We start from the raw sequence: 136,278 nt of genomic DNA, 5'->3' as shown, positions 1-136,278 counted from the left end.
ACGAAAATGAATTTATGGGTGGGGGGGCCACCACCACATGCGGAACTGTATGAAAGGGTCGCGGCATCAGGAAGGTTGAGAACCCTGGAATAGTTAACGCACTTAACTGCTACCTGGGCGATGTGCAGTCTGAGTCCATCCAGAGGCACCTTAGCACAAAGTGCTTCAAAAAGGTCAGCCGCTGAAACCTGCCCTGCTGTTGCTCTCCCCAGACACACAGCGGGTCCTCTTGCGTGGGATGAACTCATCAGCACTAGGACATGCCTGCTAATGATCAAAAGAGCAAGAGAGACACCAACAGCGTGATCGTGCATTTCATGAAAAATGTGAGAGGGAGCAGAAACACTCCTCAGCCGCTTCCAAACCAATCTCATTGTCCTCAAGTCGCCCCAGCTCACAGCAACTCTGTAAGACAGGGTGGGACTGCCCCTGCGAGCATCTCAGCCTGTAGCCCTGTAGGGAGCGGAAAGCCTCGTCTTTCTCCTGCAGAGCAGCTGGTGGTTTCAAACTGCTGACCCTGCTGTTAGCAGCCCGATGCACAACCACCATACTTCCTCTGTTTATCAGGTTAAAAAAAACAAAACACAGACAAGTAGTTGGAAACCCCCTAACAAACTCTGAAACTTCACATCCCATCCTTGGGCTTCCTGGAGTCATGGGCCCCCGCCACCCTTCCCTAGCATAGCTCACCCTCTTCTGCGGAGGAGACCTGCCGCTTTGCGTCCAGCCCCTCTTGCCCTTCGTTTGGAAGCATCTCCCCCTGCTTTGTAGCCAGGGCTGATTTTGAGCAAGTTCAAAACTGCCTCGCAGAGTTCAAGATCATTATGGCAGCCAAAAATGCAGTGAAATAGCACCCTACTGTCAGTTAATTACTAAAAATCCTTTAATAGCTGACATTATTATAAATTATATACCCATTATGACAGGGACAATCAGGCGCTCTGTTTCTCTTGCCCTGTATTGGAATCTCAAACAATGCTGTCTTGTTGGGGAGAATAACCCAGATGCCCATAGGGGCCAAGCTGGCAGTGTGTACCTAGGCCAACTGCAGCAGCCCGTGGCCTCCGAGGATGCCCTGCTCCTGGGTGGGGATGAGGTCGCCACCTGACAAGGCCTCTCACCAACCTTCCCCCCATTCCCACCTGCCTCTTCCACCTCCCCACAGGCCTGCTGCCACCCTCTGCCCCGCCCCCCTGCTGCTCCCCCTTCACACTGCAGCTCAAAGGGCCCCTCCTTCCAGGAGGATTTCTTGGCCCTCCCTCCTAGTCTAGACACTGGTAGGTCAGTTTCCTGTCATTCTGTTTTCCTTTTTGAGTGAGTATCCCTGTGGTACAAATGGTTCACCCCCTTGGCTGCTCACTCGAAAAAGTCTATGCCGAGGTGCAGCGGAGGAAAGGCCTGGCAAAGTACTTGGATAAAAATCAGCCCCTGAAGACTGTGGAGCCCAGAGCTGGACTCTGACACCATGCGGCCACTGCCAGGAGTCCGAGTTGACCCCACGGGCAACTGGTGTGTAAAGGGCGCGTGTCTGAAGTGTGAAGCTGATGGCAGCCAGTGAAGACTATCCACGGACTGCATCTACCTTTTAAGAAGTACAGCCAGAATGTTTCTTAGAGGCTAGAACGGCAAGACGTTGTCTGTGTCCTTTGAGCATGTTGTCCGGAGAGACCCGCCCCTGGAGAAGGACATCATGCGGACAAGATGGACTGACACCATGGCTGCAGCCATGGGCGCAGGCGTGAGAGCAATGTGAGGGTGGTGTGGGGCCGGGCGGTGATTTACCCCCTTGTGCATAGGGTGGCTAGGAGTTGACACGGCCTCGGCGGCACCTAAGGTCAGCAGATGCTGTGCAAAGGAGGCCTGGGAACAGTGGGTGGAATGTTGTGCCGCTGGTCAGATGGCAGGCCACTTGACCCTTGGTTTCGATAAGGAGTCACAGTCTCCAAACCCACAGGGCAGGTCCTAGTCTGTCCTCTGGGGTTGCGATCGATGAGTCAGAATCAACTTCACAGCCATGAGTTTAGATCAAGATGTGGAACAGGGGTCTGTCCCCAGGCAGGAGACCCCAGAGGCGCTAGTCAGTGACCCACAGGTTAATGCCCCCAGGACTTTTGAATAGAGGGGCTGCACAGCCCACTCTTGAAGAAATGTATTCAGAATGCTGGCTGTGTAGGTTAGGCTCTGTGGTTACTGGAGGGCCCCTGGCCTGGCCCCTTTATCTCAGGTCCAGCAAGGCCAGCCTGAAGTGATGCAGCTTGGGAGGTCATCTTTAAGAAAAAGAAAACTCTCTTGGGTCCAGAGCCTAGGACCTGTCCTTCACATTTAAGGGGCCACCAAGTCACCTCTCATTTTGCTTCACTTCCAGTTGGTGGCCTCTAAAGGTAACTGAGACTTCCAAGTTAGAAGTGGCTTCCTGGGCTAAGCAGCTCACTGCCAGCCTCCTTCCACCCACATCACATTAGAATAACCCAAACCCTAAATTCACTGCCATCAAATTAATTCCTACTCACAGTGACCCTGTAGGGCAGGCCAGAGCTGCTGCTCGGGACTTCTGAGACTGTCACTCTTTCATTTTATATCATTTTATTAGGGGCTCATACAACTCTAATCACAATCCATATATACATCAATTGTGTAAAGCACATTTGTACATTCATTGCCCTCATCATTCTCAAAACATTTGCTCTCCACTTAAGACCCTGGCATCAGCTTCTCATTTCCCCCCCTCTCTCCCACTCCCATCTCCCTCATGAACCCTTGATAATTTATAAACTAGTATTAGTCTTTTGCCTCAGTGTGGTGGGATCAGATCGGGAGCAATTTCCACACAGTGTCTCTGGTGTTGTCCCCTGTAGGGCTATGGGTCAGTGAGGGATGTCGTGTCTCATAGTGAGGCCGGCCATGTGGTCCTCTCTGTGGATTGGCTGCTCTGAGCAGGAATATTGTCGACAAGGCTTGCTGGGCCAGGATGTGCTCCACTCTCTCTTCCTCCCCTTCATTTGCTCCCGTGTGCTCTGATCAGCCATGTTCCTCTCCCTGAGCTGCAGCTTCAGGGCTGTCCTCTGCAGGGAATTCTTCTGAGGAGAGAGACTGTCATTCTTTATGGGACTAGAAAACCTTGTCTTTCTCCTGAGGACGTTGTGGTAGTTACATAATCTGGTATCAATTTGGTGGAGTCTGGCCTGTCAATCAAGATATAACCAATGAGGTCTCTGTGTGGGCATGGTCTTCTCCTGAGAATTCCTGAGAATTTTCCTCCATTGAGGCAGAAGATGCTTCTTTCTCTCGACCCTTGGACCGTACTGACAAGGCTGACTCCCTGCGAGACGTCCCTGAGGAGAAGCCACATGGACCTACCCTGATGTAGCCCAGGGAGCTGGAGAAGCTACGTGGAGACCCCTGCCAGCGCTGAGAGGCTTACAACACCACTGGATCCAAAGAGTTCCCACCCGCTGGCCGGTGATTGTCCTGCACTTGGAATCATTGCATGTGTTTCAGGAGTCTGAAGAGGGCTTTATAGATTGGTATCGGACATACGGGCTAATACTGGACTTATGGGCTTGGATAGGACCGGGTTGGGATGCTTTCTTAATGTACACTTAGCCTTTATATAAAACTCCCTCTTAGACACATTTGCGTGTTTATGGTTTTGTTTCTCTAGTCTACCCAGACCAGCACAGACGTTTGGGTTAGCAGCCCAGCGTGTAATCACGATGCCACCAAGGTTCCACGAATCACCAAAGGGAACTTAGAAAAAGCTGCAATGCCGTAAAGCCGTGATGCTGATGAAGCTGGTGTGGAGGGGAGCTCAGGCTTGAGCGTTTTCCAGTCTTCCACGTGAGTCTAACACACAGCCCAGGGCTGAGAGCCCCTGAGCCCAGGACGAACTCTGATTCCTAATTATTCTCTGCTCTAGACTTGGACTAAGAGGACTGTACCTCCTAATACTGCCTGCTGCCTCCTTGTGTGGAGGGGCCAGGGCACATGGCTGTGGTCTATGCCACCTGAGTACCTGGCCCTCCTCTAGGGGAATCCTACCCTGGGGAGAAACTAACCAGTAGTAATGACCACTGCAGCTTGTTGTTGGTCCCACCCCAGCTCCTGGCGATGTGGCTCAGTCCCGTGGCCCCACTTATCGGTTGGGGTTCAGAGCGTGGGGTTCATGGGATGAGTTGTGGGAGTGTATTATCAGGTCTTTCTTCCTACCCCAGCTTAGTCTGGGAGCCCTGCTGGAACCTGTCAGGATGCATGGTAGCCTGCAGGCCTCCACTGACAGGCAGGTGGGGGCTGCTGTGGTGGTGGTGGGAGCTGGCCAGGAATCAAGCCCTGGTCTCGTGCATGGAAAGTAAAAACCCTACTATAGACCTGTCACTACCGCTCTATCGCATTTTAGCAGAGAGGTGACTGAATTCCAAACTCCCCAGTGAGTGGCCTGCAGGTTAGCCAGAGCAGGGAGCCCAGTGCGTCTCTAGACTCAACAGTCCAGGCGGGTTTTCCCGAGGCAGGCGGTTTCCCAAAGTCCACTAAGCCCAATGCCTTGGAGCCGATTCTGCCTCACAGAGGAGACCCTATGTCGTTTCAGAGGCTGTGGGAGCAGACAGCCTCACCTTTCTCCCTCAGGGCAGCGGGTGGGTTCGAGCCACTGGCCTTGTGGTTAGCAGTCCAGTACTAACCCACTGAGCCAACAGCATGAGCTTATTGATGACCAGCCCTATGGCAGGGTCCGGGCATGGTGCTGCCATTCAGTCTGCAGGCACAGTGCCTGAGCCCACTGGACTTTGAGGAGCCTACGAAAATGATTGGATGCCGTTTAGAAAAAGAAGGAAGCAATGGACTGAATGATCGCAGGGATCCACTCTGGACTCTGTCTGCCTGGATGGTTGTTGTCCAGTGCTGTTGGGTTGATTTTTGACCCACAGTGACCCCACATGACAAACCAGAACTCACTGTCCCTGGGTTACGATGGTCCGTATACCAACAGAAGTATAAAATACAAGTCTTAGGGTTCTGTTTTTCAATGGGAGAAAGGCTCCACACATGACGAAGCGTCCAGGGCCCTTGGACATTGGAATTGGCTGTGCACACAGCCCTGGCCCTGGAAGGTTCCGGTGGGTGGTGTGTCTTCCCAGCGCCGGCGCTCGTGGGGTTGGGAGAGGAGCTGTTTATTCCGCCTCTTCTGAAGGTCTAGCCCTGGGAACGCAACCGGGGCAGAAAGGCTGTCTGGCCTGGCTAGGAAGAGCAGATGTACACACAGGAAGTCCAGAGCAAGACAAGACAGGATGCCTCCCCCAAGTGGCGTCAGTTCTTGACTTCTATCTCCTTGTGTGTTTGTCACTGCAATCTCCATGGAGTCACGTCCTGCTTCTCAGGCTTATCGAACTGTTTCACTTACTGAATTCTTCAATCACCTGGTTCTTCCGTGTGTGTGTGTGTGTGTGTGTGTGTGTGTGTGTGTGTGTGTGTGGTGCTTGATTTATTTCTTCCGTTGGCCAAGTGTTTGTTTTATTTTTGATAATGTAGTTATGACTGAAACACTTGCTTTAGTTGTTTCAGAATGGGTCATTCAGCACATACGGAAACCGTTCGGAGGGTCCTGAATGAGGCCCCTCCAGAGGGCTGGAGGCCCATGACGGAGGCAGGTTCCTTGGGACTGACCACTCCTTTGGTGAGGCTTAGGTTTTGCACCATGTGTATAAGCATTACGGTTTGAATGGAAGGTGGGTTTTATGTGGGGCTGCTCTGCACAAGGTCAGCAGTTCGGAACCACCAGCAGCTTTTTCCGGGGAGAAGATGGTGCTTTCTACTCCTATAAAGAGCTACCGTCTTGGAAAGTCACAGGGGCAGTTCTACCCTGACCTATCCGCTATGAGTTGGAATCCACCCGATGGCAGTGAGCTGTTTGTCCTTTGATCTAACGGGGTTCATTAAAACAAGCAAGCAAACAAGCAACCCCCCCAAGAAGTCAGAAGTGAATCTCCCTCTCGCTCCTGTTCCTCCTTCTAAGAGTCAACCCTCTTTTCTACACATCGAATGCATATGTGAGCGAGCAGACCTGCTCTGAGGCAAATCTGTACGAATCGTTGCGCCTGACTCGAGCCACATGGCCTCGTGTGCGTGTGGATAAGAGAGACCGCAGAGGAGACACGCATGTGCCTTCGGCGTCGTGAGAACATCGACAGCTCCCCAAAGCCTATCCCCTCGCTGCCAGCGAGTCGATGCTGACTCAGAGCAAACCTCTAGGACAGAGTAGAACGACCTACTCTGGGTGTCTGAGACTTTTTAATCTTGACAGGAAAATAGTCTCATCTTTCTCCTCTGCAATGGCTGGTGGACTTGAACTGCTGACCCTGTGGCTAGCAGCTCAATGTGTAACGCACTCTGCCACCAGGGCACCAGAAGAATAAATAAATCGGTCTTGGAAGAAGTGCTTCCGAAAAGCAAGGATTTCCCCTCACGGACTTTGGTTCTGTTCTCAGAGGGCCCAGTCCTGGAAAAGGACATCACGCTTTGGTAGAGGGTGAGGGACATCACACGCACGGCGAGGAAGGCGTGGGACCTGGCAGGGTGCAGTCCTAGTGTGCATGTGGTAGCGATGCGTTGGAATCGCCTCGAAGGTACCTAACAACAACATCCGACGGAAGCCTGCTACACACTCTGCAGCTCGGCGCTTGCCACTCACGTTGTGACCATATTTCCTTACTGGGCCACCTTGTCCTTTTTCACCAGCTGGTGGAGTGCCTTCATAGGAAGGGTGGGAGATGGCTAGCCCAAAGGTGCCGGGAGGGGGAGATGAGGTAGGATACCACCCCCAGCAGGCTGCACGTGAGTCTGTGGGCCTGGGGACCCCGGGAAGCGTACTGCATCTGTGAATGTCATGGTCAGAGAGGAACGCTAGAAGGTCCTCCCTAGCGATGGGGTGGTGGAGTGAGAGAATGCAGATGTTTCTTCAAATAAACTCCCAGTCCCTAAGGGCAGGGCTCCCTGCCCTAAAATGCCTCTGTCCAGCAGAGAGTGTCCAGGAGAAATATGCTGTTGAATTAGAGCCGAGCACTAAAATGTGCCATATCCCTGGGCAATGGGTCCCCGAGATCCCCTGAAGGTTTGCGAGGGAAGAGGCCTCTCCAGGAGAGGCGGAGGTCACCTGTGTTGTGGTCTGAGGCTGCTCACAAGGACTATGCCATGCGTTAGAAGTCTCCTGTTCAAACCCCCCCCCCCACACACACACCCAGGGATTTGGCTTTCTAGTCTTTGCTGATGAAAGTACCATGCACTGCCAAAAGAACAAACAAATTTGTGTTGAAATAAGTACAGCCAGAATGCTCTTTCGACGTGTTGTCAGGAGAGAGCAGTCCCTGGAGAAGGACATCATGCTTGGTGAAGTGCAGGGGTGGAAGACCTTCAACAAGACGGACGGACACCGTGGCTGCATTGATGGGCTCAGACATAAGAACAATCGGGAAGGTGGCACAGGTGCGGGCGATGTTTTGTTCTGTTGGACACTGGGTCACTATGAGTCTAAAGCAACTGGACAGCCCCTTATAACAGCAATCGCCATCTCTGATGTAACTGCTTTCATATTAATATTAAAATGAACGTCACCACTAATATCATGTGCAAATGAGTTTCCTCAGTATCTTTGCATTCTCCTTTGGTGTCAAATACTGCCCACGTCACCCCAGTTGGAGGATGGGGTGCCCACTCAACGTCACCTCAGAAAATCCGCAGTGCTCACCTTGCCCTCTGGGCACCTCCATCCTTCCTCTACGCCACTGCACTTGGTCTGTCCATGCCTTGCTGTGTTCCTCCATCCATGTGGCATTTCTGAAAGGGAATCCTGAGCAGGGTGTTGCCCTGTGGAAGCAGGGTGAGAGCAGCAGCGCTGTTCCACACTCACAGGGACCCGGGAGGGAGGTCCTGTTCTTAGTGCATCTATCTCACAGGTGGGGAAAATGAGGCGCAGACCAGCTAGGTAAAGTGACGAAGACCACTCTGTAAGGAGCTGTACCAGGTTCCAGTTCCAGGCAATCTGACCCATAGTCTGCTCTCTTGCCTCCTGCACGACCCCTCCCAGTGAATTGTGGTCACAAGCCATAAGTGCTGGGATAAGGGACCAGAAGCTCTGAGAGTCAGAGGCCTGGCTTCAAATCCCAGCTGGGCCTCCAACTGGCCCAGAGATCCTGGGGGAGTCATCTCCTTTCCTCCTGCCAGCATTCCCCTGGGTCCCTCCTTCCCTCCAATCATACCTTCCCCCCTGGAAGGCTCAAACCAAACTAAACAGACTACTATCAGGTTGAGAGTTGATGCTGGCTCATAGGACAGGATAGAATGGTCCCCGTGAGTTTCCAAGCCTGTAACTTGGATGGGAGCCCTGGTGGTGGAGTGCCTAAGCAATGGGCTGTGGTCGATCTGCATGGTCGGCGGTTGGAAACCACCAGACTGGGCTTTCTACTCCTGTAAATAGTTACAGTCTCAGAAACCCACAGGGGGCAAGTGAATCAGCATTAACTGCATGGCAGCCAGTTTTTTTTGTGTGTGTGTGTGCCAGTTTGTTGTTTTGAACTCTTTATGGGAGTAGAAATCCCTGTCATTCTCTCTCACAGCCACTGGTGGTTTCAAACGGCTGACCATGCAGACCATGGTCCAATGCATAACCACTACGCCACTCCGGCTCCTCATGAAAGGCTAGACAGGTTAAAAAAAAGCAACCAAACATCAAACTCAATTCTGACTCATGGTGACCCTACAGGACAAGGCAGAACTGCCACTGTGGGTTTCCAAGATGGCAACTCTTTACAGGAGTAGAAAGTCTCCTCTTTTTCCTGAGTCGCAGCTGGTGGTTTTGAACTGCTGACCTTGCAGTTAGCAGCCCAACTCCTAAACACTATGCCTCCAGGACGTGGAGGGTTCAAGGGAAGCGTCTCTTGGTTCCCTTACACAGTCCACCTTCCTGCTCCAGGTCACCTGCGACCATGAGCTGCTGAATCCTAGAATGTATCAGGATTTTATCTCATTTAACTCCTACCTTGACCTAATAGGCCCCTTTTACAGATGAGCAGAGCGAGTCTCCCAGAGGTGAACTAGCTTGCAAGGCTGCCGTCAGCACAGTGGCGTAACTTGTTAGGGACAGACAGTATGCTCATTTCACTCATGATGGCGTTCCTGTTGGTGATGCAGTGGGTGGGCCTCACACACGGCAGAGAGCCCGCGTGGCCATTTTCACGATTGGCGGTCTGTTCGAGTCCATGCTGGGACTGCTATTTTGAGAGCCTCAGACTCAGGAAGGGTCATTTCCCAGTATTATTCTAGACATTAATGATTGCGTTGTGATTCATAGGGTTTCCGTGGTCTACATTTTAGAAGTAGTCGTCAGATCTATTTTTCTAGTCTACCTGAGGCTGGACGTTCCATTGAAACCTGACCACCGAGTGATCCTGCTGGATGTGACACTCTAGCGGTACAATGTTCAGCATCGCGGCCACAGAATGGCAAGTGGTGAAACGACTCGGAGCCAACACTACCTGGGCCCTTACTAGGTGCCAGGCTCTTTGTTAAGCATTGAAATCTTCCAGACAGCCTCCTGACATTATTATGAGCCCTAGTGGAACCGCAGGGTCCTCATTCATAATCTAGAACCGGGGAATATTAGTAGCGCCCACTGGGGGTGATGTTATGGAAATTAAGGAAGTTACTCCATGCAGTTAAGAAGTGGCCAGGCAGGATTTGAACTCATATCTATTGGACCCTGGGCCCAAGCTCCTAACCAGTACTCTGTACTGCCCAGACATAGGATTTCTGAGTGACAGTGGTCAGTTCGGGGTGACATGGAATGGGGCCCCATAACTTAGAGGCAGGTCCAGGGCAAAGTCATTCTGTCTCAGGGTAAGTAGTGAAAAGCAAGCAAGTGAACAAAAAGCCCCAAGTCCTTAGAAGAGTAAGTGAAAATCCATCAATAATAAAATGGGAGGAGACTCCAAAAAGTGGGTGAAAAGGGAATTAAAATGGAAATCTTCCCTGAACTCTCTGAAGCCTCCTCCCTCTGGATTTCACATACGTTCTTTCACACGCTCCAACATGCGACAGCGAACGATGCCCGCTCCATCTTCAAATAAATCCACAAATCAACTGCTTCTATCTACTTACTCCCTCCACCGCGGCTGCCCTGCTCGGCCCCGCCCCTGCGGGCTATTCTCCACGTGGCCGCTGGAGGGAGCCAGTTCAAATCCAAGGGAGATCATCTCCCACCCTACTCAGAACTGTCCCGGAGCTCTCCCCTGCAGCCTGCTCCCTCGACAAAGACCCCCCGCAAAAAATAGACACCCTCGCAACGGCTGTGTTACCCACACCACCCGCCTCACCCACTCCTATTCACTCACTCGGCTCCAGCCAACTGGCATCTTTGATGACCCTAGAAAATGCCAGGCATTCTTCCACCCTATTTTCTGTGCCTGGACCACTCTTCCCCCTAGCCTTGTAGCTAGTTCCCACCTCACCTTCAAGCCCTTGTGAAACTATGGCCTCCTGGGGAAGAGTTCTTGATCGCCCCTGCCCTCTGCTTCCTGTTTGACCTTGGCACTCCTTCCCATGAGGTGCTACACCTTGATTGTTTATGGTCGTTTTCTTCCCTCCTCCCATTGGACTCCGTGAGCTCATAAAGTGTGTTTGCTTGCTGCAGGACTTCTAGCACCAAGAACCGGGCCTGGCACCCAGCAGGCGCTCAGTTCGCATTCCTGCTAGGCACACATTTTTAAAAGGAGCATTTCAAGGCTGCGCCCATCAGAGCCTCTGAAAGGCTGCCTACCACTGCCCCAAGGTACTCGAACTCCTCATTTGGGGCCACCCTGGCCAAGATTTGCCTTCCAACGCGGCAGACACACCGCGTGCACGCGCACACACACGCGCACGGGTCCTTGGGTGTTTTCCCTCCGTTAATCAGTGAGGACCTTGTTGCTCCCAGTCTCCTGTGAACGGCTAGGTTCAGTTGGCTTCCCTCGCAGTCCACTGGACCCAGGAGAGCCGGCCCCGTCTCCCTCTGGATGCCTCTGCTCATGCGCAGTTGGCCCCTTCTCACCACCCTCAAGTCCGCTCTGCCTGGAAGGATTTCTGCTGTTGGGTGCCCTGTGCTCCTCCGCTAGTGCTCTTCCCAAGAGTCAAGGGCCAGAGATTTTGTTTGTTTTTAATAGGACTAGGTGCTAAGAAGATAAACAACTTCAACAGCTCTGGGTTCAAGTCCCACCTCCGCCACTACTGGCTGTGTTACCAGAGACAAATTACTTCTCGGCTTCCTCTTCTTAAAAAAAAAAAAAAAAAGAACCAAAAAGGAGGGGCGGGCGGAGAGGGTCTGTAAGAATAACAATATAATGATATCCCTCAGAGCTGCCATTTGCCGCTGGTCTCACCAACTTGGCCCTCACAGAGCCAACCTCCCAGGGCCAAAGGCAGATCCCACTGCCAGTGGCTCTACATTGTGATCAGTGCTCTAAAGGGGGAGGTGCAGGAGGAACACTGGATAAACGGACAGTGGGTGGGTTTGAGCCTGAGGGGATAGAGCAAGAGAGTGTGTGTGTGTGTGTGTGTGTGTGTGTGTGTGAGAGAGAGAGAGAGAGAGAGAGAGAGAGAGAGAGAGAGAGAGAGAGAGAGAGAGAGAGAGAGAGAGAGAGAGAGAGAAAGAGGAGTAATGGGGCGGCTGAAACTGAGTGAGCAAGTCAGAACGATTGGTGGGCTGTCACCCAGGGGTCCCTGCCCGCCCTCCTGCCTTCCTCCAACGTAGAAACTGGAGCTGGTCCCTCTGTACCAGAGCCTGTCTTCAGGTTGCAGCGCCTCCGCTCCGCTCTGCCTGCGGGGGCCCGCCGCTCATCGCGCGCTCTAGTGGCTACAGGGCACACTGGCGCTGGGCTGGACAGGCCTTGGGAACCCAGACAGGGGACCGTCACAGGCCTGCCCTTCTCGACGCTATCTTCACTCAGACATGGTCTCCCTGTAACGAGGGCTAAAGCCAGGCCCTTGTGTCACTTAATCTTAGCAGCCACTCACCAGGATCCCTAGTCCCATTTTACAGATGAGAACCCCTAGCCTTCAAGAGCTGAGGGAGGAGAGAAGGGTCAACACTGAACTCAATGAAGCAGCATCACTTCAGTGCTCTTTAGGATGCACCCCACTGACACTTCATAGCACCATCCCCCAACACTTCCCCTCTCTGCCCCCCAATGGCACTCAAACTTTGTCCAACTGTCAGGTAAGAAGTCAGGCGTCCCCAGGAAGGTAACTGCTCAATTCTTTCCTTGGCCTGAGGTCCCTGGAGCTGAAGCCTAACACACCCAACACTCCTCTGGGCATTCCCCCAGGAACTCTGTAGAGGCACCCCGGGAGGCGGGAGCCACTGTGTATACTCCTGTCTTCAGAGATTCATGCTCGAGAGTCCTGGAAACACCTTCACCCCTGCACTATGGGAAGCCAGGCATTAACTCCTCTTCCATTTCCTTTGCTTTCCCTGAAATACCACTAACACCCCCACTCCCACCCCCACCCTCACCCCCACCGGGATAAGGTTCAAATCCTGACTTTGCCACAACTACAGACTTGAGCAAATCACTCAAGGTCTTTGTGCCTCAGTATCCTTATCTGCAAACATGGTGGCAACAACCATACCTATCCCCCAGAATGTTGTTGTGTGAAGTCCTGAGTCCCCCCCCCACAACTCCTGGATGCCGAAGGTTCGGTGTAGGCACCCCTTGGATCACAGTTTGAAAATCCTGGCCTTGAAGGGTGTGCATGGGGTACACAGACCTCCCACCATTTCCTAGCTGTATGGGTTGTGCACTTGGTTAAGTGTGGTGCGGTGGGTTTCAGCTCACAGAGAATCAAGTGAGGGGTAGGGCTACCCCATAGGGAAGGCTGTACTCTTTTGGGGAGCTGATTGTCCAGTCTTCCTCTGGCAGAGGTGCTGGGTGGGTTTGAACTGCCAGCCTTTTGGTTAGAGCCAACTGACACCAGGGGTCCTGTTAAACATCCTCTAAGATGCTTTTATGCATTTTTTTTTAGTGCTTCAGATAGTATCCACACTTTAATAGTTGATTAAACAAGTAAGTCACTGGGTTTGCTTCCTCAGCTGTAAAATCAAGATAATAATAGCAGCCATCAGGGTTGTTAGAGTTAAATGACTAAGTCCCTGTAATGCTTGGAACACTGCCTTGCATATCCTAATGATTTAATAAGCACAGAACAATTCTCACTGCCTCCAGTTGCTGAACAGGTTTTGAGTTTCTATAATAAGGCACACTAGGAAGAAAGGCCAGGTGTTCTACTTTCCAAGAAGAGCCAATGGAAGCCCTAGAAATCACCAAGGTCTGATCAAGTCCTACATAGGGTTACTGTGAGGCAAGCCTTGAGCTGCGGCGGGAACTAAGCCACAGCCCCAAGCAGCATTCGGTCTGAGAAATACACAGGGGTTCTCTTTGTATTTTAGGATGCATTAATATTCCCGGAGAGAGAAATGATTAAAAGTGGCCACAAAAGGGCCTTCGAGGGGGTGGGTCATGCAGTTCTCTCATCTGCGTGTCTGCTGGTGTGTTTACGTTGAACATTTGAGATTTGTGCGCTTAAAATGCAGTATCTCCCAGGCGCTCCCTGGTTCCGTGAAGCACGCAGGGAACGCTTTTATCTCCACTTTTAAAGACAAGAAACTGAGGCCAAGAAAGCTATTTTTATTTGGCCAAGCGGTAGGGGGTGGGGGTGGGGAAGCGGTTCCGAGAGCGCGCGGAGCGAACCACACCTGGCTCCAGGTAAAGCTCGGCAAACGGTTCGGAGCCCCTCCAGCACATACCACCTACCCCCCAGCGCACCCACCGACGCCGGGCCGGGGACTCATAAGGCCGCACTCTCAAAAGTCAATTCCACATTGGGGAACCCCCGAGGGACGCCCGCGCGCCGGCGCCCCGGGCCCCCGCAGGGGAATGGCGCCCAGCCCCTGGCCAATGAGAGTAGCGGAATGTCTTTCATTCAGCGAGGGGTCGGGCTCTTGCCCGGAAAGGGGCGGGGCGCCGCGCCGCGCCGGGGGCGGGGCCACCGAGCGCCGGGGAGAGGGCGGTGCCCGCCCCGCGGGCCGGCCAATCGGCGCCGCGCCCGAGGGGGGAGGGGGGACCAGGCCTTTTTTCCCTCCGCGCGAGGCCAATCCCGACTTTACAAGCTTGAACTTTTGCCACCCTCGAACGAGCTAGCGCGCCCGAGGAGGTATCCCGCCGCGCCGGCTCCAGAGGCCGGAGCGGCCTTAACCCTTCCCGCGCCGGGCGGCCCCTGGCTGCCGCCGCGCCCCCCGCCCTCCCTACAGCCGGGCCGTGCGGGATCCTGCCCTCCAACCCACCGCCCAGTTTTGCAGGGAAGATCGCCAGAGAAAGCACGGCCTTTACACCCCTCCCTTTCTACACAGCAGAGACTGCGGGGACGGGGGAGCACCTGGTCCCTAGGGCCCTGGCCATTGAGCCGAGCCACCCCGCCCTCTCCAACTCTCGCTCCTGGAAGCCTGGAACCCCCAGGCGCAAGGCGTCCCGCGGGCCGCGTTTGGCCCAGTTGAGCGGCCCCCGACTTTGCGCTGGGGGTGTGGAGTCCTCGTGCGGTCACGGAAGATCCCGCTGCCCTGGCAGCTCGGCCGCCCCCTGCTCCCCGAGCCAGGAAAGCACACACGCACACCCACTTTTATTAGCCTTCCGTGGGAGAGGGGTTTGCATCCACTCTGATAAACTGGTTGTGTATTCGTTTAAGTTTGTGCACAAGCCAGAAGGAGGCAAAGCGCTCTTTGTGCACCCGAGGATCAGTGTGTCTGAGGGGTCCCCGCGCGCCCGTCCGTAACTGTGTGTGTGTGTGTGTGTGTGTGTACACGCGCACTCGCATGTGAGCCAGCATCCGTGCCCCGGGCGCAACACGAGCCCGAGAGCGGGCTGCAGGCGCTGTCAGGCCCGGGGCGGTGGTGCTGCGGAGGGGTGGGGGGGCAGGGGGCGGGGGCCAGGGCTCGGCCGCCCCGCCCCAGGAGCCGGCCCCTCCGAGCCTCCGGCCCAGCAATGGGACGTGTTCTCCTTTAAGAGTTAAGAAACTTGAAACCTTGTTTGCGCAACAATCAGCGCCGCGGAGCCGCCAAAGTGTCTAGACTGGCATATGATGGGAGGCAGCCAATGACTCCGCGGCGCTCCTCCGGGGGCCCTCAGTGTGCGTTTGAGGAGAACAAAAAAGCGAGCGAGCGAGCCGAGCGGGGGAGCCGAGCGAGGGAGCCGATCCGAGAGAGAGCGCGAGCCGCCGGGCGCTGCCTCGCCAGACCTCGCCGGGACCGCGGGGCCGCCGGGAGGCACTTTTGGTGGCGGGGGGTGGGGGCGACCTCGGCAGCCGCGGGCTGCAGCCTCGGCCTCCGCGGATTGCATTTTAAATGAAGGATTCCCAGCAGCCCTTCGGGATTTCTGCAGCTCCACTCATGCGTTGACACCGCTTTCAGGAGAAACTCGCTCCAAGTGCATCCAGCGTCCGCGACCCGAGCCGGAGTTGGGCGTCCGCGCGTGCAGATCCAGGCAGTTGGGCTTGCTTTTTCCTCCTCCCTCTCGCAGGGGGCGAGAAGGGAGCTGGGGGGTCTCCGCGAGCCTGCCCCTCGGACCCTGCAGGACCAGCCCATGTAGTTCAGCGCTTGGGTGTTGGAGGCAGGGCTTCCCCCCAACCTTCGGCGCGAGCGCTTTGTGCTCCCGGACCCGCCGCGCAACTTTGGAAGGCTTGCCGGCCCATGCGGGCTCTCCCTGGCGGCGCGGCGCCCGCAGCCCCGCTAACGCTCGAGGGCTGGAGGTGCTGAGCAGCCCGGCCGCCGGGGTCCATGTAGCCGCTGGCCCGGCGCGGACTGTGACTTGGCGAGCGCGCGTGCCCGGCCGCCCCTCCTCGGCGAACTCCCTCATGTTGCAGCCCCGCGGCGCCCCCTCGACGACAAGCTGTGCGCGGTCTGCACGGCGCCCGGCGGCGGAGCTTCATGTGGGGCTGCAGCCGGCGCCCTGCTGAGGGATCGGACCCCCGGTAACCGGAGACCGCCTCCCTCCCACCCCCGGCGCCCAAGGATATCGTATGTTCAGGTCCAAACGCTCGGGGCTGGTGCGGCGACTTTGGCGAAGTCGTGTGGTCCCTGACCGGGAGGAAGGCGGCGGCGGCGGCGGCGGCGGCGACGAGGATGGGGGCTTGGGCAGCCGAGCCGAGCCGGCCGCGCGGGCACGCGAAGGCGGAGGCTGCGGCCGCCCCGAAGTCCGCCCGGTAGCCCCACGGCGGCCCCGGGACGCGGTGGGACAGCGAGGCGCCCAGGGTGCGGGGAGGCGCCGGCGCGCCGGGGGCCTCCCGAGGCCCATGTCGGAGCCCGGGGCCAGCGCCGGGGGCTCCCTGATGGACGTGGCGGAGCCGGGAGGCCCCGGCTGGCTGCCCGAGAGCGACTGCGAGACGGTGACCTGCTGTCTCTTCTCCGAGCGCGACGCCGCCGGCGCGCCCCGGGAGGCCGCCGACCCCCTGGCCGGGAGTGCCCCCGCGCCGACGGGCGGCGGGCGGAGCCGCGAAGCCCGCTCCCGGCTGCTGCTGCTGGAGCAGGAGCTTAAGACGGTCACGTACTCGCTGCTGAAGCGGCTCAAGGAGCGCTCGCTGGACACGTTGCTGGAGGCGGTGGAGTCGCGCGGCGGCGTGCCGGGCGGCTGCGTGCTGGTGCCGCGCGCCGACCTCCGCCTGGGCGGCCAGCCCGCGCCGCCCCAGCTGCTGCTCGGCCGCCTCTTCCGCTGGCCCGATCTGCAGCACGCCGTGGAGCTGAAGCCCCTGTGCGGCTGCCACAGCTTCGCCGCCGCCGCCGACAGCCCCGCCGTGTGCTGCAACCCCTACCACTTTAGCCGGCTCTGCGGGCCAGGTGAGCGCGCCCGGCCGGGCCCCCGGGGGGCCCCCCTTCCCCAGCCCCACTCTATAGCCATTGCTCTGCCCTTAACGTCCTCGCAGGAGGGCCGAGCTGCAGATGTGCGCCCTGTACCCCTGAGGTGTGGGAGGCTCGGGTGGAGGTGTGTCCATGCCCTGTCTTCACCCCTGCCTGGGGAGTTAGGAACAAGAGAGGGGAGTGGGCGTCTGAGCCCCAATATCAAATGGCAGCTTCATCCTAAAGCTGGGTTTGCAAACTTAAAAGAGGGTCAGCCTTGGCGTTTTATCTGTGCAGCTTCAGAGACCGAGGAGGGGAGATAGATTCCTGAGAGTTCCCAGCTAGCTGCCAGTCCAGGACCAAGTGGGAGTTCCCCCAGGAGAAGCTAAAGTCATGGGTACCACTGGTGCCCATGCATTTGCCCCCTCCCCCAGTGTACCCAGACCTCTAGCTTCACCGTATCCAAGTAGATGTAAGTAGTGAAGTGGACACAGCATGGAGTCGAAAGTGCTTGTAAATTGCCCACTAGGTCCTGTGTGTTCCTGGGAACAAAGCTTTTGTAGGACCCTCTTGCCCTGTTTGCATCCAGCATCCGTTGAGTGTCAAATGCCCCCTTCTCCATCATCATCATTCTCAAGTTCTGTTTCCAACTCATTTGCAGAATTGAGAATCCCTCCCCTCCCCAGGGTCCTGAGAACGGGAGCAGGCCAGGGAGCAGTCCAGATCCGTTAGTACCTCTGAAAACTGTTCCTTGCATTCTTTGTTGTCCTCCTGGGATTTCCTATACACACCCCACCCCCAGCCTTCCTTACCTGGGCAGGCCCTGGGTGCTGGAACAGAGCACGGGGGAGGTCCCTGGCAGGCCAAGAAGCTTGCAATAAATTCCAACTCTTCAGACCTCAATAGGCACTGCAAGAACTCACATTTTAGCTTCTAGCATCTTGGGGGATGGTGGTATAAGTGAACTTTGGGGCAGCACTTGTGGGTTCTTTGTGCAGCGGGATCGGGTAGGGAGGATTGTTAGAGTTACAGACTGTTGGGCCTGGGAAGACTCCTAATTTTTGGTCTGGTCACTGGAGAGAGCTAGCATCCATCCTGGAAGCACCTGGAGAGTCCTGCCACAGGTCTCCCCACTTACAGGGGGGAGGTGGGGGATCAGCATGGGATCATGGACTTATCCCGTTGTGCACGCACTGTGTGTGTGTGTAGGTGGTGGCTGGAGGGGGTGGTATACTTGGTGGTTACTGAAGAGAGGGCACCTAATGGGGCAGGGGTGTGGAGGCGGCCATGATATTCCTCCCCCTGCATGGCCACTCCAGAACTGGCTTATGGGCTTTGAACCTTGGGCCTCATGCTGTTTCCCCTGGAAATGGCTTCCTCCCCCTCAGCTCCTCCTTAACTCTGGGCAAGAAACCTCCCTGGTCATCTATCTCTCTTGTTGCTGGTGATTTTTTAAAGTGGGACATGGGGCTGGGGGTATCCCCTCTGCGCTTTTTTTCCCCCCTAATGTAAAATTTTATTTGAAAGTGTATTTTTTAAAAACCATTTTTTGGTCCCCTCTGGGTTTTTTGAAGGCTCTGGCAGGTATTTGATCGCTGGCCACTTCCATCCGCCAGCAAAGGTTTGTTGAGCACTTACTCTGTGCGGAGCACTGTGCCGTATGGGGCAGAAAGTAGAAACATGAGCAGGCGTGTTGCCCTCAGGAAACATAATCTCATAGGGAAGGTGGGGTGGAGATGGGGGCAGAGAAGGAGAAGTGATCAAGGCCAGGTCAGTGGGTCCAAACTACAAGGAGCACTCTAGGGTTCACATCCAGGAGAGGGGGCCTCTGGAGCCTGCCCTTGGAGGATGGGGAGGAAGAGGAGAGAGAAAGGCCCAGCTGAGAGTCAAAGTGCCAGGCAAGCTTAGGGGGGTGGGCTGCTGGTGGAGGGGTGAAGAAGTTGGCAGCCACAGGCACACCATCTCTGGAGGTCTGTCGGGGTGGCTTCAGTTTGGTGGACTTGGAGAAGTAGAGGCTGAGGGAGCCAGGACAGGATGGAGTGTCATGGTTAACCGAAGACATGGTAGTCTTGGCTTCCACCAGCTGTAACCAACAGCCTGACCTTGGGACAAGTCACCCTACTGGTCAATGGGAGTAGCTCCCCTTCAAGCCTGGAGACTTGACTAGCCCCTTCCCCCAGAAGGAGGTGCTGTTGTAGGTCTTGCAGCGCCCTGCCTCTTTACTAGCCCATGGGCCTCCAGGCAGGCTACTGGGGCATCTGGGAGCACTAATGGTCTGGGAGGAGTTTCCAGTAGGCGCCAGCTTGATCCTCTTGCTTCATCCCCTACTTGATGGTTTGGGCCTCGGGGACTGAGAACTGGGGGAGCCCTTCACTGCCCACCCCGCCCCCGCTGCCTGGCCGCCAGCCTGGCTCCCGTGGCTGGGCGGGTGCATAGCTGGAGCTCAGCGGTGCGCGTCCTGATAAGGAGACTGTGCACAGCGCTGGGATCTGGGGGAAGAGGGCTGGGGCGCGGAGATGGGCAGACACACTCATCCACAGAGCAGGCACACAGCTAGTATGTGGGAGACCCCCACTGGGCCCCACTTAACCCCTACCATCTCCCCAGGGGCACCCTAGAGACAGACGTCCCGTCCCTTCCTTGGGCGCTGTGGACTTCTGCTGCTGGGAGAGCCAGGCGGGCTCCATCCATCTTCTCACATTGGGCCAGGTTTCCCCTGGGCCTTGTGTCCTATCTGAAAGGCCAAGTCTCCCATACAGGGATCCAGGGGGATACAGGCCTTCCTCCATGCCCTGCCCTCTCTTGCCAGGTTTGCTGTAGAAACTAGGGTCTGGTGCAGAGCACCCCCTCTTAGGCCAGGCTCTGTCCTGAGCACTGCCCCATATGTAGCCTCTGACCACCTCATCCCTGTGGAAGTCCGGCTCTTGCTCTGCCTTCCTGCTGTGTGCCTTTCAGGTCCCAGGAAAAGGCAGTTCCCTGAGCTCTGTGGGTGCCTATGTGGACGGAAATGTGGAGAAATACTTTAATCACAGTTCTAACCTGTGTTTATAGAGCTCCTTTCTCCAGAAAGTATCCATTAACTTCGGAATAAATCTACTGCTCTTTGCTTTACCACTCTTTTTTTTTTCTGTAATTATATTCAGTAAATTACTATTATCCAAATTGCACCAGGGAAAGAGAGACAGAGGGAGCGAGAGAGAGAACTTCTAACTGATTGGAGGAGGCCGCCTAGGAAAACACAGGGTTCCCAGGCCGGGACTATAGGAATTAGAATGGGCTAGAAAGTTTCCCTTTTATTTGGCCTGGCTTTATCCCTTTGAAATGAGATCAATTTCAAGTTGGGCTTCCAAGCCCCACGCCCCGCCCTGCCCAGCTCTGGGGCGGCCCCTCCGCCTGCCTGTCCTGCTCCTCCGCGCTCCTCCTCAGAGGTGAGGAAGGGGTGATAATGTGCAGTTTGCCTCTTGCTGGCGCCAGCCGGCTGCGCTGTTTATCTGGCTGCCAGGGGAATCTGGGCAATTAAGCTCAGTCCTCTTAAAGCGCCAGGGGCTCCTTTTTCAAGGCTCCCACCCAGGGGCTTGGGGTTGGGCCTGGGCCTGGGCCTGGGCCTGGGCTGGTGGAGGGGCTCCTGGCTGGGGAAGCCCCTCCCCATGTTTGGTCGCAGCTTGGGAGAACCAGAACTGGCAGGAAGGATTGTGGTGTGGATCTGTAACTAAAAGCAAGCTGGGCTACAGAGATGGAGGTGAAGAGAAACGTCTCAAATGGAAACTTCCAGGCAGTGGGAGAGGCTGTGAACTCTTTTCTGGCTCTCGAAGTACAGTCTTGATCCCAAAAGGCTAAGGTACTCCCTGGGGGCTCACCAGAGGCCCGTCTGGACTGAGCTGAGCGCCAGCTAGCCTTCTGGTATACTCGGCCCCTGGCTGACTGCTGCTGCTTCGGAAGGAAGTTAGTTGGAGGTGAATTGGGAAGTTGATGCCTGAGGGGGTCAGAGTTCCAGTCTCCCTGTCTCTGTCTGTCTGCCTGTCGTCTCTCGTGCTCATTTCGTAAGAGTCCTCTGGGCATTTATGTACCTCTTAAAAGTTTATCGCAGATAAGTTATTTGAAATTCAACACAACTTTTGCAAGGATTGGGAAACTGTCGTCCAACTCGGGACCTGTGGGCCACTCGATTTTTCTTCTGTTTTTTTGTTTTCTCTCTGAGGGTCCCAGAGGGCTGGTTGTGTGGGACGGGATGAAGGGGGGCGCTTTAGGGGTCCTGGGTATGCATGGCAGCATTACTCATAATAATAGCTAAAAAGAAGGAACAGACCAAGTTTCATACAATGGAATATTATTCAGCCATAAAAAGGAACAAGTGTGTATGCACAATAGATATAGAACCTTGAGAGCATTACCAAAAAAACAAAACAAGCAAACTTGCTACCATTGAGTTGATGCCAACTCGCAGTGACCGTGAAGGCCCAGGGCAGAGCTGCCCCGTGGGTTTCTGAGACTGTACTCTACAGGAGGGGAAAGCCCCTTCTTTCTCTGGAGGCGGGTTCTCAACCATCCCAGTGCCGTGACCCGTTAACACAGTTCCTCATGTGGGGATCCCCTGACCATAAGATTATTTTTGTTGCTACTTCTTCACTGTAATTTTGCTACTGTTACAAATAGGGCGACTCCTGTGAAAGGGTCATTCGACCCCCAAAGTGGTCGCGACCACAGGTTGAGAACCGCTGATTTTGCAGTTGGCCACCTAACATGTAACCTACTCCACTACCACGGTGTGTTTGCTGGTAATCAAGGCCCCTTCTGCCTGCTTGGTCTTCTACTTGCCTAGAATGAGTTTGTTGATTAGCTCCCAGCCTCTACAGTTATAAACAGTTTTGGGGAGAAAGTGGGGGGAACTGGGGGAGTCCCTGACTAGAGTTTTGTTGTTCCTCACTAACCAGCCTGTTAGACATTCCGGGTTTCTTACCTTGTCTTTGTGTCTCACTCACATTAGGCCCCCCCCCCCCCTTCCAGGCTAGCTATGCCTGTGAGTGGTGGGTATCCAGGTGGCTCTAGCCAATGGGGCTCTAATGAGCCCCACGTCCAGCCCTCCATCATTGCGCCCCATGTAAGCAGCCTCAGGAGAGATGTTGGGGTTGATTTCAGTGGCTTGACTTGTGGCTGTCATACTGCCAGCAGTGCCAGGTTTCGTGTTTGGGGACAGACGCCCAGAGCTCCCTACCACATGTGACTTGGGCCTCAACCAATCAGATTTTTGCAAAACTCACCTGGTACAAGCGGCTAAGTGTGGGGCTGCTCACCCCACAAGGTTGGTGGTTAGGACCCGTCTAGCTGCCCCACGGCAGACAGTAGTGTAGTGATGGTAGTCTGGGGAGCCGGGGGGTGGGGGGCGGCGTGGGGGACTGGTGGTGGTGTCCTGTAAGAGGAAAACAACCTCATGGCACTCAATCCTACCCCAACAACCCAGCCCTGCTCTGGGGCTTACAGGCTTTCTGATATGGGGAGAAGCCGGGGCCCTGGGTTCGGGTTCTGATTGCAAACAGCTCCTCTCCAGGCTCCCCCTCTGTACAGTGGCATCCTCCCCTCCCTCATCCCGCTTGTGTTTGAGAAAGGTGGTCCTTACTTAGCTCTGGCCTCTAGTCCCCTCTGTGGCCTGCAGGCTAGTGACTCCTCCAAAGGCAGGCAGCTCCCTTCCTGGGCTCTTGTTTGGGGTCCCCCTGTGGTCACGCCTGTGGCCCCTGGGGCTCTATGCAGTGGCCTTTGCCCAGCACTTCCTGTGTGTGCCATGTGCTGGACCCGGTGGGGATGCGGGAAGGAGTGTGAGGTGCAGGGCGGGGCTCCTGATTCTGTCATTGGGCTAGATTGCTGAGTGAGTCTGGGCTCAAGTCTCAGTTCTACTAGGATTGGCAGTGGGTGGGCTCTGGGCAAGTCAGTCTTCTCCTTTGTGAGATGGGGCTAGTAATGACCACCTTAGATCGTTACTTATTTTTGAGGACGTTTCCAGTAAAAGTAGCTGTCTGATGATCGCGATTAACCATTTGGTGTCTGCGATCTAAATGAATAAGAGACAAAAAATCGCAGTGAGTGCGGCCGGGTGGTGGAGCGGCTGTGCATTGGGCTGCTCAGGTGGGCACCACCCGCTGCTCCTGGGAGGAAGGCGGGGCTTTCTGCTCCCAGGAAGAGCCCCAGTCTCAGAAACTCAGGGGGTTCATCCACCTGGCCCTCGGGGGTTGCTGTGCGTTGGCTTTCTTTGTTTTTTTTTGATGGAGGGCCAGGTATGGGAGGAGTTTTGCAAATGATTGCTTCCCCGCCAGTGGCTGCTTTGGTTTACTGTGCCTTTCCTGACTCCCTGTCCCCGAAGCTCCCTCGAAGCTCCCTCGTTTCAAAGCCTCAGAGCCTTCACTTTGGGAAGCCTTTGGATGGCATCATGAGGTGAAGAGGTGAAGCCTCATCAGGTGTATGGAGCAAAACAAAAACTCCAACTAATAGCGCCCTCTTACGATGGTGAAAACACTCATTACCTCTTGTGTCATTACTGATGCCACCTAATAATAGTTATTACCGCCCTGTTACCCCTGTGAGTCTGTGTCAGCTCCAGATTTGATGGCGGTGTTTAGTTTCATTTAGGGAAAATGAAGGGTCATTTCATTCATGCAAATTGTTACTTAGTTTGGCAAATTGTTACTTCCTGCAAAGTGAGAAGCTAAGGAATTCTTCAGAAGGCAAAGTATATGTTTCTGAGGAGCGCAGGATTTCAGGCAAATGAAAGACAGCCCAAAGAAAAACCTCATAGATGGTAGATCCACAGCTGGAAGGTGGGGCCGGAGAGACCCCTGTGGGGTGTTTGGATCCTGGTGGGTTTCCTGGGTCTCTCCTGGGGAGCACAATCGTTGCAATGCAGCGCATTTGGGAAAGTGGGTGAGCCTCTCGGACTCTGCCCTCAGCTCTGACCAAAATCCTCAATCAAGTTAGACTCTAGCACAGGGCAGGATTGCTCTACAGGTTGCCGAGGCTGTGAATCTTGGCCGAAGCAACAGCTGCAACTTTCACCCAGGGGGTGGCTTAACCCACCGCACCACTCTTCCTCCGTCTCACTGGGATGGTCGGATTTAGCAAATCACAAACGCAGGCTTCCCAGTAGATGTGAATTTCAGATAGACAAAGCAGAACTTCCCCTTTGAGTATAACTTGGTCCCAAATACTGTCAGATGCATATACTTAAAAAGTAATATATATATTTAAGGTAAGATATCAAATGACTGCTGTTTTGTGAAATCCAAACTTACTGGGAACTCTGGCTCGGACTTACCCTGTACACGAGTATCTCATGTTATGATAAAATAAGTAAATAAAAGCAACCAGTTGCCATCCAGCCAGCACCAACATGGCCCCATACCGCGATCTGCTGGGGGTTCGGTGGCTGGTTTGGGGAGGTAGTCACCAGGCCTTTCTTCTTAGGTACCTCTCACCCTGTAGTTAGCACTGAACTTGTGAACTGCTTGTACCACTCAGGACCTCCTGTGATAGCTACTATTTATAGAGATGCTTTTCCGCAAGTGCCAACAACTCCCATTGAGCGCTTGGCACACGTTCTCCCCGCTGGCCCTGCCAGCAAGCCCGGGAGGTTGGTATGATTATTATCCCCTCAGAGAGGTGCAGTAGCTTACCTGAGGTCACACAGCCAAGGGGGTGTAGGGATGGGACCCAGGTCTTCAGCTTTAACTGTTGGTCAGCGCTGTTCCAGTGAATCCAGACAGTTGGGGTGGTGGGAGAACAGGAGGTATTTGAGGGAAACAGTAGTTAAAAAACAGAGAGGGCATTCAGGGGTGAAACAGGGTATGAACTCTCTCCATTGTAGTGACATGCTGTCTCCTGTCTTCCAGAATCACCACCCCCACCCTACTCTCGGCTGTCTCCTTGTGACGAGTACAAGCCACTGGGTAAGTGTGTCTTCAGGGGCTCTTCAGTTGGGCTCCAGCCTCAGCTGGAGGGTAAGCTGGACACGGGCTGGCTGAGTGGTGGTCTTTGATGTGGGGTGACATGTTCGAGTCCACCAGCAGGTGGGCCAGAGCAGACCATGCTCTGAAGTGGGCTGTTGACACGTCGAAATCCTGCCGCTCGGTGCTGACGTCCCCGTGATCTGGAGGCCTGGTCCCTCCAGAGATGGATGGGCTGAAGCCTCTCACTGGAGTTGGGTTGGGATTTGTCTCTCCTTTCTGCTCCCTCCCTCCCCCAGCCCTGGGTGGTTCTTCTTCCAAAGGCATTCATCAGTGGATGACAAATAGGTCGGGCATGAAGTCTTTGTCGAGGAGACCTGTGTACGTTCTGCCCCCTTTTATCAGCCGACATTCACCTGGGCAGAAACAATTAGAATGTAATGTATGGGGACGTCAGGCCTGGGGCATGGAGGTGGTGGTTTCATTTTAGATCACTCCCATTTAGTTCAAAACCACTAGCCCCTCCGCGGGAGAAAGATGGGTGTCTATTCCCAGGAGCAGTTAAGTCTCAGGCATTCACGGGGGCAGTTCTCCCTGTTCTGTAGGGTCGCCATGAGTCGCCCTGAGATGGCAGTGAGCTGAGTCTTGTAACACAGCCACACACACGTATTTCCGCATCATGTCTGACTCCTGGGCATCACAGCGGCAGAGCACAGCAGAACAGCTTGCCAACCCCTGAGAGAGCGGACTGATGGGGGTGGGACTCAAACCTGGGCCCCAGCCCTCAGACTGGGAGTCCCTCCTGTCCCTCCTTGGGGTTTAAGCAGCAGTAGGAACCCCAGATTGGGCTGCTGTGGGCCTGGGGTGAGTTGGGGGGAGGGCGCAGTGCCTGTCATTTTGGCTCCTCCCAAGACCCTCACTCTGGTTATGGGTGTGAGCTCCTGGGGAGTTCACCGGGAAATTGCCTTTGGCCCTTTGGTGGTGCGGCTTTAGAAGTGGCTGTGAGGCCCAGGCAGCAGAACTGCTAAGAAGGCCCTGCTTGAGCATCAGTGTGATTCTTCTTGCTTTTTTAAAGAAAGACTTTCCACGTGTTCGTGGTTCCCTCAGCATGTTTCACCACTAGATAGATAGCTTCTCCATGCCCCGATTAATTGTGGGAGTCGTTTTCTTTTTCTGCATTGTTGCTTTTTCCATAAACAAAAAGCCATTTCATGCCTGAGCTTCTGTGATCACAGGAGACCTGAAACAAATTCCAAACACCCAAACAGCATCTGGCAAGTGGGAAACCAAAAAAGAAAGAGAGCCCAAATTGGTTAATGTTTCATCTTTCCGCTCCTTGAGCCATGTGGTCAGAGCAAAAATTCCAGCAGGGTCGAATGGAATCCTAGCTTGCCGGGGCCCAGGCTGGTAACAGCTTTTTTCCCCTCCGAGAGTTCTGGCTCCGAGCGGCTCTGGCTCTGTTGGGCCGGGTAGGACCATTGAGATGAACCTCACCAGGGCCCTGTCGGGTAAAAAGTGACAGTGAAAAATGTTGCAGGCTTCACGGGACACACTCCAGCCTCCTGGACAGGCCTCTTCCTTCACGGGGGCTGCACCCAGTTTGGGTGCAGAGGCCAAGGCCCAGGCCCAGGAAAAGTTTTCCAAGTGTACCCGCCCCGCCAGGCATTGACTCGTCGAGCTAGCAGCTTAGTCCTCGAGTAAACGAAGCCTCCGTGCAAAAGAATTCCCCTTCCCCTTGTCAGTGCATGGCCGACAGGAGCCCCACGCACGCCATGTGGAGTACTTAAAACGACTTAAAAACAGAAACAAACCAGTCCAGGCTTTGAAACTTGCTCTGTGAGCAGGTTCGGGTGTCAGGGTGGGGAGGGTGGTGGTGGTGGTGGTGGTGGTGAACATAAAGTAAATCCGGGAGCCCTTAATTAGAGGGGTGTAAACGGGACAGAGTAAGGATGGCTGGTAACGTGTTAAAACAAAGTTTCCCCAGCTTCAGCGGGAGGAAGGAAGGAAGGAAGCAAGCAAGCAAGCAAGAAGGAACAACTTCAAGAATTTTAATGGTTGTAATTAAGTACAGCAACTATGAATTGTTTAGGGGCTTAATTTAACCTTACCCAAGGAGGCTCCAAGTTGCTACTTGCTCAGTCCCCTGGACTTGGGTTGATTCTGTGGTCACAGCCATTGGAACTGTCAGGGACTGGGGCCCCAGCCACCAGGGAGTCAGCGTGTTCCAGAAGCGCTCCCCGTGCCTGGTCTGGGGTGATCACGGCATGGTATGGGAGGACCCCACCCTTTGCAGGCAGGCACACGCACTCACATGGGTGACGGAGAAGAAAGGACGGGAGTGTCCTGAAGCCAACTGAGCTCCTTGTCTTTGCCCCCGCAGATCTCTCCGATTCCACACTGTCATACACTGAAACGGAGCCCGCCAGCACCCTCATCACCGCTCCCGGCGAATTGTCAGGTTGGCCTTTCCTCGCCTCATGTGTTGCGGGGGAACTTTATAGATGGGGACAGGTGGGGGCTGCGGCTGATGGGCTTTTCCAGGGGGATTGACCCGTTCCTTTCCGTTTCTCTTCCCATCCTGTGGTGGGAAGGCCGCCAACACTTTCATCACCGGTGTTCTAGAGCAAGTCATTTTTGGAAACATCTCTCAACCCGTGTTTCAACCAGTTTGTTTCCACCTCATCCCTCCGGACACATGCCCCACCGGCCGGCTCTCTTGAGCCGGGGGTCCTCTCCCCGCAGCAGAAAATGGATCCTTACGCTACTGTGTTCATGGGCTTCAGGGGGAGAGCCTGTATGCAGGCTCAGGGTCAGGAGAAGAGTGGGCGCAATGGACTTGTGGAGTGGTCTGCACAGGGAGGTGCTTGCCCTGGGCCCGTGGTTGTCTGTGTTGCCCCAGTCTGTGTCTCTGACTGAGTGGATGCTGGAACAGGACGCAGAGAGAACCCCTCTCCTGCAATTCAGAGTTGGGCATAGGGAACCCCGCTCTCCTTTGGAAACGAGAGGCTTCCTGGGGAACCGGAGGCTTGTGAGGTCTGTGGGGGCGTTTGGGGCACGGTGAGCAGTCTGCACTGAGAATGGGTGGGGGTCGGGTGGGTGGCTCACAATGGGCCTGAGCCCCTGAGCCATGCAGGCACCAGTCTGTCTTTACTGAAGGTGGCCTCTGTTGAACCGCAGATGCGTTGCGTTTCCCTCCCTCTGTCTCCGAAGCAGTGACACCAGGAATCACGGTTGTGTCTGCGTGTTTTGCTACGGGCCCCTGCACGGGTGATCTCAGAACATGCCCAGGCTGAGAGGTTCAGAGAGGTCAAGTAACTTGTCGCAGGCACACGATAGTAGAGTTGGCTCCACCACAAAGATGGGAAACCGAGGCGGGAGTGCAGCCATGCCTTGCCCTGGGTCACATGGTGGGCTCTTGGCACAGCCGGTAGAACTGGGCTCAGGTCTTTGGGATTCTACTCCCACCTGCCTTACTAGGTGATGTGCGGTGGCACTGGTGGTCCGGACTCATGGGTACTTGTTCTGCATCTCCGTTTGCCCCCTGAATATGGAGGTGCCCCAGTTACCCCAGAGGGGCCCCGGACGGAGCAGAGCCCTATCTGGTCTCTAGCAGAGCGCCCCCTGGAGTCTGGGATGTCTCCAGAGACCCTGGGGCCATTAGGTGATACCACCTTTGGGACCCAGTGGACCTGTGTGGAGGGCTTCACGTCAGTGTCCTGGAGCAGAGTCCCTGGGACCAGGCAAGAAGGCCGCCCCACCCTGGACTGTGGGTGAGGACCGTGTGGCTCTCTCACATGGAAAGCTGGCACACAGTAGCCTTGGAGTTGAAGGATTTGGGGGCGGATTTGGGTTTACTAGGTGAGGAGATAAGAAGGGGTATGGGTGGGCTTTGGCCTGAACATTCCCTCTGGAGGTCATCCGGACTCCTTTGCCTCCCCTCCCACTGGGGCCACTTGAGCTTTGTGAGCTGTGGGCCTCTGAGGCCATGGGGATCAGAGCTGAGCCCTTGAGCTGCTGCCCCACTGGCAGGCAGCCGGCGGGGAAGAAGGCCTCGGACCATGGGGAGCGCATACAGGGTTGGGAGGAGGGTAATTGGAAGGTGTCACCAGGAAGGGGAGGGGCAGAGGTGGCAGAGTGTGGTGACAACAGGCGGCATTCACTGGCCCTGTCTGCATGCTGGGCACAAAGCTCACCGCTGTCCATTTTCTATCTCGTTGGTTCCTCACTGCACTGGCGAGGCTGGTGTGATTCTTCCACGTAACAGCTGAGCCCAGGCCCGGAGCTAAGCCAACGCTAACCCAAGCGCCCAGACTTTAAGTGGAAGGCCAGCCACGTGAACCTGGTCTGTGGGACTCTCCAGCTTCCGTGCGGTGAGGGTCCCATTCAGTGGTCCCTAGAAGGGTCTTCCCCAAGCGAGATGGTAGTGGAGGGTGGGGATGAGCTGGAGGCAGCCCTCCCTGTTTTCTGTATCATGACTGGACAAGGGAGGGGGAAGATGGTTGAACTCCCCTTGTCTAAGCCACCACTGGGCAAACTGAGTAGGTCACCCTGAGACCATACTAGCCGGCTGCCCAGCCCCTCTCAGTGTCCTTTGGGATGGTGTCCTGCTCATGCATGGTGCCTGTAGCCTCAGGACGGAGCCCGCCCTTGTTTGTCTCACACAATGACAATCCCAGCGCCCAGCCTGGAGCAGTCTATTTTTATCCAGCTCCAAGGTCTCTGTTTTGCTTTCCGGTCTTGTTGAAGCCACTTTGGGGAATGGTGGGGATTTTGAGGCTCAGTCATAGGCCTGGGCAGGGAAGGATGTGTTGATGGGAAGGATGAGGGGACGTCAGGAGAGGAGACTGGTTTCACCTCTGGTCTGATGTCTGCATCGGTGCCACTTTTAATACTGGCTCACCAATAAATAGATGGGTCAAGTGACTTTACCAGGGTCACTTAGTGGGTGACTTCCGACAAATTTGCAAAGCCTGTATGGACTTGATGGCAGAGAGTTTGTTTGGTCATCAGGGAAGTTTGGAGTAAAATTGAAAAACTCTAGGTCTCATCAGGAGTCCTGGTGGTGGCATGGCTAAGCTCTTGGTTGCTAACCTAAAGGTTGATGGTTCAGACCCACTTAGTGACCCTGCGCGTAAAAGCCCAGGAGATCTACTTCTGCATGATCCCTGCCTAAGGGACCCTTGGGGTGGTCCTCTGCCCTACAGGGTCACGCCGAGTGGAAATTCACCTCCATGGCATCTAACACCATAGGTCTCTCCAGATGTTCTTTAGAACCAGACCCCCTGATGCCTACTTCTAAAGCAGAGCCATGGGCGCTGCCCTGACTGCAGACCCTCCCCTCCTGTCATCCTTCTTGGCAGCCTCTCTACCCTCTCCCCCTTGCCAGGGCTTCACACCAGTTCAGCTAGGCTCAGTCATGGCCAAGGAAGGGACATCGGACCAGACTTGAATTTTTAAAATGTGGGTACACTAGGATAATAAGTAGAATGGGAAAAATTACAGGTCGCTGTCTTGGTAGAAACGTACTCTCTCAAGGCATTGCACGCACTGCATAGCAACCCAGTCTCTTCCTCTGCTCAAAGATGAGAGCGGGCCCGGTGACTTTAAACTTTTTCTGCTTTCTGCATTTTCGTCAGTAACCCAGGCTCCTGCCTCAGGCTTGTGAAGGGGGTCCCTGCACCTCTCTGACTGTCCCCTTCTAGTGCTCTGGCCCGTCCTTGTTTTATATTCCAGTTATGGATCCTGTCCACCCAAATTAGAGAAATTCAGACCTCTTCTGGTTTCAATTAGTCGTCCATGGCTAAACCACGTTGAACGGGAGCCCTGATGGTATAGTGGTTACTCATTGGCCTGCTAACTGCAAGGTCAGAAGTTCGGGACCACCCTCCTCTCCGTGGGAGAAAGACAGGGCTTTCCACTCCTGTACAGAGTTACAGTCTCGGAAGCACACAGGGGCATTCTTCCCCTGTCCTGTATGGTTGCTATGAGTGGTTCTGGAAACCGTTTCAAAGCCCTGCCCGTTTTCTTGACTTCAGTTTCATTCGGGAAGGAAAGCAATAAAATGAGTTCATTGTGGGCAAGACTTAGCACCAGCTCAAGAGACAGTGCATAGGGGACTCCATTGAAATAGGGATGGGACTGCTCGGGGAACGCTTCAGGGTAAAGGTGATTCTGAGTTGGGTTTTATAGGGTGGCTGCGAGTTCACCAGGACCCAACCGGGTACAGACGGCCTGTCAGATAGCAGGGACAGCTTGAGCAGAAGTAGGAATGCTTGCAGCCCCACATTGTGTTTCAAGAATTTGGTCATGACTCGAATGTGGTGGGGCTAGATGAATCTAGGGAGGTTCACCTGAATCCCCTAGGAATGGCCTGGAGTAGGGCATTGTGGGCATGGGGCCAGAGGAATCCTGGGATAGCCTTGGTTGTCAGGGCCCCCCTATTTCATCTGCATTTAGCACAGGACCTTACCCAGACCTGGGGCTCAATGTGGAATGAAGTAAAGGATTTTTGCCTGGAACAAAGGGAAGCCCAGAGAACCAGAAGGATCGCAAAAGAAGACATAGTGGCTACATGCACACTTAGGAACCACAGCTCTGTGCCACACACTAAGTGCTAGACACGCTCATTCTTCAGCTCCTCCTAAGAACGCTACGACAGAGCCGCTTTCACTAGGCAAATTAGAGGAAGAGGGAGCTGAGGTTCAGAGAGGGTAAGTAACTTGTCTAAGGTCACCCAGCTAGAAAATGGTGGGACCGGGATTAGATTCCACGTCGGTGGGTTCCTCTATGTGTGTGAGTGAGTGAATGTGTGTGTGTGTGGATGGGGGTGCGGGCGGGGGCCGGCTCTGCCCCTTGGATGATTCAGGCTCAGATATGTTCTATGTTTTTCTTGAGACCTCTCTCCGTCAATCTTGAGTATCTGAGAGCCAGACAGACAACTGTCGTTCAGGCCCTGGAGCAGCTCCCCACACAGGATGGTTGCAGGATGAGGAAAACAGAGTTCAAGGCTCAGTGAGGTGGTGGGTGGTGGGCCCTGGGGGGGTGGTTGAGTGTCTGGTGTTGAGTTGTACTGGCGGTGGCTGGCCCTGCCCCTCAGCACACCTCAGCGGCCTGCACCTCTTGGGGAGCCGACAGGTTTTCTGAGGAGACCTGAGAGTCCAGAAAATGCCCTGGTCGCATCCAGCCTAATCACAACCATCTGTCTGCCGACGGAGGCCCGCCCTCCCCAGCCCAGGGACTCTAGCGCCGGGGCACGCTTTCCCAGGGTGGCTAGTAATCGGGAGCCTCGCTCGAACGTTTCCTTGTCAGGGTAGAGCCGCTGTTGCCAAGAGCTACTTCTTTGATGCAGAAAATATATCCTGAAGGTACTTTGTCAGATGTTTTTATATTAAACATTTGCCCTCCATGGCCCCTGGCTGCCAAGGGAAGCTGAGACGCATCGCTTTTCCAGTTGCCCCTGTGGAAAGAATTCCTGATATTCAGGGGCCCCCTCCCTGCTCCCAGTCAGGGCCTTGGCACACCCAGCACAGAGGGTAAGGCCTGGGTGCTGGCACCTCTGCAAAGCAGGGGCTGTCTTGGCCTGCGGAAGGGACACTGCCCTCCCCCGGTGGTAGGAGGTGTGGGGCTTGGAAACACAGAGGTCCCATGTCTAGAGCAGACATCAAAGCCACCGGCCCAGACTGCAAGGTGAAGCATTGCTGAGACTCACTGGAGGCTGAAAGGAGAAGGCGGAGTGTAGACACAGGGGTCTGGAAGCTGTTTCCATTGCCCCAAGGAGTCTGGGGTGCCAGCTTGGCTTTGGGTCTCATGTCTCAGGGGAGAAGGCCGTGAGGGTGCTCCCTCACACAGTCTGAGATTGGGAGGGGTGGGCTGGGGGTCTTCTGGGGAGCAGCTAAGGGTAAGGTGTTTTGCTAGGCAGGTCTGCTTAACCCCTTCCCTGCAGTCTTTATTTCTTCCCGTTTTTGGATGCTCCCCCCGCCACACACACACGCACGCACGCACACATATAGAGTTTCCAAAATGTGGGCTTGGCAGTTCCTTGCTAGACACCATGTATGGCACGTGTATAGTTTGCAACACGGTGACTGGCACACACATGTAATCTTCGTGCGGGCTAGGGGCATGCACTGGTGGTTTATTCTAAGCCTGAGGAGCAGAATGCTGGGAGGGGCTGAAGCATCTCTGGGAGCAAGTCTGGACCACTCAGTGAATTGGCACTAAACCCGCAGTAGTTCTGAGGTCTGTCTCTAGTGGGCCAGAGCTTGGGCATCCTGGAAGTACTTTTGGCAGATAGATGGACTGATAGTGGCCTTAAGAGTCTAGGTTTGTGTGAACCAAGAAGGTAGAGTTTTTTTGTCTTTCTGTGAACTTTTAATGGCTCTGTAGACCCGACGCTGGTCTGATAGGCGGCATAGAGAGGCACACACACCCTAAAGTGTCCAGCTTTCACAACTTAACAGAGAACCAGACCTCAGTACCCCTGCCCCTGCCCGCCCTGCCCCCACTCTCCCTGCCCCATGCCATCTTGTAGCCACTGCTTCCTCTGCCAGGCCGACCACCTCTGCTCTGACTTCCACATCTTAAGTAGCGTCCCTGATCCTGAACCTGACGTCCGTGGGCTCTGAGGCCTGGCTTCTTTCGACTGCATGTGCGTGAGCTTCATTCACCTCTGTTGTGGGGCGTGATGGTCGATCACTCATCCTCTGTTGACCGGAGTGCCCATCCCACTGTGTGCATACGCCGCGATTCGACTGGTGCTCGCAGGTGCCTGCCTCCTGCTCTGTTACAGCCACAGATAGGCGCGCCAGTCACTGCCAGTTTGCTTTGTTTGTTTGGCCTTGAAATTTTTACTGTGATCAAGTACATATATCTCTCCCCAATAAAATGATTTTTTTAATAGTACATATATCTCAAAGTTGGTGCTTAACCATGTTTAAGTTATATTAATTCCATTACATGAATCACTTTCCATTTCCAAAAGTTTCACATCACTTCAAACAGAAACCGTGGTCGCCCTTCAGCAATAAAACTCCCACTGTCCCATTTCCTCCTTCTACCTGCCCCTGGTAGCCACCAGCCGACCTTTTCCTTTTAGGCTTTTGCCTGTTCTAAATGTTCCGTCAAAGTGCTCTGTCCGCTTACGTCTTCAGGGCTCATCCCGTGCTGGACTCCGTCTTCCCTCTGTGGTTGGACAAGACTCCGTCTTCTGCACCTACCCCACTTTGCATAGTGCTCCCGCACCTGGCAGAACATCTCTTGGGTCGAGTGCACCTTTGCACAGTGTGCCTGCGATCACTGCGTGCTCCTTCCGATTCGGGGCTTCTCGTTAGGGCATTACAACACAAGGGGTGCAATTGCAGGGTTTTCCCAGCGTGCTTCCAAAGGCTCGTGGGACTTTTCCCACTGTAAGTGTGGAAGCCCCTCTACATTCTGCCTGGGCCCAGCTGGGTTGGCTACTGCCGGACTGTTGACCAAAGCCCTAGCATTCTAGTCAGAAGGATTTTGAGGGGAATTTGGGTTTGTTCCACCCATTTTACACATGAGACCCAACAGGGGCAGTTCCCAGTTCCACAGCAGCCTGGTGGCAGAGCTTGACCTCGGTCTGGCTCTCCTGCCTCTGTGTTCAGGGCCCACTGGCCCACATGGTGCCCACACACCACCAAATTGGGCCCTGTAGCCCTGCCCGCCAACACCCCCCCACCCTCCTCACCCCCACCCTGGCAGGGTTGTTAGCTGCATAGCCTCTTCTAAGGCCCTGGGCAATGTACTCTGGGAAAAACAAAAATCGGAGAAAAGAGTGAAAGGAAACTAAACATTGGAAAAGTGTGTTTCCAATAAACGGGGCCTTTCACCGGTAGCCAAAACATTACATTCCTGTACCCTGGGAGCAGTGGCCAGGTTTGCCCCTTGGGCCGTAAATCTTGTGGGGAGTTGGCCCCCAGGACACACAGGCAGTGTCCTCCAGGGCTTTGGATGCCCTGGCTTTGGGGGTAACACCATCTTATTTTCAGTGAGCTGGTGGAACGGGGTGCGGCCTCTTGGGCCAGCCTGCAGCCGGGGTCCCCTGTCGTGGAAGTTACCGTAAGAGATTTTTCTCTTCTTGCCCATCCCAACCCCTCCCCCCTTTGGGTGCTTTGATGGGTTTGAGGTGTTTATAGGCTTGATTCACGACCGAGTTACCAGGGTTTTCCACGGAAATAACTTATTAAGGGGGCTGTGCACACAGCGACATTGAAGTCTGGAGGGCGGCGTGCATCAAAGCCCGCACCACGGCCAGCCCAGTCAGCACTGCCCTCGGCCAGTTGCTCAGGACGTCGGGCAGGAGGGACAGTGAGGAGGTGGGACCAGGCTGGAGGAAAAACATTTGGCCTTAAGAAAACACTCCCCAGACACACTCAAATTCAGGTCTGCGAGAGGGAACAAGGGCAACACTAGCGCCGGAGACACTGGGCCAGCCCTCCCTCCGTCAGACCTTGCCTACATATGAGGACACATGTGGGTGCCTGGCTGGCGCATGACGACGGGGCCGGACCCCAGGCTGTCCTGCCCACACCTTTCCTAGGCCGGCTACTCCGTGGAGGCAAGGGCCGAAGCGTTGGGTTGGGCTGTCTGCCGCGGCCCTGCCAGAGGCGGTGGGGCTGGACCACGGAGGAAAAGTTTGGTGTAGAGGGGCTTGCTCATCACCTGCTTCCTGCTAACCTAGCGATGTATTTTCATTTAAAAAAAATTTCATTTGTAAAAAGATTAATCATTTTATTGGGAGCTCTTACAGATATCATGACACCCCATTGTTCAAGCACCTCAAGCAGTACAATTACTATCACACTCAGTGTTAATAATATTCTCTTCAGCTCCCCTTAATCCCTTCCCTCCCCCATCCGACCCCCCAGGAACCCTTATTACTATTTTTCCTATAATAGTTTTTTTGGCCGTATCTTATACAATCCAGTATAGCCATTCCCATACAATTCTGTCAGATCCCATTGAGTGGGGTTAAACGTCGTCAGGCTAGTCCTTAGTCCCTCATCCTCCCCGTACCCCCTCTTCCCATGCCTTCAGGGAGCCATTACTCCTGTTACTATTTCTGAAGGGTTGTCTTAGCTTTCTTGTATGGAATGACCTTAAATATACGAGTGTCCATAGGCAAATCTAACATGGTTAGTGAGGTGAAACAAATAAAAACCATGACAGTAAGGGGAGGACATATTTAAGAACTTAGAGGGCAGTGTGTGATTCATCAGTGGCACACCACACCCTGGATTTACCATCCCTTCCCTGCAGCCCTTCTGCGAGGGGTTATCTAAGGTGGGCTGTGGGTCTCCACCACGTCCACACCCCTCCACATTGATTTGGTTGCTTGTTACTGAACTTCTGATACCTCTCCCTGCGAACACCTCACTCCCACACAGGCCGATGTGCTTCTTCCATGTGGACTTCATTGCTTCCCTGCTAGATGACCGCTTGTTTTAACTGCAAGGCTTTAAGACCCCAGGTGCTATATCGTAATAGCCAGGCACCCTCAGCTTTCTTCACCACATTGTCCCTTTGATTTGCCCTTTAAGGACCATTAAAAACCTTTTCCTGGAAGCCAAAAGGGATTGCCTCTACTCATGGTGGCTCGTCTCTTTTCTGATTTCCATTCTGGAGTTCTTGGGTGATACCAATGGATAACAGTTTCAGCTATGAATCCCTAAATTGGAGATCTAAATTCAACCAGAGGCACCTCTGAAGAAAGGCCTGTCAGTCTACTTCCCCCCAAAAACCAGTCACTGGAAACCCTATAGAGCAGTGGTTCTCAACTTTCCTAATACTGCGACGCCTTCATACAGTTCCTCATGTTGTGGTGACCCCTAGCCATGAAATTATTTTCGCTGCTACTTCATCACTGTCATTTTGGTACTGTTATGAATCGGGTGACCCCTGTGAAAGGGTCGTCCAACCTCCAAAGGGGTCATGACCCACAGGTTGAGAACCGCTGCTCTAGAGCATGATTCTCCTCCCAACACACTTCGGGCTGTCATGTGTCGGGATTGAAGACACCTCATTTTCCGTCAATGTATTTATCCCTGGCGGTGGATTAAAGGAGCCCTGCTGGCACAGTGGTTACGGCATGCAGCTGTTACCCAGAAGGACGGTGGTTCAAACCCCCCAGTCCCTCTGAGGGAGAAAGATGGGGCAGTTGCTTCTGAGAGATTCGCTAGCCATGGATGCCCTATGGAGGGGTTCCAGCCTGTCCTTTGGGGTTGTTAGGAGTCTGAACTGACTGGGTGGCCAGAGCAAGAGGTTTCGTTTTGTTTTGAGCCGAGGGCTGACTGCATTTTCATCCCGACCCCAACCAGACGGAAGCTTTCAGGGGAGGGACGGGGGGTGTGGCCAGGGAGCAGGTGATCTTGACTCCTGGCATCTCTCACCTTGGTTTGGAGTCATTGTCGGCCCAGTTCTGGCGCTTTCACAGTGTAACGCGCGTGGTCGTAGCAGCAATACACGGACGACCACCCGAGGAGAAACACCCATGACGGACACTGCCCTCAGAATTTCCTGTTGCTTGCTCTCATTTATTCCCCAGAGGTAGCTGCTGCGCTTACTTATCCCCATTTTACAGGTGGGAAGACTTACGTCGAAGAAGGGAGGCGTTGAGCGAGTGAATTCCAGAGCTGGAGGTTGAGCCCACGGCCTGGCCAAGGCTGCAGAGCCTGTCCCGGCATAAGTCTCCCTCTCTCCCCGTGGGAATCACCCCACACGCACGAGTTCGCCAGCACGGTGGGGAAACCAGACAAGCCCTCGTGTGGCTGCATAGAGTTTAGTGTTGTTTTTGTTTGTTTGGAATTATTAAGCTGCATTATTAAGCATACCGTAAACTTTTTTGAAAGTTTATAGCTCTGTATTTGTAAAAACTTAATCAGGCATGTATGCACTATCAAAAAACCAAGGTAAAGAACCTTTCCACCTCGCTAGCGAGGTTCTTGGGTAGCCCCTTGGTAGGCAACCAGGACTCTTACCCCTATCTGATTGGCAACCACATTCACCTGATCTCGGTTCTTATAGTTTTAGTTTGGCATTTTCCAGAATGTGCTATTAAAAGGGATCCCCTAGTAACGATCCCTTTTATCTCTAACTGCGCCTAACACTTTGGTCTTCACTCCTGTGGTTGGTATATGCCACGGTAGCCAGCCCCTTTCCTAACCAAGGGTATCCCATTGTGCACATGCACCATGAGTTGCTATGCGTTCACCAGTTGGTGGGCATTTGGGTTTTCAGTTTTGAGGGGTCTCTGGACATTTGTATTCTGGTTTTTGCGTGTGATGTGTGGGCGTAAACATCCACATCCCTTGGGTAAGTACCTAGGAGTAGGAATAGGATTGTTGGGCAGGCAGCTAAGGATGTAGTCAACTCATAAGACATTGCGAAGGGCTCAAGTAGAATGAAAATGTTTTGAAAAGGTTGACGGCAACACATATGTGCAAGTGGATGGATGTATGGATTGCGATAAGAGCTGTAAGAGCCCTCAATAAAATGATTAAAAATTAAAAAATAAAGAAATGCAGAATCTTAATAAAATGCATATTCTAACAGAGAGAGAGAAGAAAAAATTACAAACTTTTCCAACATGGCGGCACCACTTGGCAATCTTCCTAGCAACAGATGAGGGTTTTTCCGGAGCCAGGTGACACACATCCTTGCTAGCACTTGACATCTGTTTATTTTCTTCTGCGCCATCCTAAATCTGCTGCACAGACACCTTTAAAATGTTACAAAGCAAAGGTGTCACTTTGTGAACTAAGATGCTCAAGACAAGGTATTTTTCAGTCGTCCCATCTGCTTACACAACCTAGCAACGAACAAGCGAGGCTGGAGAATTGGCGCATTCGTGTGGAGACGTCGGCGAAGCAAATGGAGCATGCCCTGCACTGCCAGCAGGATGCACACATCTGTTGGGATGTCTGACCACAAGCCTATACGGAATGCTCCTTAGAAGTGAGGGTGGGGGAGTCCATCTTTTTGAAGTTTGGACGCGTCTTCAGGGAAGGACAAGTTCTTGGGAAAAGAGAGAGCCAATGGAAAAGAGGAAGATCCTCCAGGAGAGACTGACTCAGGGCTCCGACGTCGCGGTGGGCGTGCGGCTGGTGTGGGACGGGGCAGGCTGCGTGCCCCTGTAAGAGGGTCGCTGACATGACAGCATCTAACTGCAGCAGCAAAAGGAGAGCGGTGCCTCGCTGGGCTTTTCATCTGTGTGTTGCGGCGTGTGATATTGAGCACCCCCTCATGCGGTTGGTGGTCCTCCGACGAAGGGGCTTCAAAGGGCTAGTGGAAAATGGCCATGATCGTTCTGTTCCGTGCACTTTCTGAGGCCTCCTCATCTGTCACTTTGGCGGGATGTGTATTCAGATCTTGACATGCTAAAAAGACAGATTCTCTCCTACTGTTGAACTTTGAAAGCTCTGTGCATTTTGGCCATCAGTCCCTTTGTCAGATACGTATTATTTCTGAAGATCTTTTCTCCCAGTCCTAGGCTTGGCTTGCCGCCTTCTGAATGGAGTCTTTGGGGGAACAGAAATCTTAATTCTGCTGAGGTCCTCTTGCCGGTGTTTACCTTCCATGCTTTTTGTGTCTTACTAAGAATGCTGCCTCAGCCGGGGTCTCGCAAAGACTTTCTCCTTTGTTTACTTCTCGATGGTGTATGCTTTTAGGGGCTACGTTTAGGTTTATATATATATATATATTTTGGTTTATATTCTGTATTCAAATTTTTGTATGAGGCATGGGCATGAGGATCTTCTCCCCACCAACATTTTCATTGGCATGTAATTTACATATCATACAATTGGATAATTCAGTCATATCAAGGGAAATTGTACCGTCAGCATCACATCTATCTTAAAGCCCCCCCTTGCCCTCCACCAGTTAAATCGCCACTAGGATGAGTTGTGCCATCACAATCAGTTCTGGTGCTCCCTCCGCCACCCCTGCAGTCCCTCTGACACCTTGTGTCGGTTATTACCATTCTCCCTCCACTCCCGTGCTTCACAGCTGGGAAACCCAACAGAAGACAACGGAAAACAAGTCGTCCCAAGGTGGTAAGGATCAGATCATAGTAGTATAAAGACAAAGATGCAAGTAATATGTGAGAGGGAGAAGACCCCATCAACATTCAGGACGCCAGGGAAGACATTGCGCCCAGAACCACTGCAGTTCGTATCTGCAGTGAGGGCGACTGGCCGTGTATTGAGTTCATTCTGGCTCAGTTAAGATCACAGTGGTCTCTACCGGGTAGTAACGCTGTTTGGGATTCTTGCTGTCAACTTGAGGGGGATCTGCCAGTGACTCAGTCTGAGTAGATACTCTGCAGGTGAGGTTTGGGCTCCTCTCCCTCCACAGCCTTCTACAGACTATGTGTTCATAATTTCAACTCTGATACTGCTCTCTTCACCGTATTCAAATTTTGTAATTGACATCTTTGGATCACGCAAGCTGGGGTGCTTCTTCTGTGTGGTCTTAGTTGACACCTTCTTTAGATGGCTGCTTGTTTTGAGTACAGCCTGTAAGACCCCAGACACTATTCTGATTGCTAGTGGGGCACCATCGACTTTCTTTGCCACATTTGGCTGGAGCCACCCTTATCTTCAGTGATCATTTCTTCAAGGTGAGCATCAAGCCGGGCCATGATGTGACTCAAGAACTCATTCCTGAATCTACTCTTTTTTTTTTTTTAATTTGCTGAAACTTGGGAATTAATACCTATAACATTCCATAGTGTAATCATGTCAAACGTAATTGTATAATTGCTTCCATGATAGGTCTCCAAACATGCTTTTCCTTCCTGGATTTCTTGACACCATGCCTTTCCTATCTCTCCCACCCCTGTTTATCGCCCCTCTCCCCAATCCCTTGTTAGGGTTTCTTTCACTGTAGGTTCACTGCCCTTGGGTTTCATTTACCGAAAAAACAGAAAAAAAATAACACAGCCTCAAGAGGGTGACCCCCACGGCGGCATACCTCTGAGACACACCCTAAAATAAACAAGCATAAGCAAAATGTAGCAGAATGGTTGTCACAGGATTGCCGGAATAATATGTCTCTTAATACAGCCTGTAGGACACTGATGCAGCAAGCTCTCGTCTGTCCACCAACCAACACCATGGCTCCTGGTAGAGCTGTCTCCTGTTGCCTCCGACACCATGCGTTTTCTGGCTGAAGCCCTCCAGTACAATTGTGTTTGAAGTAGCATCCAGTCCCCCCAGTGGGATTCCCATCTGGGGGTCTCACTGATGCAGCGTCTGGAGCATGCCACACTCCCTGAAGACGCGGAGGTCAGTGTCCGGTGCTTTACAACGCTCGGGCTGGGTTCCCGGGATACCCGCAGACGACCTAGGTCAATTCAGTCCACCCACTGCACGCCTCTCAAGACCCTCTCCACCTAATGTTCCCAGAGCATCCTCAGTCTCTCCTCCCCTCACGTGGAGGCTCATAAGCATCTTTTTAGTTTTGGGGTCATGTGGCTATCCACGTTTTGAACTATTTGTTGAGAAGAACTTTTCTTTCTCTTGAATAACGTTGGCCCCTTTGTAAAGATCTTACACGCTCCATCCCAGTCCATTGTTCTGTGTGTGTCTGTCTGTCTGCTCACCAGGACCAGCTGGGCTTGATCCTTGCAGATCTGTGGTACGTTCTTGATGGGACAGCGGTTAAGCACTCCCCCCAATACTCACAGGTCGGTGGTTCAAGCCGGCCAGCTGCCCAGCAGGATGAAGAGGGGATGCCCCCTCTGAAAACCTCAAGGGGCAGTGCTGCGCTGCCCTGTCCGGATGTTGCACGTCGGGAACTGACCAAGTGGCTGTGGGTTGGCTTTTACCATCCATCTTGATGTTAGTAGTTCTCCAGCTTTGTTTTTTATTCCCCTAAAATGCTTTAGACTATTCTAAGTCATCCTTTGCCTTTCCTTTATAAATTCCAAGGCAATTTGTTGATTCAAAAAAGGGGGGCCTGCTTTGATTTGGGGGCACGGGGGGCAGACTTGTCCCTTTGGACAGAGTTGACATCTTGACAACCTTCAAGTGTTCCAGTCCATGATCGTGGGAAATCTCGCCCTCTATCCAGCATAGAGTGTTGGACATATATTGTTAAATTTGCACCTATTGAGTTTATATCACTTGGTGCTCTTATGAATGCTACTTCTAGAACACTTTCTACTTTCTATTTTTGGTCTGCAGAGGCACACTGGGCTTTTATGTGCTGAGACATAGGGTGGCTGGGGTGCTGATGTTTGGGTCCATGGTCCAGAGGAAGAGTTGCAAGGCAGAGAATGCTTTCCCCTTGGGCTCTCAGAGACGTTGCCTCTGCGCACAGCCTTCCCTGCAGATCGTTATGTGTGGATTCATCCTGCAGCTGGGGCATCATGGGCAGGTTACTGCAGCCTACGGGGTATCAGTGTTCTGCCCTGCAAGATGCAGGCCTTAGAACTGGTTTATTCTGATTTGACTCCCTGCTGAGAATTTGCATTTCCGCCCCAGATAGAATGATTTGGAGCCTCTGTGTCAACCGGATCCCTGGGTGATTTCTTTGTGAAATGAAGGGAGTGGTGGGAACGGGGTCAGGTGGCCTGGTGAGGTCCTGTCCAGATGGGGGCCTGTGCTAAGCCCATGCTGATCACACATCAACTGGGAATAAGAGCTTTGGAGGAGAAGAGTGGGTCACTTTCCTGGGGGACCTTCTGCATCATTCACAGGACCCAGGGGCAGGGCATTTGCTTGGGGTTGCAGGGGACTGACTCAGTGCTCACAGGCCCTGCACCCCTGATTTAGACTGGGCATGGTGACGCAACATATGGTGACAGAAGGAGGGAGGAAAGCCGGGAGGGAGGGGCAGAAACCAGAAGGCCCCAGGTTTGCCTGGGAGCTTGGAGCAGCCAGCTCACATTTGGCTGTTCTCAAAGTATTAAAGCTCTGTACCTGGAAACACGGGCGTTGGCTGACCTCGCCCTGGGGTGTGCTGAGTAGTGTGTAAGCCCTCCATAACCCTCTGCTTTGGAACTGTTTCTGGGAATGGCTGGGAGAACCACTGGATTCCACCCCCCTGCCTGCAGGAGAGGAAGCACCCCATTCCCCGCCACCACTGTAGATAGCCACAGAGCCTCCTCTTTCTCCCGTGGAGCCGCAGGTGAGGTTGAACCACTGACTTTGCAGTTTGCAGCCCACCTCATAATCCACTGTGCTACCAGGTCTCCCTTGATGGGCGCCCAACCTTGGGATTGCACCCCTCAGAGAGTGGGGGCTGGCTGGGGAGTGAGCATGGTCACTACCGATCAGTAAGTAAGCACAAGTAAGCCTCTGCTTGCTTTGCTTACCGGGTGCTTGGACCCTGTGAGAGTCTGTACGTTTAAGAGGCTTTGATTCTGCAGGAAGGTACTGTGGGGCTGGGAGAGAGACAGAGGCCAGCCCTTGAAGCAGAATCTCTGCTGTGGTGAAATTAATATGCAGTGGCTCCCGACCAGTGAGCACATAAGCAAGCACAGGGAGGCCGTGCTTGCCTTGCTTGTTGGGAAGCCCGACAGTGGGTGCGGGGTTCGCACTTGGGCTGATGAGAGAGTCCTGGAGCTTACCCAGCATGAGAATACATTTAGACAGCTTGGAAATAGGATTCAAGTGGTAAGTTTTCTGTGTACTTTAGCTCCATCTTTAAAAAGGGCAGCTGGCGCGCCCTTCCTGTCACCGTGCCGCTTCCTCCTGCCGTGGGGGCCTGGGAGAGAGACCCTTCCTGAAGGCCAGCTGCCTGCTTGGTTGGTAGGCATTGCCCGGGTCCAGGCAGAGGCCTGGTGCCTTGGCCAGCAGGCTCATTCGTGACTGTTGGCCTTTCTATGCCATCTCCCTCTTCAGGGATAGAGAGACATTTAGACCCTGGCAGCAGCCCCAAGAGGATGCTGGGACACCATCCCAGAGCTCCGTCCACACAAAAGAGGTGGGACCTGGGGTCATTGTGGCCTGCTGGCCACCAAAGCCACGCCATCATCCAGGGCTGGGCTGGTGCCAACGTGCGTGGCCTGGTGCCCGCCTGGTTGGCCTGTAGTCTCTGTCCCTTGGCACTGCTGAGAGCTGTGACTCTTTGCCCTGTTAGCGCCTTCCCCTTCGGGAGGATACCAGGAAAGGAGAGAAAACGCTGCGGGCCTGCATGCACTTCCAGGGATGATCCTGAGGGCTGCAGGGGGAAGTGATATCAGGGACTCCAGCCACAACCAACCAGCCAATAGCTGAATAAAAGGGAGCGCCGGGAGCACGTGGGGTCAAGGTGTTCTTGGTGATGGTTGAATCTGGGTGAGAGTTCGCTTAGATCCTGTTCTGTGGAGCAGCACCTGAGACAGGGCTTATTGGGGCGTGTTCTCAGGAGCGCAAAGGAGGCCCTGCAGGGGAGCGAGGCTGGGATCTCAGCCTGACCCGAGGCCCCTCTGAAGCATGAACTTCGCCACGGAGTTGGCCACAGGCTGGCGGGCAGGGCAGCCTTATGCTTCCCAGGGCAGGTAGCTACTGGTGGTAGGTGTGTGTAGGCACACAGGTCAGAGGAACTAAAGTCTCCTGGGCCGGGGCAGTTCTCATAAAGAGACGCTCACTCAAAAACTCAGTGCAGCTGGTCGATTCTGACCCACAGCAACCTGTAGGACGGAGTCGAACTGCTCCTGTGGACCTCTGAGACTCTACTCTTTATGGAAGTAGAAAGCTCAGTCTTTCTCCTGCCGAGCTGGTTGGTTTGAACTGCTGACCTTGTGGTTCGCAGCCTGAGCAACCCACTACGCCACAGTGACTCCTAGGTACCACATAGGACAGGGCAGAACTGCCCCTGGCGGTTTCTGAGACTAACCCTTTGTTGGAGTAGAAAGCCTCCACTTTCGCCCCAGACGCCCCGTGGCGTGGGTGTAAAATAGGGATCTGGGCAGAGCGTGTGTGGAGGTTCACTATTGCTATTCTTTCTGCTTGGGGCTTGGGTGTGAAATCTTCCGTTATGGAAAAAACAAACAAACGCAAAGGAACCAACCCTACTGAAAGAAACATGGCTCTCGGAAGGAAGGAAAAGGCAGCTCTCCCTACTGCCTGCTGGTCAATGTGGAGCGCGATTTGCCTGGGTTACTGTGATGTGTTCTCCGCTTCTCCACCGACTGACCATCGTCTCCGCATGTGCCGGAGAGTAGAATCGTGCTCCTGATGGGCTTCAGTGCCTGATATTTCAAAAGCAGATCACCAGGCCTTTTTCCCGAGGCACCTCCAAGTAGACTTGAAATTCCAACCTTTCATACCGCAGCCACTGGAGATGAGCGCTGGTACCACCCAGGGGCTCCATCTCACCAAAGCACACCGGATTGTGCTCAGTCAGGCAGCTCGTTGATCCTCTTGTGTCCGTGAGGCTGTTCACTTCCGAGGCATCCTATGGCCCGGACCACACACCGCAGCGCTGCCAGGTCTCACGCCATCCTTGTGGTCCTGCTGTGGATGAGCCTATTGTTGTAGCCACTGGGTCAGTCTGTCTCCTTGAGGGTCTCACTCTCTGTCATTGACCCTCGACTCTACCAAGCATGATGTCCTCCAGCAACTGGTTCCTGATCACACGTCCAGAAAAAGCCCGTGAGGCCGAGTCTCGCCGTCCTGGCTCCTGAGAAGCTCCCAGGTTAGACTCCTTCAAGACAGGTGTGCGTGTTCTTTTCCGGCAGTCTGCCCTGTGTTTCGTAATGCACACCAACCCAGATATTCAGACGGCAATCCGCCTTTATCATTCCTTATTGTCGAGTTCACACAAACAACAAAAGTGTGTATGCGTGCATCTTCTGCCACACTGATACTCAGAAACCTTTCCAATGAGTGTGTGAAAATGCAAACTGAATGGGGCACCCGGTACTTCATCTGACCACCCCTCCTAGGGCCGCGTCTCATTTGTGGAGAAGTTAAGGCTCGTATCCAGGTTGGGCTGACACCAGACTCTGGTAGGTACGACACTAGCAAGGTGCTCTCAAGCCCTTCCGCTCCCAGGACTACGAGAGAGCTCTGCCCGACCGCACTGACCCTTGGAATCCTCAGGGGTGGGCAGCTTTGGAAAAGAACCACTCCAGATGAATGAAATCGGAATCTCTGTGGCCCTAATCCATCGAATCTAATGTGTGACCAAGGGGTCCGAGTGCTATAGCTGCTTAAATCCTCAGCTGCTAACTGGAGGGTCAGCAGATTGAACCGACCAGCCACTCCGTAGGAGAAGGGTGAGGCAGTCAGCTTCCCTAAAGACGTACAGCTTTAGAAGCCCTTTGGGCAGGGCAGGTCCGCCCTCTTCTGCGAGGTCACTGTGATGGAATGAGACTTCATGGGCATGTGGGTAATGTGTGACCAGGGCCAACATGCATCTGTTCATGAATGTGAACAGGAGTAAGTCAGAAGCAACGCCAGGTCCCACGGCTCCAGAGAGGACCCTACACCCCGCTTCCGGTGCAGCTCCTGATGTGTTGGACAGAGGCAGTCTGGAGCCCCAGCCTCATGGCGAGCTTGCTTCGCCCTCCTCAACCCAGCATCATCCCACATTGCACCACCACTCATCCCGCACACAGGCCTGCCCCCAACTTCACCCCTGCTGGTTCCTCTCTGTCCTTGGCCCCCTGGCTAACCCGTCCTACTCCCCAGGACTTGACTCCCACCCCCACAGAGCTGGCCGCTTCCTCCTCCAGTGACTCCAGTGAGAACTGTCGCTGTCAGCGGCGGTGTAGGAGGGGCCCACTGGCCCCAGGCACAGGCCCTGTGCTTTCCTGTGTCACAGGCCTGCCTCTGTCCTTGGCACTCAGCAGGGACCTGGCACTGTGTAGGCAGCTGGTACAGGGGTGTTGAGGTTAAGGGGGGAAGAGAGGGTTTAATGGGGGGGCAGGGGCAGGGGAGGGTCATCTGGCCTTTGCTCCTATTGTCACAGCAGCACCCCCTCTCCCTCTGCTCCTCTTTCCACTGTCCCTTAAGCTTTGTCTGGACCACAGGCTGAATGCAGCCCAAAGGAAGTGTGCTTTATTAACAACTTGAGGGGACTGGCATGGGGTGGAAGGCAAGTGAGCCAGGAATCGTGCAGGGCCAGCTCTGGGCTTGGGTAGGTGAGCAAGGCCCCTGTGTCACACAGGTCTTGGTGCCAGGCCCCAGGTAGCCAGGCTAAGCCCCTGCTTTCCAGAACTCCATGCCAGATACACATGGACTTGAGGGCGTGTGGCTGGGAGGGGGAGAGCCCCCAGTTGGCAGAGGCAGCTCCAGGGCATTTGCTCCTCTGGCATTAAGAGGATGGCTTTTAACACTCCGGTGATTAGTTCAAGGCACCCTGGTGGCATAATGGGTTAAGCTGTGGGCTGCTAACAGAAAGGTTGGCGAGTCCCACCAGTTGGCACTCCACAAGGAGAAGGTAGAGGCAGCCTGCTTCCGGAAGATAGCCCTGGACACCCTGGGAGCTGTCCTGCTCGGTCCTGCCCACAAGCGTCTCTCTGAGTTGGCATGGACCAGCGGGCAGTGGGTTAGTGTTCTCTGAGTGCTGTTGAAAACGTGCTGAGCAGCGATCCCTGTCAATGGCCGGGAACTCAGAACCAAAGAAAGCCCTTGTCCTGAACTGCGAGGTGTGGTTGCCTGCCCAGGTCCACTCAGGCACCGCAGAAGAAAGGCATGGCAGAAAACCGCCCTTGAAAACCCTGTGGAGCACAGCTGTACTCTGACAGCTGCAGTCGCCGGGAGTGGGAGCCACCTGGACAGCAGCTGGTGGTAGGGAGCCCTCATTTCTGTGGGGCAGACAGTCCCAGGAGGAGGGGGAGCCAATGGAAGTTGGGTGCAACAGAATGGGCCGGGTGCCGCTGCAGGTGTGTGGCAGGTGGGCATGGCTATACTGGGTGGTGGCTCACCGCAGTGCTCTTACTGAGATCCCTGCTGGTGTGGTCAGAATAAGAGGCTGAGTGAGTGCATAAAATGAGAATCCAGGGAGTTTGGAAAAGGTGCTGGCCCCCCCACTGCCCACTGTCACGAGCAGCCCCCCTCTCTGCCCGTCGGCATTTTGCATCCCTTCAGAAACACGTTTCCGGGCTGCACTGCCCTCGCACCATTAGCCTGCCGTCTGTTGACAAGTCAGCCTCCCAGTCTGCGGGGGAAGCCCCTCCCAGGAGTGGGCCGGGTGTGATGCCCACTGCAGGAGGGACGCTGCCATGCCAGGCTGGGAAAGGAGGTGGCAGCCCTCAAAGAAGCGAGGTGGGAACACTTGGAAGACTGTGGGCACTGTTTTTTTCAGTGGAAGCTGAGACTGTCTGCCATCGTGGGGTCCATGAGGCATGTTGAGCCACCCCTCTCCTGTAGGGGCAGGTGGACCCATTAGTGCATTGCTCAACCCTTGCATCGTCTGGACAGGACCCTTCAGGTGGCCAAGGATTTCTGGTGCTGTGTGCCTGTCCCCTGTGGCCATCTCGTGGCCTCCTGGGGGAGAGAGCCTTACCAGGCCATCTCTGCCCCCGGGGTGGCAGGCAGGGCCGCTCTGCTCAGGGACGGAAGGCCCATGGTGAGGATGGGCTAGGGGGGAACAGATGGCGTCGTTCAGACTTGCTTAAAACATACTTAATTGCCTTTGTCTTCAAAGTCATGCATGGTTCATTAAGGAAACTTTGGAAAACAGAGAAATGCTCAAGGGTAGACTTTGTGGGGTTACTGCTCTCATGACCCTACTTTCCAGAGATAACCACTTTTAACATTCTGGCTCATTCAGTTTTGGTTTTTCCCCCTGTTGAAAAATACAGTTTCGCATCCTGCCTTCCCCCTCAGCATTACATAAACGTCTCCCATGTCATTAGCACGCGTGTAGACACTGGTTCTCATGGCTCCGCTCTTCCGGCCTGCTCACAGACCGGGGCTGCCTTACGGCTCTGGACTCGGACACCTGGCTCCCCAGGTGGGGTGGGAGGAGTGGTGTGAGCCAGAGTGCGCAGGGGGGCTTTGGTCGTGGCCCTTGACCGTTGCTCTCTGCTGTGGGACCCACAGCACGAGCCTGGTCCAGGAGGTGGGCACCCAGCCCAGCTGGTAGTGCCCATCTGTTCCCGTGAGCTGCGGCAGCTGGGCAGTCTTTCTGAACCTGCCTCATTTTGCCTCCTTTGTCTGCCTTGTTTCCCAGACCCCCACTGTGTGACCTTGGGCCGGTTCCTTAACCTCTCTGAGTCTTGGTTTTTGTTGTAAAATGTTGTTGGGAATTAGGAGAGGGTGGCTGGAGATAGAGCAGAGGGTGGGGACCTGACAGGGCCTTCGGTACTCAGGGCCAGCACCCAGGACTCCGCTGTGGCAGGCAAGGACTCCACAGCTCAGGTTCTGAAGGCAGAGGACACTGGCAGAGACCTGTGCTGTCCCGGGAGGCTGTCCAGTCCATCTTCTGCTCACAGCAACCCCAGGGACAGAGTCGCATCGCCTCACAGGATTTCCCAGGCTGTTTGCTTTCCCAAAGGAGTGCTGGATGGGTTGGAACCGCCATCCTCCCTTTCCTGTAGCAGGCGAGTGCCCAGCCAGGGAATCACCAAGGGCCCTTTTTGCAAAAGAGGATCTCCCTCAAATCCCTGCCGACTCACACGGCAATCTTACAGCACAGAGCAGAACCGCCCCTGTGGGTGTCTGAGACTGTGACTCTTCACAGGAGCAGAAAGTCTTAACTTTCTCTCTAGGAGCTGCTGGAGGTTTTGAACTGCTGGCCTTGCAGTTAGCAGCCCAGCGCGCAACTCCCAACAAAACCAAGTTTTAAAAAACCCCCACAAAACAAAAGCCAAACTCTCTGCTGACTCATAGGTCCCCTATAGGGCAATGTGGGACTGTCCCTGTGAGTCTCTGAGACTAACTCTTTGCTGGAGCGGAAATCCCTTCCTCCTGCCGAGGGACATGTGGCTTTGAACTGCTGACCTTGCATATCGCAGCCCCCTTGATAACCACTGGACCACCATGGCATCTAAGTGAGAATGGTGATTGTGACAATGAAGAGAGGGTATGCATGCCAGGTGCCTGGGCCCCTGCGGGGAAGGGGTTCCCCCATGGGGGTGGTGTTGAGAGTGTCGATGGTGAGGCTGTACTGCCCTGTCCTACCCCTTTCACCGCACCCAGGTCACAGCCTGGGGAGTTCGGCTCCCTGACACTGATACTGGAGTTGACTCATCTCAACTGTCCATGCTCCTCCTTTCTTCTGCCCACACCCTGGCTGGGGAAACTGAGGCCACCCTGAAATTCCGCCTACACCCCATGACTCTTGGCAGATCCTTTGAGGGTGGCTTCGGAAATGTCTTTGGAGATTCAGGAACACACTGGATCCATCAGTTGGTGAGCCAGGGAAATTAGCAGTAACGAGCTCATTTCGATAGCAATGAGCTGAGTCTCCCTCCAGCTGCCAGACATTTACGAGGCTGGCTGGGTGCCGGCGGCCGGAGGCCTCCAATGGCCCTCATCCTTCTGCCTTCCGGCTGGAAATAATTCATACTTAAAAAAAAATAACAATTAAAAAAATCCCGCTTCATCTCCTCTGACCTTCTGGTTCCTTCAGGTCCAGGTGGGGAGATGGTAGATGTTTTTGTTTTGTTGATTTAGCTATGTGCTGGGCAGTCAGACAAGAATAGCTGCTGGCCTCCTCTGCCCCTCTGTGCACCCCACCCCTCCCGCCACCAGATGCTCATGGCAAGGCCATTTTGAGGAGGGTAGCTAAGGGGCTTCACCTCAGCGGCACCCTCTGAATCAGACCCTGCTCTGAGTTTGATGAGGGCGACTTGCTGTTCAGGAGGATACTTCAAGAGTTCTGGGTCTGTGGTTTGCTCGAAGCCTCAGTTTCCCCATATGCAAAACGAGGGAGGAGACTGGATGGGGGGGGGGACGTGAAACTCTCACCCATTGTTACATGGAAACAGGGTCTTGGGGTTTGGGGCTTTCCACCCTGGTAGAGAGCTTACCCTAGTCGGAGTATATACTAAATGCAGGTTCCCAGGTTTATGCAATCAGATTCCTGGGTGGGGCCTAGAGGATAGCGTTTAAAAGCAGTTCTTAACGATTAAGGTTCAAGCCACACAGCTTAAATCACCATTTTAAAGATTACCATTCAGTGGATTTTAGCGAAGCCACAATGTTGGGCAACCATTGGAGTCTTGGTAGCACAGTTGGACTGTTAACTGCAAGATTGGCGGTTCAAACCCACCAACTGGTCTGAGGGAAAAAGATGAGGCTTTGTACTCCTGTAAAGATTTATAGTCTTGGACACCAACAGGGACAATTCTGCTCCGTCCTGTAGGGTCACTGTGAGTTCAAATCAACTGGATGGCAGGGAGTTTGGGGTTTCCGTTGATGTGACCATCAGCACTCTGTTTCCAGCAGGAACACACTGTTTTTTGTACGAGGGCCCAGGAGGTCCCAGTGCCCCCTGGCCCCCTGGGGTCCTCTACCAGTGTGTGTCCCTGCAGTGATGAGGTGGGCCCCTGGATGCCAGGCTGTGAGGATGTGCTCCTGCCTGGGGTTCCCAGGACTACCGGTCACTGGGATGAGGAATCCCTAGGAGGGGACCAGATGAGGGCTGTGGTCACCCTGTTTCCCCACTGCCTTCCCGGGAAGCAAGGAGCCCTGATGACACTGGGCTAGGTCAGTGTTGGCAACCCAGCAGCTGCTCCACGGGGCCAGTGATGAGGGCATCGCCCCTGTAAACTCAGAAACCTGTTGCTGGGCCTACTCTGAGCTGGGATTGCCTAGATGGCAGTGGGCTGGTTGCAGGGAAGCAGGTCCCCTGCCCTCTCCTCTGTCCACCCTTGCCGTCCCGCAGTTACCCAACATGGCGAGCTGGTCATGTACTCTGGGCTGCTGTTAGAGCACCCAGTCGCTAACCAGAAGGTTGGGTGTTCGAACCCACCAGCTGTTTCAAGGGAGAAAGATGTGTCAGATTATTTCAGAAGGGGTTACAGTCTCGGGACCCCAGCAAGGCTGTTTTGTGCTATCCTACAGGGTCACTGTGAGGTGGAACTAACTCAGTGACAGGGGGCTTGGTTTGGCCCAGCCTGGGATTCTTGGGCAGCTTGAGTGGCTTTGGGCTCACAGTCTGGACACAGGCCTGGTGCTGATCCGTGGCTCCCCCTTACCCAGTGATGTCCATCTTAGCCCCCCTCTAACAGGTGTCAGGAGTCCTGGTGGCATAGTGGTTATGCTTTGGGTGGCTAACTGCCATTTGTGCAGTTTGAAACCCAGCTGTTCCACGGGAGAAAGATTTGTGGGGGCTTTCTACCCCTGTCAAGAGTGACAGCTTCAGGAGCAGTTCCACCCTGTCCTTGAGGGTCACTCCGAGTCGGCATCGACCTGATGGCAGTGGGTTTGTGTAGGTGTCAGGGCCCCTTTACACAGACATCAGTCCTGTGTCTGGGCCGAGGGGCCTCTGGCCTCGCTGGTATATACCCCGCCCTCCAGGAACCTCTCTTCATGTAGCGAGCCTCATCCCTGACAAGCAGGCCTTTGTGAAGGTTGCAGGGTCGTGGAGGGGAGCAAGTTATTCGGTTCCCACATTGGGGATGGGACAGGTTCTTTCTGTTGTCACCCTCACCCCCAGTGAAAGTGTGTCCCTTCCCTCCTGTCCTCCCTGCAGGGAGGTGGCCAGTGGGCCTTGCATCTCTGCTGCTCTGATGATGTGGCCCCCGGGTGGTTGTCGTAAGCTCCAGAGACGGACCCCAGCTACAGCGCCGTCTGCAGCTCCCATCGCCGACTCTGTTAGTGCAGTTACAACCCTCAAAAACTCTGCCACCACATGGGTGGTGACTCACAGCAAGCCTCGAGGACCGGGCAGGACTGCCCCTGTGAGTTTCCAAGACCGTCACTCTTCAGGGAGTAGACAGCTCCGTCTGCAGTTAGCAGCCCAATTCGTAACCATTATGCCACCCGGGCTCCCAGAGTGACAACCAGCGTGGTTTAAATGGCCCACAGTCCATGCCTCTCAGGTCAAAGGACACTCACATCTTGAGACCAGCACCCCTCCAAAATAGCCCGTTTTGAGTTTGCTCTCCTGGCAGCCCTGGGAGAGCACCCGGCTCCTCCTACCGAACTCACAACCCTGATTATTTCCGAACCAGGAGCCCATCAGGGGTTGGAAAAATAAAAAAACCACGGCTCCGGGAGCGACTTCCTGCTCAAGGAAGGAGACAGCTGGTCAATAGTCCACTCCCAGTTTCTGAGTGCAGGACCAGCGGGCCTGCCCAGGAGCAGGCTGTCCTGGGATTTGCAGAAGCATGGAGCCGTGACCTGTCTTAAAGGGCGTGCCATCTGAGTGGACAGAGCCGAGGAACCCACCAGAGCGGCCTGCTCACACTTTATAGGCCCAGGAGTGAGTCAGCCCAAGGCCAGGCAAGCTGAGCTGCCTACCTGCTCAGGGCAATGTACAGCAGGTATTTTTTTTGGTAGTCAAAGCAGCTTGTTCCCAACTCTTGTGGAGGGTGGCTTGGGGTAGAGTTGGAGCCGTGCTCACAGCTGGCTGCAGACCCAGTGTCCACGACAGTGTGGGGTCTCTGAGTCTCTGACAATCCAGCCAAGACTCATGGGAGAAGCGGGTTCTGAGGCAAGTCTCTGCGGAAGTGGGAACACAGGGTCCAGATCCCAGCAAGTAGGTGGATGAGCCTGGGGTCCCCTGGCCTCTCTTGTGGGTTGGTCTCTGGGCTCTGGCTTCATGCTCCCAACTTCTGTGTGACCCTGGCTAACTGCTTCACTGCCTGAGCCTCACTGGGTTTTTGTTGTAAAGAACTAGACTTTGCTCCCAGGCCCCCTTCTGGCTCCCAGACCAACAATCAGGGTATCTGTGGTCAAGATGGGGACAGGGAGGGTGGCAAGGGTCTGGCAACACAGGGCCAGCAATATTGAGCCCCCTGAGCTGCAGACAGCATCTGCCCAGCGCTGGTCCCGGCCACTGCCCTCTTCCCTGTGGTAGGACCCTCCTTGGTGGCCAGGCGGCACTTTCCCTGGGAGGGGGTATGGAAATGGGTGCTTCAGCTCATCCCCAGAGGTGCCCCTCTGCTTTGAATAAGGCTGTGGGTGATTTATTTGAGGCAAGAGAGGCCGCCAAATGCTTACAACCCAACACCCCCACCCCCACCCCGGTGGTGGGGCCAGGACCTTGCATGCCTTCTAACCTCTCAACTTCACACTACTCATCCCCCACCTCCTCCCAGGGCCCCCAGAAGAATTGCTCTGAGGTCCCCTCCCCCAGTTCTCCCCATAGGGTTCAGAAAAACATTCCCTTAAGGAGGGCACTTTGCCCTTGACAAAACACTTCCCCTTCTTGGACTTGGTCCCCATGAGGTCGGAGTCCCCAAGCCATTTTGTTAGTGAGGTCACAAAGCACCAGAAAGGTGAAGCTACTTGCTAAGGACACCGGGCTCAGCCATGACCTGAGGTGGGACTCAAAGGGGCCAGGCACACTGGCTCCAGCCCAACCTTGGCTTCCAGCTAGCTGTGTGACCTTGGACAAGCCCCCATCCCTCCCTTGGCCTCAGCTTACTCATTCACAGAGTGAGTGGGTGGTGGATGCTCTCTTCCTATTTCTGCCTCTCTGGCTCTGGGTAGGGATCATGTGGCATCCGTTGGGAAGGCTCTGAGCAGCCCCTTTGGCACCCCTACCCCTCCTCTGTGACCCACTTCCTACACCCAGTTAGGAGCCTGAGACAAAGGCCAGGTCTGGACGGAAGTTGCTCCAGTGGGGCTGCATGCTGTGGCCTGGCTGCTGGGCCCTGATAAGAGGCCCAGAATCTATTGGAGGGCGCTGGGGGGAAGGGGAGCTAGAGTAGGCTGGCAGGACCCTAGGAGCCTCTGCGCCTTACCTTAAGGGCCTCCCCAAAGCAGGCAGGGAAAGGGCCTCATGACAAATGCTTACAGAGAGGAGAGGCAGGACCCGGCAGCTTCTGTGACTCTTGTCCTATTTAACACTGGCAAGACTTGGGGCTTTCTGGTCCCAGCCAACCTGGGGCCTTCCAAAGGCCACGTACCCCTGGCATCACGGACAGTGTGTGGCTTCTGGAAGTTAAAGGTCTTTCTCCCTGATGGGCCAGCTCAAGGACCCCCAACTTCAGCCCATTGTTTCCACTGGGGGAACACAAGGTCCACATTCCTCGATGGGGTCTGTGCATACCTGCTTGCTCCCAGAAAATACCATTTCAGGAGGCTGAGACGTGACTGTCCTGTTTTTTTGTGTTTTCGGGCTGATTTCATGCCCTTGGAGGATGGGCATGAGATGTAAAGGGCTCTGGCCTCCCATCAAGGACGAGGTTCCATCTGAGAGGCGTTAGGACAGAAGTAGAGAGGGAGGGAGGGAGTGACCCCTGACCCCCTGGCGAATCTGCAGGTCCCTGATGGAGCGGCTCAGAGCATTCCCACCAGAGCGACTGATGTGGGAAGAACAGAGCCCCGCAGTGAGGGTTTGGGGGTGATGATGACCCAGGCATGAGAAGCTACTGGCTCTCAAGGATTTGCGGTTCAGATCCACCCAGCGTTGCTGTGGGGAAAGGCCTGCGTACGGGCTGCTGACAGATCCCAGCTAAGCGAACCCCATGGCCCTCAGCTTGCTCTGTAACGCGTGGGGCCGCCATGAGTCTGGATCTACTCAGCGACCTCGGGCTTGGTTGCGTTCTAGCATTGTTAATATACACACTCCCTGTTGGCTCGATTACTGGTTCACAAAGAACAATCCAGTCCATCTTGGAGAGGAACCGGCCAGGAGGAGAGAAACTCTGATTTCTGCTTGGAAAATGGGGAAACTGAGGCTCAGCCAGAGGTTGCCTGGTTATCCAGGGTCACAGAAGCCTCGTGTGGGTCTCTGGCTGCCAAGGCCCAGCCTTTCTATTACATCTGCATATTGCTGGAAAGCCTTCACTGCCTGCTTTATAAGCCCACCCCGGTCAAGCTCCCTGGCCAGTCTCTGGCCAGATCTGGCCAGATCCTCTGCTCCCTCTTGGGGAGCTCAGTTTGCTGAGACTTCCTTCCTCCAGTTACATGGTGGGTTGTGGGGGGCTTCCTGGTTAAAATAGAAGATGGTATTTGCATAACTCATTTAGACCTTCATTGCTGCTTCTGACCTGAAGCTTATTCACAGGTAGTTGTTAATTCCCACTAGCTCACTCCACTTTTCACAGTGTTCCTGTTAGGTGCCAAGGCCTTGATTACAAGTCACCAAGGCCCATGTGCTAGAGATCTGCCCCATAGGGTTTTCTCTGCTCTTCACAGAAGAAGATCGCCAGGTCTTCCACCCAAAGAGCTGCTGGGTGGGTTCCAGCTACCAACCTCTCTTGTCTGGTTGTTTCACCACCAGGCTCCACCTTGGACAACGTAAAGCAAGCCCACTGCCATCAATTCCAGCTCACAGGCTTCTTTCTCTGTAGGGTTTCTGAGACTGTAAATCTTTGTGGGTTAAGTGAAGTGTCATCTAAGTCCACATGGAAGAAGCACACTGTCCTATGCGATTCAAGGATAGCTAATAATAAAATCCATGATCAGATAAGGGAAGTGTAGTAGAACTTAAATTCTGCGCACCCAGTTTGTAGAAGGCAGTGAAAGACCACAGTCAATTTGCAGGGCATATACGCACAAGGTAGCAGTTGGGGGGTATATGCAGTGCACCCCCCCCTCCTAACTTGCCCCATTGTAGCCAAGCCACCCCTCACCCTCATTAGGATTCCTCCCTGGGCTCTGTAAATCACCCCTAAGAGCACATTCCTTGGGGGCTTTGTAAAATAATCAAAATATTTGGGGGAAAGACCTTAAGATTACTTAGGGCTATTAGTGGGATGCATATATTTTGGCACCAAGCATAGCTTAATTGAAAAAAGATGTGTGCTTGGTGATTTCTCCCCCGCGCCCCCCCCCCCCCAGCCCAGGAGTAGGCTGAGAGAAGAGTGGTTAGGAAAAAAACAGGGAGGAATTGAATATCAAAGGAGTTTGTGTGGCGGAGCTGTTTACAGAATTGTGGAAAATATAATGCTAAATGGAAAGTCAGCCCTGCCCATATAGGCTGGGATTATTAATAGAGCTGAGTTACCATGCACATAATGAACCTTTTAAGAGACCTGGGACAATTTTCCCCTTTGCAAAAACAAGTTTCCTTCGAATAGCACCATTCACGCTGCTAAGGGCATTGGGTTACAACAATCAATACCAATGAACAGTGCCCTAAGAAATTCAAGGAATGCATCACGTCTCAGTGATTTAGTATGGGAAAACACTATTTAAACATTTAATTGAATTGCACACTTTCATCTTTAAAACATTAGTGTTTGAACTGCCACCTGAATCTTTCTCTTCGCTTCATTAGATGTCAGGACCCTGCCAGGGGAGGGGGCTCCTGTCCCGCCCCCCCCCCCCCCCCAGGTCTCTCCCCTTCCCAGCTGTGCTCTTAGCTCACTGGGCCAGCCAGGAAGAGGAGACCCACCGGGAGTTTGCTTGTGAAGCTGCAGGGAGAGGATTGCTTGGGATGTGCTTTTGGGAATTCCACCTTGGCCAGGGGCGGGGTGCACCATGGAGCCTGGTCCACCCTCACCTCTCTGATCCTCCTCTGTGGCACGCTGTGCTTGGGTTCAAGCCCCGAGAGGACTTTGCACACCAGACAAGCCAGTGCCCAGCCTGAGTCCATGAGTGCCCGGTGTCCTCCCGTTGGGCCCTCCTGGAGGGAATCAGTGGGATCCCTAAAGGAGCTTGGGGCTGCGGACCATACCAAAATGACTGCCCGTGAAGTGGTGCAGCGGTTCGTTTGTTTTTGTTTTTATACAAATAGCCCCGTAGTTAGTTATGACGACAGGAATATTTCATAAGCCCAGGGTATACACGTATCAGTATGCTTTTGAGGGCCCAGCGTTGTGAGAATGTACTCGGAGCTTTCTGAGAGGCACACAGGATCCCGGTGGCGCAGTCCTTACAGACTGTGTGCTGCTGATTGCCAGGTCAGAAATCACCAGCCATTCCTCCTGTCGAGTGATGATCGTGGGAACCGGCAGGGCAGCTCTGCCCTGCCATCGCCGTAGGGGTGCTCCGCGTCAGAATGGACTTGATAGCAGTGAGGTCAGAGCCGTCTCAATTGTCAGCATTTATAACAACAGCCCCTCGCTGTTGCTGTGTCACTGACTGTGCGGGTGTTGTTGATGGTCGGGTTACAGCACAGTGGTAATTATCGTAACCTATAATAATAACTTTTTGGAGAATGAAGCCATAATGAAAGGAAAATAAGATAAAAATTTAAAAGGCTTCTGCTCAGTTACTAATACTACTGTCACCCACTGTAGAACCATCTCAACAAAACAGTTTTGTTGCAATTGAAGCCATTCATAGTTGTGCTTATGTAAGAGTCTAAGTGCAAACATTATGCTACAAAATGATAGGACCTTTTATCAAACAAAAATATCACTGGACTTAGGCTCTGTCTAGCTCGATATACTTTGGAAGGTGGCATTCCCATGTTTTTGACCCTTCTTCTGAGGAATTCCCTCTTCAGTGTTTAACACATCAGAGCAACTGCTTTCGGCATCTGTGAGGGCTCTACTCGTGTTTCCTTTAAGTATTCTCTTGAGTTTGGGGAAGAATAAATGCGCCCGCAGGGGCAAGATCAAGGCTGCAGTGGAGACGGCGTGAGAGTTCCCACTGAACTTTCTCCCAGGACAGCCCTCGCTCCCCTCTAAGTATGCGTACATTGTTACGATTGGGGGACATTTCTTTTGATTATTATTAATATATTTTTATCATTTTATTAAGGGCTCGTACAGCTCTTATCACAACCCATAAATACATCTGCTGGGTCCGGCACCTTTGTACATTTGTTGCCCTCTTCATTCTCAAGACATTTGCCTTCTACTTGAGCCCTTGGTATCAGCTCCTCATTCCCCCCCCTCCCTCCACCCCTCATTTATAAATTGTTATTATTTTTTCATGTCTTACACTGACTGACTGACGTCTCCCTTCACCCACTTTTCGGTTGTCCGCCCCCAGGGAGGGGTCATAGGTCAATCATGGTGATCGGTTCTGGGGAAGTTTCTTGGCATGACTTTTGTAGCTTTTCTCCCGAGTAGAGTTTTCCATTTTCTTCAGATTTCTTCCAAATGAGGCCCCGGATTGTCCTTTGAGAAAATCTAAGGTGACCCCTTTGGAAGCTCAGAGAACACTTTCCATAGCTGTCCGAGTTGATCCCTCTCAATCGGAAGTCACTGCTTTGATTGGGTCCTGCCTTCTGGAGCAGATTGGCCGCTCCAGGATTTGCCCCTTGTTGTCATGCGGTTTATAAAGTCTTCCTCAGACAGACCCCTGTGCCCTGCTGGTCTTCGTGCTGGACTCTCTCTCACCTCCCTCCCCGGCGGACCACAGAGATGTGCTTAGACATGATTTGTTTGGGGTACACCTGTGCGAGTGTGAATGGGAACCTCAGTAGCAGTGCTATTTTTTTTTTAACATACGTGCTTATTCTTCTGATTAAAATGAATCTAACCATTACTAAGGATTCGGTATGACCTGATGCACAGAGGAGGTCCGTGCCATGATGGGAGGGGAACGACATACACAAGACACCACACTGGTTGACATTGCTCCTAGTGATGTCCCTGAGTCAAAGCTCTCCATCCCAGCTCTGGGGTGCCCGAGGGGGCAGGGGCAGGGACTCAGTGGTCACTGGGCACTTGTTACAATCCGGGCCGAGTGCTCAGAGCTGCTGCCTTCCTCAGGGATCTAGGGAGGCAGGGACTTGACTGAGCTGGTCCCTGCCCTGCACGGTGTCTCCTTGAGGAAGTGGGCATAGAGCCTGTGTATGGACAGTTGTTAACCATTGCCAGGACAGCGGCATTGCAGGACAGAACCCGCTGACAGATTTGGTTTGGCTCTTGAGAGCGACAGGGACGTCATGTGTCCACAGCATATTTTCCAGCCGAGGCCAGGCTCCGTCCTTCGAGGTTAATGTGTACACACGGGCAGAGTACACGACAGTCCAGGCATACACACCGAGCCTCTCTGAACAGGTAAATCAAGGGTCCTGGATTGCTTGCCTGCAGTGTCTGGGGCACCAGGCATGCTGCTGTGGGGGACACAGAGGGGCTTTGACTCACTAGACCCTGCCCTTGAGGAGCGTGTCATCTGTTTGACATATGAGACAGAGAAGCCATGTGACCTTAGGCAAGCCACCACCGAGAGACAATGACAGAAAACCCTGTCTCTAGGTGCCAAGGAGAAATCCCTCTGTACTAAATGTCCCTGTGGGCACCTTCAGGACCCAGCCAGATTGGGGGCTCAGAGACTCTGGTTAGGTTGCAAAAAATGCTGAACGTGTTTGGCTGCTAACTGAGAAGTTAGGAGGTTCAGGTACACCCGGCGTGACTCGGAAGAAAGGTCTGATGACCCTACTTCTGGAAGATCAGCCATTGAAAACCTCCTGGGTGACATTGTGTTCACGAGTTGGAGTTGGTTGAGAGTAGCGCTTCATGCTTCAACGCGGCCAGCGATGCTCAAAGTGATCCACCTCCGTTGGCTTCACCGGCGCGCATCTCTTAGGTACTGACCCTGTGCCAGGTGCAGGGACACGAAGCACGTAAGACCCAAGCCTTGGTCTCTTGGCGCTTCCTGTTTCCTTAGCAACTTGGGTTTGATAACAGCGACTGCACGGTAGAAAGAGCACGGGTGGGCTGTTAAACGCAAGGTCAACAGTTTGGAACCACCAGCCGGTCTGCAAGAGGAAAATGAGGCTTTCTCCTCTGTGTAGAGTTCAGTCTCTATGCTGTCCAGTAGGCTCACCAGGAGTCGGAGCAGACTCGGTGGCAATGAGTTTGGTTGGGCTGCATGGTAAGACTTGTTTGGTGCAGAGAGGCGGTTTCTTAGTTGGGGACTTCCCAGGAAGCCAACACTAAACAAATCGTTTAGCTTAAATCCTTTATTTGAGGGAGGGGGTTAAAGGTGGAAATCATGGTAATAGAGGAATTATGCTTGGAGAGTGGGGAGTAAGACAGGCCAGTAGGGGGAGCAGGACCAAGCCTGCGCTTAATCCTCAGGGAACTTTGGGAAACAAGACGGAACTTACCTGGGCGGGAGGGAGCTGAGGGCTGACCCACCATTTCCAGGACATTCATTCCTGGTGCTGCTTGGTGCACAGGCAGAGAGAAGATATGAGGGCTGAGGGATGTGGGTACAGTACTGACAGAGGTGTTGGTTCTGTTACTTGCAGGGAACCCTTGGTGTGCCAGGCCTCGGCAGGGCTCTGGAGTTGCCACCACTGACCTCTGAGCGTGGTGCTTGTTCTTTGCATGAGGGGTGCTGATAGCCCCCTGCACTGAGACAGGCCCCAGGTTTTAGGTTCCCTGGGTGACAGTCTTCTGCAGAATGTCGAGTCCCGCCCTGCAAGGAGCTGGAGGATGGTGGTGGTGAGCATCTTACCCTGCCAGAGGCCCTGGATGTGAGCAAGTTCAAGCCCAGCCCAGACCCTCAGTAGCCAGGGGCCTTGAGGAAACTGTGAGCCTCTGGTGAGCCCTGAAGGATGGCTCCAGTCTGGTTGGTGCCTGGCCCACAGCATGGTCCAGAAGCACCCTGTCCCCACGCCCACCCCACCCAGCAACAGCTCGGGCTCTGCGGCGGCCCTCTCAACAGGCTGTGAGGTGGCAGGTAAGATGATAGGAGCCAGAGGCCAATGGGACCGAAGGCAGAAACCAGCATCACCTGGGCTCCCTGTCCAGACTGCTTGTCTGCTATGACAGATGTGTCGAAGTTGAAGCTTGTAACAAAGCCAACAGGGGTTGCCAGGTGGGGCTGGCAGGACTCATCCCGTCCTGAGCAGGCCAGGGCTTTGGATGTTTAGACTCCCGGGGTGTGGGCTCCCCAAGGGAAGAGATCGTGATGTGCCATCTGCTGGCACTGGGCCACAGCGGGCAGTCAGCACTGAGTGAATGTTGGGGAACAATCTAGAACTCACCTCAGTGTTAGCCCACCTAAGAGGTGGTGCAGTGTGGGTGCTGGGGATGGGCCAGTCTAAACTCCATGTCTTCTTGAGAGGAAGAAATGGCTCCAGAGCTAACAGTGACCTCCTCCAGTTCGCAGAGTGGGTTAGGGGCAGCCACAGGTTAGTCCTGTCCCCTGGCTGCTCTGCTTTCCCCTCTTCTTCCTTTACTTCCGGAAGCTGCTATGTAACGTTCATTTTTCTAGCCCAGTTGGTAAAACAGTGCCACAGTCGACTGCTAACCTAAAGCCCGCAATTCCAATCCATCCAGCATCTTCTTGGGAGATACTTTTCCACAAAGATTACAGCCTGGAAAATCCTCCGGGAAAGTTACATTCTGTCACACGGGGCAACCCGCATGTTTGATGGCCCCTCTGTTTTGTGCAGCAGTAGACAGCCCAGCTTCTCACTTCTTCTCAGGAAAGCCCTTGAAAGCGGTCTGACAGCGGCTCCATTTATAGCTAGAGGACCTGAGGTCCAGTAAGCAGGCCTGGTTCCTGAGGCCCCACTGGGTCGGGAGGACCAGCCACAGTGTCAGAAGCTTTGATTCTGGGGTGCTTACCTCCTTCATCACTGACAAGCCAGAGGCCATATCAGAAGAGGTCTTCTGGGGAGAGCTAGGCCCCCAGGGTGGGTGCTTAGGAAACTAATTCAGGGCCATCTCTTGCCCTGAGGTGCCAGGTCACTGGGGGAGTGCCATGTGTTGAATAGTGTTACTCCCGCTCCCCAGGATGTGTCAGCTTGGCTGGGTCGTGACCCTCGGTGGTTTAGCAGTTATGTGATGATGTAACTTGGCAGCTATACACTGACGTAATCGTCCCCAGGATGCGATCGGCGAGGGGACTAGGGTGGAGTGCCACACCCTTGCTCAGGTCACAGCCCTGTTCTGATGGAAGGCGATTTTTCCTGCAGTGTGGCTGGCGCCATCACGTATCTTAAAGGAGATCAAAGGAGAAAGGAGGAGCAGAGAAGGAGGGATCTCATACCACCTAGAAAGTAGAGCCAGGAGCAGAGTTTGTCCATTGAACTTGGGGCCCCCGTGTGGAGAACCTCTTAGACCCACGGAGATCTCCAAGACACAGGAACACGGGGCCCACCGAGATTAAAAGAAGATAAGGATCGGTCTCCCAGCGTCAACAGAGGAAGCCTTCCCTAGAACGGGCACCCTGAATTTAGACCTTTAACCCCATAAACTGAGAGATTAAATTTCTGTTTGTTACAGCCGTCTACCTGTGGTGTTTCAGTCGTAGCCACACTGAGACAGGGAGCCACACCACCTTTGAGCTTCGAGTTATTCCAAATACCCAGGACAGACAGGTGGTCTTGCATGTCAAAATGAGGGTGTCTGCCTTGAGCACCAAGCTCCTCAAAGCCGTATCTCTCCATAGCGGGGTCACAGAGAATGCAGCAGCGTGGAATGCTTCATGGGGGGTGGGCGATTCAGGAAAGCGTGAGAATGGCCGTGCAACTTGTAGCATGTGATTAATGTCATGAGACATACATGCAGAAATGGCTAAGTTGGTGTATGTGCTGTAGTGTATGTAATGTTCTTCACAACAACTAAAACTCAAACTCCGTACAGAATTATGCGCAGGTTGTTGTGGGACCGACAAAGGGAGGTCCTCGGCAGTGGGAAGGCTTCAAGGGGGAGGTGATGTTAGGCCTTGGTCCGTCACAGAGAGGTGCCTGTGGCATGACTGTACCTTTTCTCAAGCATGTACCACAGGCCAAGTGCAGTGACTTAGCCTTTGAGGAGGTGGTTCGGTGGCTGCCTTTGTATGAATATTGCCTTTGACCCCTGTAGAGTTAACCCCGTTTGCGGGTTAGATTTTTGAAGCCTTTTACTCAGCCTCCTGTACGCTGCTGTCACAAAGGCCCCTTCCCGGCACTTTTAGGGTCTGTGGTCTGTGACATTTAGTGAGCCTGAGGTGAGGGGTCCTCCAAGAGGTGTCCAGGGTTGACCTCAATGCTGGCCTCTCATCGCCCAGCTGGCCCTCATGCCACCCCGGCTGGGATGGGACAGAAAAGAGTCCAACAGATTTCACCTGGTAGCAGAGGGAGCTGAGCCCACTTGGCCTTTCTGTTCCTCCTTGGGCTCTGAGCACTGCCCCTTGCTTGTTACCTCCTTATTTCTCCTCCTGCCTCCTTGAGGGCTTCAGACATGTACAGGGATTGGGATGCAGCCACCTTTTGGGGCGGCTCTTCTTCATTCACTTGTAGTCTTTTTAAGGGTTCTGTCCCATGGGCCTGAGGACAAGGGTCCAGAAGATCAGGATATCTTGGTCACTAATTGGGGAAACTGAGGCCCTGAAAAGGGTAAGGATGGACTCCCTCATGTAGAAGTCAGAGGCTAGACTGTCATCGAGCACCCACTGGTGAGGAGCTCAACTGTCAGGACCCCCCCCCCCCCAATCCTGCTTCATGTAACAAACAAACAAACAACACCAAAACTCAAACTCACCTGCCACCACAATTGATGACAATGTAACAGTGAACTTATAGGACAGGGTAGAACTGCCCTCTGAGACTGTAACTGCTTATGGGAGTAGAAAGCCCTGTCTTTCTCCCTTGGAGAGGCAGGTGGTTTCGAACTGCCAACCTTGTGCACTGCAGCCCAACTGATGGTCACTGTGCTACCAGGGCCCTGAGAGTCACGATAGGATAGTGTGTAGGGCCCAGCACTTGCTTCCTGACTTGTAGAGCTCAGTCCTCCCTACCCCCCACATTTGCCTCAACTCGAGGAAGAAATGGGGACACAGGTTGTCTCTTCCCCACGCCTGGGAATTTGTAAGGAACAGGTCTTGCTGAGGGGAGAGAGCCCTAGATGGGGAGCCAGGGGGTCTGTGTCGTTGGGTGGCTCAGGGGCACCTCAGCATCAGAGGCCCCAGAGGCAGCCTGTGTAGTGTGTGTGAGCTGAAGCTCCTGAATCAAATGGCGGCAGCACCCCACAGTGCACGGGGGGGCCTGGGCATGTTTTCCCTCATCTATGAAAGTGGGAAAATAACAAGAGCCCCGGCTAAGGAGGATTATGGTCCAAGGGGGGAATTCTTGCCTTCTATGCAGGAGGCCCAGGTGGGTCCCCTTCCCAGATGGTGCACTGCCTGTCAGTGGAGGCCTGTGCTTTGCTGTGAGGCTGAGCAGATGCCAGCAGGGTTTCAGGCTAAAGGCAGACGTGAACTAGGAACCAGCACGTCCTGGTGACCTGCAGGCCTACCTCACTGACCCGCCGTGAAGGATGAATCAGAAGGTTGACGGCTGCCGGGCATCGAGTAAATCTCTCACAGCCTGTGTTCCTTTGTGCCCCTGTCATGTTTTGGTAACTCTCAAAACCTGTCAGGTTTTTTTTTTGTGTGTGTGTAATGCTGTAGACCTTCCTGAAGGTTTTTCAACACTTAATAGGGTTTCTGCCAAAACTCAAGCCGGAAATCCTCTACTCCAGTGGTTGTCAACCTTCCTAACGCCGCGACCCTTTCATACACTTCCTCATGTTGTGGTGACCCCCAACCATACAGTTACTTTCGTTGCTACTTCATCACTGTAAGGTTGCTCCTGTTCTGAATCGGGCGACCACAGGTTGAGAACTGCTGCGCTAGTCCGTTCCGACTCATGGCGGCCTACGCCGTGTTCTTGAGGCTGTTCCTCATTGCAGGAGCCACCACGTCCCCTTCCCCTCCCAGGCAGCTGGTGGATTGGACCGCGGCTTCACAGTCCAACACTGACCTGACAGTGCTGCCAGGGCTCCTTGAATAAAGTTCAGTAGAAATGTAATTTTAAAAGTTTGTGTGACTTGCTTCATCTACAGTGTCCCCAAGGTCTGCTTGTCCCTCGTCCATTCAGCCAGGGCAAACCCTGTCCCTCACGCTGGTTGTTGGATCCACAAACCATGGCAGGGATGGTGCAGGACTGGGGTGCAGGGGCTTGCTCTGAGAGGCTGATTGAAGAGCTACGCACAACAAAGAGCGTCCCTAAACACGGGCATCTCCCTCGCCACCTGGGAGGAGCCCTGGTGGTGTCGCGGTTCTGAACTGGACTGTTCACCTCAAGATCCACAGTTTGAAACCACCAGCTGCTCTGCAGGAGACCGGGCTGAACGGGCTTTCTACCCCTGCAGAGTGACAGTCTGGGAAACCCAGCCAGGCAGTTCCGTCCTGACCTGCAGGGGTGCCGTGAGACGCTGTGCTGTGCGCTCTGTGGCAGTGAGGATTGTCGCCTGGGCTTCAGAGACGGGGGCGTTTATCACCCCTCCTCCCTTCCCACCAGCCTCTTCTAATCCTCTCTCGACTCCTCCAGCTGTTGCCATTGTTTCTTATTGGGCTGACCCGCTTGCTTGCTGGCTCCTTAGGTTAAAGCAGGGTTTCAGACCAGGTTGGACAGCAGTTTGCACCACATGGGTGCCTGGGACAATAACTAGAACAAGGGAGGTGACGGGTGATGTCCTGCTAGAAACAATGTCCCTCTCGGACACCAAGGCACTGTTGAGCTAACCTTGCCTAGGAACCCAATCTCTTGCCTGGCAGTGTGATGTTTCAGGGCGTGGTGCCCTGCTCACTGATGGCAGCCCATCACCCTCTGCATGTGGGTTACTCTCCACAGTCCTGGCAACACCCGAATCTCCGTGTCAGGCTCCTGGACAGGGACGGGCTCACTGGGCCTCTTGGGTGTCACTGTCCGTCCGTCGCCCCTTAAGGGAGTGGCCTTTTTGTCTTGCCTACACCATTGAAGCTGAGTGCGTTGGGCGTCCCAGCCTGCTAGCAGGTCATTTTACACCGATGACCCCCATTGCCCTTGCCGCTTTCCTGCGGGGGATGGCTCACTGCAGGCTCCCTTCTACAGATGGGCTCACCGAGGCTCAGAAACGGCACGTGCCGCATGAAGACACGAGTGTGAGGACTGGGTGGGGCTCCGTGTCTCCCGTGGAGGCAGCCGTGGGGCACGGCGCTGTGCCGGGGTCACTCCCAGGGAGGTGAGACTCCCGCGAGGACTGATGGGTGGGCTACTCTGTTGTTGTGACCAATCCCACCCCCCACTTGCTGTGTGACTTTGGGCAAGCCCTTTCCCTGCCTGGGCCTGTGAGGTCTCCACACATTTCTACAACTCATCTCTGGCTTCTTTCTCTGGGACCGCGACGGGGGGGGGGGGGGGGGGCAGAACGAAAGAACTGTTTTTATTGCTTCAGCACTGTCCTAGCCCTTTGTCAAAGGTTGAAGCTTCTTAAGAGCGTCAGGGGTCACTGCCTGCCTGAGCCGGAACCCGTGTTAGCTCAGGGAAGGTGCAGGAAGGCCCTTTGAAACTCAGGTGAGCCGAGGCCACGCTTCCCGTCACGCCGCCAGTGGGCAGCTCTCAGGCTCAAGCTACCGCGTATGTGATATGAGGTTACCAGTCAGATTCTCTGTGGGGAGCGAAAGAACTGCTAAACACAAGTTTCTAGCACCCCTTAAACGAGCCCTTCTTATTCAAGCCTCTTATGACCAGAGTATTCCAGATCTCAAGCCGTCCTCCATGGCCCTCTCCCGCCCTTCCCCGGGACCACTGTCGGCAGCCCCGCTTGGGATGGGGTGGTAAGTAGAGGCCGGCTCCCGGCTGTGCCACAGCCACACTGCTCGGTGACCAGTCTGCGAACTCCCCGCTGCACCCACCTGCTTCCCTGCAGAGAGGGCCCTACCTGGCTTCCAGGTAGGAGAGCCCACACCTTGGCTTTGGACTGAGGCTGGTGTTTCATGGTTGCAAGCTGCATCTCTACCTGTCCCTCTGTTGAATTCTCAGCGCTGCAGGGACTGCCCACGTGCTACCTGTTTTACAGAGGAGCAGTGGGGCTCCTGGGAAAAGGAGCTTGCCCCAGGTGAGCAGGGAGGAGTGGGCGGGTCCTGCTGGCAGGTGAGGGCTCAGTCTCCTTGCCCCTGGACTGCTCTTCCACCCCTCCCCCCCACCACACACACACATACGGCTTCAAGCCAGGGGAACCCACAGTGGGGTTCAACAGAAAGGCCTCCTGTAAGGAAGGAAAAGATACCCAGAGTTCTGTGCTTCAAGCCATTTTGGTAAAAAAAGCTAATTAGAGGTGACAATGGTGACTTTGTCTGTGTGCTCACTTTTTCCTCCCTCTTCTCCACACCTCCCCCTCCCCTCTGCCCTCATTTGTTACATCCCTGGGAAAACGAGGTAACATTATAATTACTGAAAACATTGTGGGTCCGTGGAAGCTAGAGGGAGGGGTGCCTGGCAGTGTGGGAGCCCCTTTATATACATACACATATATATAATTTTTTAAATGTTTTATTTTTTTCCCCTTTTCGTTTGGAAACGGAGCCCTTTGCAGTCCTGCTGTCAGAGTTAAAATAAGGTTTAAATTACAGGCCAGCCCGTGGCTTTTCCCCTTTCTTTCAGAATTTTTGCCAACTTGCAATTTACTTAATGAAATCCTGCTATTCCGTTTAACGGGGATATTTTTTGCAGATGTTGATTTAACTTAGCTTTGCAAAATATGTGAACTGTACCGTTTCTTCTCCTATTTTTAACGGTTTCAGGATTCTAGTTCCGCCACTCCGCCGGCCCTGCCATGCCAACAGCCGTGTTTACTCCCATCCCTTGAAAATATTTGTTTTCCACTGCTCTGTCTGCACCTCCCCTCCGCCCAGTGTGCACACAGAGGGGAGGGCTTCTGAACAAACGGCAGAGCCTTCGGGGGGGGGGGGAGGGGGGGAGGGGCTCAGCCAGGCTTGCTCAGGGGCAGGAAGACCGGACTGACGCAGTTTGAAGGGACACAGTTTCTTACAATCCCCCCCCACCCCCCTCCAGGATTTGAGGAAATGGGAGGCCCAGAGTGGGAGAATGACCTGCCTAACATCACACAGCACATCAGGAGCAGGGGCTTGGAGTGCCCGCGGGGTCTTTGGTACAGAAGGGGCGGGGTTGGGGCTAGGCAGGCAGCATTTCCTCCCCACCCCACAGGGAGCTCCAGGCTTGCTATCTGTTGGCAGGGTGCTTGGCTCCTGTCCCACGTCCACCGGAGAGGCCTGTGTGTGGTGGAAAACCACCTCACTGGGGTCCTAAGATGCGGGTGAGGAGCTTGTGTTGCTAATTTTCTGTGCCTCGAGCCTCAGTTTCCCCTGGTGTCCATTGTTGCCTGGAGCCCCCATCAGCATCGTTGTTGTGAGATCAGATGGAGGTGGCCTCCACGAGAAGGTTCAGCATCAGACTTAACAGGTGTCCAGTGACTGCCCACTCTCACACCTGCCTGGGTGCGGGAGGTGATGTGTGACGGCACCCAGGGCCCCTCAGAGAGTGTGAATCCGTCTGTGGGAGCCTAGCATTCTTGCCAAGCACAACCCCTTCCTGTCCTCTGCAAGCTCCAGCTGATGGTCCAGAGAAAGATGAGGCTTTCTGTGTCCATAAAGAGTTAACTGTTCTACCTGCCCTGTAGGGCCTCTGTGAGGAAGACTAGACTCAATGGAAGTTTCATGTGTTCCCATCCAGGGCCCACTGCCCTTTCTCCTTTCCCACCAGCACTAGTTAATAGGGACTCATGTGGAATCGGAAGAGAGGGGACAAATTATGCAGCCTGGGGGACCAGAAAGGAGCCCCGATGGGGCTGTAGCATAGACATCATTAGACTGCTTACCTGTGAGGTTGGCAGTTCAGACCCACCAGCTGCTCCAAAGGATGTGGCCATTTGCTCCTGTAAATAGTTACAGTCTCGGAATCCCCAAGGGGCAATTCTAGTCTGCCTTATTGGATGGGATTGGGTTTGGAGGCAGGAGAACAGAGTTCTGATGATGGCGTGAGACTTGCTGGGGGCAGAGACTCCGTCCAGATTCCTGACACCTTCCTTGCTCCTCACGTCTCTCTAGATTGCTTCTGTTCAGAGGATAGCCCCCCCCCCCCACACACACACATAGCAGGTCTCCCCAACTGGGAGCCCTTTATGCCTGCCCCTCCCAGGACCTTGTCCCTCAATCCCCAACAGCCCCTTCCTGGCGAGGACACTCTAGGGAGGGCTAATGGAGATTCTGGCAGGTAGGCCTGTGGGAGAGCGGGCAGGGACAGCAGTTCAGTGCCGGAGGGAGCCTGAGGCTGGACCCACCCTGAGCACCACATCCGACATACATGCCCTGGATGCTGGAATGCCAGCCGAGCAGGCGGAGGAAGTGAATGCAGTCAGTCTGGCACTGGGGGCTAGTCCCTGAGGTGGCGTGGTGATGGCCTGACTGGGGGACCAGGGAGGGATGGGCTCCTTACCCCAGCAACAGGAGTGGTGGGACTGGCTTGTTAGTCTGACAGGACCCCCTTCAAGAGATTTCCACACGCACTCCAGATACAAGAGGGCTTCAGAAAGTTCACAGGGAACTAAAGGGAACGAAGAGATCAAGGAAGCACCCCATGCATTTTTGTTCTTGTGTCTGGGTGTGTGTGTGTGTGTGTGTGTGTGTGTGTGTGTGTGACAGGCTGTGTATTTCGGTTTTCTGAGAGACGCCTTGTGGAGGTCTTTCTGTGTACATTTGAAGCTGTCTTTTGTTGTTATTAACTATGAAGGAGTAAAATAGGAAAGAATATAAGGTTGCTCAGGTAATAATGTATATTTTATTTATATATTCAAAAAAGACTGGCTTTCCCCTAACCTACTTGCCTCCTGTGATGTAACTGCTCTTAAAACTTGGCAATATGAAAGCAACAACAAAATATAGTAAAAAGACAAGAGACAAAAGAGTACGGCAAATCCTACGAATGATAGGAATAGATGTGGATATGTTAAATAGATACGAGAGTGTTAAAATTAAAAGCGTGTCGGGTTGTATTTTTCTAAATGGAACGGCATTCCCTTTAGAGTTACGTTCTATGTAGAGGAGAAACATGGAAATACTTGCATGGGAATGTCAAGCCTGCAGGGAACGGGGAGAGGGGGTTGTACTCATGGAGCCTAAACAGAAAGACAGTGATGTGACAGGGAAGCATCTCCGAGGAAAGGCCTGGTGATGGATCTCTAAGAGATGGCGGTCCCTGGCAATCGTTGAGCATAGCTCTCCTCGGAAACACACGATTGCCGTGAGTTCAAATCTGTTTGACAATAGCTGGTAATATAATTCCAGACACCCCCCCCGCCCCCAAATAAAAAACATTCAAAGAAACAAAGAAGCACATTTAACGTAGGTCAGGCGTTGGCAGACTTTTTCTGTGAAGGACCAGATAGTAAGCGTTTGAGGCTTTGCATACAGGTCCTGACCATGTCTGTCACAGCGAGGCAGGTGGCCTTTTGGGGAACAAAAACAGCCAGGGGCAATAGATGAACAAGTGAGCATGACCGTGTTCCAGTAAAATTATATGTACAAAAACAGGTGGTGGCCCAAATGACATCTCCGGGGGTCCCTTACATAGATCAAAAGGAGCCCTGGTGGCTTAGTGGTTGTGCGTTGGGCTGCTAACCACAAGGCCAGCAGTTTGAAACCACCAGCCGCTCTGTGGGAGAAAGAGACTTTGTACTCCCACAAAGAGTTAGCCTCTACGAAGCCCACAAGAGCAGTATGATCCTGTCCTGTAGGATCACTGTGTGACAAAATCAGCTCATTGGCAATGAACTTGGTTTTGGTTTACATGAACAGAGCTGAAAACGCTCAGAAAGATAGACTAATTGAGAGCACACACCTAACAACATAGCATGGAAATATCAAAATCAAAGGTGGATGGACATAATGGGAGAATTTAACAGCCCAACACCCCCACCCCCACCCCACATCAGAGTGGAAGCTTATTAACAGAGGTTATGAGAGGTTGAAAGGTTCAGGGGAGAGAGAGAGAGAGAGAATGAGAATGAACAACACAGTAAACCTGTGTGTCTGTCTCTTCCGTCTCCCCCCACCCCGTAGATGCTGCTACACAGTGCTAGGTCTCTGTTCACCTCTGGATTTTTATAACTAGCCGTGAGTCTGAACTGGCTCAGTGGTGGTGGGTCTGGTTTGTTGCTTGGGAACAATGGTGAAGTGCTTGGCTACCCACTGAGCTGCCATGGCAGTTTAAGGGTAGCGGTGGCCCCCTGAAAGAGCCTGCCAATCTGCTCCAGTAAAAGTGGATGCACTGCCATGAAGTTGATTCCCGCCTGCAGCAACCCTGCAGGGCAGGACCACTTCACGGGCTTTCTGAGACTGTGAATCTGTATAGGAGCAGAGAAGGCCTCGTCTTTCTCCTGAGGAGCGGCTGGTGGATTTGAACCATCAACCATACTTCACCCACTGCATTGTCAGGGCTCCTTCTGTAAAGTGGACAGCCTTAGAAAACCCTCTGGGGCAGTTCTGCTCTGCCACGTGGGGTCGCTGTGAGTCAGACATCCATTGTAGCACTGGACAACATCCAAAATACAAGGACAGGGATAGCATCTGCCCCCTAGGGTCTTTCCAGAACTAGAGAACCTGGCCCATGGTGCCATTTCTCAGGTGGGGGGGCCTGAGGCCCAGGAAGGCGAAGGCTGTGCGTCCCAGGCACACAGCTTGGAAGTGGTCGAGCTGGGATTTGAACTGAAGACTCCACTCTACGTCCCGGGCAGAGTTGCAGGTTGTCTCAACAGCTTGTCCTCTCATGCGCGCTGACTCGCCGTCCACCGTGGCTCCAGAAAGTCGCCTGCCCCGTGCTCTCCTGGGCCACATCCGTCTAAAGCTAGGAATCCGGTTTGGTGCCGATCTCCTTCCTGTCCTGTCATCCGTCCCTCGAGGAAGCCAGCTCTCGCTCGGCCATGCCAGGCTGTTGGACCCTCAGCTCACGGCCTCTTGGAATACAGAGCCAGGAACAGGGGACCTCTTAAATCTTGTTAAAAACATAGATTCCCGGGCTCCACCCAGGACCCATGAATCAGAATCTCCAGGGGTGGGGCCTGGGAATCAGAACGCAAGGTCCCAAAGCAGGAGAAACGCTGGCTGCTTTAACCCTTTGGTTTTGAAGCTGAGGAAGCTGAGTCTCAGAGAGGGGTCCTAGTTGCCAGGAACCCCAGTGAGCCTGGGCACTGTTCGGTCTCTTACCTGGGTTACAGCCATGGCCCTCTCCCCCAGCACGGGCCCCTCCCTCTGCGCCACCCCTGCCCCCACCCCCAGGACTTCTAGAAACCCCGTACAATGGAAACGGTTGTGAAGGGGTGTGCAGCAGTGGCCTTCTGGAAACGCAGGCCCTGCTCGCGGACTTCCTGTGTCTTACAATGTTATCTCCAGAATAGGAAACTTTGCCCCATTTTTACAACGCACATCCTTTGCCTGAGAGTCGGTGCAGTGCCAGCCCGCCGGGGCGGGCCACTTCTCAGGCAGAGGTGGGAGCTGTTCCGGCAGGGACTCGGGAAGGACACTCTCCCAGCGCCCCTCAAGAACAAACAAACAGACCCCTGTGCCAAAATAGTTTTTGTTGGCTGGACTCACCAGGCGTGTTTGCGTTAGTTCCTGGGGCCTGGCAGCTTTCAAGGAGGGGGTCTTCCTCAGATGCAGGAGCCCTGTGAGGCCAACCTCAGGGCAGTGCCTCTGCTCTGAGCCTTAATTTCCCCGTCCGTAAAGAGAGGAGGTTGGGCTTAATGAACCTAGCCCTGACGTTAGGCAGTTCCCCAAGAATTCCCAAGATTCCCCCAACTCCCTCCAAGGCTCTCTTTGAAGCAAGGCACGGGTTGCTATCACATAGCGTGCTCTCCAGCACCCTGTGATGTCAGAGTTTCTACCCATCTGAGTGGCAGGCCCCTCACCTCCGCTCTGAGCCATGCACACGGCCCCCTGAGGTGGTGAGGGGATTTCCTATGGGACATGGTCCGCTTTCAGTCAGGAGTGGGGAAATGAACCGCAGAACCCAGAAGAAACAGAACTTGAGTTGTAGGCCCGGATTCGTGCACGCCTCTCACAGGCCAGGAACAGGGATGTTTAGGTTGTTCCTCCATTCCCCTCAAGGGCCCTTTGGCTAAAAGTGTTTTCTTTACTGATATAATGACAAAATGTGCGTAGCCCATTTGGAAGTCACTTGGAACTGACCAGGAAGAACGATGTTTGCAAAAACATCTCCCTGATTGACTTGCCGTTGACATGCCGTGATTTCTCCTTGCCTCAACATCCAGCACTTCCCTGGCCAGGGGCTTCTGCATTCCGCAGGCAGCCCTTGCACACAGTAGGCTCTCAGTGAGGGAGTGGGAGGGAGCGCCCAGCCTGCGGAGGCCATCGCAGTGGCCCTACATTTGGCTGGAGCCCAAACCCACAATGAGTGGTTCTTGAAAACATCCTACCCACTCTTTCCCTCCGGGCATTTGCTTCCAGGGTTTCTGGGTGGGGCTCCCCGCCTTGGAGCCTGAGGCGGGCAGCTCTCGGTGGTGGGTGAGAGGGGTGTGGGGAGGGCCAGGAGGTCGAGGCTGGGCTCGGCTCAGCTGTGCTTCTTGGTGCGTCTTTGCCTGTGAGTTGACCTGCCTCGTAGGGCAATGCTGTGAAGAGTAAGAAGGGCGCATCAGTGGATGCGGGGATCGCCAACACGGGTGGAGAGGCCTTTCAACCCGACCGGCCTCGTTGCTTCAGGGCGGTATAAACAGTTAATGGGGCTGGGCTGCTGGTTGGAGCCCACCCAGGAAGAGAGGCCTGGCTGTACTTCTGACACATCGGCCGTCGAAAGCCCAGTGAGGCTCGTGGCTGTATTCCGACACACGGGGGTTGCCACGAGTCAGAGTCAACGCAATGGCAACCGACTTTGTTTTATTTTAAAAATGAAACCAGCAGTGTCCGGGCAGGGGTAGCATGTGCTTGGCAAGGCCCGTGTCCCACCTCGGCGTTTTTGTTGGTTTCACTGGAGAGCCGTTTTGTGGGAGAAGCAGCGCAGGCCAGCACACCTGGCTTTTCAGCCCCACCGTGACCCTGGCGGTCAAAGCTAGAGCCTCTTAAGGGGCACAGCTGAGACCGCTCCAAGCTTAGGGACTTCCCGCTGACCCCATCTCATTCCCCAGGGCACCCCGTCAAGGTTTGGTGATTTGGAAAATGTCTGAGGTGCCCCTCCAAAGGCACCTCTAGAGCCAGGAGGTGGTGGAGAGCAGACCGTTCTCCTGCAGGAGTCTGGCCCGACGCCCTGCCCCGGGGCAGCAAGCCACTCTGCCTTCCTCGGGGTCCTCAGGCTGGCAGGGTAGCCCCAGGACAGGGGCACCCTGGGGAGACTGGCGGCTCTGGGTCTCCCTGGCTCCCTTCCATCCCCCACGTGCCCAGAGCCACAGACAGTTTGATCCTGACGTGGTGCCCTTGGGGACCCGCCTGGCCGGAACTTGCCATTGCCCCGTCAGCGCCGCCTCCCGGACTTGGCAGGCCTGTCTCCCCGAGTAGGAGCAGCCCGCGGTATTTCCAGCTTGGCACCCTGCCTGCCTCTCTGGGGCCTTGCAGTCTGCCCCTGCCAGGCCAGGACCAACACACCCTCTCAGCTCCATGGCTTCCCCACCTCACCCGAACCTCTTCCTGCTGCCCCGGACTAGGGGCGCTTGTCTTCGGGCCCCTTGCCTCCCCTGAATCTCTGGAAGCCTGATGGACGCATACACCCTATGTATACACCCCCAGTGTTGAAAATGCTGCTTCCTCCCCACGGAGCAAACCTGGGGCCCGGCTAATGTGTGACTCGCCAAGGAGGCCATAAACAGGCTGTCCTCGGCTCACCCACTGCAGTTGTCGCCGAGGGGTTTCCACACAGGGGTGGGGCCCTGCACCGCTCTCACGTGGAAACACCGCCCGAGTTGGCACGGTGCCCTGGCCAAACGCCCTCGGAAACGCTGCTTCTTTAAGATGGGCACAGAGATAAGGGTGGCATGTGGGCATTTGGAGCCAAGGGCTACCAGTCCTTCCTGGGCCTGGGGAGATAGTTTAGCACGGTGGGGCGGAGGGGGGGGGCGTGGTGCCCTGGGAACACGCTCAACTTGCTGACCCCCTTCCACTGCAGACCCATTGCTGGCGCCTGATGGGGAGGACACTGCCCAAGAAACGCTGTTTTGTGATTTCCAAATACCATAGACTGTGAGGCAAACTGGTAGTGTTTCCTGTTAGGAGCTCTGCTTTAGTGAACAGATAAGGACAGTTTGTATTTGGTATGCCGACTGTTTACACCATGCTAGTCAGATAAACAGTGGTCCTGAACCTTATTTATATTTTACATTTGTTTATCAAACCTCTGTCGCGCTCTTTTAAACTTCAGCCCAGCTGTTCTGGGAATAGTTACAAACTCCGTCTTCATGAGTCTTCATGAATAGTACTTGAACTGGATGTGTGGAGCCCCCTGGATGATGCAAAAGGTTAACATGCTCCACTGCTAACCTTGAGGTTGGAGGTTGGAGTCCACCCAGGAGCACCTCAGAAGAAAGGCCTGGCGGTCCTTCCCTCCCCAAACAAACAAACACACAGCCACTGAAGCCGTGTGGATCACAGGTATACTCTGACACACATTTGACCTGATGGTAACTGGCTCATGTTTGGGGTTTTGCTTGCCTTTCTTTTGGTGGGTTTTATGTGCACCCTAATTTGCCATGGTGGTATGTGGCCTACTTTGCCCCAGAGCCGGGAGGCAGGAGCAGGCATGTACGTCCTATGTGAGACGAAGCATGGGGCTCCAAAGCTACTTCCCAAACTGTGCCCTCTGGTCTTGCGCCTCGGGAACACGTGAGCAGGCTGACTTCGTGGGCCTGGGGAGAGGAGAACGTGGCTAAAGGAACCCTGATGGCCATGTCTGAGAACAAGTGTTTGCCCGGGTGTGGTCGCATGGCTGGGTTTTTATACCCACCTGGCACCCACCATTTAGCTTCACTTCTGACACTTCAGTTGTGCCTTCAAGGAGGGAAAGGCACTGGTCACTCTAGGGACTGAAGGCCACACTCAGCCAAAGTGCTCACCCACCCCTGACCCTCGGAGTCCAAATATGCTTCCATTCCAGGCACATCGGGCTGCAGCCAGGTCGCCACCTCTGTTCTCACGGGCCCTGGCTTTCTCAAGGGACTTGTCTCTCAAAGACATGCCCCACGTAAGGAGGGGGTCCCACTCCTGTCCTCTTCCTCAGCACCCCCAAAGACACTGGGCATGCTTGCCGTGCCCCTGGGCTGCAGTTCTAAGCTGCCCTTCCCTTTGCCGGCCCCGCTGCCTGCTCCTTCTCTTCATCCAGTGTCGGCAGAGCCAGCAGAGGAAGATAGAAGCAGAACTGTCCCCAGCCAAGCCTCAAGATTGTGTCTTAGCTCTGTATTAAACCTGAGTCTCTCCAGTCACCTCCCACCCGCCCACAGGCACCAGCTCGGGTACTGTGGCCCCATTTCACAGTTGAGAAAACTGAGGCCATGCTGTAACTTTGTGGTGATGGTGACATGCAGGTTGCATTGGCACTGGGGGATAGAGTTGGGATATAGGGCATCTGGACGTTTGGTTTTTCCGCTCAATAGCAGAAAACCCATACACCCAGAAGCCCCCTTTCCCAACTCAGTCCCCGGAGCCACCCCACCCTGACCAGGTAAGGCTGGGATGTTGCCAGATGTTTGGTGCAGCTAAAAAGGGCCTGGCTGGGGCGAGTTCCCCCACCGCTGAGGAGGAAGTGGTTAGGTGGCCGGGAATGCAACCTGTGCCTCCCAGATTAATTAATAATTGAGAGCTGGCCCCCAGCCAGGCGAGCCAGGAGAGATACAGTGAACAAAGAGTGGTTAACTACAGTGGGGGAAGGAAAGTTTGACTGTGCCTGCGGCTAGCAGGGAAACTCACAATGGGCATGATTTATGGACCGCGTTCCTCGGATCCTCCTCCCGAGGCCCGGCTCAGGCGTGTGCTCCCGGTGCAGGGCCATTTGTGCCCACGGGAAAGGGAGGAGGTGAGGCCAGGGTTGGTGTGGCAGGCGCCAGCCTGTGTGGAGGAGTGGGAGCCACCCCGTGGGGGAGGGCCTGTGCCGGCAACGAGAGCTGGCTTGACGTTGACCACCCTCTCGGGTGCGTTCTGCAAGCAGGGATAGAAGGAAGAAAGGCTTGTGGGATAAGTCCAGCTGCCCTCGGTGTGACTTCTGTGACTTATGGACTGGGTGACCTTCCGTGCCCTCTAGAACTGTACCCTCTTCTAGAACTGTTCCCGAGGTTAAACGAGATGGGGAAGTTGTGGGTGTGAGTATGCGGTGCTCAGTAGTGGCTGGGCAGAGCCACTGCTTAGCAATTCTCAGCTGTTATAAGCTGGTTCTGTGCATTCAAGTGTGTGCCTCTTGCCGAAAATGACACGTGGCCCACCTGCCTTTCCAAGGTCCCATTCATGCTCCACAGAATTTTAGAAGCACCCTTGGGTCCTACCTGTCACACAGGCCCTTGTCACCGCGAACAGCCCTCCAGAGAGGCGGCAGTTCTAGAGGACACTTGCGCATTGCTGTGTGTGTGGCTTCCCGGAGGGCTCAGCTCAGATGTCTCCCTCGGCCTTGTCTTTTCTAGACGAGATCAAGGATGATGAACTGTCGGATGGGAAACAAGGCAGATTTCTCTCCAAACTCAACTGCCAGCCAGTTGATTCCAACCAGCCCCTTAGAAGGTTTCTGAGCTGGTAAACCTCACGGCAGCAGAGAACACCGACAGGTTGGTTTCTCGCTGCTTTGCTTTTATGGTTTTATATTTGTCCAGTTGGAAGTCTTAGGCAGGAGGCTTGTGGGTCACTCAGATTGTCTTTGGGAAATCAAAGAAAAATGGAGGTCCCCTGAATTCTCCCCACTCCGGAGCCTGCAGGTCGGAGACGGTGCCTCGAATGGTGTGTGCTGCAGACCAGCATCTTCCGCAGTGTGTTCAGGCTGTCCCCATCTGAACTCCCAAAGGGCCTATGACATTCTCTGGGCTTGAGGTCACCAGGGGAAGTCCAGGTCAGGTTGGACTTACTACCCTAAGATGAAAAGCCACGCTCACACTGACAAGAACTCTGACACTGTGTGTGTGTCCTGACCTGAGTGGGAATTCAAGGATTCAGCCACTTGGCAGAAGGATGTGTGAGTCCCTTTGCTTTACACAGCTAGGTGCCACCTCTCCTGGACACTGAGGGGCCAGCTTTGTTAGGTTGTGAGATCGAATTGTCTTAGACTCTCTCCAGTGGCAGTAACAAAAGCTAGGCTTTCTCACTGCAGGTGGTCCCTGGATAGGAAAACAAAGAAATGTAGAAATGGGTGTTAACAACTGGGGACAAGGGAACATCAAGTGATCTAAAATTAATGGCGAGGAGGGCGTGGGATGCCTGGTAGGTAGGGCTTGATCAAGGGCAGTGTAACCGAGTGGAATTGTTACACTGACCCAATGAGGCTAAACAAGATAGTGGGACGAGATGAAAGTAAAAGGAAATAGAGGAAAGATCTAGGAGGTAAATGGGCATTTATAGAAGTCTAAATACAGGCATGTACATATGTAAATATATTTATATATAACAATAGGGAAATAGATTTATGTACATATATTTACCTGTTAGGTATTAAGGTAGCAGACGGACATTGGGTCTCTACTTAAGTACTCCCTCAACACAAGAACACTTTGTTCTATTAACCTGGTATTCCGTGATGCTCCGCTTCCCTACATGATTGCTGAAGACAAAGTGGGTGCATAAGCAAATGTGGTGAAGAAAGCTGATGGTGCCCAGTCATCAAAATATAAAGTGTCTGGGGTCTTAAAGGCTTATTAGATAAATAAGCGGCCATCTAGCTGAGAAGCAACAAAGCCAACATGGAAAAAGCACACCAGCCTGTGTGTGAGCACAAGGTGTCGATAGGATCAAGTATCAGGCATCAAAGAACAAAAAATCGTATCATTATGAATGAGAGTGAGTGCGGAGTGGAGACCCAAAGCCCATCTGTAGGCAGCTGGACATCCCCTTCTATACGGAAGGGTCGCGGGGAGGAGACGAACCAGTCAGGGTGCAGTATAGCAACGATGAACCATATAACTTTCCTCTAGTTCTTTAATGTTTCCTTCCCCCCACTATTATGATCCCAGTTCTACCTTACAAATCTGGCTAGACCAGAGGATGTACACTGGTACAGATAAGAGAAACCCAGGGTATCCAGGGTGGATAAGCCCCTCAGGACCAATAATGAGAGTGGTGATACCATTATATTGCTACTTACCCAGGAGGGGAAGGGGAAGGCGGCGAGAAAGAGGGGACTGATGACAAGGATCTACATATAACCTTCTCCCTGGGGATGGACAGCAGAAAAGTGGATGAAGGGAGACATCAGTCAATGTAAAACATGAAAAACAATAATGTGTACATTATCAAGGGTTCATGAGGGAGGAAAGGGGGGAAATGGAGAGCTGATACCAAGGGCTCAAGTAGAAAGAATGTTTTGAGAATGATGTCAACAAATGTACAAATGTGCTTGACACAATGGATGTGTGGATTGTGATAAGAATTGAAGGAGCCCCCAATAAAATGATTAAAAAAAGAAAGAAAATGATGATGACAACAAATGTACAAATGTGCTCAACACAATGGCTGGCTGGCTGGATGGATTGAGATAAGAGCTGTATGAGCCCCCAATAAAATGATTTTTTTTTTAAAGTAAAGAGATAAGGCAGAAGACTTGGAATTGGGAGCCAAGGTCAGAGGCTTTTGTTCCTCCTTCAGAATATGGCCTGGTTTTAAAAGCAGTGTATTCTTTCCCAAGATACTCTCTGCCTCTTGGCTCCACCCCGCCTCCAGGGGCCCGAGAATTTTCTCCTGGACTGTCCCTGACTCCCCCTGGGGTCTGAGGAGACCTCCCTTCTTGCTTCCTATGGGCTTCATTTATTCTCTTCGGGCTTAAGATTTTGGGGCACTGGCCACTCACAGGGGACAAGGCCAGCCAGGCAGCCTTTGGGGTGTGGGGCCTGATTGATTCCGCCTTGGTGAAGGAGCAAGCTCTGGCACCAGCCTCAGTGGGACCTCAGTGATTGTAGCGGCCTGCGGAGTGTCATTCAAAAGATAGCTTGTGCCACGGGACACTAAGGTCTGGGGAGGTGAGTCCTGCACCTGGGGCCTGGGACAGCTTGGGCAGTTTTGCCTGGCTAGGGACTTGTGCCCCCCCCCCCCCCAAGGCAGGGCTTGTTGGCAGAGGTGAGTGTGCAGCCCAGGCGGCTACTTTGTTCCATCGGTGACTCGGAGCTGACCAGGCCAGCAGTTGAGCTGTGAGGCTAAAAGAAAGGCTGGTCTGCAGAGCCCAGCAGGCCTCTCCCAGGCAGTTGTGATGGCCCAATCCCTGTGGCTGCTGGCTGTCGTCAGTACACTGGGGGTGGGTAGCTTTTAGGACCACCCAAAAGAACAGCACAAGCTGATGAGGCAATGGGAGGGGTCCAGCAGAGAGAAGGGGGGCCAAGATGAGGCCCACTGGGTATTCCCAAGCTGCCTTGCTGTGGGACCTTTCTCAGCAGGGACAACTGGCCTCTTGGACTTGTGAGATTCCAAAGGGGTAAGACAGGAAGAGCACCTCCCATCCTCTAGGGGAGCAGACCCTTCCCCAAGTCAGGGTTCTTCCTTGTGTTTTGAACGGTGGCATCTCTCTGAGCGTGCCAGAGAGACTATACTCAAAAACCAAAGACGTTCCTGTGTTTACAGTGCTGCCTGGGGGTCACAGGCAGCTGGTATGAGGCATGTTATTTGGAAAAACCAACCGCCCTCCCAGGGAGGTGGGCGGCGTGTGGGAGGGCAGTGGAACCAAGTCCCCTTTTAACATCTAGTCTTGCACAGAGCGCCCGCACCCCCAACCCCACCTCCCAATATTTTAGAAGGGACACCGGTCACCGGGCTGTGACATCAGCGCCCCTCTGCAGTTCCCGTGCAATCCTTCTGGGCTTTTGCAGCCCCCAAGTTGCTACCTTGGTTCTCATGCAAGTGTTTGCTCATCTCCAAGCCTCAGTGGACTTGAATTCAAATCCCAGTTCTGCCCCTTCCTAGAGGAGGCCTTGGGAGGCACTACCTAACATCAGGTGGGCCTCAGCTCCCTCTCCTTACAAGGGAAATGACTGCGTGGATCGGCAGTAGTGCATCGAACCCCCATCTCATATTTCGGAAGGAGCCCTGATTGTGTAGTGACTACAAGTTGGGTGCCTAACAGCAGAGCCGGCAGTTCGAAACCGCCAGCTACTTCCGTAGGAGGAAGTGGGGCTTTCTACTCCCGTAAAGAGTTTCAGCCTCTGAAACCCTGCCCTGTAGGGTCACTATGAGTCAGAAACAACTTGATGGTAGTGAGTGTGGCATTCGGAAAATGATAGGTTGTGCTTTATTACTATGATTTCCCCTTGATCCTCAAGGTGTTATTACCTAGTACGAATACCCTGATGAGCTACACAGGATTAGCCAGTTTATTCAGTGACTTATGCAAATAATACGCACATACTTAGATGAGACTATGGCAGCACAAAGGGTTACGCACTAGCATAACTGCAGCCCAGGGTGCGCTGCTTCCAGAAGGTCACACCGCCTTCGGGGGACAGCTCTGCGTCCTGGTCGACTTCATGGCGTTGAAACCGCAGCAGCGGGGACAAACCCAGCTGTCGTTAAGGAGTGCTTATTTCGAGCCAGCGTTCTATGACACTGTGAATCCATCCCAACCCCCTGTCGCAGTAATCTGCCGGGCGCAGCCCCCTTTTACAGGTTTGGAAACCGAGGCACAGAGAGGTGATCGCGCTGTTAAGCTTAAGTGGCTGCCCTGGTGTGTGCACTCAGGCTGTTTGGCTCCAGAGCCTGCCCCTTAGCCTCACGCCATGTGCAGAGGACAGCAGACCGGATCGCGAATTTCCGCTGTGACCTTGGCAAGTCCCTGGGCCTCTTTGGGCCTCGGTTTTGGCATCTTGAAGTTTTGAATTTAAGCCACAGCAACCAAGCGTGCCCTGAGCGCTTTCCTCCACTCTCACCGTCCCCCTCCCTGTGGTGGAGGTAAAGCCCCCCAGCCTAGGCGTCGTCATTGGGGGTGCGGTTAGCAGTCTCCAGCCCCTGAGCCCCTGAGGTCAGTGTGGGCACACTGGTGGTGGCCCGCCGCCCAGGATGTAATGACCGATTAGGAACTTCCCTTTGGAAGTCCAGCTTCCTCCAGGAGCCAAAGGTGCTGGAGTTGAGGTGGGGGCAGGGAGGGCCAGGTGGGCGGGAACGAGAGGAAACTCCTGTCAACTGAGCCCTTTTGCCGTTGGAAAGAGTTCAGCAGAGGCTCATTCTAAGCTGTTGACCATTAGCGTAGCCCAGTGCACATTCCTGTTCTGCTTTTACTGCGCGCGCAGCCCCAGCCCCGAGCTTAAGGGACTGGCCTCCCCTCCCTCAACAAAGGGGAGGAATCAAAGCGCCTTTAATTGATGCTGCATCTCCGGGTTTGCTGCAAAACCTGAAGCCATTTTTGCAGCTTAAAAAGACAAAGGAAGGTTAAGTGGAAAACACTCCCCTCCCCTCCCCAGTTTGATAACAAAAACTACTTATCTAATGGGCAAACACGGCTTTTAAAGGGGTGTTAGGTTAACCAGATGCAGGGCCACGTAATTACTCCCAGGCCTGGGAGCAGAAGATGAAAAAGCTGCTGGTTGGATGGGAACGGGAAGCCACAGGCATGACACGGGACGAGAAGAAAGGATGTTTCCAAAAGGGCTGGAGGCCCCAGACACGGCCCTGTACAAAGGTGACTCCGGCTCTGCCACCAAATTGCTGGGTGACACTGGACAGGTCACCTGACCACCCTGGGTTCTTAGAATCCCTTCTCAGTTCGCTGGGGTGGGGGTCTGCCTGGCCTCTTCAATGCTCACTGGGGCTCTGAGCTAGAAGCTCTGGTGGCTGTTCTTGCCCCGAACACTGTGACTGCCCTGATCAGATGCCCTCAGCACCTTTCCGGTTCCCTTCGGGCACAGCGGAGTCCAGGGCACCCTGGCCGGAGGGGAAGGGACCAGGAAAACAAGCCCATGCGCCTGTGGGCTGCCAGCGGGAGCATGCACTGGGAGGCCCCTGCCCTTGGTTCTCACAGAAAACTGCTGATTCGAAGAAGTCTACAAGCTCTTCTTGGGACCTTAGCCCTCCCTGCCTCCCCCAGACTGCAGCCAGTCCCTTGGTGCCCCAGCACCCCCACAAAATTATACGTTGGGTTCCCAGCACCCCTCACTGGGCCCAGAGGCCAAGGGGAAGGAATTTCAATCCTTGGCGAGGGAGAGGGCCTATTGTTGGGGCCAAGTCTCCTCTTGCGGCTGCGGGCGTCGCATTGCCCTCTGGTGGTGGGAATGTGGGCGCCACCCTGTAGCTGGGGCACCCCTGCCAGGCCTGGGTGCTGTGTCCTAGGCGGCCACAGGGGGCCCGTCCAGTAGCGCCTTTCCACTTGCCTTTTCCCAAGGTATCTATTTTCCCAAAGTATCATCTATGTGAGGAGGTTCCAAAGGTTGATGGGAAAATTCTGTTACCTTTCGCTCCCATTTCCCACAACCTGTTCAGAATCCCCCTCACCCAGGGAGGTGCACGAGCCTGCAGTGGGTCACCTGGTGTCACCGAGTCAGCCCCACCCCCCGCAGCCCTGTAGAACTGTACCATAGAGGTGTCCAGACTGGTTTGGGTTTGATTTTAATTTTTTTGTTGTTGTGGATTGTGTGAAGGTTTACAGAGCAGATCGGTTTTCCATTCAACAGTTTGTGCACATGTTGTTTGATCTCATTGATTGCAGTCCCCACGAGGCTGCATCACTCTCCCACGTCCTCCCTGTGCTTCCTGTGTCCACCCCTCTTTCCCTAACACTTGTGAGCTGCGCCCTGGAGTGCACACTGCCCCTGTGACCTCAGATGGTTGCGGGATGTTTTTGTTTTCAGAGTAGATCAGGTCTTTCTTCCAGGGCACTTTGGGGTGGACCCAGCCTTTCCGTTCACAGCCGAGCATGGCCACTGAGTCAATGCTGACTCACCGTGACCCTATGGAAGTAGAAAGCCCCATCGGTCTCCTACAAGTGGCTGGTGGTTTTCAAACTTTGGCTCAACACGTAACCACTACACTGGGACTCTAATAAATTTATAAATGATAGAGAGCCAGGGCATGTTTCAGTGTGTACACTTGAGTAACCATGATTTCCAATTAAGATATCAAACAATCTCACCATCTCAGAAAGTTCCCCAGCCTCCTTCTTTGCAAGCCCAGTCTCCGCCACCTCCTCAGAGGTAAACTCCGTTGTGATTTGTTGTGATTTGTGCCCGTGGATTCATCTTGCCCATTCAAGACTCCTGTAGATGTGGGGATGGCATGTCATCTTGTGTGTGGTCCCTTTGAAGCTTGTCCGTGCTGCATGTCTCGGTGCGGGATGTGGGGGGGGGGACCCAATCTCTCCGCGATCCATGCTGACTCACAAAGACCCCATAGGACAGAGTGGAACTGCCCCTGTGTGTTTCCCAGACTGGGACTCTGCAGGAGTAGAAAGCCCCATCTTTCTCCCACGGAGCGGTTAGTGGGTTTGAACTGCTGCGCCTGCAGTTAGCAGCCCAGTGCATAGCCACTGTGCCACCGGGACGGGCTTTACTTTACTTTGGCTTGCCCATCCTCCTGTTGAAAGGCATCACCAGAGCACCAAATATGGGCCTTTTGGGCTGGAGGGAAGGATTGACTGCCCGGTCCGGATGGGAAGACTGAAGCCAAGGAAGAAGCAATAGGTGACTTACGAGCTTCTGCCAGGAAACCGGTCTCCTGATTCCCAGGCTAGTGCCACCCTGCCAGATCGACCCCAGACAGGGTGCAGGACTGCGGTGGCCCTGACCATCTCCCCCCGAGCTCTCACGGCCAGGACCCAGAGTCGGGCTGGGAACCAGGCCAGGCCCTGAGCAGGGGTTAGTGAGCAGGAGTTTCGGTCAATGCATGGCCATCTTTGATGTTACTCACGCGGGTCTGACTCCCCAGTATTTATTTGCAATTAAGGTGCTGGTTGCTAATTAGGCTGATGGCTGTGGGAGATGGCGGGACCACAGCTGACAGCCTTGGAGCCACTAAGAGAAAAAAATCTTATGCAAGGGACTGTCCCTTTGCGCCCTGTGAATGACAACATACGACGGATGGGAGGCTCTGCGGTGGGAAGTGCAGAGGGACCTAGGTTTGTGGTGCCTGCCTGTGCTTGGGTTTTCCACTTGACATCCACAGCATGAAGTCCAGATGTGTGTGTGTGTGTGTGAGAGCGAACGGTGTGTGTGTGTGTGTGTGTGTGTGTGTGTGAGAGAGAGAGAGAGAGAGAGAGAGAACGAACAGCAAAGCCTTGCCTTTGTTCCAGGCAAGGCTCCTCACCGTTTCATTCTTCTCAGCTCAGATACCAGGCTTGCAACCAAACCATAACATTTGTAAAGTGCTTTCCAGTTTGCAGAGGCACTGCTGCCTGCTAGCTTATTGAAATTTCCCACGGTGACCCTCTGAGCTAGGCCATGACCTCCGACATCCCTAAGGGGCCCTGGCCTTTGAAGGGTAAAATCCATGCTGGAACCAATCAACAGACAGTGCCTTCTTTTCTGCACCTAATTGATCTGCTGCCGGTGTTTCCAGAAGCATCCCCAAGATGGAGTGTGTGAGTGAGGTATACAATTAGTAAGAACTCCACTGTGCAGCCGGGGACACCCTGGGACATCGGCATGCCACCCATCCATTCCATGGCATCCGCCCTATTAGATACGTGTCACTCTGAAGCCACTGGCTTATGGGACAAGCCGTGGATCCCAGTTCCAGGGCCTAGCGCACTGTGGTGTATCCCTGGTGAAGTCACAGCACCGTGTCTTTCAGGCACGAGGGCAGTGGGCGTCATCAGTGTTTCTCAGGCCGGTCTCAGGACCAAGTTTACGTTGAAAAGCCAAGGCTCCAGTAGCGGGGAAATGTTCTCGTGTGGTAAGATATATAACAACAGTTGCCATCTCAATCGCTTTCAGAGAACACTGCTGAACATTTCTCACGTCTACAGGGTCACCATCCCGAGCAGGAAACGCAGTATACACCCCAGCCCAGCCCCCAGCAGTGGCTGCCCAGTCCTCCCTCTAGCCACTCAGTCAGCCGCATTCTATGCATTTGCACATTCTCTAGCTTTCATAGGTAAGTGGGATTGTACGACGTTTGTTCCTTTGTTATTGACTTATCTCACTCAGCCCAGGGGTAGGTTTCTAGAGAAACCCTGGTGGCAAAGTGGGTTAAGTGTTGGGGCTGCTAACCCCAGGTCATTGGTTCAAAACCAACAAGTACTCCACAGGAGAAAAATGAGGCTTTCTTCTCCCATAAGGACTTAGTGTCTCCAAAGCCCACGGGGGCAGCTCTCCCCTGTGAGTTTGGTTCGGGGTCATCCAGGTCTTGTCCCCGGGTTTTAGTTCTCGCTACGGCAGAGTAGTGTTCCGTCGTGTGTGTTTGCCACCGAGGGTGCAGTCACTCATCTCTTTCTTGATGGGCATTTAGCTGTTTCCACCTTTCGGCTCGGTGAATCTTGCTGCAGTGGACCTTGGGGTGCAAGTGCCTGTTTGTGTGCCTCCTTATCCTACTTTCAGGTCTTTGGGGCGTAGACCTGGGAGTGGGGTCCTCTCCAGGGGAATGACTGAGCCACATGGCAATTCACAAAAGCCCTGGTGGCACTGTCGGGTAAGCACCACTGGTCACTCTGCAGGAGGACAGATGAGGCTGTCCCCATACGGAATTACAGCCGGGGACTCTCGGAAGGATCACTGTGGGTCGGAATCGACTTGATGGCGGTGGCGCTGGCATGGTAATTGGACAGTGGCTGCAACAGTGGGCTCCCTCCACCATGATTGTGAGCCTGGCTCCTGACCAGGCCGCTTTCCCTGTGCTGTCAGGACGGACACTCCAAGGACATGGTGATTCTGTGTTTGACACTGAGGAGACCCAGGCATGTTCCACAGGGGTCGCACTGCGTCTTCCATTCCCACCAGCAGTGCACAAGGGCTCTGGCTTCCTCACCCCTGCTAACTCCTGCAGTCTTCCATTTGTCTGGTGATAGCCATTCTAGGGGGTAGAAAACGTTTATACTCTTGATTTTACTAAGTTTTAAACGTCTGTTCTAGTTGGTGTGAGCGCCCCTTGGTGAGCGCCCGTCGGAGATGGTGAGTCTGTGCTCGGCACAGCAATGCTGTCATTCCTGCTTCCAACGAAAAATCTCACCAATCTTACGGATCTGGGAAAGCCCAAAATGATGTGCTGCCTTTAAGGGGTGGGCATGGGGGGGTGGGCTGGAACCCTTCCAGCTCCAGAGCCCCAAGACCTCGGGCTGGGGCATGTGGGGAGGCCACATGCTTGGTGGTGCAGGGGTTTATCTGTGCACTTCTTCACTCGGGATCAGATATGAGACCTAAAACCTTACCCACTCTCTCCACTGCCCTGGGGAGAGAGGGGGCAGTTTCCAGAGCCGTCTGACCGGACAGGATTTGGACAGGAAACTGGGAGGAGTGCCCAGACACTTGGGATACGCTGTATTCACCTCTTCCTTTGCACATGGTCGGCGTGAGTTGGAACGGCCCCATAACCTGGGGTTTGTCGAGTTTGGGTTTTGTCCTGGCTTCCCAAGCTTGTCCAGCTTTCCAGTAGAAGCACCCTGCAGGGGACAGAGGTGGGGGAAGGGGGAGGACAACTCTGGAAGAATCAAGAATCGGGACCAGACTGATGGCACAGACCCCTCCCTGGGCTGCTGGAGGCAGCTGCAGTTGAGGCTGTAGGCGTGTCCACCTTAGGGTGAGGGGGTACGTGGTCATGCAGAGCCTCTTGAGGTAGCAGGAATTTAGAAGACTTGGTGAGGAGCCCAGGCTTGGTGAGGTGTCACCTCATCTGCTCAACCAAAGGGCCCACAGAGGATGGCGCCTGCCCTGGGCACTGTCCTTGAACCAGACAGCTGGAGGAGGCTAGGCTTGAGGGCAGCCTGGGATGATTGGGCAGGGGGTGGGGTTGTCCCCAACCACAAGGACTCAGACTTGTGATTTCCCCCCCCACTTTGAGCTGGGAAGGCAGTGCTTGCCACCCCCCAGTCCCTTCAGTCTGACTGCCTCCTGGGCTCTGTCCCCATCACTGTTGGGGCCAGCGTGGTCACAGTGCTCTGTGGGAGTGGTGCCCCCCCAGCCTGGACTGGGTTGTCACATGATATGAGTCATCAGGTCGGGGTCCAAGGTTCAGAAGGGAGTCTCAGTCTCACCAGGGCTCAGACCCTGAGAATGGTCATGGTTATGGGGAGGGACACTGAGCCTTCAAGAAGAGACAGACTGTCTCAGTGTCATGGCTTTACTGTGGCACCTTCCCCGAACTAAATCTGTGTGCCCTGGACCAGTGTAGGCAACCCCCTGGGCCTCGGCTTCCTTCCCTGTAAAATGAAGGTGGCCAAGATCACCTCTCTTACATGAACATCGTGTCGAGAGTGCCTAGCTCATGGAAAAGGCATTCAGCGAGCCTGTGGCCTGGTCATTCATCGCCCTGCACGCGCAGGCCAGCCTCTGTCCGCCTCTTCCCCCATGCCTGCTGCACTAAGGGTGCTCTCAGTGGTTGGTGGGCATGGTGGGCATGGTGGGCTGGAGTACTGAGGCAGCAGCGTGGGGCTGCTTTCCAGCCGGGTGTCAGGAGATGGCGCCCCAGCCTGGGGAGTTGGACTCAGGGTGGTTGGGCTGTTTTGTGCTGCCTGCTGCAGGACTGGCCGCCTACTGTGGGCTAGAGTGTTCTCTGACTGTGGCTAAGAATCCAGGCAGTCAAGGGCTAGGTGAAAGGTCTCTTCATCTCTTCTGGCCTTTAGCCAGAATCTTGCAGGGCCCGTTGGAGACTGAGGCAAGCAGATGCCTCCTGCAGGCCTGGGGGGACGTGGGTTCCGATGGCCTGGGGACCTGCGGTTGGGACCCCACACCAGGCAGAGGGCCTGTACTCAACCTAACGGGCTGCCCTGTCAGCGGCTCCCTGCGGGCTTGGAGGCAGAGCTGGGCGGGGCTGCCAGGCTCCCAGGTGAAGCTGTGAGAGGCTTTCTCCCAGGGTTTGGTTGCGTTTTGGTCAGTCGCCAGGGAGAGGCGGCCGCAGCCCTCTGCTTTGTCCTAGGCAGGACTGGAGCAGAGGGGCTCCTGGTAGGGAGTGGGAAAGGGTTCCTGTCATCCTCGGGGCCACCCTTTCTTGTACACTGGGCAGTCGGCCAAGCGAGGGGGACAGCACACCTTGGAGAGCAGGCAAACTGGAGTCACCCCAGCCCTCTCCACACAGCGCTCTGAGACCCTCAACTGCACCCACTACCCAGGGCGCTGCAATTCTGGTGAAAACCTTCACTTCCTGCCAAGAGCATTGAGCTTCGGGGCCCTGGGAGACTCAGTGAAACATAGCAAGCTGAGGCAGGGGGCAGTGGGGTGGCTTTATTTGTACAGAACAAGCCCACCACAGGAATCCCATAATTCCAGGTTGCAAGGGACTCTGGGGTCCAGCTCTCCTCCCTGTTTCCTATGTGTGAGTCACCACCCAAGGGGTAGCTTATCCCTCAATCAATGTAACCCGAGGAGCTCTGGTAGTGTAATAGTTACCCATTGGGCTGTTAACCTCAAGGTCAGCAGTTCGAAGCCACTCCACAGGAGACAGACGAATCTTTCTACTCCCATAAAGTTTCAGACTTGGAAACCCACTGAGACAGTGCTACCCTGTCCTATAGGGTCGCTAGGAGTGGAAGTGAATTTGGAGTTGTTTTAACTTAACCCTGAAGTGCTCAGTTGATGGGAAGGTTGGCAGTTCGAACCTAGCTGGTAGCTCCAGGGGTAAAGCACGGGTGCTCCTCCCATAGAGAGATGGCGGCCTCGAAAACCCAGCTCTGTCACCTGAGGTCCCAGAGTCAAAAGCGACTAACCCTACAGCGGGGTTCAGATGCTGCCGGTGCCCCTCAGAAACTGATCTTGGGAAGGCTGCTGGTCCCGGAGTCTCACCTCCACCCTGCTCCCCCAGTATCTGTGAGGACTTAAGGGCTTAGGAGACTACCAGGAGGCTGCATGGAGTTCGTGGGAATACTTGATGCCTTCACCAGCTTTTGGAAGCCCCCCTCGTGCAGTGCACAGCGCCTGGTGTGTTGCTGAAGCCCAGTGATTAGTCTCTGTGTGCATGTCTGTGGAATTCTTGAGCTCAGCAGGGTTGGGTGTGGTTCCACCCTGTGCATCCACAGTATCCTGCACACCGTAGGTCCACAGCGTTTGTGTGTGCGTGAGAAGAGGGAGGGAGGGAGAGAATGCCTGCCCCTGTGCTGTAAGCCCCCTGAGGACAGCCAGGCATGTGGAGGGGCTCTTGAGTGCTGAGGCCCAGCCCCGCATCATTCCCAGGCTGCAGCATCCAGTTCTCCACCCCGAGTCACAGCCCTGTGCCCTATGCTTGCCTGTCTCGCAGATGCCAGCATGTCTCCGGATGCCACGAAGCTGAGCCACTGGTGCAGCGTGGCGTACTGGGAGCACCGGACGCGAGTGGGCCGCCTCTACGCGGTGTACGACCAGGCCGTCAGCATCTTCTACGACCTACCTCAGGGCAGCGGTTTCTGCCTGGGCCAGCTCAGCCTGGAGCAGCGCAGCGAGTCCGTACGGCGCACGCGCAGCAAGATCGGCTTCGGCATCCTGCTCAGCAAGGAGCCCGATGGCGTGTGGGCCTACAACCGCGGCGAGCACCCCATCTTCGTCAACTCCCCGACGCTGGATGCGCCCGGCGGCCGTGCCCTCGTGGTGCGCAAGGTGCCGCCAGGCTACTCCATCAAGGTGTTCGACTTTGAGCGCTCTGGCCTGCTCCAGCACGGGCCGGAGCCGGACGCTGCCGACGGCCCCTACGACCCCAACAGTGTGCGCATCAGCTTTGCCAAGGGCTGGGGGCCCTGCTACTCACGGCAGTTCATCACCTCCTGCCCCTGCTGGCTCGAGATTCTCCTGAACAACCACAGATAGCGGCGGCTGCAGAGGCCGGTGCCCCATGCGGGGGCTCGGGCAGGGTGGCTGCTGCCCACCTGCCTGCCCGCCCGCCCGCAGCCAGTGGGGCCAGAGCCCAGAGACTTCGTGCCGCCGCCAAAACCCCCAAATATCATCTACCTAGATTTAATATAAAGTTTTATATATTATATGGAAATATATATTATACTTGTAATTATGGAGTCATTTTTACAATGTAATTATTTATGTATGGTGCAATGTGTGTATATGGACAAAACAAGAAGACGCACTTTGGCTTATAATTCTTTCAATACAGATATATTTTCTTTCTCTTCCTCCTTCCTCCTCTTTATTTTTATTTTTTAAGAAAATGATACAGCAGAGCTTGGTGGAAAAGCCTGGGCCTGGTGTATGGTTTTTGAAATATTAATACCCAGCCAAAAAGCTAATACTGGTCACTCATTGATAATAAAGTATTTGCATTATAGACCTTTTTTTTTTTTAAATAATGGTTCTTCAGTGGATTTCTGACCCATCAGGCACCTAGAAAGGACTTGAATCTTTTCCTGGGTGAAGAATGAGTTGGAAAAGGGAGGAAGGGTACAGGTGTTCATCCTTAAAGCCAGAGAATATTCCGTGATCCTCCCCTCCTGGCCGTGCTGTGTCCACAGGACAGGGCAGCGCCCAGGGCGCCCTTGCTGGGTGAGCAACTCCAGTCTGATGGGTGAGAGTTCCCAGTCTGATGAAGGCAGGTCCCACCCCAGGGGAGCTGTCTGTCTGATGAGGAGGCACAGGCCCCTTCCTCTGTGCACTGTGCAGAAAGCTAAACTACTCACGCCTTTGAGGAGCTGGCCAGATGGGAAACAACCGGTGATAGGCCGTGGGCTCCCCTACCGCCTGTGGAACTCATCTGGGCCCCAGGGTAAGTTCTGGCCAGGGTGCACCCCCGGCTGAGAGCCTGCTGCTCCCACGCGGGAGAGAAGGGAAGGCAGGTGGTTGGTGCCGACTTTATAAAAGGGAGACACCAAATCTCTGAAAGGTAAGGTACACATGAGCCAGTTCAATGTCGGCTGGAGCTGTGTGGTGGGATCAGCGTTTCCTCCGGGAAGCTCAGCATCTTCCTTCTTGGAGGTGTGTATTAGCATGTCACGCTGCAGGAAGGCTTTGCTGCCTCATCCTCAGTGACTCCAACCGTAGCAGCGTACACAACACGCACGTACTCTCATGGGCTTTGAGCTGTCTGCGGAGGTGGCTGTCGGCCTGCGGGCCCAGGCTGGTGTCGGAAGTCTGCCTGGGCCCTGAGGGTGTGCAGCCAAGCCCACTCACTCACTGGCCTGCTGACAGGAGGCTGCGGTTCTCCGCACATGGGCCCCTCTCGCGGGCTGCTCCCCACATGACTCACCAGAGCCAGTGAGCCATGAGAGAGTGAGCAGGGAGATCGAGACTCGAGCTGCAGCCATTCAGAGCCTTAGAAGCCACAGAGCACGTCACACCTTCCGCCCTCCCTGGACCCTCTCATGGGCCCTTAAAATGCTCTGCGGTGGCTGGTCAGAAGGGAGAGAAATGGGTGCTTGTGCTAATAACATCGTGCAACCCAATGCCCTGGGAGAAGAAGCAACCCCGGGGCCCAGCCAGATGGGGGCAGCCTTGGTCTCACATGCCAGCCAGGAGGTGGGCCCGGACACCCCTGGAATTCACTTGGCTGGAGCAAGCCGAGGTGAGCAGGACAAGAGGCCCTGGAGGACAGTGTGGGGTTTGAAGTGGTGGGAAGGGGTATAGGAAGTACCCACCCTGAAGCCGTCTCTCGGTGAGGGCCCTGATTTTCTGGCTTGATCATTTCACCCCTCCCTGTGCCAGGCCTGACCTGCCTGCCCTGCCCAGGAGTCCTAGGGAGGCCCCTGACGGCCCCTCAGTGTACAGATGGGGAAACTGAGTTCTAGGGAAGCCTGAGGTCATCCATCATCTCCCATCCTGCTCAGCGTCACTGCGGTTTCTCCAGACCACCCAGTGCCCCAGTGACTCAGGCTCCCAAGGAGACACTTTGTGGAGATCTTGAGAGTCTGGTCCCTGAGGATGCTGAGGAAGCGGTGTGGGTGGGGCTGACTTGTCCTGAAAACCCACGCTTTGGGCCAGAGGCGCCTTGGGGGGAACTTCCTGCAATTGACTGGGTTCTTTTGAGGAAAAGGGTTGGCCCATTTATTGTGTCCTCCTGCCTTTTCCACTTCCCACCCCCATCTCCAGACTTGGTGCCCAGTTAGCTGTGAGGAAGGCCGACCTTGGGGAGGGGGAGAGGGTCTGGAAAGCTCAGGAGAGTGAGCCCGGGCACCAGAAGGAGTGTCAGGATCACACAGCAGGTCCGGGGGAGTCATCCGCTTTGACCCAAGTGCAGCAGACCTGCGCCAGCTTCCCAGCCCCATGAGCCCATGGTTGCGCCCTCAAAGCCAGCCCTTGGGGCACCTGCTCTGCCCTCTTTCGTGTCCAGGCACAGCTTCCCCAAGCACTGGTGCGCTTCCCCTCCCGCCTCCTGTAAGCCCCTACCCCCCACATCAGGGGCCCGAGAAGCTCCAGTTGCCTTGTTCTCATCCTGACTAACATTAAGCTGCGGTGTGACCCTAGCCAGTTAAGTAGCCACTACAAGCCTTAGTTCTCTCTGGAAAAGTCAAGCTTCCGTGTGTCTGTCTCTTACAATGTTTGGGCCCTCTGGTGACCCATCATAGAGCCAGCCCAAACCATTTGTTCCAAAGTCGCCTTGACTCAGGAAGACTGTCCTGGCAGAATTGCGCTCCTCCCTAGGACTGTCGGGCTGACCTTTGGGAAGCAGTCACCAGACTGTTCTGAGGCACCTCTGGGATGGATTCAAAGCACCAGCCTTTCCATTAGCAGCCCTTTGCACTACCCAGGGACTGCCCAGGACAGACTAGTGCTCAAACCAGACTTGCGAGGCCATGCAGAATCTGGCCTTGTCCCCTCTCTACCTGGCCAATTCCCTTCAAAGGTCACATGAGGCCTGCTGCCCCTCCCCCGACCCTAGGCCTTTGCCTAAGCTTCCCTTCCTGATTCCCGCCCCCAGCCTGCTGGCCCTGCCCCAACTCTGACCACAGGGCAGGCCCTCTCCTCCCCCAGAATCTCCAGAAGGACCAAGAGCGCCCGTCCCCTTGCCTGCAAGGGCCCCGCCCCGCCCAGTACCAGGCACCAAGGAAGGACTCCTTGGATGTTTGTGGAATGAAGGGGTCGAGGAGGTAATGGCTGTGGGCGGGCTTTATAAACTCTAGAGGACCACGCAGGCATCTAGAGTATGTGTTCGTATCATGTGTCTCCATGACAATCCCCAGATGGCTTCTGCCCACAGGCCCCTGAAAGCCCTCCTGCCTCTCCTTCCCAGGCTCCAGGGGCCAGGGTCTCACAGCTTTATTTTCCTGTTCGGCACGTGGTAGCAAGGATTCCTACTCTGGAGAGAGGCCTCAGAATGGCCCGGAACACCGGCTCGGCAAGTCAAGCGGTGCAGTCCCTATCATAGGACCGACGCCCAGAGAGGGCACAGCACAGGACCAAGACCACAGCAAGGCAGTGGCATTTGGGGCTAAATCCATGACTGGGGCTCTTTCTAGAACTAGCGCTCTCGATGATGCTACAGAGGCCAGAGCATCCAGCCTTGGGCCTGAGCTTAGTAACAATGGGCAGGGAGTGCTGTCTAAGAAAAGGCACATGCCCCCACAGTTGATGTCATCCTGGTGGGAGCCCCTCGCCCAGGGGGGCTGGGGGTCCCCTTGACCCAGCTGGGATGATGGGGCAGGGTTTGAAGAAGGGGAGTCAGACAGAGAAAACGAATTCCAGTTTGTGACTCATTTACAGCAAGCTCTGACCCTATCACGAGTGGCATTTAAATATTTATTGTACCTTACAAACATGATGCTAATTGCCACTTCTTGGTGTTTGTCCATTTTGTTTCCCATAGCAAATTCATCGGAAATGTTTATTTGTAAGGTTTCGCTTTCTATTTCTCATAGGTTGGACTATGAACAAACTGGAACTTTCAGAATGCCTGGAAAAAATCACACACGGGCCCACCACTGCACACAGGCGTGCAGGCCAAGCCGCCCTCCCATGATCACTGCAGCGGAGGCACGCTATCCCTGGCTTTTGTAGAGGGAGAGACCAGGAAAAAGGCTCGCCCAAACTAGTTAGGCCAAGTTCCTTTAAGTGGTCTAAAACGGGCAGCATGTTGGTGTTTTCTGCGCATATTGGAAACAGACCCTTTGGAAATAGCAACACCCCTACCCCCCCCCCCCCCGACCTCTGTCACCTTCTTTCCTTTCCTCTAGCAAGGTGGAGGGTATTTGCTGACCCTGACCCTGATGGAGGGCAACGTTGACCTTTTAAGGAGATAATGCCAGTGAGCATCAGATCCCCAGCATGTCCAGAGATGCTCAGACCTCTGCTGGCTCCTGGGTTTGCCTCGCCTACAGGGTTTAGAGGTCTGAGAGCTGACCATGGCGGGCCACATAGCCCAGTGTGGGCCGACTGCCAGCTTCCTTGCCATGTCCCAGCCATGGTGAAGGGCATCCCTGCCACAGCTGGTGGGACAGCCAACATCGGGCCACACTGGGTTTTCCCCTGAGCACTGTGGGTCCCTCTGTGTGGAGGGCCTTGTCTGTCCGAGTGGGGGGCCCCACTGCCCCTGGTGACATAATCAGACCTCTTACGTGAGGCTTTCTTGGTCTTGGGGGTCAGCTTCCATGTGGCCAGAACAAATCCAAGGTTCTTGGGATGCGCCTGTTCTTGAATTTTCCATGGTGGAGGAAAGAAGAAAGCCTAAGAAATGGAAGTTCACAAGGCCTCTGAAACCCGCCCTTGAACCCCATCTTTATGTCTGAGCTGCTGTGAGTGAGAGCGGGGACTTCTCTGGGCAAGAGCTCAGGCCTGCAGCTGGACTCCACCTTCTTTCATCCGGGCACTTCTCCGTTTCTCGTCAGCTATAGTTTTAAGTCAGTGGTTCTCAACCTGGGGGTCACGACCCCTTTGGGGGTTGAATGACCCTTTCACAGGGGTTCCTAAGACCATATTTCCGATGGTCTTAGGAAGCCAGACACCGCTCCTCTGTCCTTCTCCAGGTGGGCCCGCCCACGTGCAGATCTGCCCACATACGGGGTCACCACACAAGAGGAACGATATTAGAGGGTTGCGGCATTAGGAAGGTTGAGAACCACTGTCTTATGTAGACAGGGCGGCTCCCTCAGCCCATAAGGATTGAATAAGAAGGCATACACAGCTGCTGCATTTATTTGCAGTCTGACAAATAGTTACTAATTGCCAGTTACCTGACCCATGGCTACAGCCAGCCACACCTTAGTCACCAGAGACACTTCTACTTACTTAAAGGTCTTTTGTAGGAGAATTGCTCCATGAAATACATTACTTGATTTCTTGACTCCTGTGTCTGTGGGTGGCGCCGTGGCTTAGTTGGTTAAAGCGCCTGTCTAGTAAACAGGAGATCCTGGGTTCAAATCCCAGCGGTGCCTGGCCCTAAGGAGCTTGATTTTTTTTTCTGGAGAAAGATGAGCCTATAAGCTCCCATAAAGGGTCAGGATGGGTTGGATGGGATCGCAGCGAGTTTTTGATTTTTACCCCCATGGATGTTGATTACTGGTCCAGGTCGAATGAAATCCTTGCCAGCATTTCTTTCTCCCTCCTTTGTGAGTATATCGTGTATCGGTCAGAGTCTGCAGCCTGCTACTTAACACACCATCATCACTCACAACAGCGCTTCATCTGTCACATGGAACCGCTTTATCACAAACAGTGATGCCCCGTGAAGAAGTGGTTAGGTGTTGGGCTGCAAACTGCCGCAAGGTCAACAGTTTGAATCCACCAGCTGCTCCAAAGGAGAGCGATGAGGCTTTCTACTTCCGTAAAGATTCATAGCCTCGTAAACCCACAGGGGCAATTTTACTCTTGTCCTAAAGGGTCACTATGAGTCAGAACAACTCGATGGCTGCGAGTTACATTACAGAGAAGAAGCAAAACTTCTGGGCAGAAGCTCCAAGAAATCAAGGAATTTCTGATTGCTGGGCTCACACAGCTGAGGGTGGTACTGGGGTTCGACCAGGCCTGGCTGACACCCAGTGCTCTCTGTGCCCCACCTCCATAACTCTCCCTCCTTGGGGGTGTGGGTCCTGCCTCTCAGCCTGCGCCCCGGTTCTGGATACTAAGGGTGGGAGACTTAGGAGGCTGGCAGAGCACAGAGCAACCAGTGGGCTACCTGCCACTCCCTCCCCATCCCCACAGGGAGGCGGGTTCTTGCTTTCTCATCAGTACGAGTCTGCGGCCGGCTTCAATGGAGGGGCTGCAAGGACAGATTACTAACTCAGGAGCGACGGTGCTCAGCAGACCTGAATGTGGCCGGCAAGGTGGACTGAGGGGCTTCCTAGAAAGAGAGCAGCGATGGAGGACCAGGCTGACACAGAGCCTGTGTGCCACAAGGCAATGCAGAGCTACCTGGTGCTGTTGTCTGTCAGCTGTGTTGCCAGGTGCCCTCCATGCTTGAAATTCAGTTAATGAGGGGACACACCTTTTAAAAAAACTACCTTTTCCAGACTCTCCGGATCAAACATTTTTTAAGCATATCGACATTGTGCTTTATATATGATAAGCTCCTACCTTATGCGTTAGATACATCGCCTCGTGGAATGCTCATCCCAGATCCTGTGCTAATCCTCTGCTCGGTTTACAATGACGGGAAAATGAGTCTCTGGGAAGCTTAGTCACTCGTCTAAAAGACCGCGGCCTGAGGAGAAGCTGCTTCACTGGTCCTGATCCTGAATCATAACGTACTTTCCGAGGAAATCCTAAGCGTGGCCTGGGCATTGGGGTCACCATGGCAGCACGTTACCCAGCCCAGGAGAGCAACAGAGGGTGCCAGCTGGTGTCAACAGCGAGAGCGGAGGTGCTTATTACCTCTACTGCATGGGCGCCGGGCTTGGGCTGCTGCTGGTGACCCCCTCTTTGTTCAGTCAAGTCAGAGTGGCCACTCACCATCCCCATACCATTGTTACAGGGGCTTCCCGGCTGGGAGGGGCAGTCCCAGACCACCAGGGCTCTGGGCCTATTGTCACCATTCTGTGACATCGCCATCACTGTCTCATAATGGATTGGTGTGTGTGTGTGTGTGTGTGTGTGTGTGTAAGTGTACCAAAGGCATGCCATTCCAACCATGTCTATATGGACAATTCAGTGACATTGTCACATTCTTCCACTTGTGTTGCTACTCCCACTACCCTTTTGCACATTATCCCACCGCCACCATCAAACTCACACACCTCCACAGCCTCCTGGGCCACCTCTTGAGTTGCCCTTGACTGTTCCTGCCTCCACAGTGAGCGAGAGGAAGCCCTCCCTCCGGAGGCGCCTGGACTCTGAAACCAGGGGCTCGGGCAGGACGACAAACGTGGGGATGGCGCCGGCCTGGCAGTGTTTCCTGCTCTGCTAGAGGGCTGCTATGAGCCAGAGCAGACGCCACAGCTGCCGGATACTGTCCCCGGGCGTCCTGGAGTCTACCCCAACTCCTCAGGGGGCAGGGTGGAACTGGAGTCGCATGGCCTTGTTTCCCTAAGGGCAGCTGGTGGGTCCCAGCCCCGGACCTTCCGGTTGGCAGCAGAGGACTTGATCCATTTATAGCCAGATGGGTCTTCTTGCAAGGCAGTGCCGGCCAGTCCAGCCCCCTGTGGAAAGCCTGCCCTGTGCTCCCCATCCAAGTTCAAGCCCGGCCGGCTTCATACAGCCCTACCTGACCTGCAGCTCCTCACCCCTACGCCGAGGCTGAGACCCCGGGCTCCCTGAAGAGTCCCAGTCTCTGCTCATGCCCATCCCCTGCCCAGAATGCCCTTCACCCACACTACTGCTTACTTGGCACACCCCTTCCTGCCCATTTAAAACAGTTTTTCTGACCGATATCTACAGCAAGGATTAGCTAGACGGTACCAGCATGCGATGCCAAATGGCATATACCAACATGTCTGGGAGATATTGCTGGTTCGGAATAAAGAGAGTCACATGAATTTGGGGGTTCCTTCATGCATATGTAAAAGTTATACCTACACCATACTGTCGTCTATTAAGCGTACACTCGGCATGGTGAGAATGTTTGAACAGTGTGAGGATTATCAGCGGCGCAGCGACAGGAGGTGAAAGCACGCATTTGAACAATGGCGCCAGCAGACTTGCTCATGCAGGGTTGCCACTGACCTTCCGCCTGTAGAAAATAGGCCATGTCTGCAAAGCTCACTAAAGAGACGTACCCTCAACTAGCCCGAGGACCAGCTCTCCTCGCACCCCACCTATTGTGTTGTGCCTTTGGGTCCATTCGCTGTCCCCGGTGGGTATGCCAGAAACTCCCGTAGAGAGGGACGGGCTTTCCACTCCCGTAGAGAGGGACCAGGCTTTCCACTCCCGTAGACAGGGACCAGGCTTTCCACTCCCGTAGAGAGGGACCAGGCTTTCCACTCCCATAGAGAGGGACGGGCTCTCCACTCCCGTAGAGAGGGACCAGGCTTTCCACTCCCGTAGAGAGGGACGGGCTCTCCACTCCCGTAGAGAGGGACCAGGCTTTCCACTCCTGTAGAGAGACGGGCTCTCCACTCCCGTAGAGAGGGACCAGGCTTTCCACTCAAGTAGAGAGACGGGCTCTCCACTCCCGTAGAGAGGGACCAGGCTTTCCACTCCCTCGTAGAGAGGGACCAGGCTCTCCACTCCCGTAGAGAGGGACGGGCTCTCCACTCCCATAGAGAGGGACCAGGCTCTCCACTCCCGTAGAGAGGGACGGGCTCTCTACTCCCATAGAGAGGGATGGGCTCTCCACTCCTGTAAGAGGGATCAGGCTTTCCACTCCCATAGAGAGAGACCAGGGTCTCCACTCCCGTAGAGAGGGACCAGGCTCTCCACTCCCGTAGAGAGGGACCAGGCTCTCCACTCCTGTAGAGAGGGACCAGGCTCTCTACTCAAGTAGACAGGGACCAGGCTCTCCACTCCCGTAGAGAGGGACCAGGCTCTCCACTCCCGTAGAGAGGGACCAGGCTCTCCACTCCCATAGAGAGGGATGGGCTCTCCACTCCCGTAGAGAGGGACCAGGCTCTCCACTCAAGTAGAGAGGGACCAGGCTCTCCACTCCTGTAGAGAGGGACCAGGCTCTCCACTCAAGTAGAGAGGGATGACAGTCTCAGAGACCTACAGGGCTCGGTCTACTCGGTCCTTAGGTTCCCTGGGAGTTGACCTGACTCAATGGCAGTGAGTTTGGTTTTCCGGTTTCTTTTGTTTACTGTCCCTGCACCCAACCCTCCTCAGCAGAGCCTCCAGCACATTTGATTGTAAGTATTTAAGGACTGATTTTCTCCCCAGCTGGGAAGTCCTTAGCCTTCTTTTTCAAAATTAATTAACTACCTTATTTTTTTAAATGAATTAAGTGAAGGTTTTTACAAAGTAGATCATCAGTTTTACGGTCCGCCTGACTGAGCCTGCCCCATTCCACCCCCTCTCCCATCCCCCCACCCCCACCCCCGTTTCTCCTGTGGCCATGCCCCCTTTCTTTCTGAGCACTCTGCCCTGGCCTCAGTGCAATGCTTTTGCTCTCAAATAGCTGATTATTGTAACACAGGGGTGAATTCAGTTCCAGACCTGGGGGTTCCAGCAGTCCACAGTCCACCAATAAGCCGGTCTCTTTTATGACTCTGTGTCTGGTCTGCATTTTGCTTTCACTCTGCAGGATCCTCCAGTACAGTAGTTTGCAAACTTCCTGATACCGCGACTCTTTAATACAGTTCCTCATGTTGTGGTGACTCCCCAACCATAAAATTATTTTTGTTCCTACTTCATAATTATAATTTTTGCTACTGTTATGAAGTGGGCAACCCCTGTGAAAGAGTCGTTTGACTCCCAAAGGGGTCTCGACCCACAGGTTGAGAACCGCTGTTCGAATAGATTCCCTTGTAGAATAGTTGTTAGTGTGTCTGGGCACCATCTACTTCTGGGCTCAGGCTTATGGAGACTGGTGTTTTTGTGGCCCGTCTGTCCAGCGGACTAATTATTTCCGTGTGTCTGTCAATAGGTGGCGCTCTTCTTTCCTTTGGACAGGGGAGGCCAATATTTGCTCTTTGGGTGACTGATCACAAGCTTCTAAGACACATCAGAGTAGAACGTAGAACTTGTCTTTGTGAACCATGTCACCCCCATTGACCTTGGTGTCTCCTGACACTATGGTCCTGAGCCTCCAGGCCCAGCAGGGTGTTTGGTTCTAAGAAGTTTTCGTAACATTGCCCCCTGGATGCTCACCACATTCATGGATTTATTTGCAGCAAAGCAAATACACACAGACAAGGGTCCCCTGCCAAACCTATGTATTCTTGAATATACTCCCACCCTCCCTCCCCCACCTACTCAGCCTGCGTATCTCTGTAGCTCACAGTTATAGGATGTGGATGTCACAGTACTTGCCTCTTCTGAGAACATCCTGAACCAGCAACAGGTGCTTTCTGGAGAGGAGGCATGGTGAATGCTCAGTCCTGTGGGTTAAAGGTATTGCTGGAGGGTCGGGTGGCTCCAGGAAGTGAGGACACGGGGTCCTGTGGTGGCTGCACTTGAGAACAAGGACACTGACCCACAGTGGCTGTTGAGCTGATTCTGACTCATGAGGACCCCACGCATGCGCATTTCAGAATTGTCAGGCCTGTGCTCTGTACGGTTTTCAATGGCTTTCCACACTTTGCTTGCTGGGTCTTTCTTCTGTGACACCTCCGCATAGACTTGAATCCCTGACCTTTGGTTAGCAGACATGCGTTAACTGCACCACCTGGAGGCACCCGTAGACCCCAGCAGCCCCTTGAGAGGACAGCATAGTAATACTGGTAATAACACTGGGTAAAGTGACAAGCTGGCCACGGCAGAGCACAAGTAGAGAACAGCTATGTCCCTGGTCCCCTGACACGACAGACCAGAGCACCTTGCAAACGGAGGTGAGGGAAAGAGGTGAAGGCAAAAAAAAAACAACACTACAAAATAATTAGAAGTGTTTATGACTTTAATCTCTGAGGGTGGGGGCTGGGGCTGTCAGCACAATTACGAGAGAAAATATTCACATATTTGTATACCTAGAACAGGAGATTTTGGAGCACCAAAACACACTATACATTGAATTAAAATGAAAACCACAATGTAAAGAGCACTTGCAAATCAAAAAGAAAAAAACCGAATGCATCGACCGAAAAAGAGGGAGGACTGTGAACTGGAAAAGAAAAATTTAAAAACGTAGGATTTTACAACACAAATTGTTAGGTAGTCTAGCTTAGGGGCTGGGGCATCCATTATGCATGTTCAGAGGTCCGAGCTACAGGCCCATGAAGAAGGGGTATACTGGGCAAGCTCAGAGGCTCAGGTTTCCTGCCAGGAAGGGGAGGTACACCTGGGTGGGTGCTGTACCTGGATTGGCTCACCTAGGCCAGGTGAATTCAATTCAGCCAATGGGGTCGACGAGGGTCGTCCGCCACACCTCCCCATGGAATAATTGAAAAGACTGGAGCCCAGAGGCAACTGCATGACTTTTCCAGCATCTTATAGGGAGGCTGCATGGGGTGAGGAGCCCTGTGGGTGCCTGTGTAAACCTGAAACTTCTTCCAACTCTCATAAAACTCTCGTGAGGAGCCAAGGACCGAGGTATCTCTCTACCCTGAGAGATCTAACAAAATCATAAGCTCTAAGGTAAACAAGAGCAGGCAGTGGTGCTTCACTGGTAGAATGCTTGCCTCCTGTGCTGGAGACCTGGGTTTGATTCCCGGCCACCGCCCTTGAAGCACAGCCACGACACCCCCGTCGGTGGAGCGGTCACGGTGTTGTGGGGCTGAGTTGCTTGCAGCCGAACTCCTGAACTAAGATGGATGAGAAAGGCAGACCACAAATGAAAACCTTCCAGATCCTGGGGCTTCCGAGCCCTTGGACACAGGGTCAACGCGGATCCTTGGACCGGGAGGCAACGCCGCAACCCTGGCAACAGTGTAAATCGTAGCGGTGGCTGCCAAACTGTGGACGCTGCACGAATAGCTCTGTCTCGGCGTTGTAGCAGAAGGACCAGAGGAATGCACCATGTGAGTAACCGGAGGAGCGCTGTGCAGAGGGGAGGAAGGTGTACGGAGGGAGCGCCCTCTACTTTCTGCACACGTCTCTGTAAACCCGAAACTGCTCTTAAACTAGAGTCCACCTTAGAAAGTGAAGAAAATTAACACAAGGTAAAATGTGGCTAGCAGAGAAGGGGCGCTGGGCTTACGTGGCCCCGCTGCTGTCTGAAAGGTCGGCTCGTCCACCAGGAGTTCCATGAAAGAAAGAAACCCACTGGGGCAGTTTCCTCTGTCCGGTCGGGTTGCTATGAGTCAGAATCGGCTCTGTGACAACAGGCAGATGAGTGTGTGGAAAAGTGACTGACCTCATTAGAAAACAAACTGATGCCATGTGCCATCGTGCAAGCTGACGAGCCTGACACAACAAAAGGCAGTGCTCAGGGGTGTGGGTGCGGGGGTGGATGGGTGACACTCAGCCCAGTCTCTGCTGAAGAGGATGCCGGCGGTGGTTGGGAAATTGGGCGCTCACTGGGCATGGCGCACCCTGAATGTCTCTCTGCCCGGGCTCCAGCAGTCCTGCCCTGGGCATGTCATCTTTATCACCGCAACAATTCTCCAACAGCCTGCATGTCCAATGGTGGTGGGTGGGTGCCCTCCAGTCCATTCTCCTCGGAGGGACCCCAGAGGGGTTTCCTGACTGTCATCCTTACGGAGCAGCCCCGTGTCCCTCTCTGGAAGGGCACATGGGTTCCACTCTCTGAGCATGCGTCTAGCAGCCCTGCACATAAACACTGTGCCATTGGGCTCTTTCTGTGCCCAAGAGCAGGCAACTATTTACTGAAAGAATGGAGCAGACTGTTACCCATCCATTAAGAATTATGCTTGCACGGGAGCAAACAAAGAGAGGAGAGAGAGTGGAACACATCCTGGCCCACCAAGCCAGAGGGACCATATTCTGGCTCAGCGCGGCCAATGCACAGAAAGGACCAACGGGCTGGTACAACCACGCAACACAACTTCCTCAGTGAACCATAGCACTACCAGGGACAACACTGGAAGCACAGTGCGGGAATTGTGCCCAATCTCACCTCACCTCACCACACTGGGGTGAAACAGAGCAGCAACGGGAGCAAAGCAATGAAGTCCCCAGGGAATACAAAAAATAGACTTTGGGGCCAGGACATGGCACCCCATCAGACTCCACCAGAAACACTCCTAAAGGTCAACTAACAGACCTGGAACTATTTATAGGCTTTTCTTTTTTTGGTCATGGTTTTGTTCATGTTTTCTTTTGTTGTTGTTGTTTTTTGCTCTGTCTTGTTTTTGTGCTCATTATTGTCTCTGCATGTCTATCTATATAAGATAGGCAGGATAAACAATCTGGAGGAGAAAACAACGAGACAGACAGTTCCAGGGGGAGGGACATGGGAGAAGGGGAGGTGGGGGAAAGAAAGCAGGTGCCAACAAACCCAAGGACAAGGGAACAACAAGTGATCTAAAATCAATGGCTGGTGGGGCTTGATTAAGGGCAATGTAGCCCAGAAGAATTATTGAAACCTGAATGAAGTCCGAACATGATAGTGGGACAGGAGGAAAGTAAAGGAAAATAGAGGAAAGAACTAGGAGGCAAAGGACATTTATAGCAGTCTTAAAAACATGCATGTACATATGTAAGCATATTTATATAAAACGATAGGGAAATAGATCTATGTACATATATTTATATGTATATTCATGTATATTTATAAGGTAGCAGATATGGATATTGGGTCTCAACTCAAGTACTCCCTCAATGTAAGAACACTTTGTTCTATTAAACTGGCATTCCATGATGCACACCTTCTTGACACCATCACTGAAGACAAATGGGTGCATAAGCAAATGTGGTGAAGAAAGCTGATGGTGCCCGACTATCAAAAGATATAGCATCTGGGGTCTTAAAGGCTTGAAGGTAAACAAGCAGCCATCTAGCTCGGAAGCAAGAAAGCCCACATGGGGGAAGTACACCAGCCCGTGTGATCATGAGGTGTTATGGGATCAGGTATCAGTCATCAAAGACCCAGAACAAAAATCATATCAATGTGAATGAGGGGGAGACAATTGGATACCCCTTTACAGAAGGGTCACAGGAAGAGATGAGCCAGTCAAGGTGCAGTATAGCACTGATGAAACATACAACTTTCCTCCAGTTCTTTAATGCTTCCCCTCCCCCCCCCCCAACTCCATCATGACCCCAATTCTACCTCACAAATCCAGCAAGACCAGAGCACGGACACTGGTAGAGATAAGAGCTGGAAACAGGAAATCCAGGACAAATAAACCTTGGTATCAGTGTAGCGATACCAAGAGGGTAAGGAGAAGGTGGGGGTGGGGTGGGGGAAAGAAAGGGGGAACCAATCACAATGATCTACATATAACCCCTTCCCAGGGGGATGGACAACAGAAACGTGGGTGAAGGGAGACATTGGTCAGTGAAAGACACGGAAAAATAATAATCATTTATAAATTATCAAGATTTCATGTGGGAGTGGGCAGGGGGAAAATGAGGAGCCAATCCCAAAGGTTGAAGTAGAAAAAAATTGTTTTGAGAATGATGACGGCAACATATGTACAAATGTGCTTGACACAATAGGTGTATGTATGGATTGTGATAAGAGCTGTATGAGCCCTCAATAAGATGATTTTAAAAATAGAATTATGCTTCATTGCATATAACAGTTGCTCCTGGGGACTCGGGGAGGAGAGATGGCGACTCAGTGGAGTCTTTTCCGGTGTTAACACCTTGTCATATACATGTGTATTCTGATCAGAATACTTGTCATTATAAGTAAGCGCTATTGTTGTAGAATGCTGAATGGGACAACATAGGGACAGTGGAGTCCTGTGTTCATGCGACACACATAGATAAAATGCTCATGCACCACATTCAGCTGCTGGCACACATAACATGCTGAAGATACGTGTGCATAGTGCTCTGAGCATCTACCTAATATTAATGCCTACAAAATACCAGTGACTATTTCTGGGTTGTGGCATTAGGAATTATTTTTGGTGTTTTTATTCATATGTTCAAAGTTTTCAACTATGAACATGCACTGTTTTTTATTATATTAGATTTAATTTTATGATATTTTATAAATATAAGAACAGATAATCCACAATAAGCTTTTAACCCAAAAGATTATGGCATCCCACCTCACTGAAGTGCTTCTAATGGCCACCGTTCTGCTGAAGTGGAGTTTGGCTCTTCTAGTGCCGGTCAGTGCGTGCTCACGTCTCATCTCACAGGGCTGTTGTCGACCACCTCCCTTGATCAGAATATCTCCCCTTCCAGGTGTGGGATGTAAGGAAATCAGGGAGGCCCAATGGGAAACATATAGGGCCTGTGTGCACACACGCCCCTGCTGTGACTGTGCACCCCCCCGCTGTGACTGTGCACACACACCCCTGCTGTAACTGCACACACACCCCTGCTGTGACTGCACACACACCCCTGCTGTAACTGCACACACACCCCTGCTGTAACTGTGCACACACACCTGCTGTGACTGTGCACACACACCCCTGCTGTGACTGCACACACACCCCTGCTGTGACTGTGCACACACACGCCCCTGCTGTAACTGCACACACACCCCTGCTGTGACTGCACACACACCCCTGCTGTAACTGTGCACACACACCCCTGCTGTGACTGTGCACACACGCCCCTGCTGTGACTGTGCACACACACACCTGCTGTGACTGTGCACACACACCCCTGCTGTGACTGTGCACACACACGCCCCTGCTGTGACTGTGCACACACCCCTGCTGTGACTGTGCACACACACGCCCCTGCTGTAACTGCACACACACCCCTGCTGTAACTGCACACACACCCCTGCTGTGACTGCGCACACACACCCCTGCTGTGACTGTGCACACACACCCCTGCTGTGACTGTGCACACACACGCCCCTGCTGTGACTCTGCACACACCCCTGCTGTGTCTTCAGACAATTTGCAGATTTTCTCCAGGGTTCCAAACACATGCAACCCTGAGACCCAGGGTCAAGCCTTGAGCCAGGGCCGCAGGCACCAAGGCTGGGACTTGGCCCCGTTGCAGCTATAGTGAATAGGCTGAAGCAGAGTTTCCAGCCGCCTTGAGGCTCAGTGGACACAGTGGGATTTGGCATGGCAGCAGGATGGGTAAGAAGCACCCCTCAGTCTTTACGGAGCCCAGGCTAGGGGTGCATCTAATCTCTCACTGGCTTTCTGAGAAGGGTCCTTGGCTGCTGCCCCAAAAGACCAGCAGACTCTATCCCTTCCTGACGCCCCACACACCCTCTTCACAGCCCTCCAGGGAGGGGACAATGTGGGACAGTTCCTTGGAAGAACAGAAGAGAAGGATCATGTCCTGCAAACGCTTCAAGCAGAACTGCTTCTAGATTTTTCGGTTGCTAGACCTCAAAGTGATTCATTACTGGGGCAGTCAGGCCCAGAGGTTTCTCTGAGCCTCAAAGCAGAAGCCCCAGACTAAGTAAGACCCTTCCTTTGGGGAGGAGGGGGTGCGGCGTAAGTAAGCAGTGGAGGCAGGATTGATTGTATAGGGTGTCGTAGTACTCATGGGAAGCCAGAACAGGGCTTTGAAAGAAAACAATCCTCCAACAATGATCTATGACCAGACACGGGCCATCTCTGATCTCATCTATGAAATAAGCATAGGAATGAGGGGGCATGGAATCATTTGTGGAGAAATTCCATTATCTCCTAATGGCATTTTGACACAAACTTTGGGAAACTCCCTGTATTGGACAGGGTTCTCTAGAGAGACAAACCAGATTGCTAGTAATTCTATATAAATATATTTATAAATATAGATATATAATTCAAGAAATAAACCATTAAATAATATACAGATAGATAATACAAGAAATTAACAGTTAAGTTATAAAGCAGTGAGACACTAGCAGTCCTTTAAGTTTTGAGAGATGCCAGGTGCCAGTCCCCTTCTGTAGAGAGAGCTGGGCTATATATACCCAGGCAGCAAACTGCAGGGCAGGTCCCCAACTGTCATCAACTGTCAGTCCCCAGCTCCAGAGATGAACATTCCAATCGTGTGGGCTTAAAGGGACCTCAACTTACAGCGACACAGTCCACAGGCTAGGCATCCCACAGGTAGTGTACCCCTTTAAATTGAGGCACAGAACAACCAAGGCGAGGCTCACCGAGCCATTTATCCCTCTGCCCTTCAGTTAATCCTACTTGTGTTTATCGGCCAGGCTGGCACAATAAACTATAGCAATCCACCCCTTGCCAGCCTGGCACCTGTACACAATTCTTTACCAATACATACTTATATAATTTCCAGATATTAATAAAATCACACTTATACTTATCATCAATCATCTATCAGACATATAAATGAAAACAGAGTCAAATTATATCTGATATAACATACTTGAACAAAGAAAATATACGCAATAATCACATACAAAGAAAAAACATTGACAATTACAAGCCTTGCTTTTCCAATTGATCATGTGGTTGTAATTGATAGGTAGAACTACCTTCTACTGCTACCCATTCTGTATTACCTTTGCCCTCAGCAAGCACTTCAGCTGGCTGTGGTTTTTGGCCTGGCGGGGTGACCCAGACCTTCATTCCTGAGGGGTCTGGGTCATTATAAGTCCTGTCATGATTGGGTTGCTGCAACTTACCACTTACTTTAATAACAGGGCATGGTAACACTAAGAGTCGGCCTATGGGATCTCCTGGATTCCAGACTTATTCTTCTTTACTTCCATTATGTAGTACCAGTCCAATTTCTCCTTGGTAATCAGGATCAATCACACAACTTAGTACGGTGAGACTCTTCCTGACCTGTTGATCCAAAGGCATGAGAAGTCCAAGGTGCCCAGGTGGCATTCTCAGCTGCCAGTTCAGTGGAATCCATGCTGTGTTTCCAGGTGGGAGAGTTCCTTTCTTCGGGACCAGGACCTCCAGGCCTGAGGAACACAGGGTTGCTGGCACAGGAAGCAAAAATGCTGCAAGGGGATCACTAGGAGTAATAGTGAGTGGTGCCACTCCAGCTTCCACCCCTTGGTTCCTGGACCCATGAATTCTGGCTATTGGAGACACAGCACCATATATTGGCCGCTGGTTTAGAGCATATACAGCTTCCTGGAGAACATTGCCCCAGGCCTGCAAGTTGTTGCCACCTAGTTGGCGCCGTAATTGTGTCTTTAGGAGCCCATTCCATTGTTCTATCAAGCCGGCAGCTTCAGAATGATGAGGAACATGATACGACCAGTGGATCCCATGGGAATGGGCCCCATTGCCCACTGCATTTGCTGTAAAGTGAGTTCCTTGATCTGAAGCAATGCTATGTGGGATGCCATGCCGGTGGATGAGGCATTCTGTAAGTCCACGAATAGTAGTTTTGGCAGAAGCATCACGTGCAGGGAAGGCCAATCCATATCCAGAGTAGGTGTCTAGTCCAGTAAGAACAAAACACTGTCCCCTCCATGATGGAAGTGGTCCTATGTAATCAACCTGCCACCAAGTTGCTGGTGGATCTCCCCGAGGAATTGTTCCATATCTTGGACTTAATGTTGGTTTCTGTTGCTGGCAAATGGGACACTCAGCAGTGGCAGCGGCCAAGTCAGCCTTGGTGAGTGGAAGTCCATGTTGCTGTGCCCATGCATAACCTCCATCCCTGCCGCCATGTCCACTTTGTTCATGTGCCCATTGGGCGATAACAGGGGTGGCAGAGCAAAGAGGAGGACCAGTCTCCACAGCGCGTGTCATCTTATCCACTTGATTATTAAAGTCCTCCTCTTCAGAGGTAATCCTTTGGTGAGCGTTCGTGTGAGATACAATTAACTTTACTTTCTTGGCCCATTCAGAGAGTTCTATCCACATACCTCTTCCTCACACCTCCTTGTCACCAATTTTCCAATCATGGTCCTTCCAATTCCCTGACCATCCAGCCAAGCCATTAGCCACAGCCCATGAATCAGTATACAGTCTCACATCTGGCCATTTTTCCTTATATGCAAACTGAACAGCCAGGCGCACTGCTCGAAGTTCTGCCCATTGGGAAGATTTCCCTTCACCACTGTCCTTTAGGGAGATCCCAGAAAGGGGCTGTAGTGCTGCTGCTGTCCACTTACGAGTGGCACCTGCATATCTGCAGAGCCATCCGTAAACCAAGCATGACTTTTTTGGTCTTCACTTAAAGTATGGTAAGGAACTCCCCAGGAGGCCATAGGTGCAGACTGGGAGAAAGGAGGCAATGTGACAGGAGTGGAGACTGTGGGCATTTGGGCCACTTCTTCATGCAGCTTACTTGTTCCTTCAGGTCCTGCTTTGGCCCGATCTCGTATATACCACTTCCATTTAACAATGGAGTGTTGCTGCGCACGTCCAACTTTATGCTGACGTGGGTCACACAATACCCAGTTCATGATGGGTAATTCAGGCCTCATGGTGACTTGGTGGCCCATAGTGAGGCGTTCAGTCTCCACCAAGGCCCAGTAACAGGCCAACAGCTGTTTTTCAAAGGGGAAGTAGTTGTTTGCAGAGGATGGCAAGACTTTACTCCAAAATCCCAATGGTCTATGCTGTAATTCACCAATAGGGGTCTGCCAAAGACTCCACACTGCATCTTTATGTACAACTGACACCTCTAACACCATTGGGTCAGCTGGATCATATGGTCCCAGTGGCAAAGCAGCTTGCACGGCAGCCTGAACTTGTTGAAGAGCCTTTTCTTGTTCTGGGCCCCACTCAAAAATGGAGGCTTTTCGTGTCACTTGATAAATAGGTCGAAGTAGAACACCCAAGTGAGGAATATGTTGCCTCCAAAATCCAAAGAGGCCCACTAGGCATTGTGTCTCTTTTTTAGTCGTTGGGGGAGCTAAATGTAATAACTTATCCTTCACTTTAGTAGGAATATCTCGACATGCCCCACACCACTGGACCCCTAGAAATTTTATTGATGTTGAGGGTACCTGAATCTTTGTTAGGTTAATTTCCCAACCCCTTGTACGCAGATATTGTACCAATGAATCTAGAGTCTTTGATACATCCTCCTTAGTGGGTCCAATCAGCATAATGTCATCAATATAATGGAGCAGTGTGACATTTTGTGGAATAGACAGGTGGTCAAGGTCCCTTCGGACTAAATTATGGCACAGGGCAGAAGAGTTGATGTACCCCTGGGGGAGAGTTGTGAAAGTATATTGTTGCCCCTGCCAGGTGAAGGCAAACTGCTTCTGGTGGTCCTTTGAGACTGGTATGGAGAAGAAGGCATTAGCCAGATCAATAGCTGCACACTATGTACCAGGAGAAGTATTAATTTGCTCAAGCAATGTAATCACATCTGGGACAGCAGCTGCAATTGGAGTCACCACCTGGTTAAGTTTATGATAATTCACTGTCATTCTCCAGGATCCATCTGTCTTCTTTACAGGCCAAATTGGTGAATTAAATGGGGATGTAGTAGGAATCACCACCCCTGCATCTTTCAAGTCTTTGATGGTGGCACTAATCTCTGCAATCCCTCCAGGAATGCAGTATTGCTTTTGGTTTACTATTTTCCTAGGTAATGGCAATTCTAATGGTGTCCACTTGGCCTTTCCTACCATGATAGCCCTTATTCCACATTTTAGGGATCCGATATGGGGGTTCTGCCAGTTACTAAGTATGTCTATTCCAATGATGCATTCTGGAACTGGGGAAATAACCACAGGATGGGTCTGGGGGCCCACTGGACCCACAGTGAGGTGTACTTGAGCTAAAACTCCATTGATAACTTGACCTCCATAAGCCCCCACTCTGATTGGTGGGCCTTCGAAACATTTTGGGTCTCTTGGAATTAGTGTCAGTTCTGAGCTGGTGTCTAGTAATCCCCGAAAAATTTGATTATTTCCTTTCCCCCAATGAACAGTCACTCTTGTGAAAGGCCGCAGGTCCCTTTGGGGAAGGCTAGAAGAAAGACTAACAGTATAAACCTTCAGTGATGTAGCAGGATACTCCTTACAAGCGACCCGGCCTCCCCTTTATTCAAGGGGTTGTGGGTCTGTAAACTGGCTCAGGTCTGGGAATTGATTGAGCGATCGTGACTGTCTATTCTGCTGTTCACCTGATCTACCATTCTTTTGCCTGTATAGATCACGTAAATATTTAGTAGGCTTCCCATCTATTTCATTCCTAGGGACACCGTGGCTAAGTAGCCAATGCCATAATTCCACACGAGACAGGTTGCTTTGATTATTATTGAAAACTTGTTGTCTATTATAACCACGCCCACCCTGTCTCGGTTGATTCAGTGCTGACACCTGCCCTCTACCATCATGGGGACCAATCAGCCCCATTGTGGGCAAATGTCGGAGTTCGCTTAGGGCAGTGCCCACTGTTAATCCTGGTGCACATAGAATAGCAATTACAGGAGTCTTAAGAGATGCTGGGGCCCACTTCACAAACTTGTTCCTTATGGTTGTGGTAAAGGGCATGTCTTCATGACACCCCCCTTTTGGATCTATGGGAATATCTTGATAGATCCATTCTAACATACCAATTTCTCTAAGCTTTTGGATGCCTTCCTCTACAGTGTACCAAGGCAGGTCAGGTACTTCAAGTTGGTCTAATCTAGGCCATCTGGCAGACCATGCTTCATTGAACCAACCAAATAAAGACTTAGATCCTTTTTTAGCCTGTCTCGCAGAGACATTGAAAGAAGAGTCTGTGCTTAGGGGTCCCATATCCAGAAACTCAGACTGGTCTAATATTACATTTCGTGCACCAGTATCCCACACCCTGAGTAACCATTCCCAGGGGCATTCTCCAGGCTTTTGCTTGTACGTATTTGAGAACTCGAGCAGGTCTTTATGTGTGTAGCGCACTTCTTCTTGGATAATCCTCTCAACCTCACCTTCTTGGATAATCCTCTCAACCTCACCTTTAGGAGGTTTCTGAGACTTAATTTTAGTGACAGGTCTAGCGGAAATAATGGGTGGTGAGGGTGTTTCCTGGGTGCTCTCAGCAATATCTTGCGAGGCATCTTCCTCAGGTAATGCTACTGATGCAGCCCCACCTGGCATATCAACTCGACTAGTTTGGCTAATCTGCTCAGGTGTTTCTAAGGGCTCAATATCCTCTTCTTCTGGATCATCAGCCCATATGTTCCCATCCCATGTTTCAGGGTCCCAACTTTTCCCAATTAATGCCCTTACTTTGGTTTCAGACACTACTCTAGATCTGCAATTCAGTTGCTGTTGTAATTCAGCCACTCGTATAATGAGACTCTGGACCTGGTTCTCAGCAATGTCAGCTCTTTTACTAGAGGAGAGAAGGCTCTCCTTTGTAGCACAGATGGAAGTTTTCAAATCTGTTAGTCTGCACTTGAGGCGTGCTTTTGAGGCTCTGAGATCATCCCTCTCCTTAATAACACTTTCCATTGTATAAAGGACCAGCCAACCAGCTTCCCTATACTTGTCATTATCACAAAACTCCTGGAAAATATCAAATATACGATTGCCTAGAGCATCTCCTTTATCCAGCACGTCATCTACTTTAGGCGCTACTTTAGATATTATCTTTGCTATTTCACACCATGGATTAGTACGGGTAGTAGACGTATCCCCGTCAAGACTAAATAGGTTGGAAAACCAATTTAAGAAATCCATATTTATAGTTTATTTCTCTAGAAGCACTCCTGGTACCAAAATGTATTGGACTGGGTTCTCTAGAGAGACAAACCAGATTGCTAGTAATTATATATAAATATATTTATAAAGATAGATATATAATTCAAGAAATAAACCGTTAAATTATATACAGATAGATAATACAAGAAATTAACAGTTAAATTATAAAGCAGTGAGACACTAGCAGTCCTTCAAGTTTTGAGAGCTGCCAGGTGCCAGTTCCCTTCTGTAGAGAGAGCTGGGCTATATATACCCAGGCAGCAAACAGCAAGGCAGGTCCCCAACTGTCATCAACTGTCAGTCCCCAGCTCCAGAGATGAACATTCCAATCATGTGGGCTTAAAGGGACCTCAACTTACAGCGACACAGTCCACAGGCTAGGCATCCCACAGGTAGTATACCCCTTTAAACTGAGGCACAGAACAACCAAGGCGAGGCTCACCGAGCCATTTATCCCTCTGCCCTTCAGTTAATCCTACTTGTGTTTATTGGCCAGGCTGGCACAATAAACTATAGCACTCCCCAATCTTGTGCCCATTTTACAGATGACAAAACGGAGACTCGGAGAGGTGACATACTAGTCCCAACACATGGCAAGTACATGACAGAGCTGAACTTCAAGCTGCGTTGTCCTCCCTCCCAAAGGCGTGTCCAGGACCTCATAGGCTCGTGGGTGCTGGGGGCTGGCTGACGTAGGCACACCGCACGAGCACTTGCTGCATGTCACGCTCTGCCGTGGTGGTGCTTTGTCTCAGCCTGTGCGACCTCATTTGACCTTGAGAGCCTACGGCCGGGGTGGGGCGGACGTGGTTGTGTTTCGGCTCAGTTTCCCGCTTGCGGCAGCCCCAGGGGTGGGGGTAGAACTGCCCCACCGGGTTGTAATCTTTTGGGGAGCAGATTCGCAGGTTTTTCTCCCCACTGAGCAGCTAGTGGGTTTGAAACACCAACCTGCTGATTAGTGGCTGAGCGCTTAACCACTGCTCCACCAGCATGCCTCGGGGGATGAATAGACACCTGCATTTTACAAGAGAGAAAACCAAACCTCAGAGATGCGTCCAAAGCGATCATGGGGAGGATGAATCAGAAGCAACTTGAATGTCAAGAACACTGAGGACCCTGGGTCGGTCATGGTTACACACTGGCCTGTGAATCACAAGATCAGCTGTTCAAAGCCACCAGCCACTCCGAGGGAGTAAAATGAGGCTTTCTGCTCCTGCAAAGAGTCCCTATGGGTTGAGATTGACTTCCCGGCAGTGAGTTTGGCTTTTGGGTTTAGAACCTGGACCTAGGGAGCCAGACGGGACTCAGGGGTTGGATGTGGGGAGCTTCTGAGTCAATACTGTCTCTACTCAAAGGGACAACAGAGGGCAAGAGGGGTAATGTGCATTTGGACAAGTCGCCACTCCAAGTTTATTGTCCTCCTCTGAGAAATGCGCCCACAGATAGGGCATACCCCTGCAGCAGTCCCGAGCTCTCAGGAACCCACCCTATCCTGCTGGTCTGTCAGACAGTCCAGCCGATTTCACTGTGTAAGATCAGCCTGGCATCCCACCCCTGCTGGCCTAGCATGGGCCGCAAACATTCAAAAGCAAGCAAACAAGTCCACTACCATCAAGCTGATTCCAACTCATAGCAACCCCATAGGGCAGAGGAAGGAGCAGAAAGCCCTACCTTTCTCTTTCAGAGTGACTGGTGGTTTTGAACTGCCAACATTGATGCTAGCAGGTCAGCTCATAACCCACGATGCCACCAAAGCTCCTTAGGATTTCTAGGATGCGTAGGAAACTCTTTGGCCTTGCCCATTGTTTAATGCTCTCTGGGTTTCAGCTGGTGCCAGCCGGCGGGCGGGGATCAAGGCTGCCATGTCTGCAGGCCTCACCCTGGCTGAGTGAGTCCATCTCACCTTTACTCTGGGCCTGGGCTCAGTCTCACAGAGAGGCCTGGGGGGCCCAGGACAGGCGTCACCCACACTCCAGGTGACAGACCATCCCTCTTTCTCCTGTAGCCCCAGGCAGAGGCCCTCCCACCCCAGCAGGGGACTGGAAAGTGACTCAGCCTCCACGGCCCCCTCCTCAGACTCACACTCCCTAAAGCCTAACTTTTGGAAAAAGGGTGGTTTTCACTTCTTTCCTTTTTCTTTCTTGTTAAAATGCCTCCCCCCTCTTGCCCCACCCTTTCCCCACAGCCTTCCCGGGGCTGTCTCCCACAAGCCTCCATAGTAGTGAGGGCTGGTGACCTGCGACCAGCATCCTCCACCATCTCCTGGTGGAGGGTCCCACCTTCCAGGCAGGCTGTGTGGCCCTACTGTGCGTGGTGGGAAAGCAGTCTCTGGAGGCCCCAGCTGGCCCTCTATTATATTGGCTTGTATTAAATTGAAACACATAGCACATCTATTACACAATAAACCACAGCTATTTCATGGATCAAATTAAGTTTTATTTGGGCAAATTACAACCTTTCCTACAGTCGTGCCTTTGTGAGGCCATTCCTTTTTAATAAAAGCAAGCATTTCTGGGGCCGGCCCTCCTGGACCAGTGCTCCGTGGTAGGTTGGGGGCTCAGGTCGGGGCTGGCAAGAGGGTGGTGTGTGTGTGTGTATGTGTGTGTGTGTGTATGAAAGAGAGAGCGAGAGATTCTTGGGGTCCCTCTTGGTGGCTTTGGCCCCCAGGGGTGCGCCCCGCCCCCCTCTGCCTCCTCATCCCTAGGTTGCCATGGATTTAGCAGATAACTCATTAAATAAGAAAACGGCAGCCCAGGCCATGGCAGGAGCAACGGGAAGGCATTTCCCAGAATCCAGGAGGAAGTGTGAGTCACTGGGCCTGCTAAGTGCACCCTGCATGGTCACTGTGGCCAAGGCCCCAAAGGACTAGAGCGCAGGCACAGCTTTGAGGGCCCAGCCAGGCCAGCCGCATGGACACACCCGCTGCCCAGGCTGACGCAGGCTCCCGGAATGCAAACAAAGCTGGGCGGAGGGCCTTGCAGAGGCTGGGGCTGTGGGCCAGGCAGGAGGAAGTGGGCCTGCTGAGGCCCGTGGAGGGGCCTCTGGCTGCAGAGGACACCCTCTGTGCCCCTTCAGCCACCGAGGACTCCTAGTCCAAGGAGACCCTCTTAGCACTGTCTGCTCTGACTTTCCTGCTTCTCCTGATGGGTCAGTGGCAGGAGCTGTTTTTGGATCAGAGCTGGTTCCCTGGACCGGAAGCATCAGCATCACCCGGGAACTTGTCAGACCTGCAGATGCTTGGATGCAGCCCCAACACCGACCACAGGTGTGTTTTAACAGGTCCTTTGTGGGGGATGTTAGGAGTCCCGGTGGCATAGTGGTTACATGTTGGGCTGCTAACTGCAAGGTCAGCAGTGTGAACCCACCAGCCAGCCGCTCCTTGGGAGAGAGAGGCAGGGCTTTCTACTTCTGTGCATTTTGGGGGTGATTGATGCAAACTCAAGTCCGGGAGGCCACATTGAGTCAAGTTCAAACCTACATCTGATTGGTATTATTCCATAAAATAAAAGCTAAAGCTTAATTTAGACTTCTAGACTTAACTATAAAGCCACAGACACCCAAACAGCACGGCGCTAGGAAAGAATGATGAGCCTTCTCTGGAATAGACCGGAGTACTCGGAAATAGGCCACAAACATATCGTCTGCTGCCCGCTGCACAAAGGAGCGAAGGGGATGTAACGGGAAAGGAAGTGCTGACAAACAGTGCTAGAACCAGGAGATGTCCATATGGAAGACAATTCACACTGACCTTTCACCTTGCAGAAAAATTAGTTCAAAATGCATTCTGGAGCTAAATGTAGAACTCCAAACTCCAATTTCTCTAGAACACAGCAGGAGAGAAATCTAGGTGGCTCTGGGTTTGGCTCTAGGTTTTTGGCACAACACCTAAAGCCCAGTTCATGAACAAGAAAGAACCAACGAGTTAGATTTTATTTACTCAAGTGAAAAACATCTGCTCTGTAAACTCACAGCTTCAAGTTGATCTCAACTCACACCAACCGATAGGACCGGGTAGGCCTATCCCTGTGGGTTTTTATGATGTAACTCCTCACAGGAGTAAAAAGCCTCCTCTTTCTCCTGAGGAGCAGCTGGTGGATTTGAACTTCTGACCTTTCTTTTTGCATGACCACTCTACTACCAGAGAATAAAAAGACACGACACAAGCTGAGAAAATACCTGCAAACCCCATATCTAATAAAGGACTCGTGTTCAAAAATAGACAAAGAACTTTAAAAATTAAACAAGAAAACAAACAACCCAACTAACAGGCAAAAGATCTGAACAGAAAGCTCACCAAAGAAGAGCGATAGATGGCAAATAAGCTATGAAAAGACACTCAACCTTATAGGTCGTTAGAGCTGCAAGTTGAAACAACCATGAGATCCCACGCTACCTGTTAGAATGGTTACAGCCCCTCAAGCAGACACCAGCAAGTGCTGACAAAGAAGCAGAGCAATGGGTGCCCGCATGCATCGCCGATGGAAATGCCGAGTGGTAAAGTCACTGCCTGGGGACCAACTGACTGAATCTCCCCTTCCCCTTCAACAACAACTATTCGTTGTGAATTAGAGGGTGTGTGTGTTACATTTCAGATCGTCATTTTTGTGTTCAGTGTCTTAAAAAATACATCCAATTTTCCAATAGCTTGCCTTATTTCCCCTCCTTTCCCTCTCCTCCCCCTTGTAGGATATTAGCTTCTCCTTCATCCAGTTGAACACCTGTCTACCCCCGAGTCTATCGCTGCCCCTTACCCCGCTCCCTCCCACCCGATGGCCATCAAGGTTTGTTTCCTTATTTTGATTTTTTTCTTTTTATGACAGTGTCTAATACAATATTTGACCTTTTGTCATGGGCTAACTTTACTTCTGCCTAATGTCCTCCAAATCCATCCATGCTATGAGATGTTACTCAGTTTCATTTTTATTCTTTAGTGATACATACTATTCTTAAAAAAATCATTTTATTAGGAGCTCTTGCAGATACCATAACATCCCATAGTTCAGTCACATAAATTTTACAGTTGCTACCGTAGTCAGTTTCAAACATTTTCTTTCTTCTGGAACTCCTTGATATAAACTCCTCTTTATCCCCTCCCTTCCCCGTCCTCCCCCCAACAGGAAACATTATTATTATTGCTGCATCTTAGAAAATACAATGTATCCATTTACCTATACAATTCTGTTGTTCCCTCCCCTGGAGTGGAGTTATACAGCCATCAGAGCTATCAGCGACCCTCCCTCCTCCCCCTCGTTTCCCAAACCCTAAGGGAACCGTTACTCCCGTTACAGTTTCTGAGGTGCTTGTATCTTGACTTTCATGCATCAAATGTTCTTAAATATACCAGCGAACATATGCAAGTCTAACCTGATTAATGAGGCAAAACAAATAAAAACCATAATAGTAAGGGCAGGACGTATTAAAGAACTACAGGATATTTATGTGTTTCATCAGTGCTATAATGCACCCTGGATTTATCATCCTTTCCATGTGGACCTTCTGAGAGCGACTGTTGATTAACTTGCAGGTGGGTTTTGGGTCTCCACAACATATCCACCCCTTCACATCGATGTAGTTGTGTTGTTTTGAACTTCTGATTCATTTTCCTGTCGAAACCTCATGATCACACAGGCCAGTATGCTTCTTCCATGTGGACTTTGTTGCTTCCCTGCTAGATTGCCACTTGTTTGACTAGTAGTCTTTAAGACCCCAGATGCTATATCTTTTAATAGTTGGGCACCATCAGCTTTCTTCACCACATTTGCTTATGCACCCATTTTGTCTTCAGCAATCATGTCAGGAAGATGAGTATCATACGGAGCCAGCATTATTAGAACAAAGGCATACTTACCAAAGTCTATTGATTTATCCTTCCACCCATGAGCATTTCGGTTGTTTCCATCTTCTGGCTATAGTGAGCAGTGGTGAGAAGAACAGGAGCAAACCTGTATCTTCTCATGCTGTGTTCTTTATTTCAGTCTGGCTGCTTCTTATGAAGCTAAACATATCCTTGCCATATGATTTAGCAGTCACTCTCCAAATTCAATTGCATCGGAAACTTACATCCACACAAAAACACTACTTGGGAATATGCACGGCAGGTTTCTCCATCAACATAAAAAACCAGAAGCAGCTAAGGTATCATTCAATCAATGAATAAACAAATAGTGCTATATCCATAAATAAATGAGTTGCCATCTTGTTGACCCCAATCCATGGTGGCTAAAGGCACGAGCTATGGGATTATTTCATGGATGTGTTTAGTCTCAAATAAGTAGAACAAGGGAGCGTCCCCACTGACTAGTTCTCTCTTTTCTTGATGGGCCTGGCAAAGAGAGGATGGGGGAAGATGCTGATCAGATTATATGACTCAGGTGTGACTGTCAACAGGCTTCATGGTGGTTGTAAAATTTGTCATGGTAGAAGATGTAAGTGAAAGAGGAAGTGAGTGAATGTCTCAAGGATGAGTTGTCAGTGGCCATAAGTACTGGGGATGGGGAGGCCTGAGATGTAGTCTATCTGTCTGGCCCTTCTAGCCATAATTCCTTTTGGTATGTGTGTAATTTTGTACTCTGTGCCCATGGCTATCATCCCATTTTGGAGGGAGTTCTCTGCTATAATACTAATGGACAGGATTAGAGTGGGCTTGAGTCCTGACTTTGGTAGAGGACATGAACTAAACCACTTCGTCTGTTTCCTTGGGGGGATGGTCTGCCGAAAGACAAAAACACCTCCAACAGAGCCATTCTCTGTGTGCTGTGTGTAAGAGGCATTTCCAACACAGAGAGACATGCCAGGGCCATGAGAATAAGGGCACACTGGAAAGCTCTGTCTTAAAGTAGTGGAGGGTGAAACCAGAGGCACCAGAGGGTGTGGCCTGGATACCATGAGGCAGAACAGGGGAGCGGTTCAGAGACAGAGAGACAGAGCAGCGGGTGGGATTCCAGGCCCATGGAGGCAGAGGTTGGAGAGGACTGGCTAAAACCCATAGTTTACACTATAGCATTCATGCTCTTGTTGAGAGGTGAGGACAAGAGAAAGACCAATGCTTTTATAACTTATTGTTTACTGATGCAGGCTTGTGGTGACCTGTTAACTCCCCTAATAAACCACCTTAATTGGGAGTGTTGTCTATGAAATCTGTGTGGCCATTGAAAGGAATGACCAAACCCAGCACAGAAGCAGAGTGCTGTGGGAGGAATGGCTGCTGTCGGAATAAGTGAAGAAAGATGGAGGGTGGAGGCATGTCTGGTCTCTGCCTCGTGGCAGTAGGCAAGCCAGAGTAGGCCAGATATGGCCACCCCCATCCCACTGACCACAGTGGCCTATGTGTGTGCCATTGTAGAACTGTTCTATAGGGTTTTCCATGGCCAATTGGGGGGAGTAGATCACCAGGTCTTTCTTTCAAGTTGCCACCTGCAACTGAGTGTGCTAATGTTTATGCCACCCAGAGACGCCATATGATGAAGTACTGTTCAGCAATCAAGGGAAATGAGCTATCAGATCATGAAAAGGAAAGACTCAGAGGCATATTGCTAAGAGTATGAGACCAGTCTGAAAGTGCTAGGTACGGTAGGAGTCAAAGTATATGAAAAAGTAAATGAAAAGTGCCTGCGGAAAGAGAAGTGGTTGACAGGGAGTTGTGGGGACAAAGGCCTCTTAAGTGGAACTATTCTGCATGAGTCTTTGTGGACACATGACAATACGCATTTGTTCAAACCCGTAGGATGGAACAAGAAGAGAACAAACACTATACACTATGGGCTTTAGTTAATAACACAGCAGTATGGGCTCACGGACTGTAAGAAACACACTGCAAGATTGTAAACATAGGGGAAGCGACAATGAGAGGTGAGGAAGGTATGGATACAGTGGTTCTCTGTACCCTCTGCTCACATTTTCTGAAATTCTAAGACTGTTATTTAAAATAAAGCTTATTCATTAAAAACAAACAAATAAAACAGGGCATCTTTTCCGAGGTCAGCAACCTTGGATAATGCCCACAGACTGCACTTGGCTTTTGGGCAACATCTGAGGAGTGGGTATATTTGGTTTTCTGTTTCTCAATAGACAAAGTTATTTGTCTTCAGCTGGGTTTTCCAGAGAAGCAAAACCAGCGAAGCTTATATCTGTTTATATACAGAGAGTTTCCTACCAAGGACATGGCTCACACACTTGTAGAGGCAGAGAAGTTCCAAGTCTATGGGTCAGATGTCAAACTGGAGGCTTCTCCTGATTCCTGGAGCTGCAGAAGTGAATGAACCCAACGTCAGCAGGCAAGACAGCAAGCTGCTAATGACCCCCAGTTCAGCAGGCAACAGAGCATGGTTCAAGTTTCAAGAACTGGAAGACTGATGACGAGCCAGGTGAGGATCCAGGCCAGGCAAAAACAAGCAAGATTTCCTCCTTATCCACTTAAATTGGAAGCAGTCCACACCCCCAAGGAAATCTCTTTATAGGCAGGGGGTGCAGAGATTGTTATGAATTAATGGCCAAATCACAGAAGATCCTGGTACAGTCGAGTTGACACAAAACCTTAACTAACGCAGCATTGTTTAGAGTATAGGGTCCCTGGAGCCTGACACACATGAAATAAAATCTTATCTTTATCACTTACAAACTATGATCTTGGACAAGTCACTTAAACCCTTTGAGTCAAACTTCTGGCAAGATGGCGACTGAGTAACACATATCAGTGGGACTCCACAGAAATCAGCCCAGGAGAATTACTAAGAGGGAAATTCCACACTGTTAGATCCCAGGAGGAGCATCATAAAGATAAGTAGACATATCCAAAAGGGTTTGAGGAGCTGGGGGCTTTGGGCTTACCACAGTGGAGACCAGCTAGGGTTTAACCTTAGACCCGTCACTGTCTCGGCCAGAGCCAGGACCATTTGGAGCCAGTCCAAGGGCTTTATCTCAGCACAGCCACAGCTTGCCACCACCACAGGGTAGGGTTTAAACCCCTCCAGCTCCATGGTCAGGGAACGGGCTGAGATATATTGTTACTTTTGTTTACCTCTCATCTCTCTTTCCCCCCATAGTCTCAGAGAGCTGTTTTTTCCCCTTATTTCTTTCTTCTTTTTCGCTTCCCTATTTTTCTCACACACCACTGCCAACCTCTAGGCCACTCCTCTTAGCCTAGGGTATTTATGCCTGCCTTCCACCCAGCTGGGAGAGATCCACTCTCTGCAGGGTAACACTAGCCTGGGGAAAGACTGCCCACTTTCCTGCAGGGGAAATTGCCCACCTTCTTTTGGGGGGCAGGGGTTGGGAATCTCGTCCACCTTATTCTGGAGGAAATACTACCCACCTTCCTCCAGGGGAAATTCCACCCACCCTCTGCAGCACTTAACCCTTGGCTGGGGAAATCCCGCCATCTTCTTCCAGGGCAAATCCTGCCTGCGTGGCTGGGAGAGCTCCTACCCATCCTCTGTGGTCTCTCTCACGTGACAGAGGGAACATCCTCCTGCCTGTCATAGTGCCTCACACAGCCTACGGCAACTGAGTCATTACTTGCCAACACTCCAGGTTGCTGCGGGAACCTCTGCCCAACCTCCGCGATGATGTATCTGACCAAGGCAATTCCACCCATCATTCACAGTGCTCTACGCCAAAGCGGGCACATCCACCTGACTTCTGTGGCACTCCCGTTGCAGCAGGCACCCCCACACATACTCTGTGGTGCCCCAAGCTGTCATGGGCCACACCATCATGGCTTCTTGTGAGATCGATCACTCAGTGCAGCACCATCCTCGAAGGTCCACAACCACCCAACCAGCATCCCTTGAGAGGACTACCCAACTTGCCTTCCAAATAACAGAATGACAGTTGACTAGGGAAAGGGTGAAGCCACAGGGGGATAAAGAGGTAGGCCAATGCCATCGTGCAATTAGCTGCAGGAAGTTCAAAGAGGTATTCCTACAAGTCTCACAGAGAGAGCCAAGTGCTCTTCCACTCTCTGTAAAATGGCACCTGGATCCTCTAAAACAACGTAATGAAAACAGCTATCAGCCCAAAGAACCTCAATGAAAAAAATAGGAGAAACAAAAGGCAACGTCAGAAGATGTCCTCAACCTAATGATGTGAATAGAAAAAGGTGACATTGATCTGCCACAGAAATAAAATTTCAGAATGTTGCTTGGAGTCATACAGGATATAAGGTAAACAATAGAGAAAAAGCATGAAATGATGGAAGAGATAAAGACCATACACCAAAGGGAAATACAAGAGCTCAGGGACAAGATAACAAAAACCAGTAGCAGACTCACAGACTTTGCTTACCGACTGGAGGAGGCAGAGAACCGCATCAGTGACCTAGAGGACAGCCAAATAGACTTTAACAAATGGGAACAAAAATCTAATAAGATCATGAGAGAAGCTGAAGAAAACCGAAGTTATGTCCGATGCTATGAATAGGAACAACATCAGAATAATTAGATAACCGGAGGAAGACACAACAAAGAAGTCATCTGCAAAAATAGTGTGAAAATTCTTGGAGGAAAACTCCCCCAGTTTAATGAAAACCAGGCAACCATTCAGGAGGCTGAAAGAATACCAGCTAGACTGAATTCCAAGAAAAAGTCACCAAAGCAAATAATAGTTAAACTATGCAACTTTGAGGAAAAGGAGAAAATCATTAGAGCAGCCAGGGAAAACCAAGGAGCCACATATAAAGTCTCCCAAATAAGAATATGTTCAGACCTATCAGTGGACAATATGAAGAAGAGGAGAGAGTGGAGTAACATATTCCAAAAATTGAAGGAAATAATGCAAACCCAAGAATACGCTATCTAGCCAAATTATCCATCAAGATAGATGGAGAAGTAAGTGTCTTCCTAGACAAGGAAAAACTCACAGAATACATGAAGAGATCCAACCCCCAAAAAGATCCTTGCTGACCCAGTATGGGCAGAAGAACAGCACTCGCCAAGTACAAATAACAGACTAACACATAGAGAAAAAAGCCCCCAAGATAGCATTGGCTTAAGGGTTGAAATAAGTCAAGAATGAAGCACACACACACACACGCACAACACACTGATAAGAAAGGGAGGTAGAAAAACACCCAATACAAAAGGTATAAGATCACAGAGTCCATAGATGGATGCAATAACCCTGAATATCAATAGACTGAACTCAGGCATTGAAAGACTGAGGCTAGCTGACTGGCTTACAAAACACAACCCATCAACAAACTGCTGCCTACAGGAGACACATCTGAAGACTACAGACAAAAATAGACTGAGAATCAAAGGCTGGAGAAAAACATACCAGGCAAACAACAATTCAAAAAAAGCAGGGGTTGCCATCCTAATCTCGGATAAACTGGACCTCAAAGTGAAAACCATAAAAAGAGATAAGGAGAGACACTATATAATGCTCAATAGAACAGTAGACAAAGAACCACTAAGCCTTTAAACATATATTCCCAGAATGAGAGACCCACTGAACATGTCAACCAAACGTTTCAAAAGATAAAAAAAGAAACCACAGACTCAGCAATTATAAGTGACTTCAATACACCGTTCTCTGAGAAAGATAGATCACAGGGAAAGAAATTCAACCAGGAGGCTAGATATGTAAACACTACAATTAGACAATTTGACTTGATAGATATTTACAGAGCTCTTCACCCAAATACCAAAAATTCCACATTCTTTTCAAGCCTACATGGTACATATTTGAAGATGGACCATATGCTGGGGTATACGTCAAATCTGCATAAATTTAAGCCCATTGATATCATACAGACCTCTGTCTCGGACCACTGTGCCATAAGGCTGGAAATAAACAAAAGGAAGATGAAGAAAACAAGGGCAAACAATTGGAGGATGAATAACTCTCTATTGAAAAAGGAGTGTGTACTGGCCCAGATCAGAGATGAAATTAGGAAAGTTCCAGAAACCAATGAAAATGAGAACATGATGTACCAAAACCTATGGGACACAGCAAAAACCGTGATCAGAGGAAGTTTCATAGCATATATGCATAACTGAAAAATGAAGAGACTTATGACTGATAAACTGGCACAAAACTTACAACAACGTGAGCAGAGTCAACATGACAAACCTACTAATAGCAGAATAAAAGAAATAATAAAAATCAGGGCTGAGATTCAGGAGAGGGAAAATTAAAAAACGATGGAAAAAAATGTTGCTAAAAGTTGGTTCTTTGAAAGGGTAAACAGAATCAACAGACCACTGGTAAACTTAACCAAAGAAAGGAAGAAACAAATTTCAATAGTAAGGATGAGGGATGAAACAGGGGACATTACAACAGACCTTAATGAAATCAAATGGATAATTACACAGTATTATGAAGGACTGTACTCCAATGAATTCAACAACTTGGAAGACATGGACAAATTCTTGGGGAAAAAATTCCTCTCTAGATTATCCCCGATGAACATCAAGAATCTCAACAGGCTCATAGCAACATAAGAAATAGACAAGGTTACCAAGGGATTACCAACAACAACAAAAGCCCTGGACCAGATGGCTTCACAGGAGAATTCTACTGAGCATTCAGGGAAGAGCTGACACCAATCCTATACAAACTCTTCCAGAACATAGAAAAAGACAGCAAACTCCTGAACCCTTTCTATGATGCTAGTACAACTCTGATACCTAAAGCGGGAAAAGATCCCACAAGAAGTGAGAACTGCAGACCAATATCCTTAATGAACATCGATGCAAAAATCCTTAACAAAATACTAGCCAATAGAATACAAAAGTATATAAAATAAATAATTCGCCATGACCAAGTGGGATTCATACCAGGGATGCAGAAAAGGTTCAACATTTGAAAGACCATTAATATCATTCACCACATTGACATGACAAAATATAAGAACCACATGATAATATCGATAGATGCGGAAAAAGCATTCAACAACATCCAACACCAATTCCTGTTTAAGACATTCAAGAAGATAGGAATGGAAGGAAAATTCCTCAATATAATACAAGCTATATATGAAAAACCAACATCCAATCTGGTAGTCAATGGAGAAAAGACTAACACAATCCCACTGAAAAAGGGGGCCAGACAAGGATGCCCCTTGTCCTTATTTAACATCATACTGGAGGTCTTAGCTAACAGCAGGAGGCAAAAAAAAGACATCAAAGGTATTCACCTGGGGAAGGAAGAGGTGAAACTATCATTATTCACAGATGATATGATTTTATATGTAGAAAATCCCAATAGCTCCACAAGGGAAGTGCTGGAAGCAATAGAACAGTGGTTCTCAACCTTCTAATGCCACGACCTTTTAATACAGTTCATCATGTTGTGGTGACCCCCCAACCATAAAATTATTTTAATTGCTACTTCATAATTTTAATTTTTACTGTTATGAATTGGGTGACCCTTGTGAAAGGGTCATTCGGCCCTCCAAAGGGGTTGTGTCCCACAGGTTGAGAGTTGCTGCAATAAAGGAATATGGCAGAGTGGCAGGATACAAGGTCAACAAAAAGAATTCTATTGGACTGATATACACATCAGACAAGACCACAGAAGAGGGGATCAAAAAGGTGGTACTCTTCATAATAGCCAAGCACAAATGGAAATATCTAGGGATATACCTGACTAAAAGAACAAAATATTTATATGAGGAAAACTTCATGACACTCTTACAAAAAACCAAGAGTGACCTCAATAAATGGAAGAATATCCTATGCTCATGGATTGGAAGACTCAATATAGTAAATATGTCAGTTCTGCCCAAGGCACTAAATACAATCCCAGTACAATTACCATCATCTTTCTTCATAGAATTGGAAAAACTGATTGCCAACTTCATATGGAGAGGGAAGAATCCCAGAAAAGAAGGACATAGTGGGAGTGCTTGCTTTACCTGATTTTAGCACACATTATACAGCCACAGTGGTCAAAACCACAGATCAATGGAAAGTAATTGAAAATCTAGGAATAAAATCATTAGCATACAGATAACTGATCTTTGATGAGGGCCCAAAAAATATAAAATGGGAAGCGCATGCCCTCTTCAACAAGTGATGCTGGAAAAAATGGATATCTACCTGCAGAAATATGAAGCAAGACCCTTATCTCACTCCATGCACAAGAATAAACCCAAGGTGGATCATAGACCTCTAGGTAAAACCCCAAACTATTAGGGCCATTAATGAGGGAATTGTGACAAACTTGAGAACCTTGGCACAGGGAATACACAGGCTAAATGAAATAGAGAAGGCACACACACATAAGAAGTTGAAATTGACAAATGGGATGTACTGAGGATAGAACACCTGTGTGCATCAAAAGACTTCACCAAGAGAGTAATGTGAGAACCCACAGACTGGGATAAGGTCTTTAGCAATGACACCACAAAGGGCTATTACAAAAATATACAGTACGCTAACACCCTGCAACAACAACAAAAAAGCAGGGATCCCTCTGAGGAAGTGGGTAAAGGACCTGAACAGAGTTTTACAAAGGAGGAAACCCAAATGGCCAATAAATATATGGGAAAATGTTCATGGTCACTAGACATCAGAGAAATGCAAATTAAAACAACTATGAGATACCAAGTATCACCCCGGAGGATAGCCTAGTTCTAAAAATCAGAGAGCAACAAATGTTGGAGGGTATGTGGTAAGATAGGAACTCTCATCCACGGCATTGGTCTTGTAGATACAGACCGACACTGTGGAACGTGACCTGGCGATATGTAAAGCAAATGGAAATTGAGCTACCTTATGACCCAGCAATCCCCCTATTGGGCATATACCCAGAAGAAGTAAGAAATAGATCATGACCAGTCATTTGCACTGCAATATTTATTGTAGCACAATTCACAATCACAAAGATCTAGAAACAACCTAAATTTCCATCGATAGACAAGTGGATTAGAAAAATGTGGCACATAAACACAGTGGAGTACTACGCATCTCTAAAAACTGTGATGAACACATGAAGCACATTGTCTCATGGGACAAGTTGGAGGAAATTATGCTAATTAAGTTAGACAAGCACAAAAGGACATTACAAGATGACTCACTGAGGTAGGTCCAACCAACCCAGTGGGCCCTGAAGAAAAACTATTTAATACATAATGTACGGGTTGAGGGACAGGCACAAAGGCAGGAGACAGACCAAGCCCAATGGGGCATACCAACATAGAGAAAAAGAAAAGAGTGGTGTGGGGTGGACACAATAAAAACAAAGGGAGAAAGATGAAGGCTTTGGGGGAAACAAGGCATTAATCCATCAAGGGGAGGGTACGTTTTATGTCTCCACAGGAAAGGGAGAGATGAACCGGATGTGCCACGCCTTAATGGCAATGTACTGGCATGAAGCAGTGAACCAACAGAAAGGTCTGCGGGGCCGGCCCCTATCCAAGCTATGTCGACCTCCTTCTCAAGAAGAACGGATTCCAGAGGATAGCACTGAAGATACAGTTCAGGGAGAGTGGTGGGTCTGCCCAGACTACACAGGAGCAAACTAAGAAGGAAAGAGAGAGAGAGAGTGGACAGCATCTTGGCCCATCAAACTTCGAGGATGACATTCCCGCTTGGAGCAGCCAATGCAGAGAGAGGACCGTAGGGTCAGCCTCATCACGAGACACGATGTCCCCTGACTGACCCACAGTGCTACGGGGTGCAGCACCAGAGACACAGTGTGAGAATTGTGCCCTGTGACCCCCTCTTGCCCAAGCTGGGCAGAACACGAAGGGAGTGCAAGAGAACAATGAGGGGAGCAAAGCAACAAAGTCCCTGAGGAATTCTGAAAACAGACACGGACTCCGGGGGGAGGGCTTGGCACTCTTATCAGACCTGATCAGAAAACATTCTTAAGGATCAGCAGACAGACCTGGAACTATTCATAGGCTATCTCCTCCTCTCTTTTTAAATTTTCATGTCTATCTATATAAGATAGGCAGGAGAAACAATCCCGAGGAGAAAATAGGGCCAACAATTTCAGGGTGACAGGGGATAGGAGGAGGTTGGGGAAAGGTTGGGGGAACTAAAAAAAACCCCAGGGATAAGGGAACAACAAGAGATCTAAAATTGATGGCCAGGAGGACATAGAATGCCTGGTGGGGTTTGATCAAGTGCAATGTAGCCGAGAGGAAGAACAAAGAGGCGAATGAAGGTCAAACATGATAGTGGGACAGGAGGAAAGTGAAAGGAAACAGAGGAAAGAACTAGGAGGCAAAAGACATTTATAGAGGTATAAACATAGGCATGCACATATGTAAATATATTTATATATAACAATAGGTATATAGGTCTATGTACATATATTTATAGGTTAAGTATCAAGGTAGCAGATGGACATTGGACCTCTACTCAAGTCTTCCCTCAATGCAATAACACTTTGTTCTAATGACCTTGCATTCTGTGATGCTCACCTTCCCAATTGATCGCCGAAGACAAAATGGGTGCATAGCAAATGTGATGAAGAACACTGATGGTAACCAGCTATTACAAGATTTAGCACCTGGGGTCTTAAAGGCTTGAAGTTAAACAAGCGGCCATCTAGCAGGGAAACAACAAAGCCCACATGGAAGACACACACCAACTTGTGTGATCATGAGGAGTTAACAGTATGAGGTATCAGACATCAGCAGACTCAAACCCAAGCAAATATATCGATGCATATGATGGGGGTCAGAATGGAGACCCAAAGTCCATCTGTAGACAATTGGACATCCCTTCACACAAGGGTCACAGGAAGAGACGAGTCAGTCACAGTGCAGTGCAGCACTGAGAAACACACAACACTCCTCTAGTTCTTTAATGCTTCCTCCTTCCCACACTATCATGACCCGAGTTCTACCTTACAAATCTGGCTAGACCAGAGCACGTACCCTTGTACAGATTAGAGCCGTAGACACACAGAATCCAGGACAGAAAAACCCCTCAGGATCAATAATGAGAGCAATGATACCATGAGGTCAGTGGGGAAGGTGGGGACAGAGGGAGAAGGGGAACCGATCACAATCATCCATGTACCACCCTGCCCCCACCCAAGGATGACAAACAGAAATGTGGGTGAAGGAAGATAGCAGATGGTGTAAAATATGAAAATAAAAATAATTTATAAATTATCAAGGGATCGTGAGGGTGGGAGGGTTGGGGATGGAGGGGAAAAAGAGCAGCTGATACTAGGGTCTCAAGTAGAAAGAAAATATTTTGGAAATGATGATGGCAACATATGTAAAAATGTGCTTGAAACAATTGATGTATATATTATTATAATAGCTGTCAGATCCCCCAATTAAATGATTTATTAAAAGAAAGGAAAGAAATAAAACAGAAGAAATCAAACCAAGTTAGCACATTGGGCAAATCTGCTTCACAAGTCCTCTTTGATGTGTTTAAGTGCAAAGATGTCACTTTGAGGGTGAAGGTGTGCTTGACTCAGAACAGAGTATTTCCTTTAAAAAATCATTTTATTGGGGCTCATACAACTCTTATCACAATTCATACATACATCAGTTGTCTAATGCACATTTGTACACTTGTTATCCTCAATATTCTCAAAACGTTTGCTCTCCACGTAAGCCCCTGGTACCAGCTCCTCATTTACCCCCTCCTTTCCTGCTCCCCCTCCCTCATGAACTCTTGAAAATTTATAAAGTATTATTTTGTCATATCTTACACTGTCTGACGTCTCCCTTCATCCACTTTTCTGTTGTCTGTCTCCCAGGGAGTAGGTTATATGTAGATCCTTGTGATCGGTTCCCCCTTTCCAACACACTCTCCTTCCACCCTCCCGGTACCGTCCCTCTCACCACTGGTCCTGAAGAATTCATCTCTCCTGGATTCCATGTGTTTCCAGTTCCTATCTGTACCAGTGTACATCCTCTGGTCCAGCCAGATTTGTAAGGTAGAATTGGGATCATGATAGTGAGGGAGGTGTGGGAGGAAGCATTTAGGAACTAGAGGAAAGTTGTATATTTCATAATTGCTACACCGCACCCTGACACGTCTCCTCCCAGCGACCCTTCTGTAAGGGGATGTCCAGTTGCCTACAGATGGACTTTGGGTCCCCACCCGCACTCCCCCTCATTCACAATGATATGATTTTTTGTTCTTTGATGCCTGATCCCTGATCCCTTTGACACCTCATGACCACACAGGCTGGTGTGCTTCCATGTGGGCTTTGTTGCTTCTGAATTAGATGGCTGCTTGTTTACCTTTAAGCCTTAAGACCCCAGACACTATATCTTTTTTTTAATCATTCTATTAGGGGCTCATATAACTCTTATCACAATCCATACATACATCTATTGTGTCAAGCACATTTGTACATTCATTGCCCTCATCCTTCTCAAAACATTTGCTCTCCACTTAAGCCCCTGGTATCAAGTCCTCATTTTTTTCCCTACCTCTCTGCTCCTCCCTCCAGACACTATATCTTTTGATAGCTGGGCACCATCAGCTTCACCACATTTGCTTATGCACCCTCTTTGTCTTCAGTGATCGTGTTGGGAATGTGAGCCTCATGCAATGCCAGTCTAATAGAACAAAGTATTCTTGCATTGAGGGAGTACTTGAGTGGCGGTCCATCTGCTACCTTAATACTAAATCTATAAATATATGCACATAAATCTATTTCCCCATCCTCATATATAAATATATTTATATGTGTACATGCCTTTATTTAGACCTCTATAAATGCCCTTTGCCCCCTAGCTCTTTCCTCTATTTCCTTTTACTTTCCTCTTGTCCCACTATCATGTTCAGCCTTCACGTGGGTTTAAGTAATTCCTCTCGGTTAGATTACCGTTGATCACACCCTACCAGGCCTCCTACACCTCCTCACTACCGATTTGGATCCTGTGTTGTTCTCTTGTCCCTGGGTTTCTTAACACCACTACCTTTCCCCCCACCTCCCTATCTCCCATGTCCCCCCGGAACTGTCGATCTCATTGTTTTCTCCTCCAGATTGCTCATCCAACCTATCTTATATAGACAGACCTGCAGATAATAATATGCACAAAACAAGACAGATAAACCAAGCAACAAAAGAAAACAAAACAACAACAACAAAAAGCCAATGACAAGACAAAAAAACCCACAACACAGCAACAACCAAAAAAAAGAAAAGTTTGTAGTTAGTTCAAGGACTATTTGTTGGCCTTCAGGAGTGTTTTCCAGTCGAGTCTGATGAAGTCCCAAGCCCTGGCCCCAAAGTCTATTTTGGGTATTCCCTGGGGACTTAGTAAGCTTTGTTCCTCTTGCTGTTCTGTTGCATGCCCTTAGTGTTTTGCCTCGGTGTGGTGGGATCAGATCGGGCGCAATCCCCACACTGTGTCTCCAGTGTTGTCGCCTGTAGGGCTATGGGTCAGTGAGGGATGTTATGTCTCCTAGTGGGGCCGGCCATATGCAGACGAAGGTATTTTCAATGGCCTTATATGCATGTAAGGAAGCCGGGAGAAGAATGCATGCATTTGCAGTGTGGTGTCGATGAAGGCTACTGTACTGAAAGTATCATGAACTACCAGAAGAGCAAACACATCTGTTTTGGAGGACAGCAGGAAGGCTCCGCAAAGTTTGAGGAGCATTTATTTTTGGGGAGACTTTGGAGTCCCCTGGACAAGTTGTGAGGAGAGACCACTCCTGGGAAAGAACGTGGTGCTTGGTAAAGGAGGAAGATGCTCAGTGAGATGGGCTAACACAAGGGGCTGAAACACATCAACATTAAAGGCTGTGCAGAAATGGGCACTGCTTGTCTGTTGTTGATAGAGCTGCTATGTGTCCAGGGCAACTTGAAAGCACCAAATAACAAAGCCGATCTCCAAGGTGGTGACCTTTATGAAGGCATACAATAGGTGCAGTTGGTTAAGCATTGGACTGCTAGCCCCAGGTCAGTGGTTCAAACTCACCAGCTGCACCTCAGGAGGAAGATGAGGCTGTCTGCTCCCACAAAGATCTAAAGCCTCAGAAACCCTGTGAAGCAGTTGGGATTAACTAGAATGTAGTGCGTTTGGTTTTTTATTCTTCAGATTGCTACACCTTTGTCTTGCTGCGTGGTTTTGAACTGCTCATCAACACAAGTTTGCAGCTGAACATTTAACCTCTGTACCACTAGGGCTCCTTCATAGGATATTACACAGATGCAATGAGACACTCCATGGAAAATGTTGAAAATGGACCTCCCATTTCCAGGCTCAAAGTGAGGCCTCATAGACAATATACTTAAAAAAAAAATCATTTTATTAGGGGCTCATACAACTCTTATTATAACCCATACACACATCAATTGTGTAAAGCACATTTGTACATTCATTAAACATTTGCTCTCCACTTAAGTCCCTGGCATCAGCTCCTCATTTTCCCCTCCCTCATGAACCCTTGCTAATTTATAAATTATTATTTTGTCATATCTTGCACTGTCTGACGTCTCCCTTCACCCACTTTTCTGTTGTCCATCCCCCAGGGAGCAAGTCACATGCAGATTCTTGTAATCAGTTCCCACTTTCCAACCCACCCTCCCAGTATCGCCACTCGCACCACTGGTCCTGAAGGGATCATCCGCCCTGAATTCCCTGTGTTTCCAGTTCCCATTTGTACCAGTGTACATTTTCTGGTCGAGCCAGATTTGTAAGATAGAATTGGGATCATGATAGTCGGGGGGAGAGGGAGGAAGCATTTAGGAACTAGAGAAAAGTTGTATGTTTCATCCTTGCTACATCACACTCTGTCTGGCTCGTCTCCTCCCTGAGACTCTTCTGTAAGGGGATGTCCAGTGGCCTAAAAATGGGCTTTGGGTCTCTGCACTCTCCCCTTCATTCACTATGATATGATTTTTTGTTCTGATGATGCCTGATACCTGATCCCTTCAACACCTTGTGATCGCACAGGCTGATGTGCTTCTTCTATGTGGGCTTTGTTGCTTCTGAGCTAGATGGCCGCTTGTTTACCTTCAACCTTTAAGACCCTAGACTCTATCTATTTTGATAGCCGGGCACCATCAGCTTTCTTCACCACATTTGCTTAATCACCCATTTTGTCTTCAGGGGTTGTGTCGGGAAGGTGAGCATCATAGAATGCCACTTTAATAGAAGAAACTATTCTTGCATTGAGGGAGTACTTGAGTGGAGGCCCAATTAGACAATATATTTGCAAGTGTCATTAGTTGAAGGGAATAAACCCCTTCATGAGTTAGGCTCTGTGGGTCATTGGAGGCTCAAATTCAAGTTCTGTCCCATGAGCCATGTCACCAACCAGGTGCAGCAGGAGCCATGGGCTCTGCTTGCAGTGATTTACTTCATAGAGTTCTTCCAGTCAGTGTTTGTAACTGCTACCAAATGACTGAACAGGACTATAAACAATGTGAGGTGTTTGTGATCCCCCACCCCCAAGGAGATTGAATAGCTTTCTGATAATGTAAAAAAAGCACATGACACCTTTGGAGTAGGACCATGTAAAAAGAAGGTATGTGGGAGCCTAACGAGGGGATTGGCCAGTTGTGCCATCCCCCTCATCTTTAAATGAGCCATTTGAAAATCAATTAAGAAGATAACACTGCTACCAAGAAAGAAGAGCCAAACCCAGAGTGAGTCCTTTGGAGCCCAAGAGGCCTGTGTGCGGAACCTCCTTGATGCAGTAGAGCAGGAGCACTAAGCATATCAGACAGAGCAGCACTCTCCAGCCCACAAACAAGCAAACCGAGTGCATTCTGGCTTTAGGCGGTTTGTTTACAGAGTAGGATAGTTCCAAGCATACTGCTGGGGAACGAGGTTTGCCAGCCCGCTAGAGCTGAGTGCCTCAAGCCGGAGCTAATGGTGGAGTGAAATGCTTTGGGGGCCTTCACTGGCAGAGAGGAAAGAGCTTTGTAACATTGCCTGAGCAAAATGGAGGCCAAGGACCAGAGAGTGCTAAGCCTTTGGGCATGACGTAGAGGAGACTGTCCGGGTCAAAGAACTGTACCTTGAGCATTTCTGATCCTGAATTGT

General features: G+C 52.1%; 1 protein-coding gene and 1 non-coding gene across 2 annotated transcripts; both read left to right on the top strand.

Moving 5' to 3' along the window:
- Positions 1 to 15,050: 15,050 nt before the first annotated feature.
- On the top strand, positions 15,051 to 92,048 carry SMAD6 (SMAD family member 6). The gene is made up of 4 exons (XM_075535509.1): positions 15,051 to 16,897; positions 24,772 to 24,828; positions 27,206 to 27,283; positions 91,038 to 92,048. The coding sequence occupies exons 1-4, from the start codon at positions 16,084 to 16,086 to the stop codon at positions 91,577 to 91,579; spliced, it is 1,491 nt and encodes a 496-aa protein (XP_075391624.1). The 5' UTR covers positions 15,051 to 16,083; the 3' UTR covers positions 91,580 to 92,048.
- Positions 92,049 to 97,006: 4,958 nt separating this feature from the next.
- On the top strand, positions 97,007 to 97,080 carry TRNAT-AGU (transfer RNA threonine (anticodon AGU)). The gene has a single exon. It is a non-coding gene; the product is annotated as a tRNA-Thr (tRNA).
- The last annotated feature ends 39,198 nt before the right edge of the window (positions 97,081 to 136,278 follow it).

This window comes from Tenrec ecaudatus, chromosome 17, assembly GCF_050624435.1.
Source record: "Tenrec ecaudatus isolate mTenEca1 chromosome 17, mTenEca1.hap1, whole genome shotgun sequence".
In the NCBI taxonomy this organism is placed as follows: domain Eukaryota; kingdom Metazoa; phylum Chordata; class Mammalia; order Afrosoricida; family Tenrecidae; genus Tenrec; species Tenrec ecaudatus.
The sequence above is the reverse complement of the archived record's forward strand: the minus strand, read 5'-3'. Positions and strand labels throughout refer to the sequence as shown.

Bases quoted from the DNA above. Each gene is read 5' to 3' on its own strand.
- SMAD6 (XM_075535509.1), top strand. From the start codon at position 16,084: ATGTTCAGGTCCAAACGCTCGGGGCTGGTGCGGCGACTTTGGCGAAGT. The intron at 16,898-24,771 runs GTGAGCGCGCCC...CCTGTCTTCCAG, and splicing joins TAGCCGGCTCTGCGGGCCAG to AATCACCACCCCCACCCTAC. The intron at 27,284-91,037 runs GTTGGCCTTTCC...CCTGTCTCGCAG, and splicing joins CGCTCCCGGCGAATTGTCAG to ATGCCAGCATGTCTCCGGAT.